The 142,469-nt window shown below is 39.9% G+C and overlaps 1 protein-coding gene and 1 long non-coding RNA gene across 5 annotated transcripts; one reads left to right on the plus strand and one right to left on the minus strand.

The window, feature by feature from the left end:
* Positions 1–2,313: 2,313 nt before the first annotated feature.
* Positions 2,314–85,347, minus strand: SLC25A36 (solute carrier family 25 member 36). 4 transcript variants are annotated; one of them, XR_012043258.1, is made up of 12 exons: positions 85,087–85,347; positions 73,611–73,781; positions 68,859–68,936; positions 66,011–66,111; positions 58,425–58,491; positions 55,973–56,262; positions 54,526–55,320; positions 18,860–18,996; positions 17,550–17,647; positions 10,910–11,010; positions 9,224–9,295; positions 2,314–4,709 (listed from the first exon to the last, which is right to left on the minus strand). XR_012043258.1 is itself a non-coding variant. In XM_072866570.1 (7 exons), the coding sequence occupies exons 1-7, from the start codon at positions 85,125–85,127 to the stop codon at positions 55,127–55,129; spliced, it is 942 nt and encodes a 313-aa protein (XP_072722671.1). In that variant the 5' UTR covers positions 85,128–85,347; the 3' UTR covers positions 51,034–55,126. The 4 variants fall into 4 exon arrangements, 1 of the variants encoding a protein (XP_072722671.1); XR_012043260.1 differs by having other exon boundaries at positions 10,910–11,032; XR_012043259.1 differs by having other exon boundaries at positions 2,315–4,709; positions 18,894–18,996.
* On the plus strand, positions 84,923–87,979 carry LOC140653886 (uncharacterized). The gene is made up of 3 exons (XR_012043261.1): positions 84,923–84,980; positions 85,827–85,950; positions 87,815–87,979. It is a non-coding gene; the product is annotated as an uncharacterized lncRNA (long non-coding RNA).
* The last annotated feature ends 54,490 nt before the right edge of the window (positions 87,980–142,469 follow it).

Here is a 142,469-nt window from a genome sequence, read left to right on the forward strand (position 1 = left end):
GCCACTTTATAGGGGAGTTAAGACAGAAAATTTCATAATTTCATGTTAAGAAATACCATGGGGATGCCATAAATTTAAAAGCCAAGCACTGCATATCCAATTCAGATTAGTACACACTGCATGTACGATTACAGAATTTAAAAGTTTACAGTTCTGTATTAAAGTCAATCAATTCTAAGATGTATTTTAGTTGCCACTCATGATAATGTATTTTAAACAGAACTCAACTTTGTTAGTGGAGCCTTGTCTAGCCTAGAGATTCATAGCTAATAGCTATTATAGCTTCCTTTCACTAGCAGCTTATAGAAGTGTCCTCTCAAAAATTAGTTTCATGATGTTATGAAATCCACACCAAATAACCATTCCTCCAAGTTGATTTATGACACGGTTCATAGTGGCAGAAACCAGCAGAACTCCTGTGACGCCTTGTCCCAAAACCTGGCACCAGGGAACCTCACGCTGTGGCAAGTACCAATGGATAAGTTACATGCAGAGAACAAATCTGAAAGCACTGTGTATATGTGGGTGTGTATGTGTGTACATGCACATTATACGCACGTAGAGCAAGGTCTGTAACACTGTTGATAAGTACAGTTGCAGATTGATGTATGTGGCTTGTGTGACCAGAAGGGGATAGAGATGCACAGTGCATTAGTACAGAGCCACACAAGGCACCTGCAGGCAGTGCTGTATTCACTGGCTAGGTTCAGAAAATAACAGAGGAAAACAACAGGAGGAGTCTACCTGACTCAGCCAGTTCCAAGCTCTGCATTCAGTAGCAGCCACTGAGCAGATGCCGAGTGAGAGGGATTTCCAAAACTGTTTTCAAGGGTGCACACTATGCACCCTAACAGGCCACACACCATAAACCAGCTAAACACTTCAGAAGAAATACTATTTAAAACGCTGTCCAGGAACATGAAAAGCCTCCATATGCCGCAACCAAGAGTGAGAAGAATCAAGAGCATCTCACTGGTTAAAGGAAAATACCCAGGTGATCTTGGAAAGGATGACAGAGGACAGAAATGAAACCAGTAATAACAAACCCTTCCACTGTTATCAAGAATGCATGCCAGTTTATTTTCATATTTGCTCTAACTTTTACAGTTACTCAATGTGTTTATCAGAGCAAATTAACATTCTTTGTTCTTCAGCACAGATTTGCAGATTAGTGATACACAGAGGAGGCTCATCTGCAGGAAAGTCTTGTGGGGCTTTTTGCCTGTTATTTAATAATAATTATGACACTGTGCATTGACAAAAATAAATTTTTATAAAAAGATTATAAAAAGCAACCACGTATACCTGCATTAGGAAACAGAAGCCTTCAAATATCACAAATTAATAAATGTATGCATAATTTTGCCTGTTATTCAAAGAATAGGCATACTAGCATAGGAGTAATCATCACAAACAATATACTTGGCATGTCAAAAAAGTCATAAAGGCTCTGTGTGATTAATAGCATAATTTACATGCTTTGTAAGAAAATTTATTTTTGAGAATAAAAAGATATCTGTATATTTCCTGCATAGGCAAAATGCATTTGGCCGTTCATTAACCTAAGCTTAGAAGGAGCCAAGACAGATTTGGAGGTGGGGAGGAAGAGTAACAAAATCTTGCAAACCCAATTTGTTGCACTGAAAATGAATAGAAATAATAGCTTTGCAATCACAATAATAATTTTCTTCAAAAAGAGAGTAATAACCTGTTTAATTTCCCATTTCTAGAAAATGCTCCTGTCACTGTAGTTTCTGCACATAATAAAAAAAAAGTACAATTGTAAGTTTAGCACAATATTCTATTGCCACAAAGATACAATAAAGACTTTTTCTTGAACCTGAGCAAAGTTTTGTTAGTAACAAACTTTAACTTTCAAAGTACTGATAAGCCTTCTCACAAATCAAACCACTGTTTGTTACTCATTTTGCATAATACATCTATTACAACTTCTCCATTACTCAGTTAGTAAACAGAAAAGATGTTAGGAGACCATATCATCCCCAGTAGCACGTGCTTTTTGTCCAAGTTATTAAAAGCTGTAGAGAGCCTTCTGAAGTCAACTTTGATGGTGTTACTGATCCATTTGTCTTGATTTGTATTTCCATGATCATCACTAAAAATCAAGTTCATGCATATGACTAATGTAAGAGAAACAAACCTGAAATCTGTTTCCAATCAAAGTAACATTATTGTGGATGACTTTGCAATATTTTAATGTATGATTCTTAGAAAAGCTAAATATTTGTTTTCCAACACTAGAAACTACTTCCTGCAATGTTTCCTTACAGCATTTTAACAAAATTAGAGATGTGGCAAAAAAACAGGAAAAAAGCCTCCTATAAAGTATTGGTTTTTTACAAATCTCTGACAGCTTAAGTTTTTGCGCATTTTAACTGAGGAAGGAAATAATTCACATTCCTACAGTTTTCATCTGTGCTTTCCAGCATGGCCATATATATTCACAGTCATTAAATCCCACTGGAAAAAAGCGATGTGCAACTTATCACAATAACCTTGTCTTATGCATATGACTTATAAACAGACATTAACACATTTCGTCTACTGCCATCTATTTTATTACTACTATTAAGAGCAGAGCAGGCAGAGCTGCCTTTGTTAAGGTTTTCAAATACTTCTATTATAACATACTATTTTTCCACTTGCGTATAACACTAAAATTCTAAGAGAGGGGGCCAGAGCTGTAAATCCTTAGGGGACTTAGGAACCTAGATAAAAATCAAACCCCCAGTGAATTTAAAGGAATAACTTTTTAATTTTCAACTGCATAGCTCCAACCTCATTCTCTGTGTCACATCTAAACTTTAAGAGATAAGTTCTGTTTGGTGCCAAGTTTCCTGTTTGGTGCCAAACAAATGTTAATTTACTGCCAAATCATATACACTATCTTGTCACAAACAGTTAGCTTTTTCACAAAATGTGTATTGAGCTGAAATGAGAAAATAAACATTAGTCAATGAGCATTTGAGTGAATGAATCAAGTTTTATCACTGTGCTATCTTTTTTTGATTTAGCAATGACCTTGTGATTACACAAATCTCACCTTGCAGCTCTTGACTTGCACGCGATCAATGTGTATTTCTACATAACATCCAAGAAAAGGCAGTCTTTCACACAGTTTGCCAAAACCAATAAATTACTAGTGTTAGTTCCATAGTGGGGAGAATTCATGCTTTGTCATTTGCACGGATTAATCTTCCAGCTATCGCAGATGTCCTTAAAAATCCACGATTGTATAATATAATCCAGGGTATTCAATAGGGATATTATCTAAAAAACTGTTGACTTCAGCAGAGGGGTTCAAGTCAGATTTTAAAAAGACAATGAATCCACCAGTTTATATTCTTCTTATTATTTGACTTTATTTTGTGCTAATTTCCTATTCATGCTGTCTTTGAATACAAATACAAAATAAACCATGTCAAAACCATGAATACAAATCAGAATATGAAATGTCAGGACCTATAAGCATTCCTATTATGCCTGTGTGCTAGTGGAGATAATTCTGGTGCTGCTGAACATGCAAATATTTTAAAGGAATTTGGAAATGAAGGGGAGACAGCTTGCCATGGTAAATTGCCTATTAAAAGTTCAGCTTCTCTCTGACACTGCTGCATTTTACCAATGGGTAAGAATGATCGTGCCCTTTCAAGTCAGCCGCGGTACAGCTCTGCCAATTTAGATTGCCATAAGATAGGTACATCCTGAGTTGTCAGTGAGCAATCATTAAAAACGTTGTGAAATAATTTAATGAAATGTTTAATGAATATGCAAATGTCGGCCAGGAAGATAACTCATTTTCATTTGCTGGTTTAAGTAAAAGAATAAATTACTGAGAATAGAGGCAGGAGTCAGCCACCTGTAAATTCACTTAGAAAGGAGACAGTAGGAGATGAAAATGTTCTGTTCACTACCTCATTATAGGACATAATGCCCAGGGCACTTTACCTGCAGCCAAATCTATTCCTTTATCTATGAGATAAGACAACCTCTATGTCCTGGCTGTGTATGGAGAACTGTTCAGCTCCTTCTGTGTTCTTCCACAGAGAACATTTTGTGGGTTCAGAGATCTCCCAGGAGTGAAGCTACAAAACATGTAGACTAGGGAATGGGGAGGCTGAGGTCTCAACAAAGGCATACCTTACACTGATCCCGTAGGACAATTTCAGGCTTGGCTGCATTTGTATCAGAAGAGGTTTCTAAGGAGAGTTTGAATGTCCTTCAACCACACGACAGATAAGGGGGACCTAACAGTGACTATCAGTAAACTCATGATAGATTTAATCACACTAGTCTAGCACAAACTACAAACCTATGCACACCCATGAATACCATCTACAGATGCCACTACACTGAAGCCTGGACAGCTGTTGGCTAACTTAATTAAAACTTTCCTTGGCTTTTTTGCTGTATGGATTTTCCCTTTGTCTGAGGCCTGAGATGACTTTGGGGCTGTTGATGGAGGCAGGACCAATGAGTTCATCCACTCCCACCCTGTGAGAAATTAAGAGAATGCAAGATATGTAATTTTCTCCTTCTGATATTACATGGTCTTCATTCAGCCAAAATTACCTTTTGTTTTTTGGTGAGGAAACGCTGAAGGCTGAGTTAGACTCCGCCTGCGTGGAGTAACATAACAGGCAGAGGGCTCACGTTGAGATGTTCCACCAGGAAATTTGAAACAGATCCTGTCATGGAGAGGGATTTAATTATTTTGATGTCATTATGTAACACTGTTGTGGTCTAAGCCAGCCAGCAGCTAAGCACCACACAGCGGTTTGCTCATTCCCCCCACCCCCAGTGGGATGGGGGAGATAATCGGCGGGGGAGGGGGGGGAGAGTAAAATTCGTGGGTTGAGATAAAGACAGTTTAATAGGACAGAAAAAAAGGGAAAATAATAATAATAATAATAATAATAATGATAATATACAAAACAAGTGATGCACAATGCAACTGCTCACCACCCACTGACCGATACCCAGCCAGTTTCCCAAGCAGCGGTCACCACCCTCCAGCCAACTGCCCCCAGTTTCTATACTGAGCATGATGTCATATGGCATGGAATAGCCCTTTGGCCAGTTTGGGTCAGCTGTCCTGGCTGTGCCCCCTCCCAGCTTCTCGCTGGCAGGCCATGAGAAGCTGAAAAGTCCTTGACTAGTGTAAGCACTGCTCAACAACTAAAACCTCAGTGTGTTATCAACATTATTCTCATTCTAAATCCAAAACACAGCACTATGCCAGCTACTAGGAGGAAAATTATCTCTATCCCAGCCGAAACCAGGACAGTATCCACCCCTTATTCTATACCATCTACGTCATGCCCAAGTCCCATACTTTCCAATACATCCCAATTAATCACTACCACCTTTCCTGTATTTTCATATATACACACAGATATTATTCCCTATAAAATGTTCACTGAGTTCATTTAGTCCATGACTTTGGGGTCCATCTGTCATAACAGTCCTTCAGGGCAGGAGAGATACTGTGTGGTGTTGGATTGTTGCATGCTGAAGCCAGTTCTGGTTCCATCACCACTGTACTTGTCCAGTTCTATCATCGCTGCACTTTGCTCAGTTTCATCAAAATTCATTCTTCATTAATCTGGGTGATTCTTACTGTAACATCATCGATATGGTATATAGCCACCATAGAAGTGATGACATACAGTATTATATAGCAATTAACATCATACAATTCAGTTCATTGGCCATTTTCAACCAAAATAAAATCCCCTTGAGGTACACAGACTTCCCCATTCTCCCGCATCACCCAACAAGTACACCCAGGTCCTTGAGCAAAAGCAATCCCACGAATGGGTTTGCCTTTCCCTAAGGCAGGAGTAACCCAGACTGTCTTCCCCAGCATATTTTTATGTGCACTACAGGGACCCTCTACAGTACATAAAAGTTTTCATTGGGCATGGCCAGCTCGATTGACAGATCCCCTAGTGTTGACTAACCAGGTGGCTTTTGCTAAATGTGTATCCCAATGTTTGCATGTCCCACCAACCATTGCTCGCAGTGTAGTCTTTAACAGTCCATTGTATCGTCTGATTTTCCTGGAGGCTGGTGCATGATAGGGGATGTGATATACCCACTCAATGCCATGCTCTTTGGCCCAGGTGTCTATGAGGTTGTTTCGAAAATGAGTCCCGTTGTCTGACTTAATTCTTTCTGGGGTGCCATGTCGCCATAGGACTTGCTTTTCAAGGCCCAGGATAGTGTTCCGGGTGGTGGCATGGGGCACAGGGTATGTTTCCAGCCATCTGGTGGTTGCTTCCACCACTGCAAGCACATAGTGCCTGCCTTGGCAGGTTTGTGGGAGTGTGATATAATCGATCTGCCAGGCCTCCACATATTTATATTTCAGCCATTGTCCTCCATACCACAGAGGCTTTAACCGCTTGGCTTGTTTAATTGCAGCACATGATTCACATTCATGGATAACCTGTGCAATAGCGTCCACGGTCAAGTCCACCCCTCGATCACGAGCCCATCTATATGTTGCATCTCTTCCTTGATGGCCTTGAGGTGTCATGGGCCCAGCGAGCTATAAATAATTCACCCTCATGTTGCCAGTCCAGATCCACCTGAGCCACTTCAATCTGAGCAGCCTGATCCACCTGCTGGTTGTTTTGATGTTCTCCAGCGGCCCGACCCTTGGGTACATGAGCATCTACGTGATGTACTTTTACAACCAGGTTCACTTCCCCGGGCAGCAATATCTTGCCACAATGCGGCAGCCCAGATGGGTTTGCCTCTGCGCTGCCAATTGTTCTGCGCTCATTGCTGTAACCACCCCCACAGGGCATTTGCCACCATCCATGAATCAGTACAGAGATAAAGTACTGGCCACTTTTCTCATTCAGCAATGTCTAAAGCCAGCTGGATGGCCTTCACCTCTGCAAACTGACTCGATTCTCCTCCTTCTTCAGCAGTTTCTGTGATTTGTATAGGACTCCATACAGCAGCCTTCCACCTCTGATGCTTTCCCACAAGGCGACAGGACCCATCAGTGAACAGGGCATATTGCTTCTCATTTTCTGGCAGTTTATTATATAGTGAGGCCTCTTCAGCACACATTACCTCCTCCTCTGGTGATATTCCGAAATCTTTGCCTTCTGACTAGTCCATAATTACTTCCAAGATTCCTGGGTGACTGGGGTTTCCTATTCGAGCCCGTTGTGTGACCAGTGCAACCCACTTACTCCACGTAGCATCAGTTGCATGATGTGTACAGGGGACCCTCCCTTCGAACACTGAGCCCAGCACTGGCAGCCGGGGTGCCAGGAGGAGCTGTGCTTCAGTACCAACCACTTCCGAAGCAGCTCGAACCCCTTCATAAGCTGCCAATATCTCTTCTTCAGTAGGAGTATAGTGGGCCTCGGATCCTCTGTATTCCTGACTCCAAAACCCTAGGGTTGACCTCAAGTCTCCCCTGGTGCTTTCTGCCAGAGGGCTCCAGGTAGGGCCATTCTCCCTGGCTGTGGTGTAGAGCACATTTTCTACATCTTGCCCTGCCCGGACTGGCCCAAGGGCTACTGCATGAACTACCCCGTTTAATTTGTTCAAAGGCTTGTCGTTGCTCAGGGCCCCATTTGAAATCGTTTCTCTTCTGGGTCACTTGGTAGAGAGGGCTTACAATCAGACCGTAATTTGGAATATGCATTCTCCAAAAACCCACAACGCCTAAGAAAGCTTGTGTTTCCTTTTTGCTAGTTGGTGGACACATGGCTGTTATTTTGTTGATCACATCCATTGGGATCTGATGACATCCATCTTGCCATTTTATGCCTAAAAACTGGATCTCCTGTGCAGGTCCCTTGACCTTATGGCCTTTTATGGGATGATTGTTATGGGAGATTAGTCTCATGACCAGTAATTTTATTATACCATAAGCCAGTGTTACACAGTGCAGCAAAATTATAACCTTGACTCAGCTCCCAGCAGCAATAAACAGCACAAGAGGGAACATGTACTGCAAGTAAGGTATTACATAGCACATCTTTGAGAGCAACTAAATCAACATTGAAACCAGTGACTATTAAACCAATATAATGAATGCTTATAACAAATTTGCCTTAACACTCTCTGGTCAGATCTGTCATTGTCTCAACAAAATAAAAGATGAAGCCAAATCTGAAAATAGCAAAGTAATATTGTTCAGATATGGAACAATAAGGTATGAACTTGAAAATGAGTTTCCAAACAGCTTGTAAACTAGATTATCTGAACGGAAAGTAAAGTCTGTATGGTAACCATCACTGGATTATAATAAAATGGCCTAAACTCTGAGAATTTGGGGGATATGATTTCACTTGTTAATTGCTTTTCCAACAAAGCAGTTCATGTTTAGTTCGAGTAAGCTGGACATTAATATTGATGGATAGCAATTAGGTGACTATGTAACACCTTGCAATTTTTCAATTCACATCAGAAACAACTGAGCCCTCGAATTCAACAGGTATATTTTCTTCTTTCTCTCCTTTCTTGACCTATTTTTTTTCCAAATCCCAGTGCTTGCCATATAAATAGTCAAGAGTAAATATGACAACATGAATTTGAGAGCAGTCTGAATCAGGGTAATAGCTGTAATGGGCATTAGATATGCTTCAACTGATGAGGAAAAGATGGATTATTGCCATGAATAAACAGCAACCAAACTCCAACACAACATCCCAGTGTTAATGTAATAAGCAGAAATTTAGCTTCTCGCACTCATATTTGTTATACTCTCAATTTCCATACACCATAGTAGTAAGCCCAGCTTTTGAAGCAAAAGCAAGCCCAGCTGAAACATATTAGCATTAATGTACAAATTAACATTTTGTACAACTAAAAAAAGAACTACTAATCAAAGTTGAAATATGTAACTTTGAACCAACTTTGTGTCGTGAAATAATACTGGCAATCAGAATTTACAAATAAACTATTGAAATAATGTTCCTTCAAATGATGCAAATATATTGTTTGTATGGGATGGAAGTTATGTGAAGAGGAATATATAGTATAATTAGAAAAAACAGTGGAGCAGAACAAAATAGTCTACTGACAAATCTGTAGGCTGGGAAGTACACACCAGAGAAACTTTTGGATTATGGAGCAGTAACACCAACAAGATCTCTGCAGCACAATTGCCTATTCTCAAGAAATAAGATTAAGAATATTAATTTGCTCAAATGCATAGTTAATAAAATACCTGATGCCTCTAGTGAAATCTTCCCAGTAGATTCTTCACAGAGTTACAGAATCAGCTAACTTCCATTTTCCTCTAGTAAGGAGAATCATTCAGATAATAAGCATTAACTTAAAATTAAGATAAAATAAGTAAGATAACAGTACATATTTTGAATAGCTTGTGAATGACTCAATATTTAACATTAAAAATAGAATGCTTAACTATTAATTACGCTTTCTCTACCATCCTACAACATTTTAGCCATATGGTTTCAACAGCTTGGACCGGTACAGGTAGCTATGTGCAACAGAGGGCATCCATGTTCAGTGCTTCATGGTGAGGTGTCATGCTCAAATTAAGTTTATTTTTAGAAAATTAGATTCCAATTATAAAATTTCACCTGAAGCTTGGCTTGTAAAGCCTTGTAACATAGGTGCAACTTTTTAATATTTCTAAACAATACCTCCTATAAAACGTGCTGAATTTTAAACACAATGGAGGGAATTTACTGGACTCCAATACCTTCCAAAACTTTTCACTTCAGATATTTCAAAATACAGTTTAAAAATCTAAATTTACTTTTCAAGTGAAGTCCACTCCTGGATCATTCCCAATACAGCAAGCTAAGTCCACAAAAAAGATGATGATGTGAGGAATATTTTAACTCTTAAAGAAACTTAGGTTATAACTTTACCAGTTTGTGGCAAACTTTTGAAAAACACAATAGATGTTCATGGTGGAGGGACAGGCAGCCCAAGTAGATTGATGAATAAGTATACATCTCACCCTCTTTTCAGACTTGAAAGGAATTGTTTCATTATTTTTTTCCTCTGGCAAGTCAATGGAGAGAACTGAAAAGCTCAGAATTAATTATTTCTTTCCTACCGTGTACGTGCTAAATTAGGAAGTACACATCATCCTGAGAAGCAGAGAAACATAATTTAATGATGCTTCTCTGAAGAGAAGTTTCTTAATGAGGAAGTGAGCACAGAAACTGAGCTGCTGCTCGAATTGTGAATGAAATACTAGATTTCTTTTTTATTGTATATCATCTTATTGATGGCTGTCCACAACCAGGTGCTGACTTAAACTTTTCTAATCTCATCACAGCAGGAGAAAATAATCATAACCTAGCCATAACTTCTTTTTTTACTCAGCAATCAGTCATGGAAAAAACCCTGTCATTCAATTTCTCCAGTTAAGTTAATAAAATAGAGCTTTTTCCTTTCTCAGGCAGTACAGATGATCAGAAAGAGACCAACAATAGAGAAAATGCCCTCAACAAAATGGGGCTGGAGAAATTATGTTCCCAATTGCTGACAAACTACAGATTAAATTTGTCATTTCATTCCAAAACCCTCCAGTAATAAAGTATTTTTCAGTACTTTATTTGAAAGCTATTAAAAAAAAAGTTAAATGGACAAGGCATATGGAATGATATAAAATTAATGCTGATTTTTAAATGACCTTCCATTAATTTGACAGTTTTCTGTGAATTACTGGGTTTTATCCTGGTTTGGGTTTTGCTTGTTTTCCCCCCCCCCCCAGGCTGATCTTTTCTTTTGCAAGCAACCAAATGTGAGAAGATGCTCCAAATGGCACTTGGTTGCTTGGTTGCTATTAGTTTTCAGCACAGTGCTAGCTTAACGCAGAAAATGGTTTCTCCATTGCTAGATATTCTAACAACTCTCCTCTTGGAAATCTTACCCTTTGGGTTCTGGGAGCAAACTGCCCAAAAGGCACAGGCCACAAACCAGCTGACTCAACTCATGAAATCCCATGATATCTTAATGTTAGATGATGTCTGTCTGGAAAAGAAGGAGAAGCTACCTGTGAAACCAGGTAGCCACATTTACATACCATTTTTATGGTTATGTAATACATTTAAAAATGTATTACACTGGATATTAACAAGCACTCAATACAGGTAATTATTTCTGCTCTGCTTTCAGAGGGTAACTATAGGTTCTGTAGCAGTGCTTTCCCAGGTTATTAATATGAGCAAGACAAAGATTATTACATAGACATCTCTCCTTCCATGCTGAACTCCCCATTTCATCTCTGTTTTGTTAAATACACCCTTTGATTACATAGAAAAGTAATTATCAAAAGTGTCACAGGCATGCTAAAAATAATTTATCAGCACACAATACATAGGTAGGTAGGTTAATTTGCCTAGTCAAGATCTCGCCTGCTTTTTGTCTTGAGTACAGAGCTACTTCATTTGAAATGCGTGTTTTCTTCCCTTCCGTTGTAGGTTTCACCTGAAAAACTGTGTCACAGTTGCATTTATAATAAAGATAAGCATGAAACTTTGTACATCTTTAATTAGCTCTTCTTCCAGATTCAGTTGGTTAAAAAGCATGAGGAAAATCTGAATGTGTCTTGGTCTGACTTTGGCTGAACAGTATCAGTGCTTTTAGAGCGACAGAAGTTTCACCCCTCAGAGTGGCAGCTTGGCTGAGCTTGTGTACGCGCTTCCACGCATCCATAATGATTCCCATTGATACTCTGCAAGCAGCCAGATCAAACACAGCATTTGTTTTACTCTTTTCCAATACAAACAGTCACTGCTAACTTCATAGAATCACAGAAATCATAGAATCATTAAGGTTGGAAAAGACCTTTAAGATCATCGAGTCCAACCATAAACCCAACACCTCCATGCCTACTAAAACCATGTCCCAAAGTGCCACGTCTACATGTCTTTTAAATACCTGCAGGGATGGTGACTCAACCACTTCCCTGGGCAGCCTGTGCCAATGCTTGATAACCCTTTCAGTAAATAAATTTTTCCTAATATCCAATCTAAACCTCCCCTGGCGCAACTTGAGGCCATTTCCTCTCATCCTATCACTTGTTACCTGGGAAAAGAGACCGACCCCCACCTCTCTACAACCCCCTTTCAGGGAGCTGTAGAGAGCAATAAGGTCTCCCCTCAGCCTCCGCTTCTCCAGGCTAAACAACCCCAGTTCCCTCAGCCACTCCTCATAAGACTTCTGCTCTAGACCCTTCACCAGCCTCATTGCCCTTCTCTAGACATGCTCCAGCACCTCAATGTCTCTCTTGTAGTGGGGGGCCCAAAACTGAACACAGTATTCGAGGTGCGGCCTCACCAGTGCCGAGTACAGGGGCACGATCACTTCCCTAGTCCTGCTGGCCACACTATTTTTGATACAAGCCAGGATGCCATTGGCTTTCTTGGCCACCTGGGCACACTGCTGGCTCATGTTCGGCTGGCTGTCAACCAACACTCCCAGGTCCTTCTCTGCTGGGCAGCTTTCCAGCCACTCTTCCCCAAGCCTGTAGCATTGCATGGGGTTGTTGTGGCCCAAGTGCAGGACCTTGCACTTAGCCTTGTTGAACCTCATACAACTGGCCTCGGCCCATCAACCCAGCCTGCCCAGATCCCTCTGCAGAGCCTTCCTACCCTCAAGCAGAGCGACACTCCCACCCAATTTGGTGTCATCTGCAAACTTACTGAGGGTGCACTCGATCCCTTCATCCAGATCATTGATAAAGATATTAAACAAGACTGGCCCAAGCACAGAGCCCTGGGGGACACTGCTTGTGACCAGCCACCAACTGGATTTAACTCCGTTCACCACAACTCTCCGGGCTTGGCCATCCAGCCAGTTCTTTACCCAGCGAAGAGTACACCTGCCTAAGCCATGAGCCGCCAGCTTCTCTAGGAGAATGCTGTGGGAAACAGTGTCAAAGGCTTTACTAAAGTCGAGGTAGATAACATCTACAGCCTTTCCCTCATCCACTAGGCGGGTCACCTTGTCATAGAAGGAGATCAGGTTGGTCAAGCAGGACCTGCCTTTCATGAACCCATGCTGGCTGGGCCTGATCCCCTGGTTGGCCAGCACATGCCTGTTGAGTGCACTCAAGATGAACTGCTCCATAATTTTCCATGGTACTGAGGTCAGGCTGACAGGCCTGTAGTTCCCCAGATCCTCCTTCCAGCCCTTCTTGTAGATGGGTGTCACATTGGCAAGCCTCCAGTCGTCTGTGACCTCCCCTGTTAACCAGGACTGCTGATAAATGATGGAGAGTGGCTTGGCAAGCTTCTCCACCAGCTCCCTCATTACTCACAGGTGGATCCCATCCAGCCCCATAGACTTGTGAGTGTCCAGGTGCTGTAGCAGGTCGTTAACTGCTTCTCCTAGATTATGGGGGGTTTATTCTGCTCTCTGTCCCTGTCTTCCAGCTCAGGGGGCTGACTACCCTGGGGATAACTGGTCTGACTATTAAAGGCTGAGGCAAAGAAGGCATTAAGTACCTCAGCCTTTTCCTCATCCTTGGTGGCAATGTTCCCTCCCACATCCAATAAAGGAGGGAGATTTTCCTTGGCTCTCTTTTTGTTGTTAATATATTTGTAAAAACGTTTTTTTATTATCTCTTACTACAGTGGCCACATTGAGTTCTAACTGGGCTTTTTTGCCTTTCTAATTTTCTCTCTGCATGACTTGATGAGATCCCTGTACTCTTCTTGAGTTGCCTGCCTCTTCTTCCAAAAGTGGTAAACTCTCCTTTTTTTCCTGAGTCCCAGCAAAAGCTCCCTGTTCAGCCAGACCAGTCGTCTTCCCAGCCGGTTCGTGTTACAGCACATGGGGACAGCCTGCTCCTGTGCCTTTAAGACTTCCTTCTTGAAGAATGCCCAGCCTTCCTGGACCCCTTTGCCCTTCAGGACTGTCTCCCAAGGGACTCTCTCAACCAGCATCCTGAATAGGTCAAAGTCTGCCCTCCGGAAGCCCATGGTAGTGGTTTTACTCACCCCCCCTCCTTACTTCGCCACGAATCGAGAACTCTATCACATCATGGCTGCTAAGCCCAAGACGGCCTCCAGCCACCACATCTCCCACCAGCCCTCCTCTGTTTGTAAACAGCAGGTCAAGTGAGGCACCTCTCGTGGTAGGCTCACTCACCAGCTGTGTCAGGAAGTTATCTGCCACACATTCCAGGAACCTCCTAGACTGTTTCCTCTCTGCTGTGTTGTATTTCCAGCAGACATCCAGTAAGTTGAAGTCTCTCACAAGAACAAGGGCTAGCGATTGTGAGACTTCTGCCAGCTGCTTATAGAATGCTTCATCTGCCTCTTCATCCTGGTTGGGTAGTCTATAACAGACACCCAGCAGGATATCCACCTTGTTGGCCTTCCCCCTCATCCTCACTCATAAGCACTCGACCTTATCATCATAATCACCGAGTTCTACACAATCGAAACACTCCCTAACATGCAGAACCACCCCACCGCCTCTCCTTCCTTGCCTATCCCTTCTGAAGAGCTTATAGCCATCCATTGCAGCACTCCAGTCCTGAGAGTCATCCCACCACGTTTCTGTGCTGGCGACTAAGTCATAGCTATCCTGCTGCACTATGGCTTCCAGCTCCTCCTGTTTGTTGCCCATGCTGCGTGCATTGGTGTAGATGCAGTTGAGCTGGGCTATTGATTTCACTCCCAACATTGGAATGCCACCTTTAGGCTCCTCTCTAGTGAGCCTCACCTCTCTAGTGAGCCTCACACCTTTCCCCCTTGGAACCTAGTTTAAAGCCCTCTTGATGAGCCCTGCCAACTCATGAGCGAGAATCCTTTTCCCCCTTTGAGATAGCTGAACTCCATCTGTCGCCAGCAGGCCCGGTGCTGTGTAAAAGTCCCCATGATCAAAAAAACCAAAATCCCACTGATAGCACTAGCCTCTGAGCCACATGTTGAGCAGGTGAGTTTCCCTTTTCCTTTCAGTATTCTTCCCTGCCACTGATAGGATTGAGGAAAACACTACCTGTGCTCCAGATCCCTCAACCTATCACCCCAGTGCCCTGAAGTCCCTTTTGATCGCTTTTGGACTTCTCTCCGCAACCTCATCATTGCCTACCTGCACAACCAATAGCGGGTAATAATCAGAGGACCATACCAGACCGGGGGTTTCCTAGTAACATCTCTAACCTGGGCCCTAGGGAGGCAGCAGACTTCCCTGTGGGATAGGTCTGGTTGGCATATTGGGCCCTCTGTTCCCCTCAGAAGGGAATCGCCTACAACAATTACCCTCCTTTTTTTCTTAACAGAGGCAGTCATAATACGTGGGGCTGGCTGGCTTACCCTAGGCAACCCCCTGGATGGACCTTCACCTACATCCTCATTTGCCTGGCCCTCAAGTTCCAGAGCCCCATATCTGTTGTGTAAGGGCAACTGGGAAGGTGAGGGAGGCCGGGGCATCTGCCTGAGCCCTGAGCAGGGACATTTCCGTTTCCATTCCTCCTCCCGTCTCCTAGGTCCCCTCTTTCTGCTTGGTGGCAAGAGGGTAGGGGATCCTCTGCTTCTTGTGGAGCCTCCATCTGCTGCCTTGGCCTCAGGGATGGTACTGTGCAGCTCCACCAATTTACCTCCCTCTCACGCTCCCTGATACTCCATAACCTTTCCACTTCCTCTTTCAGCTCTGCCACCAGGCAGAGCACATCATCCACCTAGTCACACCGAAAACAGTTGTTGTCTCTGCTGCCCTCCGGTATGAGTGACAGGCTCAGGCACGCCCTGCAGCCGGAGATCTGGACAGCTGTATGGTTGTGTGGGAGCTCCGCCTGGGTCGCCACATTCCTTCTGGCGATGGCTTTCAGGCGAGTAGAAACTATAGCTAGGTGCTCTCCTGGGAAGGCGATGGCCACTAGTTGAGTGACCCTTCAGAGCCAGGAGGGGGACCGCCGCTGCCCGCTCGAACTGCCGCGCCACGGCCCGGGCGCCGCGCTCCAGGCCGCAGCTCTTGTCTGTGAGGGGGTTTCGCCGCCGTCGCTCTTGTCCCCGCCCAGGCTGAGCCAGAGCTGCCCGTCAGGAGCCGCCTCCTTCCCGCGCCTTGGCGGGGCTGGGGCACCCTCCCTCTCCCTGCGCTTCCGCCCTCGCGGTTTTGCCGCCTTAGGGAGAGTCCCCCGGCTCGATCCTTCGCTCCGGAGCCCTTCGCCTCGGTGGCTTCGCTGAAATGGCGGGTTCGGTCGGTTTTCATGGTGCGTGCCAGACATACCAACCAGGGAAACGACACAAGCCCCTTAAATTCCTGTATTAACGTGACTGCATGATGTGTTTGCTTGAACTCCCAATAAACTAAACAAAGCAACCTAACGCATGTCCAGCTACAATTCCTGGCAAAAGTACAAGACAAGGACAAAACATGATTGTGCTGTGCTGGAAAACTGGAATCAAAGACTTTTTAACCTCTCTTTCTCAAACAAAACCAGAAAGAAAAGATGTATTTGCTCTACTAGATTGCCTAGGTAATTGTCCTTGTCCAATCCCATGTTAAAAATTTATGCAGAAATGTAAGAGTTACTAATTATAAACCCCTGAATAATTAGATTCAAGAAAATGAACCGACTGATGCTTAAGTAGGTTTAACAGGTAAAGCAGACATTCTGAATCATTTGGCTGATTAAGAATGCATCCAAAGAAGAATAAACCCCAGTTCAAAATATTCAAACACCTTCAAACTGTTGCCTGGCAGGGACCCAGCAACACTATGCACTGGAGGGTTAACCAGTACATTTTTTTTAATGTACATCTAATTCTCAGTTGTTGATGAAATATTCTTCCTTTAAAACCAGACATAGTATCTGCTTCACAACGGCTGTTGCTATCAACTTCAGAGCTGTTTAAATGCCAACTGCCATACATACTACTTGAAAAATAACTCATGAACTTTCGTATTACCCCAGTGAAATCAGTACTAATATCCCCTTTCTCAGTTCCAACAGTGGAAGAGAGTGTTGGCACAAACCAATTAACTATGTTTGGAGGAAAGCGAGGGTGTGGATCCTCACCCTTACTGCCTGAGAGTCGGTTTAAAAAACAACAGAAGCAAGGCTGGTAGCTGACGGAACAGCCAGAAGAGATGGCAGAAAGAGTATTTGTTTTGTTATGGGAGGGCTTGCCTGTGGGACTGGTGCACCTTCTGGAAATTGGTTGGTTCCTAGCATCTGTTAGGAAAGCACTGGCCAATACAACCAGAACAGTGAACGCTACAAGTTCCAGTTGTTCCTTTTGGATGTGAAGTGCGATTCAGGTGTGTGTCACCTGCAGACACAAAGGGCAGGAGTCCACCTGAGCCTAGAAGGGCAGGCCCGTGGAAAAATATCCTTCACTTGCAGGGGCAAGAATATCCGAAGGAATGAGGTGGCTTGCATCTCCTTTGGCAGTCAAAATGGGCACATGCCTCTTTTCAGCAGGGGTTTGGGGTTGGCTTTCAAGTCTACTCTGAAGCTTAAATTCACACCTCTGAAGTAAGACACCTGACATGCTCTAGGCTGAATTTGCTTCAGATTAGATTACTGCAATGTACTGTAGAAAAGGTGTTGATACCTTCTTGTCAAATGTTACACATGGTGTCAATAGGTCATTTCTTCGGTTGAGTATTTTTCTGGGAGGAAATTAAATTGATATTCCTTTGTCGACTCTGGCTGTTAAGAATGAAAAAAAGATTAGGGTGTTAATTTTAACCTAAAAATACTAAATGGCCTGAAAGCTACCTAGTTCTACTGTTATAACTGAAGATGTTAACACTATTAGGGTGGTAATTTTAACCTAAAAATACTAAATGACATGAAAGCTTCCTACTTCTATTATAAGTGAAGATGTTAGCACTTGAGTCCACACACACAAGATGAGGATGAAAACAGATTTTTCTTAATCAATCATTAGCTTTGTCACTTCTTGCATTGATCTAAAATAGTGCTCATTTATAAGCTTCTAGGCTGCTGAATCTATTTCCTTACTCTGGCCCTCTAGTGAGAGAGCAGAATGATTTGGCATATTTTCTTCAGCTGAATTACTAATTCATACATACACTGGGTAAAAGGTGGCTACAGGAAGAGCATACTGTCAGCAGCAATTTTCAAAGGTGCCAAAGAGGAGCTTGAACTGACCCTTAAAAAAAGGCTTGTGCTAAAGAATGGGTGGGCCAACCAGTTCCAAAGAAATACACACGTAAAAGAAAATGGTCAGTCATTTACATGACCATATTAAAGCAGGAAAGATTCTGATCTGTACAAAAGGGTCCATAAATTCTTGTACAGAAACTAAGTTGGAGAAAACAAACAATTTTCATTGTACTACAACCCTGTTCTGCCTGGCTTTGTGTTAGCCAAGATTTTGCCTTACCCAAATATCTATAATCTTTAGAAATATTCCAGGATAAGGCTTTTTCCATATAAGTGATTTATAGTATTTATATGCTAATTCAGAAAACTGAACATAAATTTGAATAATAATAAAATTAAATAGCATTTCCACTATTAAACTATTGACTGTGGGCAGCAATTCACTTTTTTCTTAGGATTCACCAGTTTTTACTTTGGAAATATTAATTTGGTAATTGAAGGACTTTTTTATGACTGCAATAAAATATATTAAGCAATATCTATTAAATCGATAATTTAAAAATCATTTAAACTCTGGTTCTACATATGTGAAAATTATTCCAAGAAGTAGATTTAGCATTTTGCTTTGCATTCAGTTTGTATAAGCAATGTCACAAAGTACTCGGAGAGTCAAGTAAAGTCAGGTTTCAGTCCTCTATGGAGATTCACTGATTTAAGCCCCAGTACACTTCAGGAATCACAGAACCTCATGGGGAAATTGAAGTATGACTATATATATAAGGAGATACTTGCACAGCAGTGATACAAACAGTCCGAGTTCCAGCACCTTGGCTGAATGAAGCACTTCAAGAATTTACACACTTCTGGTCGGGTTCACCACTGTTCCTTCCTTGGTTCTCCCAATGAGCCCTCTCAGGCCTTAGAGCAACCTGAGAAATAAAGGGAATATCTGTTGAATGCAACCCACCCCCATGAACTCATCCTCATTTTATCAGGCAAAACTGTGCTAATAATGCCAACAGAAACACTCCTGATAACTTTAATAAGGTCAGCATCTCACCCCAACATATACTTGCTTTAACAGCTGTCTGGTGGCAAATTATTTTTTGATATTTCTAGAATTTCTCCTGCTGTTTCTCTTCCAGAACTACTATGCAGTGTTCTGTACCGTTCACTTTACCTGCCTTGTTCCTGCCTTTTGTCAGATAAATGCTCTGGTTTTGCAGTACAGGAGGAGTCTGGAGCTTCAAAGTCTCCTAATCTTTAAAGAACAATTCATTCTGGACACCCTTCTCCTGTAAGTGACTAAACAGCTTTAGGGTTCAAACATGTATATATTCAGATGTCAGTTTACCAGAGTGTTTCCCAATATTTACTATTTTGCAAATATTTCTGTCAGTAGCATCGCTCTTGTTCAGCAAGGCAGTTAAACACACATTTAATCTTAAACACAGCATACCCAGGTAGTGTTGAGTCTGTGTCTCAAACCTTTATAAGAGGCAAATACAAAAACAGCAACAGGAAAAAAAAGACTGAACAGCTTACACATAACTGTCAGCTGAGATGTTTGTCCAGCTCTACTAGATTTCTGTTTTGATGGAGGTCAGAGACTCAGGAGCTTGTCCTACAGACTTTGAGCAGACGGTTGCAGTCAGCAGCCCAGCACAGCCACTGCCATATAGTGTTCTTCGTACACTCCTGGCGTAGTCTAACAGGAGCTGGTGGAAGGCCAGGACTTATGTAAAGTTGATAAGGGGATTCAGACTGGAACGCGGAATGTCTAATCAAGAATTACTGTCCTTGGGAGTAAAGCACATCCTGGAGAAATACGTAAGCTAATTAAGATGTTTTGGGATCCATCTGAAACAACTAGTAGAAGTGTGATAAGAAGCACTGTCACATGAACTATCCTCATTATAATACTAAAAAAGTCACACCCCTTGAGCTGGAGACCCCGGCCCAAGCAGAGATCCCTCACCTTTGAGCATGCACAGAATATTAAAGTAGCACTGTAGCTTTAAGTTGAAATGAGAGATGTAGACCAATAGAAAACTGCTTTGTGTAATTACTTATGCATATGCATAACTAGACTATATAAATACTTTACCTGCATGACTCAACTTTGTGCTAGCTTTGTGGAGCTACCATCTAGCACCCATCTCTGCGCAGACATGAAAAAATACCTCTGCCCTGTGTGCATATTGGCATCTTGCACACCGGGTAAACGACCTCACACTTGTGGGATAACATGGGGGGCAGTTCTCATTTCATACCCCACTGGCATCTTGCTACAGTATCTGCCTGAAGACAGGACAGAACTATAACATAAAAAGAGAAAATACATTAACGCATGATTTGGGCAAGGAATCATAATGCAAATTCTTAGAGGTCAGGAAGCACAGCAAACCTAGAGAAGTGCACAACTTTCATTAAATTTATAATGCAGATAACAGTGTAGCACAGAAAAATCGGAGCTAACTTTAAACAAGGTATATAAATGGCTTTAGGTCTCTTTAAGCATTTTAAGAAGGTAAGATGCCTTGAAATTAAAGCTCGAAGCATCCACTGCAAGTTTTCCAAACCACTGTTTCCAGTTTTATCAGGTACAGAAAAAATGTTAATACATGCCAGATGAGAAACGCTAGTTAAATCAATCAAAAGACAGGTCTAAAGCAGACAAATCCATGGTGCCATTTCTCAGCTTTCAACTGAGATAGTCCATATAGTTTAGGTCTCCAAAAGGCCTGATGTTCTGTTTCCCCAAAACATCGGGTCTTGAAGTGAGTCCAAAGGATGCCACAGCTGACCCAGAATTCTCTTCATTAAGGCTTTTCTCAAAATCCCTAGTTAGCAGACTGAGACAATACCTGAGCCAGATGAGAAATCCCTCTCATCTATTAAAAAAAAGGGGTGAGGAGGGAAGCTTTATACAATGTTCTTATCTCTCTACTGCTTGTCAGAAGTGCTGCTTCATCATGAGATCTGAGGCACTATTGGACTATTGTATTGCTTGCAACAGGGTACTCATTATCATCACTTTTGGGAGTCTTGGAGCACTTAATGGCCTGCCATTCAGTCTCTACCACTTGGCTTGGACCATTTCTATACTCTGACTGTAAGAAATTGTCACACACTGTCATGCCAGCACATGGATCCAATTTCCACTTCAGGGAAATATTTTCTATGATGTAACATGTGACCCAGAAGACAGTGTTTCCATTTTCTGGAACAGGTATCACTGAAGTTATGTTCCCTATATGGACACTGCTGAGGTGCCTTCTTCTATAACTCCATCACTCTCCTTTTTTGGCGTTACCAGCATGACTCCTGCAGCTATAATCTCATTGATTGCCCAGCTTATGCTGGCAAAGACCATCTAAACAAATAGCAGCATGGTTACCCAAATACGGTTGTTTTTTTTTTCTCCCCCCCTACAGTTTCTTTAATCTGGTGTGAGCCATCTGAAATATTGTAGAACTTTGACCAAAAAACCCCAACATTAAGGTATACATAGTAACGATGTGAAAGCCTTGTGCAGCGGGGATAAATACATAGTCCCAAGACAAGACAGCAAAAGTTGCAGGGACATAGTACCCGTGTAAGCAAGCAGAAAACCATTTAGGTAGGCTTACTATAGATATCTCAAAGAGTAACTACCATTTCAGAATAACTCCAAAATTACTATCATATTTGCAGATAAAATAAAATCACAAAGCTTATGGCTGACTTCAGGCACTTACATTTTAATAAGCGCATGGCACACTGCCATGTTCAAATGTCTCTCTAAACATGGCTTCTACATGTAAATCAAAGGTGCATGAGGGTGCTGACTAGGTATTTTGAAAATGTCATCCTTAGGGAATCCTTTACTGAATATTAACAGTTAACTGTCTTTATTGTTGTTGTAGTAGTTAACATTTTCTATACATCATTAAACAAAATTCTTCACAGAAGCCAAAGATACATGTTTTTCTGAAGAAATCAGTAAAAGAGAAACTCGGGCTATATCTGTAGTATCCACCTGATAACCAGACCAGGGATGAAGCAACAGTCTGAAGTATTTCCTGACTGCAAGTTTTGAGCAATCACTAGAAATCTCTGGTTTGGCTAACTACGTATCCTGGCATTATCTAAACACAAGCCTGTCCCAGGAGAGGCTCAGTGCCATCTTAGCAGACCTCAGCAGCAACATGATGCCACTGGAAGACATCACAAGTTATGTGATGGACTTCCACGGGCAGGCACAGCTGTGATTTGCCCAATCCACTCACACAGGCAATAAATGGAAAGGATAACACACACTTCTAATATCTAGTTAGAAGTGCCACACCTAAGCTGTAATATATATCTATGCATCAGCACCTGTCTAAACCATATGGATGTGAGGCAAGTTGGCATAGGCATACTCAGGCTTATCATCAAAAGGCTGTTCAGTTGTGAGCAGTGTATCAAGCAGCTGCCCAACTGTCCAAATTGGAGTGTATATAAAACCTGCAGTTTTAATGACTACCAAAAGTCTTGACACAGTTATTTCCCTATTCCTTTCCTCCCTTCACTATTTACTCTAAAACATTTAGGAAAGAAATTAAGGAATTAAGTATTATAGATTATATATTTACTAAATACGCATAATTTAAAATGAAAGTGTAAACGTGAAAACAGCTGACTTCAACTAGACTTATGCATGCTTCCTCTGAGGCAACTTGTAGGGGTTACTCAGATACTTGTATCATATAGTTTGGCTCTGTTCATAGATCTCACTTCTCTGGAGATGGGGGACACAAAATTTGATGATCAAATGCATTGAAAGTACCATTTAAAAAAAACTGGGCAGTGCTCTGAGGGTATCATAAAAGAAAGCTCCTAGAGCAAAGTAGCTATTGCTGCAGCTTTCAGAACAAGAATTTGCTGCTTCTGTTTTTTGGATTCTCAGAGGACAGTACACTGCTTTAGTTCTTGAATGTCAACAAAAGAAAAACCAAAATTATTATATAAAAGCCTGCAGAATGGATACACATGATCATTAAAGTGTTTAGTTTTTCAAAGTGGGGCTTTTTAAAGATGCCAATTTAAGAAACTAAACTCTGCAACCTGTTATTGCACAGAGCACTGAAATGGAACAGGGAGGAACTGAAGCACGAACAGGGAGGCTGCTGAAGGTGACCTTAAGGAAAACTGGAAAGGACTGAATCACTAAGAAGGGAACCTCATTATCAGTGCATTTCTTCATGCTGTATCAGGCACATTTTCACACTACTGAACAAGTCCACCACAGGAAAATTATGGTAGAGAAACACACAATTACTTGGTAAATAACCACATTTTCTAAGTAATCACATGCCAGTAGCAATACCATGAACATAGCTGGCTCCTTCCAGCCTGTTGCAGGCAACTGACCTATTTATTTCTTAAAGGGGAATAGGAGAGGCAAACACTTCAGTTTGATGCAGAGGCAAAGTCACTTTCTAAGATGAGGGAAAAAGCAACAGGGACATTGTGTAACAACATTATTTTTTATGTTTGCTCTGCTTTTCTATGATCTCAGCTGACAGCACGAGTAGTCTGACAGCATTTGAACAAAGCAGAATTCCAGAAAATGAAATGCAGAAATTGAGGTGCATCAGACTAGCCAGTCTATGGATGTTACACTGGGTGACAAAGCAGTGCTCTCAGATATATCTACAATAGTGCACATCCAAGCCTAGATTTCATCTCCAAATTTATTCCATCACTGACACTGGAACTTTCAAAGGAGCAAGCACTTCTCTTATCATATGCTTTCAGTTCTTCTCTTCTGGGGATTCTCATGTGCAACTGGGATACTTTACAGAGCTGTAAAAGTATAAAGATGTCTTCAAGTTGAAAAGTAATATGTTACACCATTTTAAATTTCCCTTTATATCAAAAAAAGGAATAATGTTAGTTAGCATTAATAACTCCTCCATTAAGAACACGTTTCATTAGTGAGACTGGATCTCTCATCATTTGCTGTATTTTAAAAAACATTTAAGGACGAAGTGGGAAGACAGTTACAAAAGTCACAGCAGATTGAGTTCTTCAGGAGACAGGCTTTCTATTTATTCCTTCAGTGACCAACTAAATGGGACCTCAATCATTGCCATGGTACAAATTATAATACCCACTGCAGAAAGACAAAATAGTACTTATTCCCTGGTTTGAGTCCTAGCTTACTATATATTGTTAAAAATGTCTCTTTCACTGTGGAAATCTTAATATTTACTTTTTTCCCTTATTATCTCTATACAAAAGTAGAGAGCTGAGCCCACATCTAGTATGGCTGGTATATATAAACTTACTGACCATGATTTGTAGATGGCCAGAATATTTTTTAGCATAAATCCAGTGAGGTTGAGAACTTATGCATAAATTGCATGGGGAATCAGAAAACAGAAATCAGAATCCCTCTTATGACAACAATAACCATGATGAACTTGTTCTTACCACACTATTTGCATGTTCATTATATGCTACTGATCTCTATTCATATGTACCTTTCTGTGGTGTGAAAGGACTAACAGGACATGTATACTGAAAATTTGCCTAATGCTTTGATGAATCCAGCTGGAAACCGTAATAGCTATTAAGTCACCTATAATGTGCTATCATTGAGGAAATCAGAGTGAAAATTTATCTCTTCCTCATGCAGTTGAGAAGGGGATTCTTGGAGATAAACTAGTTTATGTTCAACCAGTCCCAAGAGAACTACAGGTATGTATTTCTGTAAGGATTGCTGTGGTACTGTTTCTATACAGTGTGATTTTCTTAATAGCAAGTCTGATTCTGGAATATTCTTCAAATGCATAAAAACATGCAAACAAATGTGTCTGAACTCCTCCTCTCAAATGATAGCATAGCTGCCTTTCAGACAGTAAGGCAGGCCATTTTTGATGGAACATTAGCTCATCTGTGAGTCTTAGGGAAAGAGGTGCAAACGTGCTAAATTTCCAGTCCAAGACTGATACATGACACTATACACTCAGCCATTCACAGGCATCAGGTTTCCTCTTTTCTCCTTGAAAACATATGCAGGGCTGCTGTTTCCAGATTAGCACTGCTATTTTGTTTCCATGACTTTGCAAAAGCTTCTCTTTTTCAACTGTGGGAACCAAAGCAAAGAGCTGTACTTGTCATTTGTTTGCAGATTTTTGCGTAACAAGTGCTTTCTGCATTATTTCAGCTGTTACTCAAGATTAATCATTGTTAAACCAGATGAACATTTAGGGAAGTTTCCCCCAGTCTAATGTAATGAAGATGGGCAGGGGGTGGGATGACAAAAAAAAGAAGCAACTCCTTGATACTCACTGCTTTTTCCGACTAAATGCTCAAAAAGCAGTTAAGGAATCAAGTTAAAGCCAATAAACTACAAACTTCAAAAACAAAGTTTCTTCTGGTGAAAGACATTTGTTGTTATCATACCAACGGCACCATCTTACTTACGCATGCACTTACTGTAACATTCAGCTCCATGGGATAGCTACTGGAATAGTAAGTCTTATAGCCCTAAGTAACCTATAGACACATCTACACATCCAGTGTTATCCAGTTGCAATTCACAGTGATGCAAGTTTTCTTTGTGAGCAGCAGAGCTAATTAAGTTTCTTTTCATATACATTCATCTCCCATGACTGATAAAGAGCTTTAACTGAAGCAAGCTTTGGCTGAGATCTCACTCCTTGGTGGCTTCTCTGGTGCCTAGTAATGTGCAAACTCAAGCTGTGGTGTTGCCCTCTAAGGGCACTTCACTGAGATTCTTCGCCCAAACACCATCTATTTTGAAGAAACTTGTTTGACCATAAGTTTTACTGTTGCCTCAGACAAATTTGACTCAAGTTAGCCAACAAGGAAAGAAACAGATTGGTAGAGGTAATTTGAGAGACACAGGACAGACACTGTCAAGGATAATGGGAATTCACTCATCTTTTTTCTTTTAGAAGCCAGGCTAAAACCAGCGGAAAGCAGAACAATTCCTCTAGCATAATGGACAACAATGTCGAATATGCACTATTTCATTTTCTCTTGATTTGCTCTCAGCAAAATACTGTCAGCTTGACTGCATCAGTCAGTTCTACAACAAAATGAGCACCAACATCCAGACATTAGTCAATGGCTCTATACAACAAAGTCCCATGCTTTCCAAGATACCACTTGTAACATTGATTACTATTAACACACACTCTTTTCCAATTATTTGTCAGATTAAAAGGTTGTCTGCCCCTGTTTAGACAATATTGGTGGCTTTATCATCACTTCCCTGACATAACTGTTATTCAGGCCCATGAAATGTACATTTATACAGTTTACTATTTGTGTTGCTGAAACCAGTGCCTCTGTACATACCTAAATATAAGGATACTGCTTGATGATAAATGCTCTTTTTTTAATCCAGCTGCTCAAGTGAGCCTTATGCTTTGATTGCACAGACACTTCCCTCTTTACCAGCGAATAAGGAAGACTTACAGAGGGGTACCTGGAACAAGAGTGTCCCAGGAGGGATGTCTCTGGCTATCTAACATATCAGCTGGCAAGTTCTGAAGGAAAGAAAATGAAACCCTTTAAGGGTTTGATTTTTCTCCCTTCTGAGGTCACAACATACTTGCCGTTTGTCAGCTGCAATGAAAAAAAAAAGGACAAGTAAAAACATCCGATGGAGGGAGCATACAGTTCATGCACTACAAAGAAGTACTGCTGTATCACTCACCACTTACCTTGTAAGCTGGGCCTAGTAACAAAGTGGCCAGTTTGAGTTCTTTAATATGCAGTTTAATGCTTAAACTCAATGCTATTCATCAACCCATGGAGACCAGATATCCCATCCTAGTCTGCAAAGATCATATGAAATAAAGCAAAATCTTAATCCTCACAGACACTTCTGCCTTAAATTCCTAACCCTTACTCAAACCTAATGCCAGCCACTGATAAAGCTATGTCACCAGTACTGAAGGAAAACAAGGACAGGAACCCCTCTGACTCCAGCTGTTGCTCTTAATCTCTGAGCCAAATAGAACTGAGCAAAAAGTAGCAAAAGTTTTCAGTCCTTTTCTGAAACTAACTTTCAATCAACCTTAGTTGGAAATAAAAGCATGTTGCCACTCCTTTCAAAGACAAACAGTGCTGGAGACCAGCCCTCATCCTGGGTCTCCAAGCCCATCTAAGACTGGGCTAATTGTTCCTTCACTTCTAAAAGCCAAACCCTAACCCAAACCCTACCCATCCACATTCCCAGATGACTGACATCTATAGTGAAACTATGATGTAAGGCATAGGCTTAATACCCTGGCTTATTCTATACTAGAGGAAGGCAAGAAATTCAACTTCAACCTAGGAGATTCTACCCTTTTTTTCCTAAAACCTAACCCTTACAGTAGCCCTATCAACTACCCAGACAACCACTATCTCCCTGAAATTCAATGTAGACCTGGCACCATCCCCTAAATTTAGGTAAGAGCATAATCCAGTAGAACTGAAGTTCTTAAAAATGCTTTTGCAGAAAAAAAAACCCCAGCCCTGACCAAACTCCAGACCTAAATCAAAGTGTAAGGTAGGACCTACCATGACATCATCTACTCATCCTAGCACAGAACTCTGTGCACAATCTAGCCAGAATCCTGTGCCATGTATCTCTATGCTGTGAAACTGCAACCACAACAACAAAAAGCCAGCTAACACCAGAGGTAAAGTTAAGTGTAAGTTATGGGTGCATGCTGGTACAAACAAGTTAAGTCTTTGAGACACAGAGAATACAACACAGGCTACAGATTTTCAGTTCTTTTCTGAAAGCCCATTCTAAGCTCCAGCTTTAAATCTAAGCAAAGACATTATCCAGGATACATGTTCATGAAAGAATGCACACAGAAATGAAACATTCTGACATTTTCCCCTGCAAAAATGCTCTGTGTGATGCACTGTCATTCCAAAGATAAACTCCCATTCAGTTCAGGAGTTTAATCTGTACAAATGTATTTTTCTTGGCTAAGACAATGCACAAGCTTTGTAAGTGGTAATGCATGTAGGTAATTCTAAAGAGTAAGATAGCTACAGTTAATTTAACATAAACTTGAAAATGGTGTCAAACTTCTCAATCACTAGAAATCCAGAGAATTAAAAAAATATATTATGTTAATTAGATAACATATGCCCTTAGTTTTAGCATAATCCTCTTTCATCACCATCCACTGCAGTACTGTCAAACAGAACAGTTTTGAAGTAGCACCATCTGTGTTATCAGCAGGGAAAAAGCCATTTGCAAGTTTTCACAGCCCCTTAATGGACCCACTCTGCTCTTGACCTTGACACTTTAGTATATGCCACCATCCTAAACTTGGCTCATATCAGTTTTGGATTATGCTTCAAATGCATTCAGTTAACTAAAATTTCAAGTGTGTTATCTTTCAATTTTAAGTGATTGTGCTTCAGCACAAGATATATCAGATCTTCTGTAAAAATCTTTGCTTGGCACAAGCAAACAAATCCCAGAAGACAAGGCTGCCTGAAGAAAGGACTAATTAAGAAACCAGAGAACGAACTGTCCACATAGCTCTCTTTTGAAGGAGCACTGCTTCCTTACAAACCTTTGCATAACAGAACTAAGCTATACTGTATACCTTCACAAGACTGAACACCTATACACATGTTAAAAGGGCTACAATGAAAAGATCTGTACCTGCACTAACTTGTTATGTTACCATAACAATTTCAGCAGAGGTTCCCATTTTGTAATCAGAAGCCACTTGGTGCCTAGAGCGAACAGACAGTCCATGACACTGAATCTCTTGGTAGTATCTACCTGTTAGTATATATCAAGGGAGAGCTGAAGACCAGGCTAAACAGTCTTCCATGTAAGCAACTGCAGTGGAGCAGATTCACTGGGAGGTCCCAACAGGACAATTCTTACAATGCAAGCCATGCTATTAAACAACTTGAAACTGCCTGCACTAGCGCAATCTGAGGCTGTCATGCTAACTTGTTATAAATGACAGGGACAGCAGATAAATTTACCTTTAAGTACAGCATGCATTATTATGTTACCTGGAGGCAGACTCCATATCTGGCAAATACTACAGCACAGATTTTAAATAAAAAGTGTTAAGGGTACAAAGGGGTTTGGTGCAAAGCCTACAGCTATTTCTGCCTTATGTTGTCTTCCAAGGCTGCACCAGGGAGACACTTGGCAAAACAAAGCCAAGAAAACAGAAGAGACAAGTCTAATGTATTGCTTATAGAGCACTTTGTGAACTAACAGGAAAATGCCCTCCCTCCCCAAGCGTTAGTTTTATTTACCTGATAACATACCTATTAATATCCTGTCCCTGACTTAGCTTCTACTGTCCTTTGGATTTTTTTAAGACCATAATCAATACTTTGTTGGCTGCATTTTACAATAAAACATGCAGTTTACAAAATAAAATTATTGTATTTATCTCTGCAGTGATTTCTGAACTTTTTTAAAGCATGTTTTATTTTCTGGATTTTCAAACTGGCTTCTTCTATACAGATGGCATTTACAAAGAAAAATTAAGAGTAGCAAACTCCACAAGCTTATATCTGAGCTATGACAAACAAGAATTGAATTGATAGAGTAACTCAATATTTTCACCCACTTACTTGGTTCTCAACTGAAAGAAAAGATTTCCAAGTGCCACAAGTGTCTGAGCCTGACCTGGAAGATTGCTTTGTGCTGTGCACATGCAAATTTTATGTTAGTTGTCTTTAACGGTGTGAATTTTTGCCCTTAAGAATTAGCATCCATGGAAACAATCTAGGGATAGTGCTGGCTTTGCAGTTGGGAGGCAGGCAAACAGATGGGACACAGTTATGTAGTAAAAAGAATGGAAGATGAGATTGTCATTCTTCATTACAAATTTAGATGTTTCTGTCAGTTTAAAATCACAACTCGGTATGGAGAGTGTGTTCACAACAGCTTATCAGGGATACAGTTACGTGAGTACTACTCACACCGATAGGAAATGCCTTGTTATATTTGTAGCTACTTTTGAACAGTTACTGACCCAGATGATGGATTCTAGCACAAAGACAGCATCCCTGAGCCATATGGTGGTACTGTTCACAATATTATTTAATTAGTCACCATCCAGGAAGGAGCACCAGCTCAGGGAAACAGATGCTACAAGCTGGAACAGTAGTGAGAAAATGCCAGGCACTGTGTAGGTCACCAGAAGTGACACCATCTCATAGGCACATTTCTGTAACTTTATCTTGGCTTCTTGATTGTCTTTACTCTTATTTCTTCCTAGAACAAATACAGTATCTGAGCTGCAGTATGAGAACCTTGGGACAGCAAATATAACAGCTCTGACTCAAGAATTATTTTACTGCAGCTCCTCTAAAAATTATTTTTAGTCTTTCTTAAGCCTGAGGAGTGGTTAAATGGGCACTTACTGCATGGTGCACAGACTGTATAATATCCACTGTACAGAGACTTTTTGATCCATTCACCAGCTTGTTAGATATTGACATGACCACTGTAATGGAAAGGCTGTCATGGAGATGCAGAGGAAGAAGATGGCAGTTAAACTCTGACAAGTGACATGAAAGGACCCAAAGAGAATTTGTCTCATCTTTTGCATATACTAGACTGCTGTCCTCTCTTCTCAGGTTATGCTTTCAGTGTTTTTAGGGAGTACATCTACACATCCATGCTGATACAAGTGTAGGTGAGGATGCAGTTGTTTTACTGAGCCAAATTTCCCAAGTGCTTAGCCCTAGAAGTCACCTCAACTTCCACAAGCTTCATTAAGATCAGAACTTGCACAGAACCTCATGATGCTAGGAACCCAAGTAGAAGCTAATCTATATGCAGGCACTGATCAATCCCTCCCAACCAGATGCCTGCAGGACCATGGTTAAAAGATGGCAACTATGCACATGGAAGCTTAGCTATCTCTGAAGGCACCTAAACATTTTTACCACTTTGAGTATTTTCTATTGTTTTTCTCTATTAAAAAGCCTGTGTAGTTCCAGCTGAGAAGATGGCTCAGGATAGAGAGACGTGAGAACAAGACATCAAGACCCCAAGTCTGTGCCATGCTGCCAGGAGGCTTTTATAATGATTTAGGACTGTACTCCAGCTACTCAACACGAGTTCCTCTCCTGGGTGCTGTGATTGCTTTTGTAATGCTCATAAAGAAACAGAATTCCACAGGCTTGGGCAAAGGCCATCTGAATCACCATCATGACACCATAGTTTTGAGGCCTGAGTAAGGCCAAGGACTCTTAGGAACATGATTTACAAATTCTACATAGTTTGAGATCAAACATATGTAAATAAGTTTTTCAGAAGCATAAAACAGGGGTAAATCCAGAACCCAGTGAAATCAACCAAAAACCACCTACTCTTGCCTTCATTAGCACTAGGATTTAGCTCATAATCTGATATTCCCTACCATGCTTTAGACTGCTTCTGGGTCACTACAATGTGTGAAGTCAGCTGAGACCTGAAGGCATTTGTCTACAGAAATTCAGCATTAAGTAGTCTCTTTTCTCCCCCATCCCTAATGAAATTCTAGCATTTAGAGGACTGTCTCACACATCCATTTGCTGAAATATATGTTAAATCCAAACTTCTAATACAGCTTTGCCAGCTTCTGTTTTCAAATTCTTTAACCACCACTACCACCAAACCTCCCAACTCTCCCTCTCTTAGTTCCATTTTCCAGGATGACTTTAAAGACAGTTATTTCCATAGCCTGTTTTCTGCTTCATTAAGTTTAGCCAATAAGAATGCAGCTATGAGAGATTTGAGATATCTTGGGGTACAATAGTTTAATGCCTCAATTACTTCCCTGACTGGCCAGTTCCATGCACTGAGATTGTCAGGATCACTATGGAGATACAGCAAAAGCTCTGCCAAAAATCTGACAGGTTGATTATTTACACATTTTTAGAAACACACTGTCATGAGGTCTCAGTTTGAAGATCTCAAACCTTGACTCTAAGCCCAAAGGGACCTCCTGCTGGCTTTACTTCTCCACAAAACAAATACAAATGCTTCATATTCATGGAAACAGCTCTATTTCAATAAACTCAGGTTTGCTTTAGCCAAATTGTGGTATTACTTTCAAATGGTAATTGCAAGCTGTCTCTGCACTAAGCATATGTAAGAGATCACTACCTGTTTTGATGAAAACTGAAATTTCTCCTATCTTCCCTCGGGTGATCTGCCCTTGTTTACAACCATTGCACTGTTGTGCCCTGTTGCCACTTAAATACTGCATGAGAAGCCTGTAAACACATATGCTTTAGAGATGTATTCTCACCTGTGATGTCCAGAGCGCCTGTAAGCTTAAGAGAGGGGCTAGTTAGTATCTGGATGCAAGACTCATAGGACAAATCCAGTGTGCAGTGATAATTAAAGCTGAGAATCTGGTCAGCAAGGGTTTCTTGAATTCTTGCACAGAACAGCTTGGCTGGCAAGCTTCACCACACTGCCTCGTGAGGTACCTGTTGGTCACGGATCCCATCAAGATCAACATAACAAGTGATTGCATGGAAATACATACCATCAGGAAACCAAGTGTCTAATGGTATTTAATCCGACAAGTATTCTGTCCATTCTGAAGGAAGCACAATTTAGCACTGTAACAGAAGGACAGCACTATTTACTAAATCAAAATACTAACATCCTGGGTCTTCCTTCTCAGGCTCTGAACCAGACAGAAATATGCTTTGTTTGCAAGAGCTGATGAAATCATAGCTCCAGATGGGATAGCTACAAGCTGCTATATCCGAGAAATAAACTTCTACTAAAAAAAAATGCTTATTTTCAGATATTGCAACAAGGAGACGTAAATTCACACAAAATATTTACGTTATGATCAAACTGAAGAATTACCCAGGGGATCCTACCTTCACTCACATCAACAGCAAGTTTCTTGCTGACTTAAATGGACAGAATGCCAATCTTTATTTAGTAACGGTATACAGAAAATCGCACCGAGCTTGTGGGGGGTGGTATTGTGGGGTGCTCTGTGTTAGGTTTTTAAACTACCTGCTTTACCTTGGTATCTGAACACCTTTGAACTGCACCTGAATTCCAGTGTGTTTGTCCTCTTGACACTTGAGTTAAGAAAAGCCTTTTTACAGATGATGGTCAAAGATAAAGCAACTTGCCAGCAATCTTACAGGACCTGTAATGGTTTACAACAGCAGTGAACTGAAGGCAAATCTCTCAAATCTTTGGCAAGCAACCTAATAACCATCTTATTTTGTATCATTATATTCAAAGCCTTGCAGAGACACGAGACATTCATTTTGATTTTTGGAATCTCATATCTTAAAAAAATTTTTTAAATATATTTTGTTTGAAAAGTGTGATAAAACCTGACTAAGATGTATTTACTTCTAGATTCAGCAGCAAAGAGATGATATGCCATTTTTCCAAATTTGCTGATGAAGAGAGGGAACAGACATTTAGTTTCACAAAAGAAAATTTAGTGCAAGTCAAAAAACTCAAGCAGAAAAATAATTTATCAGCTTATCCTCCTAATGAGAAAAGAAAAAGATGGGAGCACACATTTTGGCAGCGTAACAACATTAGCTAGAGAACATTAAATAATTAGTTGGCAGTGGCGAGCCTTTGATTCAACTTCTTTGCTATGAATGAGTTTTGCATTGCAAAGCAGGCTTGTAAAATTTAACAGTGTTTTCACACCATAAATTTTTTAATATTAGGTATCTCAAAATTAGCTGGGCCCACTGGACTTTAATGCTGTTGCACACTGGCAAAATAAAAGGGGAGATTTTCAAAGACACAAATGGAAGTTAAACATCCAGCTCCTGACTTTCAGGATGACTTTTTCAATGGGAACCAAGTATTTAACTACTATTTATGTAGGAGAAAGAAAATGTAACATGTACAGTAAAGCACAGCTAAAAGATAGCCTCCTGCAGGTGTGGTAGCTCTTGCTGTACACCTCAGGAGGTGGTCAGACTGTTCTGTCTGGACCACTGAAACACATTATTACTCCAAATCCCTTCTCAGCTGCTTGCCCCATCCCTTGCTTTTGCTGCAGCATGACACCACATATAATCATATGCTAATGTTTTCCTGACAAAATGGTGGCTAAAAAACCCACTATACTAAAAATATAGTTCAGATTATTCTGAATTATTTGTGTTAGAAAGCAGCTTCATCTAGAAGCACATGCTAGCACACCTAAGAGGAAAATTGCTTCCAACAGGGAATGGTAAAAAGCAGATGGACCATGCTGGAAAATAATCTCTTCACACTAGCCCAGGAAGAGGCACACTCAAATGCAGCTTTATTTCTGCACAGCTGCTTCCAGGCCAGAGCAATGGTCAGCTCCAAGAACATCTCTTTCCAGGCAGTCAGAGCTGTGTGCAGAATGGTGAAACACAGCCTCCAAGTCTGAAAACTAGAGAGCTGGAGAACTTGAGACGCTTGTGCAAGCAAAAGAAATCCCTGTTCCCTTCAATCTATAGTTCATGGCCCTTCATCACTGTGAAGGACAAAACCCCTATGACAAAACAATATTCAAAGCTGAATTCACAGCTCTCCTTCAGTATGCTTCATGAAACAAAATTTATGCTTTTTTGTACTTGTTATCTGGGTCTACTTATATTTTCATTTCAGAACCATTTGATTTTTGTGTGGTGATTTTAAAAAAGCCTGCTTTTCATTTTACATTGCGGTGACAGTTCTTTACATTTTGGCACAAGAAACCAAAAATCTGTCCAAAAGTTTAAAAAAATTAAAAAATTATTAAAAATACTATTAAAAAAATCCTTACAAGTAATACAGGTGATCAGATGGCTTCACTGAGATCTAGGAAGAAAGCCAGCCTTCCAACTAAGATTTGGAAGCAAGGCTATAAGTGGTCTAGATACTGATAAATTCAGCTGTTCCCCCTATCCCTGGAAGTCCATCCCATGAAGCTGCCAAGTTGTCCTATCTCAAGACCAGGCATGATGTCTTTCAAATATTTCTGATTGCTTCTCACTCTCAAATACCTCAACCACATACCAATTCATCTTCCTGCATAGCACATGGTCTTAAAACAGTATCTGACCCAGAGAAACATAACGGGGAAGTGTGCTGAGAGACAATGCCATGTATTGCTTGAGACAAAAGTCAGCCCTGTTCTGCAATGTACTACTATGAGAAAACAAAGATTACGATACATTTCTATTGTACTCACTTATTACAGACCCTGAAGCAATTCTTGGTTATATCAAAATATCCCTCGTCACAGAATAGGGGCAAAAATGCAGAAGTTTTTCATCTGCAAAATCTCAACTGAATTATAAAAGAGGAAAATCCTTACTGAAAGCAGTTCAGCACTAGAATCACAGAACTTATCATTTATTTGTTTTTTGTACTCTTTCAGTGATAAACTAACTTTATATCATAAACAAAAATAAACTCAAAGCATGAGTATGGCAATTGGGTTTCACAGTGAAAGTGTTCATAAACTGTTAAACATCAGATGATTCACCTCAGTTTCATAGGATTCCCCAAATCCCAAAGGTAATCCAAACAAAATTCTAATAATAAAAAGGAAAATCAACTATGAATTGGCTCATTTAAGTCCATAATTTGACTGCTATGCATCTGTAATATTTTTCCCACTGGGTCATATTGGTTTAATGGTTTCACTTATGCAAGATAGAAGAGATGCAAGTTATTTTGAGCACATGATCTCCAAAATCTCCAAGTGATAACTGGATTTCTGCATCCTTTATGCCTATTCTACTACTACTTTGTCAAAGGCAGCATGTCCTCCCTAATAAAGTGTTAAAAACTAGCATGAAAAATAAGGGAATAAGCTGCTTATATTGAGAATGTTGAAGAGTGTCCAAAACAGTCCTAAAAAGTCAACTGTGTGATAAAAGGAGAGGAAGAGAGAGGTTCTGGCCAAGCTCAAACTTCCCAACTCAAGCCACTTGCTCAAAGTGTTCGTGGTAGAGCCCTGAGCTGCTCCCACTGAGCACCACAGCAAACCCCTTCAACACATCTTCTGTACAGTCCCCACCTGACATGGGGAGTGGCACAAGCAGCCACTGCATTTTCTATTTCTCTAAAAGGTGGAGCACATCAGCTTTCTTCTTGGCCATACTAAAGAATACCCACTGCTCAGCCCTCCCTCTCATTCATAGCATATACAAACAGGTGTGAGAGAGTGGTCCCAACCATTTTCTGTGGTGCAGCGAGGAGAAACCTCAGCAAAACATGTAGCCATTAGGAGTATCGGTGGGTAGGATGCAACCTCACTAAAGAGCTCAAGAACAGTTAACTGCAGTGCCTTCACATTTGCTTTCTTTCTCTTATCAGTGTTAGGACTTACGATTGGGCAAAAGTATCCTACGTTAGGTCACGAGATAATAGCCTGAGGGACAGAGGAAGCTGGCATAAATTAAGTTATACTTGGGCGGCTCTAATTTAAAGGCTTTTTGAGCCCAAAATGTATAATCCCTTTTGAATGTAACAAATTCTCATCTAGGTGAGTCCAGGAAACCAGTCTAAGTTTAGAAACAAAAGTATAGTGTCTACAGAAGGCCATTCTGAAATTAGTAGAAAGCTATTCCTGTCAAAGGGAAGAATAAGAGACAGCTTTTTACATAGTTCACTAAAATATCTGTCAATCTATTTCTCTCCAGCATCAAGAAAAGACAGATTGTGCATCTATTTTTTTAAAAAATAAAAATCGGTAATTTAACTCTCTATGGAAGTGCTTTCTTCCCCGCCCAAAAAGAGTCTTTTTCTATTGGCATTAACCTCAATCAATACAGTGCAGTCACCGGTTTTATGAATGACAGTTCCCAGCAGCAAATAATGGGGAACGGAAAGCTTTATCAGAAAAAATGGGAGGATAAAAGCTAGCTTTTTCAGAAACAGTGATTAAATTTGTAATAAAGACCAGCTGCCACTGAATTCTTTCATTATCAGACAGATCAGTTGAATCTACCTTACATTACACATGTATTGTTATTTATATCTGCTGCCTGTCAGTATATGGCTAATTTCTACAGAGATGGCAACATGATTTATTAGGCACGCTGATGTATGTGGCACAGCTGCACAGTCCGGAATGGAAGTGCTGACTCTCGTGACTTTTAAACAACCAAACCACTGAAGTACTTTGTAGTCTTGAAGGTCAGACAGACACTATACAATAACATTAGGACAACAGTTTTCCCCAATGTTACAGGAGCAGTTGTAAACATACAGCAATGAGCAAGGAGAGCTAAAAAAATCCTGGAGTGTTTGGCACTCACTTCAGGATAGCCTTATACTGTATTACTGAAAAAGCCAAAGATGATACTGTGCAATGGTAGGCTAGCATGAGCACCTCAGCCAGTGGTTTTCCTCAATCAAATGGGACCAACTGAGTAAGATTTACTTAGGCAAGTTAGGATAGCAGAATCAGGCCCACAGAAGGATGTAAGTAAAATTATTACAAGGTTGTATTTCAATGGTATTATAATTTCACATATAACCAAAAGGAAATTTAATGTCTATACAGTAATAGAAAAACTTCTACAACATGTGTATGTGTCACTGCTGCAAACCAGTGATTTAGACAGAAGATAAAGCAAAAACAATCCAAGACAGTCAGTCTGAACTAATTGCTGTGGATGCACAAAAGCCAAGCCAGCTGTGCTATTTGCTAACTACAAGACGCAATAGCCAACTGATTATTCAGATTGTTTGTAGAAATATGATGAACTATTTTAAAATAATAAAAGACAGCACTATTACTATGCAAATCAAAGAACAAGGCAACCTAAGTCACTTCTCCATATGTAAGATACTTCCCCATGCTACTCAAAAAGCAAAAGAAACCCAGTAAAAAGAGGGAAATCAAGGAAACTGTCTCAAATATAAACAGCATATGACAAAAGTGACTCTTTAGAAGGTTGTCTGCACTTACTGTTATCAGTTATATCAATTTATGTGGACTGTTGCTAGGACAGTAAATTAGAGCACAGTTTTAACAGAAGAAAGTCAGGTTTTAAGGCAACCTCCCAGTAGAACAAGTAACCTAATTAGTTTAAAGATGAAGCCTGGTAGATTTATGAATGGTATTATAGGCCACAAGTTCCCATAACAAGGACCTGGATTTAATCACACAAGAATCCCCTTTTGGGCCTGCATTGCTAAGCAAGTGGGGACTCATTTCTTGTTATGTACCTGTAGAGTGCCATGGCTGCTACTCAGCCCTTCCACAAAAGTCACAGAAAACAGTAATAATGTAGGTGTATACCAGGCTAACAGAGTGGCAAGCCCCTTCTGGAAAGCTGGGTGAGGATATTTCTGGACTGCACGAATTATTTACCTTTTCAATGTTCTTTTCTAAGCTTTTACTAGGTAGTCTATCACCATTCCCAGGCCACTTTTAAACCATAAAAGGCCTCCAAATCACACTCTCTCTTGGTAGTAATACTACACCTACACATTAAGGTCCCATTTCTGAAAGTTTTATACATCAGTGCCATAGGATAGTATGACAAGATATTAGATGGCTTCATCTCATAAGCGACTTACTAGAATCCACTAGGTTTACCAACTACAAAAATCCTCCTCAATATCAACCAGTAGCAAAATATCCACAATGAAACTTTAGTAAAGTGTGACAAAAAATGCAAATTCTTCTCTTCTGCACCTATATCAAGATTCCTTCTAGGGATTTTTCTCTTTCAGCTCATACATCCACTTCCAAATGTTTATCAGACATGTAAAAAAAAAGCACTAACATCTTTATACGCTGATGTATTCAAGCTCTATCCAGGCTATTCAAGCCAATGTATAATACTATACTATGTTGATACCTCAGCTCCACTGAGACCTGGGTCTTGGCTTTGCTAGAATTCCCAGTCTGAATTACACTTGCATATTGAGTAGTTGTATTAAACAACATCATCTCTTTCTAGAGTCTTAAACTTTCATCTCTGGAGAGTGGGGACATTTCAGACAGATAGCTCTGCAAATTGATTCAGCAGGAAGTAGAGTAGATAGAATTAACAAATCAAGTGAACTAAAACTTGCTGTTTAGTGCAAAATACCTACAATGCTTTTTTTTCTTAAGTAGCATGGGTCAAGCTTTTTTGATTATGTCAACCTAACTAGCAAATCAGAAACTACAAATACAGAATGAACCCTCCATCATAAAAAGCTCAATAAAAGAGTTAAAATCCAACCCTAAGAACTTGAACTTACTGATTTATATGTACATCTCTACACTCAGTCACCCTAAATAAGAAATAATGCACATAATGTTTCACATACTGAGGGAAAAGATGAGAAAGCTCAAACATACTTTCAGCTCTGTGGGACAGGAAAGATGTTATTTATGAATGTGAATTTATGTGGTACTTCTGTTCTGTAAGTGTTATAACACATTCATGATTTACTGTTTGGTGACCCTACCTGTGCTGCATATAATTTTGACTGTAAGATGATATTACCACTGTCTTTCACCTTCAAGGTGCTTTCGTAAACAGTCTTGGGCTTTTCATCCTGTTATATACCTTAGATTTGTGTTAGGAGATATTTGATGGCCTGTAAACAAGGAAATAATCAGAGTAAATTAATCTTTTAGGCATTCATGTCATTTTGTCTCCATTAATTCCATCTTACTGACTTCCTACTAACCTGGAAAAGTTTAAGTGGGGGCGCATGGAGGGGTGGAAATACTGCCTAGAGAACAATGACTGGAATTGCTTTAGCTGGTATGCAATTCCCATAAGACCATACCACTGTTTCTGCACAGAAATTCTTATGACTAGAAAAACAGTGGGAAAACCATGTTTCTGTATAAAAAGCTGCTTTTGATAGAAGGGGGATAAAATTTCATCATGAAAAGACATTTGTGCCTGAACAAATTCACCATTTTGCCCAGAGGGAGAAGTTCAGTCATTTACACCACGAATAGGAGCGTTGGCTGGCAGAAAGAGCAAACTGAACACTCGATCAAATTTTCACATTCTTCCAAAACTATCAGTTTTTGTATTAAGTTAAAATTGGTAGTTTTCTATAGCTCTGTTTTCAATACTCTCGATCACCATCAGTCCAGGGACCAGAAATCCCAAGGTCAAGAACAAGCCCCCACTTTCAGAGTCAAAAGTTCAGAATGACCTTTTAGAAAAATAGGCATCTTTTCACTAGTCCCTCTAGATCTCCTGGAGTTACACTGCTTTTTCACAATGAACCACTTTGTAACACTTCAAATTAACAGGCTAAATAACAGCTGTGTTAAATAAAATCAGATATTACAGGTAGAAACGCTTTTCTTCCCACCAAGACTCCTAAATCTTTGAAAACTAAACCAAGAGGAAGCTAAATCAAGAATGAGTTTGACTACACCATTTACCTGACTTAGTTTGCAGAAAATTGATTTGCATCTATTAGTAGTAACCTAAAATATTCTGCATTAATTGGGGCCTGCTTATAAGGTAACTGACATTCCTCTCAAAAGGTGTGCATCTGTGGCTTACACAAAGAGGTCTCGATCCATGACTAACACTCCTCAATGTTAGGATAATAATATTCATCATATTCCAAATTCCCTCAGCACAATTCAATAAGAGACTCTAGCTGATTTAGTGAGTTTTTAAATCACCTCATATCAGGGTCACCTCAGTCCTTTTTGTAGTAACTGAACAGAAAAAAAAAAAACAATAATATGGAGTTGAGCCACCAACATTCACTCCAGCAGGCCTCTTCAGTAAGGGTCTCATGGGTTGCAAAACACTTCAGTGGGTTGGATTTTATATATTTATTTGATTTGTGCTCACCTGAAAGTGTTAACTATTAGATTGACAGTTGTGTTCTTGACCTACAGTAATATCTTAATGTTTTTTTGACCAGTGGCAGTTTGGGGCTTTTCAATTTTGGGATAGCAAGTAATTATTTCTTTATAGACGCTGATACAGATGCAGCTGCACCCCTGCATGCTGCAGCAATTTCTACCTACAAAATCAAGCCATAATGTCAGGAAGAGAGTAAATGAAGGTTTGCATAAGGTAAACACACATGTAGCATTCTTACTATATCCTCCCTGCCCCTACTTGTTTCCTTCTGTTGTGTATTAGCTTTAAGCACTTCAGCACAATCTTAATACATGCTGACAGAGCGCTCTGGCAGAACAGAGTTGAACTAGGTGCTAGTGTTTTCCCACTACAATATAGTATTTTCTCTGTGTGGAGTCCCCTTCAGTTGGTGTTTTCACATACACTAATTGAAGTTTGTCACATCCTATGCCTGCAAAAGTAGTTAAGACCACAGTATAAGGAACCAGACAAAATGTAGCAGTATCAAGACCTTAAACCCTGCTTGACAGAACATTACTATTGACCAAAGCTAACAGAAGGACAAACTACTTGTATCAGGCACAGTAAAGGACTTCAGCAAAGCAGCAAACTACCTTACCAGCACTGGTTTCCTGTCCTGTGAAAGGACCGTGAATTCAAAGGGAAGTTCCTGAGGGCCCATGTGGTCAGCATACAGGCATGGACAAGATTTCACAATCCTAATGTAGACTAAAACCATCAAAATTCTGAATATTCACATATATCTGTATAGATCAAAGGAAGAGCAAATACTGAGGCCTTAACCTCCAAACCTTAGGAGACCATTGATACAGTTAGCACTATCTGTCCAGTCAAGATAAGAACTCACCTGGGAGATTGGATGAACTTTCTTTCAAAGAACCCCAAGCAAGGCAGACTTTCTGCCATGCAAAGTGGCACCACAAAGTCTCTCCTTCACTAGAGGAAATGCAAATGCATATAAACTCATTCATCTTGGAAGAGACCATCTCAACTTCCAGTGTTAAAGTGGAGTTGCTGTGCAGAAAACAAAAAGTCTTTAGAGAATGGAAGTCAAAAAGTGTCAATAAGGAGGAAAATAAACTTCATGGCCAAAGAGAAATCACTCTTTGGGAGCAAAGCCATAATTTTGTTCTTTGTTCTCCACTTTTGCCAGTGACTTGACAAAAGAGGCCAGAGCCAGCCAGCACAATACCTGTCTCTCCCTCCTTTCTTTTCAGCTGTGACGCATGCTGGAAAGAAAAGCAGGAAAGGTTCTTCTGAGCCAGGAATAGACTGTCACACGCTTTTGAAAGGCAGCAATCTTCTAGACAGAGAAGGAATTTGAATCAGGTTCTCCTCTGTCTTCCCTGAGCACTCCTACTTATTTCATTTTTGTAAAGCAAAAAACCAACCACAACCTACTCAGTAGAATGACACCAGCCATATCAGTAAGGAAAACAGCAGTCATTCCTTGCATTTTATTTCATACCTATTTCCAGACCAAGCTCGTTAAGGAACCTGAAAAAAGGAATGCTAAGTTTCAGGATCTCAGTTGAGCTTAGGGCTGAGCTGCATGTTCCTGTCCCACTGAGCCACTTGTGGATATGAGCAGAGAATAATTTCCAGATGTTTGGCAAAATAAAATGCTTGGGGATTTCTGCAGTTCATCTACCATCAAGATGAAGCAGCAATGGGGCTCTGGCAAAACACAAGTGCCTAAGTCTCACTTTATACACCCAAGTCCTTTTTAGTCTATAGCATCAAGTGTCCAGATAGGTCCTCTTCAATCCCTAAATTTTAAGATTAAGCAGAAGAGGGGTTAACTGTAGATTTTACCTGTGCTGCATCATAAGAAGGTATCTCTGTTTTTGCACAACGATACTGTTGTGGTGCTTTCTACTCATGTTGAATGATGTGCTGATAGCAACAACTTAGAGTACATAAGACTTTCCACAAAGGTGCGTGTCAGTAAAGTTTCAGCTTTGGTTACAGCACTGGGCATTTAGCCATCTGAAATCCATCAACTACAACGGCTTATGCTTTTACGTAACTATCTTCTCTCTGGTCTGTAATGCCTAGAAATATCTCAGCTTCAATGTTTATGCTACAAAGGAAGCTCTCCAGCTTCCAAGCTACTTAGGGCTGACATACTCCTTTAAGTAACAAGCTCTTTCTAAGGGTATCAGAATAGCAAGGCAAGGCTCCCCCATCTTCTGTATCTTGTTCCATCAAGTACAATGGAACCTGGGCATGCAAGTTACATAAAGCTAAGTTAACCAAACTCTTCATTCATTTTTATATAAAATGAAAGAATAAAGGATTCTTCTTAAATCAACCATTAGAAGCTGCACTTTATCATTTTGATGTAATACAGGCAACTTCAAACATGGGGAGAAGAGTGTGAGTAAAGCAGGGCCTGTTGTTGATAAGACAAGGGGTAATGGTTTTAAACTAAAAGAGCGTATATTTCGACTAGATACAAGGAAGAAATTTTTTTACAATGAAGGTGGTGAAACACTGGAACAGGTTGCCCAGAGAGGTGGTAGGTGCCCCATCCCTGGAAACATTCAAGGTCAGGTTGGACAGGCTCTGAGCAACCTGATCTAGTTAGAAATGTCCCTGCTCATTGTAGGGGGGTTGGACTATATTACCTTTAAAGGTCCCTTCCAACCCAAACTATTTTATGATTCTAAAGTTTCTCATTCGCAGTCTTCCAAGAAAAAGATGCTATATCATGAGGACTTTATGCTGTATTGTCATGTTATGTTGCAGTATCACCAAGTCGGTAACAAAATGCTGCAAGTTTGGTACATGCTAAAGCCTGAACACAATCATCCATCACAGCTCAAGAAAAACTGCAACATTAATCAGTCTGTTCAGTGATGCCTTAATCCAAACACTCCAGAGACAGCTAATACTGACATACTGCATGTGAAAAAGCTCTGGTCTACATGCTAGGGTCTACTGCATACAGCAATATTCTCATTTCAGTGCAATTTTGCTCTTTGACTTCCAAATAAACACCACACAACTTCATCCCTAAATCTGCTCAGGCATAATAAGCCATTTTGAGAACACTATTGTTAGACTATTCCCTGCTCTGGAGTGAGCTGAGAGAGAGTTCATTTTTCCTTATGCAAAGCTTCACCAATACCTCCAATTTTTCTCCTTTTGTCTTGGCCTTAATTTCATGCAAGACTGAATTACCCAGGTTCAGTATGAAAATCATTCAGCCTTCTCTTACACATAGCCCACCTCATTTTTTTCAGGGTGACTCTGCTGACATTCCACTCTTACCCTGCTTTTAGCAGAGACTACCAGGCTTCTAGCTCAGTCACAAGAATGCTGTTTAGTCTGTCAGCTCAGGATGTTTGTAGATGTCACTTATAGAAGCTTTTTTGCAATGCTGACAATGTTTTCTTGTAGAAAACCTGATGTATTTAAATAATCTTGCTTTCTCCATCCATTACCCCTTTTAACACCAGAAGTCTGCAACTCAAAGAAAAACTGTACAACCACACACAAGGAAATAAGCGCCTAGAGTAAATAGATGCAAAATCAAATCAGGAGGAGAGCTAGGCAGTTTCTTTGTTCCTTGTTAACAGCTGAAACCCACCCCCTTCTCCAACTTACTTTTATATCTGGCTTCAGCAAAGAGGGGTGACATTGAGTGCACAAACAGGCCTAGGAATTACTGCAGCTTTATTCCATCTCCCTTCAAAGTGCATTTGGACACAAGGCTGAGGAGAAATCAGATATTAAGAAAGTTCCTCTATTCATTCCTCATAACATGCAAACTAGAAAGACTGGATATAATTGAGTAACACGCATACAGTATGTAACACTGAATGCAGATTTCAGTTCAGAGCCTCATTCATCCCAGGGACTCAAATAAGCAGTTCAAAACCATAGCAACTCCCTGTTTTCTCCAGATACTCTGCCTGTATCCTTCTTTAGGAAGGGATTTACAGCACTGAATCCCAATCTTATTTCAACTTTAGGAAGGAACAGGAAGCTTGGCAGATACTGCCACGGCATGTTGCCAACTCTCCATTTGAATAATGAGAGGTGTCTTTCATAGCTAGGGAGGAATAAAGCTTTAAGTTTCTCAAAGATTTGTCTTTGAGATATTTGGGGGCTGGGGAAGAGTGGTTGTGTCTTTTGGTCTTTTCCAGTAAGCCAAAACCCTGATCCTTTACTTATCTTTCAGTGTCTTTTCATGTCTGTCATCTCTAAAACACCCATCCCTCCCAAAATTAATTCTGCACACCTCTTCAGGGAGCAGGGACAGGCGAGATAAGTGACAGCCCAAGTAAAAAGCTCAGATCCTGAAAGTTATCAGAATGCTGTCCCACAGAAATATGCCATCATGTCTGAGGACCACTCCAGTGTCCCTGTCCTGCCATTAAGGAAATTTTTTACCCTGGGAAAGAAGGTGATGGGAACTATGTAGAGTTCTGGCTGAACTGAGCTATGGGGAAATGCAAGCTCAAACTGGTTCACCCCTGTATGGTTAAGGCATTTCAGTGTGTGTGGTTTTAACAGCTCTAAGCTGCTGTTGCTTGAGAAGTAATATTCCATTTACATCCAAGCTATAAAGTTTTGGCAATGGTCCCCTTGGTTTATAACAGTTAGGGACTAGGGCAGATATTCTTCTCTCTAATGGAGAAAGGTCAATATTTTTTATACTGGTTTTGTGATTTTTTTTTAGTATTGCAAAGAAAGCACTTTAAAGCTTTGTCTATTGCCTGAAGGAATTAGGGAATAATATTGGACCACCCTACAAGCATAGCTGGATGGTTGTCATTCTTCAGTATTTTCCCTCAACTAGTCTCTTAGGAAAATGTGTGAATGATAATAGATCATTCTTGTCTCAAGTAATTCAAACCATATTCCCAAGTCTTTAAACATATCCAGAATGAATCCAGCTGGAGCTCCTCAAAGCAACTTGCAAGTCATTCAATCACTGCAAAGGCCTGGAAACATTTGTAGTGGCAGAGCAAGATAATATGAAGTCTGTAAACTTTTACTGATAGCTACACTTCAGAACAGACAGAAGGTAAACAAATACCTCCAGGAGTGACAGAATGAAAGCACCTGAGAACTATCATGAAAATTTACCAGCTTAGAAACAAATTCTGCTTCCCTGCCCTTAGCAGCCAAAGGAAAAAAGTTATCTGCACATCATTATTTCCTGTAGGAAACAATATTTGTGGACAGTGAAAGGAGTAACAACAGGATACACGTCTTTAGATATTTCCAGAGGATTAGCAAGGAAATCCCAATTTCTTCCCCAGAAGACCTTGCTCCTGGATATGGCTGAAATTAGGGAATACCTAGGGAAATCCATTGTGACTTCCCACAGAATTAATTGCAGAATGTCCCACCTCTGGGAAGAGATTCACTTACTGAGGTTTCTTAGGAAGAACAGTTTCAGCATTCACATCCTTTTTCTATCCAAAGGATAAACTAGAGAAACTGGGGAGAGTTTTCTCGAGGTGTGCTCTCCCTTGAGTATCTGTATTTGCAAGGCCCTTGCTGATACTCATTTTAGCCAAAGTCTACCCTGAATGAATATTGAACAGTCCTATGAGAACTGGTCTTTCCTCTTTAGAAGAGGGCAATCTAGAAGAGTCCACAGAAACATTTTTATTGGACATTCTCCTGGAGATGCTGTTGAGGAGCTAGAGACAGTACCAAGCCAGATGTGGCTCTGAGAAGTATTCATACTATTACCTTCTCAACGGAAGAATTTGGCACAGCTAAATTGGGATAAAAATTCTGTAAAGCTGTACTTGGAGAGCTTTATTCCCTTAGGTGGGAATTGCTGGCAAAGGGGGCCACATTTTCCATTATTTTAAAAATACTGTTATACATATAACCTCAGATCATGAAAACAATAATAAAAATAAAACCAATCACATTGCCTTCTCATTTCTTCTGGTCTATTTTTAGATGTTTCTTCTTGTTACAGCAAGAACACTACTTACTCTTGCTCTAACTCAGATGTGTCAAAGTAACTTCCAGATTTTTATGCTTTCCAGAGAAATTCTTAACCTGTAACTTGGAAAAGACAGCTTCTCACCCAACAAGTTCCCTTGAAACATTTACGACACCTCCACTCACCCTCCATTCAATATTCCCAAATCCTTGCTTAATGCAGAAACTTGCCTTCACTACATATACAGATTGCATACAGGCAGAGTTAGATGTCACCTTGGAAGTGCTGGGTTTTCTTTCTGTACCTGTTGTGCAACACTCCCTCATTTTACCTTTAGCCAAAGCCTAAGCTGAGTGAGCACAGAATGATTTAATGGGAGTCTTACTGCACCTTACAGGTGTGGGATGGCTGTTTCTAAAGAGGACGTGACACGGTCATTGTCACAATCCATTTTAAATCTACAAAATCCTTTCCCTGGGAAACTAGAGGAAAACAACTGTATGCAACAGGAATGCACTAAGTTAAACCAGCCCAGAAGGACGTTCCCTGTAACATTTATCCTAAGTCAAAACAGTAATCAATAATATTAAGAGAAACAGAAAAGTGGACAGACTGATAGTTAGGTGATTTGTATTTAACCGGTTAGTTTGGAACATACTGTGTGAACTCATTAAACTGCAGTAGGGTCCAGGAACCAAAGTAACAAACAAGGATACAATTATTAATATCATTATAAGAATTGTCAAATTTCAGTCCCGGTTTAGGTCAACTCTAGTAGATTTACATTAGGAATCTCCTTGACTCCTTGCATGCTCTGTGAGAAAGCAATGTATTCTTTCCCCAGATCTTAGCATCTAACAGTGTCATTCCTCAGACTCTGACAAAAATATAACACTTGCAGAAAAGCAACATATGGTATAAGACCTGGAAAAATTCAGATCAGCAACAAAATATATGATACTGTTCAGTTGAAGGGATAAACTGCTTAAAGATATATGTATGAAGAGGGATGTTGGAAAGACAAGCTCTTGGGATTGGTTGATTCTAAAGGGAGAAGGAAAGAGGGAGAGAGAGGGGGAAAAAAGTGAGCCCCAGTTCATCTTTTATATAAATCCTCCTGAAAGAAGCCACATGCACAGGGTGATTAACTCCATCATAAACAGAGAGCCTAATCCCTATTAAATACACAGAAAAGATCGTTTAGGTCTGTGCTATTGCAGGTTGCCAGATCATGCATCCCTTTCACATGCTGTTCGGGCACTCTGAAGTGCCTTCCTTCCTGCTCTCACTATTACTTAAGACTGTTTTGCATTGATCATTAAAAGCTTTCTTACATTCAGGCTAGATATACTAACAACCAGCAAATAGTTCTTCATTTTGTAGCAACAGGTCTTGTAACTTAGTTTCTCCCATAATACTTACCCTTCTGAGGTTTTTCTTATGTAAAACCACCATATCCCTTTTCAGATTCTATCAGGTTAAGCTACAGCTTTATGCTCTGACAGGATACGCACACTTCTTTCCCTGATAATTTTTTTATAACCTTCTATTTTTTTAATAGCTGTGATGAACCAGAGCTGTGCATGTACCCCAGCTGTGCATGTACCCCAAGCTAGGTCAGGCCAAGATTTGTACCTGTGTGTACATGTGCTGTTCATGCTTCCCTTTAGCATCCAGGAATTGTATTTTTTAGATTTTTTTTTTTAAATAGGTGAGTAACAGTGATCATTGTTGAACAGACTATACCTGGAGTCTTTCTTCTCTCCTTTCCACCTGAGGAAGTGACACTCCTGGCCTATAGCAAAAATTCTCATTAATATTTTGTAACTGATTGAATATGCATTTTGCACTGTTATTTAATCTTATTTTGATGGTCACAGCAATATTTTTTAAAAAATCATAATAAAAACTTAGTCTACTGTGAATTGTTTCAAATTGGTCATCCACGAATCACACTAATGTAGCCCAACTCTTTCTGCCGAAACCATTGGCAGACATACTAAATACAATACCAAGACCAATTCTTGCAAAAAAGTCTTCTTCAGAGGTCATCAAGTACTTGTAGTATTCACCACCAACCCAACAGTTCCCATTACAAAACACTTTTTCTTTAACTAAGATCTTAACCATGTTAGAATAATCTAGAGATTTCCTTTGTGGCTCCACATCAGATAGTTCCACAAAAACCATATGGATTGGATCTCCTGCATTTACTTAATCTAAAATACAGATGGATCACAAATAATCATCAGCTTATTTTAATATTATCAATTCTTCCTTACTGTCCAGTTACCTGTATGTCTATAACATACTTTGCAGAAGAGGGATGTACTTAGAGCTCTGCTTGCTACAGACACATGAGCCTGTAGTTTCCTCATTTAATTGTTTTACCTTTTAAATACTGGTACTACATTATCTAGTCTCTATATAGTGACAGTCCTAAATTAACACAATCCTTAAAATAATTTCTGCTACACTTGCACATTGCATACCTGTTTTCAGAATTTTCGATGAATGATCAAGTCTCAGAACAGACTGCTTTGAATTTTGTTTACACTCCAGACAATGTCTGCTGCAGGAGCAGTATTAGGAAAAGCTACTGACTTCTAAACAGCCACAGTTAAGAGAGGAAACACTCCCTTAGGTAGAAATCTACCCAGAATTAACAGTAAGTTTCACCATCTGGAGCTTGTCTTTGAAAGCTTCTAGTTAACTTGACACAATTCTATCATTAACAAGTATCTCTGCATTAGTGAAATCAGTCTTACAAGCATCCCTTGAAACATTCCATCTACAAAAATAGAAGCTCCTCCTCTCCAGTATATCTTCTACAGTTAAACACACCATTTTGTTTGCATCAATTTGCTCATGAGAACTAGATTCCTGTCCTGGCATTTCCTGCCTTTGACAGAAGCTGTGCAAGAAGAAAATTATGTTCTGAGTCAGCAAAAAGCACACTGGCTGCCAACACTGCATAGAAGATGAGAAGTATTTGTCTTTGGAAGTACCTTTTTATTTTAGTGTTAAGTGCATTATCAAATTCAAGGGCTTTCTTTTGTGAAAGAGATCATTGCTAAACCCCACATGCTTTTAGGATGCATCTACGTCAGACTACTCTACTGCATTAATGCCAAGCCATAACTCAGTTAGGACTTTAAATATACCTTCATTTTACATACATGCTTTTTGTCCAGGGCAAGCTTAATACAACCCTTCCAGCACAAGGGGTTGTAAAGCAGCACGAATGTAAAGACATCCCCAAACACTTAACCTGAGCTCTACCCTGCCAATATGCCTCTTTCAGAGAGTTAAAGTGAAAGATCAATTATAGACAATTACGCCAGTTAGAAGCATAATTTCAGATGTGTCAGGGATAAGCACACTGGTTGCCCATACTGATTCCAGAAGACTGATCACCTCTAAGCCCAGCTGACCTGGAAGATACAAAGTCTTAGAAGTAGAGCAACATAGGTCAATTCACATTAACACCTACTGAAAGAAAAGAACAAAGTTATCAGAGATGTGCTGTTTTAATGCAAGTTTTGAAATAGTTCTGAATAGCTGAAAGAATCAAATCAGAGACATTAAGTCTGGCTCCATATTAAAGGCTGCGAAGGATTCAGTTCCAGAACAAACACTGAGAGGAAAAAATGCAGCACACAGTCACCACCAAACAAAACCTACATATACATTTGCAGAATGATTTCTGAGGAGATTCTGAGGACAGACTTCAGATCAAACACCTACTGTTAAGAGAAACAATATCTAATAATGTTTCAGATTCAAGGACTTGGTTATAACTGCACATGCAATTAATTCTTAACATTTTAAGGAACTACTGCCCTTCATCCTTTGTCAGCAGCTGTTTGTGCTAGCTAGCACTTTAAGTGGACACAAGTTTTCTGATCACTAGTTACTGAATCTCAGTTGACAGACAGTAAAACTTAGCTCTGCAGAGGTAACAGTATTCAAATTGAACTGCAAGAACACATCCAAGTAGTTTAAGTCATCCATAAATGCCTCCAAAGATAATATATTACAGGTATAATACAGATTCATTTTATCTTGTGCCATTTTATAGCAGCTGAAAATAATGTTTCACTGGGATTGTCTAATGAATTGCTAGTTTTTAATCACAATTGTCCAGGCACTGGTATATATCACTAATAAAAAAATTAAAAGTTTAAAAATAGTGTACAGTTTAGCACAGAAGGCAACATTTGAATAAAAGCACATAATTTTAATTTGCTTTGAAGTTTAAAGCAATCCAAACAAAAAAGTTAACTATATAAATACAGAGTAAATGCACATAGTTTACAGCCAACTACATGTATGGAAGAATAATAGCAAACCTCACATGAACACTGAAGTATTCTCAAACTGTCATTTGTGAGTGTTTAGCTATGATTCCGAGGGCATAATTATGTTCACATATGCAGGGTAGGCAGACTCTCTTAAATAGAAGAACTGAAAACTTACATAACTGAGTCTTAACAGACAGAAAGTTGAAAAAAGTAGTACATTTACCTAGGCACACTTCAGTGTTCAGTTGTTTTCTGAATTTTAAACTGTTTAAACAGGAAGCAACATTTATAAAGGCTCTCCAATCTTTTGTCTCTGGAAGCATTCTTTTAAAATGCTACAGTCTGAGGAATGTTACAAGTGTCATACAAACAAAAACAGAATAGCAGAAACTGTCATTAACAAACATCTCAATCAGAAAGGAAATATATGGAGTGCATTATGTAAACAGGGAACTAGATAGGTGCATTGTCAATATACAAGTGGACAGGTTGATGTTTCAGTTACAATTAAAATAACCAAAAAACTCCATAAATCCCTAGTGTAAACCTACTTAAAACAACACAGGCTAGCAGATCAGAAATTCAGACAGAAACAGCAGATCTATCGGTCAGGTTGAAGGCTGGGCTCAGCCCTCTGCAACACACAACTCACCTGTTTTCACACAGCACTACAGGGACCAAATGGGTAATAGAAGGGCTGTGAAATCTGACTGCATTCACTGAAATCTTTTTTTTATGGCTTTCCAAACTCGGGTCACCCTTGCCATGTCCCCCCAGTGTGCCACACTCAGTGACAACCAGCGCTCTGTAACACACCAAGCTAGGCAGGCCCTGGCAGATGAACCCCTTTTCCCTCTGATGAATGCACGCTCCAGTGCCATCTTTTGACTGGTTCAGGAAACTGCAGTCTCAGTGTTTCCCAAATCTAACTGGTTGCCGAGTCAAAATTAATAGCTTACAATAACATTTAAGTTTCATCTAGGCATGACAAATATAAGGAAACTAATTAATTACTGAGAGTTTTCCAGACATCCAAGACCTTTTCCTCTAGCACAGAAAAGAGTGACAGATACACTACATTCAAACATAAATCAAGATGACCATCCAAGTTACAAGAAAAGTTTAAATGCACTCCTTTCAGTTCTGTAGTTAAGGATATTACCGAATGTTTCCCTTCGATTTTTTAATAATAAATATCAAGAAAACTATATAAATAATTTAAAGATCTTTGGGAAATATTTCAGAGGTAACTTTGTATGTACTGATAGTTTAAAAATAACAAAAAATCCCAAGGAACTTTGGGTTTATGTTTTGTTATGTAAAGCAAGCCAAAAAGATGATCACCCCTGAAGTTTAAAACACTGGTTAAACACCCATTAAAAAGGTGGAATAAGCTGATTGTCTATTTTTAGCTGTTGTCTCCCATATTCAATTGTCCTTGTTAACATTTTGTACTTAGCAACTCCAGGGGGTCTGTTCTCACCCAGAGAAGGCACACACATGGTACCCAGTGAATTAATGGGAGATGAACATGTAACCAACGGAGAACATACCCAATAAACAGAGGAGAGTAACTCTCATGAAGCCTAGGCTAATCCAAATGTTAATTGTGTGCATAAACTCCAAAGCTGAATATTGTCTTTGCCAATTTAAGTTTTGGCTATAACTGAATAATCTGGATAGCCTGAAGAATAATCTACTTTCTACAGAACAAAAATTACAGTAAGTAGCTATTCCTGCACTTAGTTGCGTTACCTGAACAACAGCATCACAGCAAGACTTAGGTCAGAATCATGACTACTCCAGACTTTTCCTAGAGAGATCACTAGAAAAAGCCCACTTTAGAACACACATTTAAGCACTTCCTCTTTAAAACAATCAAGTTCAACTTTGGTCACATCACAGAGCATGCTGTCTGTCTTTAAAAAGGTAAGATAACATTTTCCAAGAAGGAAGTCAATACAGCTAAGCCTCTACTGCAAGGTTGCTGTATATACTACAGGTGGTTTTTAGAAGGATGAGCAATTAGTACAGAGAATTACATGAAGTACTCAACTACTTTGACAGCGTGTGGAGAACATGACAAGGGTCAAAATAAAGGAGAGCAAATAAGAAAAACCCAGACTGATTGTTCTGTAAGCTTCGACCTTTTACATACAGCCTACAGAACTACTGTAACAGAGATGCTATGGATCTTACAGCATGAAATGTTTTATCCTGCACAGCTTACACTGAAATCAAACCACATGCTTTGTTTAAAACCAAACTGCATGTTTTGAACACAGTTTGACTACAGATAACCAGCAAGAGGAAAAAAGTCACAAGCCGTTAAGAAGGCCACAAAGTGCATAAGGAGTCATTCATAAAATAAAGCCATTGCACACAATGCACAGTTTAAGTGTACTGAAGTACCACACTGGAAGAGTTGAGAGCACAGTTCTGTTCGCACCAGTGTAGCAGCATTTATATGTAGAAAGCTACTGCCCCCTATTTATAATGATCATCTTCCTCGTAAGGATCATGGACACAGACTGAGAAGTACTCAAGGTGCTGATAAAAGATACCTGTTTGGAAAGCTGTACAAGTTCTTGTAACATTAAGCTTCTGATTTTGACACTCCAGCTGTATGGTTTTGGAAAACCCTCCAAATTATGACAGAATAAACTAGATAAGCCTCACTGCTGAATGCAACACATTGTTTTGCAATTGGCTTATAGAACAACAAAAACAATGCCTGAATATTCAGACAATTTGGAGGACAAGGTTATACTGTCAGCTGCAGTTCAGTACACAGGCTCAAGTTGGAAGAAGTGATACAGCAATTATCAAGGGGAATGCTTACAAGAAAATCTCAATTACAATTTTCTCCATCATTTTGTACAGAGGCTGTCTGCACTGAAGAGATCTATCACAACTTCAACTGTTTTCTGCTTTCTGGTCACATTAGCCATGGTGATATATGTTCTCCCCCTGTACTCCCATATAGATACTGGTAACCCAAGTTAGGATTTGCCAGACGTTTTAGGGTAATACAGCTTGTTCTTAGGTAGCATGAAACTATTTGAGTGAATCCTGTCCTCACAAGTAGTAGGCTGGAATAGTTGAGGTTTCTCATCACATTAAGAATCCTCAAAAAGGCTATGAAGAAGCATTCAGCAAGTTCTTCCTTAGCTCTAAGAGTGACATGTTAGGTTGGCAAGGAAAACTGATGATATAGGAGAACGTTTCACAGGTCTCTTTTCTGGAACTTTCCTTCCTTAAGTAAAAGGATGATGCAGCAGAACTAGACATCTACATACACCAATATTAACAGATTGATAACCTGAAGAGTTCAACAATCAGATCCTCTCTCACTAACACCACTGCTCAAACTTAAACCCAAACAAAAAACAAAAATCAAGTATCACCTTTTGTACTGAAGAAATAACTCTGTTCTGGGTCCCTGCGCCATATTTCATCTTGAGGTAACATGGAAAACTTTACACACTGACTGCTACCTCAGTCTCTTTAACCTCTCTCTCTCTTCAGAGCAACTGAATGGAAGCTTCAGGTATCGAAAAGTATGAAAGTACTGTCTTCCCCATTCTTCCAACAGGTTACTGTGCAGTAAAACAGAACAAAAAGGATGTAGTTGAGAGCAATCACTAAGAGAAGTGAGTAAGGCCTGCCCAAGAATATATTTTACACCCCCTCCCTCACCCATCAGGTCTCTGGAGATGACTGAATGGCCTTGTCTAGACTAACAGATGAAAAGAAAGTAACAATTTTGAATGAAGCAATGTATAAAGGCGTTCCCTAAGGGGCAGTTCCCATTTGTCACATTGCCAAGAGACCATACAATAAGGCAGCAAAATTATTCATAGTTTCCCACAATCAACCTTCTGTTTTGTCCATAGCTGCATGTTCCCGATAAAACCTTCCTTTTGCCCACCACATTGGCATTGACATTCAGTGGTCCACTCCAGCCTTTCAATCTTCCACCTTCTTCTGGGAAGCATTGTCACGCTGCTATCCATCGAGCAAGTAGACTACAACTTCATAGGTTGACATCATGATAGCTGTGTTTGGAATCTGTCTGATCAGATGTGTAGTTAAACCTCGGTAAAGGGATCCATACCCTTCTTCTCGCACAAGCAAAGATAGTGTCTGGAAGAAAGATCTGTATTTTGTTCCCTCTTCTCTTAGTCTTGTTCGTACAACCTCTGTACAAAGAAAACCACATGTGGTTACGTTCACCACTTTTCAGACAAACAGAGAAGCAAACCAAGTGTGTGTAAGAGGAAAACAAGTTAAATTTTTGGCAGTATTAGATATCTAACTAAGCAAGGAAAGTTCATTTGCTTAGTTAAAATCCAGAAGAGGACTGTTGTTTGGGCTTACATTTTAGCTTGGAAGTTGCCATTAATGAAGTACTTAATCCATTAACAAACCTAATGTATACACAATTACTTTGCAGGAAAATTAAGTGCAACTGAAAAAGAAACTAGACAGCCTGTTTTCCTAGAAGGGGGACAAGAACTTGCTGGCAAATTACGTGAAATTGCTGAGTATATAGAAAAATTCCAAGTGAAAAAGGACCTTCTCTGTAAGTATTTTGGGCCATACCCTGGCAAATCCTTTGGAAAAATAAACACTGCCTAAGAAGAGGCAATGCTAGATATCCACTTAAAATGGATCCACTTAATTTCCGTTTCTGAATACTATACTCATGATGACTTGCTGAATCTGATGTGAAAAGCTTTAGACAAAGAAATAGTTCTTGAGCAAGTGAGCCAAAGTCTGCTACACATATCACTGAAAAGACTCCCTTTGATCAATTTGATTCAGGCTCTCAGCTGTACATGCCCCACTTACCATGGGGATATGCTATTGATGTTGCACAAGTTTTGGAAGTGGCAGCAGCCATCATCATTCCAACAAAGTCCGAAGCTTCTTTTGCCGATTCATCCTCACTGTCCATGGCAGAAGTAGTCTTATATTCCAGTAGTTTTCTCTTAATACTCTCATAAATAACAAAATGAATAACAGTCTCAGATATGCCTGCGTAGGATGCCGACATTCCTCTGTAAAAGCCTTTAATACCATCTGATTGATAAACTTTTCGGACACATTCAAAAGCACTCATACGCTTTTCTCCACGATTCCTAAAAAGCAGAGAACAAGACAGACATCAAGCTGGTGCAAATTGAGACTGGAAAACAATTAAACAGTTTTGCTTGAGTGACAAAAGGACTTAGGAAACATCTCACACTGAATTAGTCACCATATGAAACCATATGGTGACTAAAGAAAAAGTATCATGTAGACAAGTTGAACAGCTCTAGGCCTCCAAGTCTTACAGAATGAAGGACTAAATTACTTGAATACAGACTCCCAAATGAACTGTCAATGTTGGTGACTCATTAAAAAAAATGACCATTTTCTTCTGCATAATGAGTTGATTTCCCCTAAATTTTGCCTCAAATAAAAAACTCCATAGCATGGTAATTACAGTGGCTATGAGTTTGAACAACTAGCATATCAACCAATACAACATAGGTAGCTATTATTTGATTCAACTAAGCCACTGCTGATGTCAAGGAAAATGCTCTTTAGACATGACTGTATGAAGGAATATTTGGTAAATAAAGTCTTATTCCCATTTTTAGCTTGTTTACTGAATTGAGTTGTGCGTGTTGAAATACTTTGCATACTGTACACAGCTATGCAAAACCATTACAACACTGCATAAAATATGCTTTACTGCAGCAGCAAGTGCAGGCACTTGAAGCATATGGATTCTGCCAGCAGAGGTCTCCTGAGTGAGCAAGTCACAGGATAAAACAGCAAATAACCTTGTAAGGAGTTACAGTAACTCATATGGATACTGTCAAAGCAAGACAGACAGTGGCAGCAGCTATTATGCAAGTAGTATGAGGCATCACTCAATGGCAGAATTTAAGTCCTGACGGTTTGAACCTGCAATGCCAGGCAGCAGTGAAACAAGGTACCAAGCAGAATTAAAAGCAGAGTTCTTACTGGGATCAGAGGGATTTTTTGAGAAGAACTTCCATAGAAACAAGATCAGGCCAGGATAATCCCACAGGTCAAGTGTTTTTATGCCTCTAAAAACAACTGAATTAGAAGAGCTGAGAATGTGGTATGTGCTAGACTAGCCCACATAAATGCAGTGTCCTACACAAAATTAGAAGATCCTTCTTCAGGTCTCCCATATGAACAACGTGCTTGATATAATGTACAGAAATAATGTGCACAAGAAATCCCTAATTTTCCCTAATTTCCTTAAAGCCCTATAGTCTAAGCAATTTAACTGATTAATCAGTAAAAAACAAGTAGAGGCACAAGATGCCATTGCATTGCACATAGCACCAAAACCCCCTTGGAATTAGTCATGGAATTATCACCCCAATCATACAATGGCATCACAAAAAAATCTCATGGTAAAACTAGTTCCGGGGTATATTTGCTATGGTCACCTTGTACCTGACAGTATGCCTGCTAAGAGGAAATACGCTAATATGCACATAATACAGAAAGTCCAACAGATCTCCAAATTAGGACTATGCAGCTCATTAATGTATTTAGGATGGCTGAAGAAAGAATTTTATATTGCTTGCTAAGTTTTCAGTAAGAAAGTCTATAAAATGAACAACACAGTTGCACTGAGACACTTGAATCATATCAGTCTCTCCCTACAGTTTTAAATAGATGGGAATATAAAGGTCTTTCTTCCTCCCTGTTCACATAAAATTCTACTTCATTACAAGTTTTGTAATAATAAACAGTTTCTGTAATCGATTCTGTAATAAGTCCAAACAATTTCTGTTAACTATCCCGCATTAGGACAATTCCTGTGTTTCGATCCATGAAAGCAGTCTTCCCCTTTTTATAGGCTAGAGCTCATTGTATGTAAAAAATGAAGACCAGGATGTTTCAGGTATTTTTCTAAACTTTTTGCTAAAATACTTAAACACTTATTTCAGGAATGTTTAGCTCAACAGCTAAAACCAAAGAGAATGTACTACTGAAGGAAAATGTAAGCATATGGTAGAATATTACTTTAATGAGACTGTTAACCTTGTAATTCATTCCAAATTTGCTGGCCAACAGGGCCTCAAGCATGCCTCAGAACATAAAGATTAAAATAGAGAAAAATGATAGTGTAACTTGTAGATAGATCAACATCAACTTTCTAATTCAAAGCACTGGGTATTTAAAGAATCATTTCATTTTGGGATGCAGAACAGATTCACAACATTTAAGCAAAATCTTATCACCGCAGTGAGATTTCCCATTGTCACTATACCTTGCATCAAGCTGTAATCGTGTCTTTACCAGCCAAATGGGATTAGTTGTTGTGATTGCAGTAAAACCTAAAATATTTAAAAAGAAAAGTTAGATGTGATAGTATCACAAGAGCAACAGCATCTAAGTTCAAAACGCACACAGTAAGGTACAGTGGATGCAAAAACTCGGACTATACTGATTTTTAGAAAGTAACCATTGTAACCCTTTACTGATATCTTATGAATCCATACAGCCAATAAACATTTAGCTTATTTTTTAATTAATACTGAGTAAGTTTGATTCTTAGCAAGAGACGCCCCATATAAAATAAGCCAAATCATGTACATTTCTCTGCCTATCTAATCATACCAACCCTGTTTTGACACCATAGAACAACAAAGCTAGCTAGACTAATATTAGCCAATTTGGCAAACATGTCAATAAGAATGCATTGCAGATACAGCTATAGCAATTTGAGATGGTATAAAACATTGTGTTAATTTAATTTACTACCTGAAATACAATCCGAGTTTAAAAGCATGCAGACTGAATAAATACTACTTTTGGTGCAGTTAAAAGGTATGTATTACTGTAAGTTAAGAGACCTTTTAATACTGAACTATAAAGAGCAGTTAAATTTGAGTGCTAATGCTTTAATTAGTATTCAAAGCAGAGATTGTTGGTTGGCCTAGAAATACTTTTACAAGCATATGAGTGTTTAAATTGTTAAAGTAAATAGTATGACTTCTAACTATCCAGAGAGCCAGCAACTATTCAGGCTTGCATAAGGGCTAAGGGTTAAAGCTTTGATTTTCAGTCCACTAAAGAAAAAGAAAAGGAAGAAAAAGAGAAAAGGAAACAAATTTAAAAAAAAAGAAAAGAAGTAAGACTCACTCTTACTTCTGCACAACCGTGGAGAGAAAAAGAGCAGAGTGAAAGGCAGCTCTGGAAAAAAAAGTAAAATAAAAAACCATCTAGAGTTGTAATACCACACATGCACCATTAATGAGGTGTCATGTCTGCAGGAGAGAAGAGGAAAAGGAAAGGAGCTGGAACATGGCCAGGCAAGAGATGATAAATTTAGACACTTGCTTTCTAAGTGACACACATCACTTGTATATCACTACAAAGACATGCTGCCCTCCTGCAAGGGAATGGACTGGGGTTGTGGGAAAGCAACAAAGAGTTACCTAGTTCAGTGCATATCTGGTGCACAATACTCATACAGCGAACAGGCTATCGATAAGCTTGTTTATGGAGATCATTAACAGCTTACATAAATATATTTAGCAGAACTGCTTGCATACATGTTACTTCTGTTCAATCACAAGCTAGGTTTACATTGCACACAAATGACTGCAATACTCAGAGAAATGCCAAGGGATCTTAACTGTTTTAAGGTTTGTTCTACCCCCACCCCCAAATCTTAAATAGGTCATTATGATTTTCAGTTACAGTTCTAAAGACAAACTACAAGGTTTAGCAGCTACTAAGATTTAGCTATATCTCTGTGCCAAAATAGCAAAACCACATTAGAGATTTCAGTTTAATCTTTTGATTAAACAGATTTTTTAAACTGACTCAAACCTCTTAACTAAGTAACTTCCTGTGGTAGATAATAAAGGTTCAGGTTGGCGTTTTTCTCATTTTTTCTATGTCTAGGTACATATATAGCCCTTCATATGATGGACTGAAATCCTAACAAGCCAAAAGTGTTTTATATCTGCATTTCATGTAGGTAAATAATTATGTAAAAACTCAAAGCATCAGGGAACTACTCTGCCATAACAAGGCATGGGATGTTTTTAAAACATACCGCATCTGCAAAAACAGTTCTGTAGTTTAACTAGTCAGAGCCCTTCTGATCTGTCACTTGATGCCATAGAAACTCCACTGATTCCAACAGCACTTGACCCTGGGTTGAACTAAACCGAAAGGAAACATTGTTCTTACATTTTTTTATTTCTTTACACTAGCATTAAGAAAACTTTAATTTTCTTTTACTTCAACTCAGAATCTTTCCATATCTATAGTGCAGTGAAGGGTACTAGGAAGGCACAGGACTACAATAAAGGCTTTGAAATAAGGTGGGGAAAAATTACTAACTTCCCCTACCAACACATTTTTTCAGGAAAGACTTCTCTAAAAAAAAATCAGTTCTCAAGTCTCTCCTAGTTCTTAATTAGAAGTGAAGACCACAAAAAAAAATCTTTTGCATTCTTATTTAAGCTGCATGCTTTGTAATTTTGTTACTGCTAGACTGTATGTTACAGCATTATCTGCTCAGCCCTTTCTCCTTCCTATTCAACCCAAAAAACCAGTCTCTGTAGATCCTAAATCTGGAACAGGAAACACATAGGTGAGATCAGAGTCAGTGTCTGATTGGCAATAGTGACTATTCACCCACAGCAGCAGCCTGACACTTCTAGGCTGGGAAGAGTATATCAGAAATTACCAGTGAAGGGTGCTTGGCACAGGACGCAGCCTATTCTGTCCGAACTTGCACACCCTGAGTTGCTCTAAACATTATTTTAGCATAGCACCCCTAACAGTAGCATCAGACACTTACAGCATAGCCAATTTTTTTCCCTAGGGCTGTCATAAGCCTAAACTGCATTACAGTTCGAACCAAAGCTTTCAAATCAAAGAGCCTTCAATAATTCAGGTTTCAAGATGAAACAACTACAGCTCAAATCTTACAGGTAACGTAGCAAATGCAGTTAGTGGAAGAAGAAAAATAAATTAAGAGTTGAGTGATGCTGACACCAAGGAAAGCACTCCAAAACATGAAACATACCATGTGGAATCTTTGATAAGATAAGCTTTTTTTTTTAAATACAGAAAATCTGTAGCAAAAGTACTTGTTAGAAAATAAGGGTGGGGGGCTTTCAACAACTACTACGAAGTTCTATCTTTTCCTTTTTAGGAGTCTCAGTGAACTTTATAATGCTTTACAATGCTTATCAGTGTTGCATCCTCAAGAAAGATTCCAGCTTCATTAGAACTGTAAATCAATTTGGCAATACAGAAACTCCTGTACTTTTCTATGTTTTATTTTATTCTATGAAACAGTATCCCAGTTTCAGATGGAAAGAATTATCTCAATCTACTTTTTCAGCTATGCCAGCTACTGACAGGTAAGATCCCAGGTATTCCTATTATGCATCATATTTCAAAGGTGAGGGTTTTTTTTTAATCTATAAGCCAATGTAATTGATACAGACGCATGTGAATATGGAATGCTGAATTAAAAATCCAAAGTAGTAAAATAAAAACAAACCAAAAGAGAAAGCAGAAAGAGACAGAAAGGAGATTATATACATATTAAAAAAGAAAAAGAAAAGAGGTCTTTGAAAGAATGTGACAACACAGAATATCAGCTGCAGCGTTTTAAAGGCAGCTCTGGGACACTGAAAAAACCCAAAAGGCCTTGTTTAACCCAGTAGGGACTTTCAATTAGCCAGAGCTAAGTAAAGTAGCAGCTATCAGTGAGAGATATTTTTCACCTTTCCCTGAACTGCACAGAAAAAAAACTCTTAACAGAGTTAAGGAGAAGTGATGTCTTTGCACAATGCACATCATCTGAGTTCAAAATAATGAAAGTGAATTCCCCTTATTTTGTTTATTTAATAGATATTACAAACCCAATGTGTGGTTCTTACACTAGAGGCTGCAAGAGACGCTCAGTTCAGTACTCACGAGGTTTAAGTTAGTCCATATTTCTGCAGGAAGTGACCTGCGGATGGGGAGCATGAGATGACACGATCTCACTCTTTTCACGGGAGAAATGTACAGTAAATGCCTAAAATAGACACAGGCTTTTCTGTATCATAACAACAAGCAGTGACCTCATCAGACACATGTGTACAAATTGAATCCCATTGGAAGGATTTGTGAATTAGTTATTGTGAGATCTAACTGTTTTCAGGTAAAAGTTTAGGAAAAAAAGAAAGAAAAATAATCAGAAAGGCCACAGATATTAAAATAGTTGTGTAAAATGCACTGAGTACTGAAATTTCTGCTCATTTGCAGCAGTTCAATTTTATATCTCCAAATACTTACCTATATATCAAATTTACAAGTGAACTGTCCTCCTTCCCCACTCCCTCCCAAATATCATTCAAAAAAGCTAGCCTTGTCTTAGGACTGAAAAAGGAAGATAGATGCCTTATGAAATCAAACTTTCTAATATCAGTAATCAATGAACTAAATATGCATTTTATTTGGTATTAAGTAATTGTGTACATACTACTAAAAAGTTACGCTATCTCTGTAAGTAATAAAGTAGTCCCAACTTTTTTTAATAAATAATAATAATAAAAATCTACATTTGGGTTGGTTTGCCAGTAGAGTTCTAGAAAGAACAGCAACAGCATACAAGGCAAAGTAGTTTTGCAGCAGATTTGCAACCATGTTGTCTGAATGAGGCTATGAATCATTAAAAAGGCAAATCAGAAAGCCATACAGGAATCAAGTATCTCATTCAGTTCTCTACAGTTTTTATTCTCTGTGGCAAAAGAGGTTGAGTAAGTGCAATGAGAAGGCAGTTTATAGTGAATCTGAGAATTTAACCTAACTTTGAAGTGTACAGAGATAAACTATCTTCACACAAGCAAATGCTCTCATTCTTGCAGTATGCTTCATATATATTCACTGTCCAAGTTTGCAAAAAGAGAACAATGTGATATGCCAAGTAGTAAGCAAAAAAGATTACAGAGTACTTCATGTCGATACACAGATCTTTTAGGTATGAAGGTGGCATGAATTATATGCTGGAAGCTAGCACACAGCAAGAGAAAGACATTAATTTCTAATTGCATAAGGCATCAGTTAATAATATGTAGCATAATTCATCCTCCTTGGGATAAAACAAACTTACTAGAAGTATCTTAATAAAACCAAAAATATATGTTTTATCTTGAGAAGGAAGAATCAGGCCTAAAACCAAACAAAATACTTAAAATATCATACCTCAGCTTCTCACTCCCAAAAATGCCATGCGCATAAAATAATCCTTATTTAACAATGACAGTCTAGCCTGAGATACTTATGTATTAACATGATACAAGTAAACAGTATTTAAAGTTGACTAAAGTTCACTACTTACAGTACTTTCATAAAACAGTAAGTTACAGATTTTTTTTAAGTTGTATTTTTGCATCATTATTGTATTTTGCAACCTATAGGAAAACCTTTGTAAGTGCAAACCACCTCATGCTCATTAGGCATTAGAAGCCTTTATGTAACAGAAAGGTCATATCCAAACAAAAAACCCCCTCATTTAAGATTGAATAACTCAATTCCTTACTGAAACCAATGGCAGCTGCAAAAGAAAAAACCAATACTGATTATTTTTTGCTAATTATTAGAAGTGTTTAGCCACCTTGCCAATTTTGAAATCTTAAGTTCCAAAGCAAATCTTATGGTGATCTTCTGTGTTAACCTCTTTAAGCCAACCAATTAAGAGCTCACATTCGATCTCATCCCTGTTATTTTGCCATTTCTTTTAAGTTGATTTGCATCATATAGCAATACAAACCTTGCAGGTAAAACTGTTAATAGCTGGTTTAAGTGCATTTTCTGAAATATATTAGAATTACAAAAACAAGGTTAGCATGTTCCCAAGAAAGCACTGTTAATTAACTACAGTCCTTTTCATATAAATCAGAATACTGTCAGTACTTAGTATTGAGTAATTGTTTGTCAAAGAACCTTCTTTTAAAGGTCTTCCAAAGAATGTCTGTAATATACAGTGCCAAGACATTTCAAGAGAGAAAGAAAATTGTGACCTGTAGTGTGAACCTGCACTGAGCATTCAGTTTCATTGGCCTTATGGTTTAGAAATGCAACTGCAGAACTAGGTAAGTGTAAGAAAGATAACATCCACAAAAGTTGTTCAGTATTAAAACTTGTATACAAATGTAAAAAAGGCGAACAGCAATTAAGGCTCAAATACATTTACCCCAATCTCTTGCAGTCCTAAGTACAAATGCATAATACCAACCTCCTGGAAGGGAAGCAAGTTAATAAGCAGATACAGAGCTCCTTGGCAAACTACAGTCTCTGTCTGCAAGCACTTGGGAAAAGTCACTACAGCACACCTGCACAAATGTTCTTTTCATTACAGAATGAGGGCAGTAATTTCCAAAGATAAGGAACACTGAACCTTCATTTGCCTGTAGCATTGCATGAGTTACACAAGTTGTCTTCAACAAAGGATAGACTTGTTTCTATTACCTATACTCCCCCCCCCCATCCCCCCCAATTTAAAGACATGTTTTATCCCCTTGACCAAGAGCTGAAGACAATTCATTTTTCTTGGAGCAATTAACTGATTAGGATGAACTTTTCTTGAAATCCCCTTCCATCCCATTCCCCATGCTGTTCACCTACAAACGAAACACACATCTCCAGGTGATAAAAAATACTGCATCATCTGAGCACCTTATTTTGCCCATTTAAGACACAACGGCTCTCCTTACATCTCTAAGATTAAAAACTGCCATAGCATTTCTCATGTGCTAGAGAGAAGCATTAGTGTGTTATTTAAGTACAAAGCTAATGTCACTTATTTTCTGTGCTATATAACAATTTCTTTGTATCAGATTATTACCATGTATTAAATAGAAAACTAATCCTACCCATTATTCTGACATGACCTTTGGCAGTCCATTCCAGATTGCTATTACTCACATTATATACACTGGTTGTAAAATTTGACAGGAATTAGAAACTTCAACAGGCTACCATAAAATTGTCAGAATTCATCTGTGAAATGTCTATAGCCTATACAAAAAAAGACTTTTGAAAATTTGTTTTTCTGTAGGAAAGACATAGGCAACAATAGGTAAAGTGTTGCCAGCCCAAGTTTTTATTTCCCCAGCACAAGTCCACAACCATAACTCAGCTCGGTTGCCTTTAACTCCCCTTGTTAATGATCCCAAAGCACAGAACATACAAATCAAGCAATAAATACTGGTAGCTGCTAAAATATACCGAAGTTACACTGCAGACATAAAATAGGAATTTATTTCCAGAGATGAAAATATGAAAACTATGGAAATCTGCTCTTCTATGTCACTTTAGTGGTAGAGCAAACTTCACAGACTGATATTCGAACAAAGGAGGAGGGAGTGTTCCATATAATTTATACAAGTATCTGCAGGCATATTTCAGAAAGACAAAAATAAGTCAGATATACAAAGCTATAACAGAAAGTGATGGTAGAAAAACAGATTAAGAAGCATTAAGCCAAAGTTCAGTGCAAACAATGTTGTTTATAGCTTGCAGAGCGAAAAGTTACTGTTTTGAAAGTTTTCCTATCACAGTTCACAAATTTACAATTGAAAAAGCAGGCATGCAAGTTTTCCTAGAAAAGACTATTCACACACACACAGTTAAAGATCTTCATTAACACTAAGTGCAAAGTTTCATGCACATATTCTGCAGATAGCTTGTTTAATGAGAGGTCAAGGAAGGTAACTGCTACAAAGAGAGATGATTCAATCACTGAATATTTTGGTTTGGTTTTTTTTCCACATTTATTGCCACCTCTCATTTGTAGGTATAACTCTAGAATGAAGCTAAAAAGTTACAGATCCTTACCTGCCACACCAGCTGAAATCATGTGTACCTGGGTAGAATCTGGGTTGAAAATATTGTTCAACTTTTCCTTGCAGTTTGAGTAAGCAGCAAAATATATTGCTCTAAAATTAGAACAAAATCCAAGTTACGTTACATTTTATGTGTTGATACACTTACAAGTAGTGCCATTAACTTCACTAATTCAAGATGATCTTGGTTCAAGTCACTTCCTCAGTAAAAAACTACAAGGAATAACTCTTGCAAAGTAGTGGGACTACTGCAGGAAAGGGAAAAAAAATTCCATACTTTACAACTTTTTCTTCCACAACAGCTCCAATTTACAATTAGTGAGGGGAAGGACAGATAATTAGAAATACGGCAGCGATTTTTGTGACACTAGGAAGTTTAGCCAGTGAAGCAAAACACTGAACTGAGAACTGAAGTTACAGTATTCTGTATTACTTTAACAACAGATCAAATTTGTTCTAATGGACCTAAACTCATTTTGATAGCATTACAATTTCAAGAGAACTAGCAAGTATGTAGCTTTTAAAAAAAAAAATCAAATAGCACACAATATTTAGAATAATATTCTAACATTTAAGATGTAAATATTGATAACTTGTGGTTATACACATTTATATTTTAAATGCTAGAACAGCTGTGAAGCTGGGATCCACATTTTGTTTCTTTAGTTCTGTATTTAGAATAGACACAGATTTTTTTCTCTGAATACACCACCAAAAAATTTTTAAGCTTGTACTACATTCAAGTCTGTGAGCTGGTATCAAAAGAAAGTAGACATAAAAGTCAGCATGCCAATGCAAAATATTATGAAAAATCCCTGTTTTCACCCATGAAAGCTAAAAAAACTTTTAAAAGCACATCTAAAACTCACATTTAAGGTTGTAACTCATTTTTTAAACTTAGACACCCCTCTACAAGAGAAAAAATGAACATGCAAGTTTTCATGAACAGAACATTAACCTCATTAGCTGTGCAAACATGTTTTTCTTTATAATAAAAAAGATAGAGTGCTTGCTTCATGGGCGTAATTTCTAAAATGGAATCTGAACTCAGTTAAGTATACTGGATGTGTTATGAAACATGCTTCTCTACAGCTTATTTAAACAAAGAGCTGCTGTTAAATCCACTTAGCTAATGCTTAATTGCAATGAAGTACTGGATGAAGACAGAGTCAGCCGGAGGGGAATGAGGATGTGCTTATTTGTAAGACTTCACACATTATATCAAGTTGACATTTTTAGTGTGTGTGTGGGGGAAACAAGCTAAGAATTTCACCTGAGGGAAGAAAGGAAGGGAATTAGAAGATTTAACATAGAATTTACTGAAAAATAAATAATTTTCTGCAATTGAGGATATTTTTCATTGAGGATAGTCACTTATAAAATGGAATCCATTGCTGTATAAAAATTGGTGTTAAAAAAAGTAGTATCAGTGTTGAACATTCAGACCAGACTGGACTATCAAACAAAAGTACAGGCTCTTCAGATTAGGAAGTGCTGATAGCCCACAGGTATCAAGAGCAAAGAAAGCTACTGGAATTACTTCAGCTTCTCCAAAAAGCAAGGCTATGTTAGTGATCAGAAAACACCCCAGGTATTCAATTCCTTAAAAAAAATCTGCTAAAATAGAAGTACTCCAATTCCTGAATGAGGTTTTACTCTTATTCATGCAGAGGATCTACAGAACAACAGCTCATCTGTCAGACGTAACTAGAAGACAGATCAATGCTGAATGGAAAGTCCAGTTTAATAAAATTTTCCAGAAGCATCCAAAGACCTTAAACCAGAAAAGTTAAGATACTTTCCAAATGTGTGTGCAGGAGACAGGAATGTCTCTTCTTCAGACCAGAAAAAAAGAAAAAACCTAAAACAGAGCACTAAGTCAAGGGAAAAATAAAACCTTTGTGGGATATATTCCCTCTGCATAAAGACTCTTCTCTTAAACAGAATAGAGGGGAATAAAACCAGGCCAGAAAACAACTATAGCCTCATCCAGGATTAAGTAGTTTATATTAGTTTTACACAGCTTTGTTTCCATACTCTTCCTTCGGTATTCTCCTATTTTTGGACTGAATGTAGGCTAACACTTGTATGTAAGGATCAATTCAAACTCTGGCATAATCTGCACCTCGCTCTGACTGCCAGCACCAGCTGTGTAGCTAGAGTATTTGTGCTGACACAGAGCAACTGACAGCAGCCATACCACTGCCAATTACATCAGACTTACATCCTCATCCACTGCACTCTGACACTGCCCCAGTACCCTTTGGAGTCCAGCCCACTGCTGGATCTGCTTTCTCTGGGACAGCTGTTAAGTGTGTCATCCTACCCAGTCTTGCCCTTTTTGAAGTTTCAGAACAGGCTTCCTGCTGCAGGGGGGACAGTAGCCTGTGCTTCACCAGAATTCAGGAATAAAGACCCAGTGTTTTGAGGCTACAGTCACACAATTGCTTCCTGAAGATGATGGATTAACTGAAAGTTAAATCTACCTTTGTACTTTCAAAGATACAAACTTCTTGTTTACATGTGCAACTCCTTAAGCATTTTCCTTCTTAACTGGACAAAACTCTCCATAAGGGATAGTACACAATGGTAAATACTATTATAGTAGCATATAGGATAGTAAATGCTGAGGCAGTTGGTGCAGGGATGTGGGACTGGAGCTGTGGAGTACAAGTGGCTCAATTTCTCAAACAACAAAATTATCCCAGGAACCAAAGGTTATTTGCTATTAAGTATTTATAACTGCAGATGCAAAGCTTGCTTCAAATAAACCTTAAATGATGTACAGCAACCTAAATTTCATCAAAATTATTTCGTCTACTGTACACATTTGTATTTACCTGGAAGGAGCAACACCTACTAAATTAGGACCCAACCCTCTAAACAGAGAACGAGGACCTTCCTTTTGCAAGATCATCCTAGAAAACAAAAAAGTGACAATACTGTAACATTCATATCAAAATTAAGGAATGCACTGACCACCATAACTACATCATTTCAAGCTTTATGTGTAAAACTTTCATAATAACTGACAATGCAGTGTTGTTCACAAAAAATTAGTCATTTCCTAGAATCAGCATAAAATTCTGTTATTTCTTGACATGCCATAGAAATCCAGGAACTAAATGCAGAAGTAAAGCCTTATGATGTCAATACAGACCTACCTCAAAGACAGGAACACACACCTGGAGTTATCTGTCATTAGAGAGTTAAAGAAAGTGTCCTTTTATCAGGGAGAAAATACAAAGCATGGAAATGTTCATGTTCCTGTAGACTGTTCAGGAGACAAAAATATTTGTTTCTATTCTACATTCCTTTCATCACCCTTTAGCTCCCAATGTTTGGGAACTTTTTTGGGTGGGAGGGACAGCAGGTGAAGGGCAAGAGAGGAGGAGGAGAGGAGAGAGTCTTAGGAAGGTTCAGTTATAGCAAGTCATATGCCTTCAGAGCAGCTCAGGAAGATGTTAGCTCTACTGCTTATCATTCCCAGCCAAGGACATCTTCCACAATCTATTATCTATTCTTCTCAAAAAGACATAAACCTCAACATGGCTTTGCATGTGCTGCCCTGGTTTGATTCTACAAGACTCCTAGCAGTACACCAAGTTACATGTCAGAAGTTAGAGGAAAGGAGCCTTTCAGATACAGTCTTGCCTTCCCCATCCCTGTAAATGATTTAAATCCACTAAGCATTCAACTAGGGACCCATTCTTAGCTTTATTCTTTCTCTAAGATACTGTGATTATTTTGACTAGAGTAAAAGGAAATGGAAACCTCCGATCTGAGAAGTGGCCCTTCCGATCTGAGGCTGGCAGGGATTCCCTCCTATCAGTTCTGAACTGCTGCCTGTGTGCTCCTACCCAAGCACTGCTGCTAGGCTGTGGAGCCAGTGATTTTTCCTTCCAACTTATTCCAGAAAAGACAATCTTTACCTCCTCATGCCAGGTAACTGACTTAAGTTTGAGATTAGCTGAAAAAGGAGTGTAATCAATGCAAAGAGTCACAGCCACAGTACAGCCCTAACATCTCGTGGTACCAGGTCCACTATAAACACAGCTCTGGGAAGACTGCTTGGGTGGCAGGGGGTGTCACCTTCCATCTTTGTGGGATTTACAGAGAAACACAGGGATATGAGCAGCAAATTGAGACCTCAAATGAGGTATTACTAGTCCTTAAGTGTTTGGAATACCTATCCCAGGTAACTGTGGTTTTTAGAAAGAGTTGAAAACCATTATGCAGCAAGGTACACTGGCACAGTAAGAGGATATCCATCAATATTCAGTTTTAGTGAAATCAATCTGTCCAACAATCTAGATGCTAATCAGATGTGGTATTTTAAAAAGTATGGTAGGTCATGGGAGGAGAAACAAGGACTATCTGCATCCCATCACTGCAAATTGCTCTAGCAATTGCTTTAGAACCAGACTTAAAGTTAATTCTTAAATACTTCACTAGATGTTGCAAAACAGAACTCTGTGCTTATTGATTTAGAAACACTGGCCAATACACACAAATAGTTCTCCTGTATACTACTTCTTCAAAGAGACATGCAGGTTAATGACAAGTCAATTACTCAATAAAGCAAACTACTCTTATATAAATGGCTATTTTGTTTGGAATTTACTATCAGAACAAACAGGTGAAAGCCATCTATAGCACTGAAGGAGATTCTGAACTTATTCTGATTTCCAGCAGCTGATTCATCACAGTTCTGCTGCTAAATCAAACTGAAAGTTTACATCTGTTTTCAGTAAGCAAAAATAAAATAGTGGTTCTGCACAGTTACCATCACTGTTTAGGAATGCTGGCATATAATGTGTGCAGCAACATCTTAGCTTTGTGTCCATAACAATTAGATATGATTTCACTATGTGGGTAGCATTGCCCCACAGCAATAACTGGAGTATTGAACACATACTCAAAAGCACTTTAGAAATACAAGTTAGACATGTCTGTCATCCTGAAAGCATTTCTAACACTTACGGAAGGACTTATTCAAAAAAGTCTTCCCATATTCCAAACCTCAGCGTGGCACAGCATCAGATTACAGCAAAGTTGAACCCAATTAACATGATCTGTGTCCACTTAAAACAGTACTTAAAAATCACTACCACCACAGCATCATATTACACATGTATATATGCACATATAACATGCATGTATACAAAGTAGCAAGAACCTCAATGTCTTAAGAGAAACTTAGGAGTGAAGTGTACCAGGTCTGTTTGTTTCTTCTGGATCTACAGTGTCCCAAGACTTGACAGAGCAACAAAGAGTTAAAGAGAGGTTGCAGCAGGATTTATAATGGTGGTAGTTACTGATGCTCTTCTACATTCACAGACACCAGCTGGAAGAGTTCCAGAGCCTACACTGAAAATAAGACACAAACTTTTTTGCATTAAAGAGCAGATCCCAAAGCCTGCACTGTTTATTGAAAGCACTAAATGGCAAATCCATGGTTGGAAGAGCAGCACAAATGCTCCGTATGGCCTCAGCTGACCTGCTTATGTCACATGGGGAAGCCTGTATTGGGAAGGCCGGTCAGATTTCCATTATCAAGACCTCAGGTTTAAACTCAGCAAGGTTAGTTATGAGAGGCATCCACAATATGATATACACCACAGATCTTTTAGAATAAGGGAATTTGCTTTTGTTGCCAGAGAATCCAGTCACCTGTACCAGTTCTGAGTTTGTTTCCTGACAGAGATGCCTTTGAAGTCACCTCTGTTGACACTTAAGATGCAGAAATGATTCCACAGCAGTCAGTTAACTGAAATTCTGACATCATTTGCCCGATTCACCCTGCTTTTAGACTAAGTATTGTGAGCCTTGGAGCACTGCACTGAATTTGGTATGAGAAGAGACAACCAAACCCTGACACCTACGAGTCAGAAAATATCAAGTGACAGTAAAGACATGAGAGTGACAGAGGGATCCAGTTTAACTTTCCCACTAAACAGCCCTAGTCCCTTAACCAAGAATAATTATGTCCTGCACCTACACATTTTTATTGCCACAGTCTGTTGCCACGTCATTTGGGATTCTTTCATATTTACTGCATTTAAAAAGAACTTGAAATCCAGAAAAGTTACTTGGCATCCCAATTGTTTGATACTCACCTGGAAGAAAACAAATCTAAGCAAAGAACAAAAGCAGCAGAAGATATACATTCTTGTATCACAGATAAACAAACAACATGTCTAAAGCAGGTTTAAAAAAAACACACCACCACCAAAAAAACCAAAACAAACAAGCCCTACCAATGAAGTTCATCACAGACTACCTCTACCTCAGTCTGAATTTGCTTCCTGGGAAGACCAAGTTATTTTAGGTTTTAGGGATGGCTTTAAAGCATAGCAGGCTTCTAGCAGAGGGGCATATGAAACAAACATCTGTTCATCCTGCTATTCATTCAGATACACTTCTAAACAGAAGATAAATTCATAACCAAACATTCAGGGAAGAAGCTGAAGGACTCAACTTCCACCAAGAGAAGCCAATAAGACAAGTGTTTTGGATGGAGCTCTCCTTCCTTGTTGCAATCTGAGCCCTTCCTTCCCACATTCCCAATACGTTCACCCATCAGAATCTTATATGTAAAGAGGCTCTGAATCAAAACTTCCACGATAAGAACTATGTTCCATTCAAGGAGCTATTTGGGTACAACCTCCATTTAAGCAAATCCTACCCTCTAATCAGAGTAAGCCTAAATCCTACACTGAAACTGCCAGAAGGAGCTCTGTACAAACTACTTCTCATTGATTAATTGGGGATAGAAGATAGCTGGTCTGAGTCTTACCAAATTATTTCTAATGAAAGAAGCAGTAGCAGGTCCTTTCTGAAGGAAAACTCCCCTCATTCCCAAATACTGAGGGTACCTCCCCATAACTGGCTAGCTTGAGTCCCCCAGAGTGAAGTGAACCCTGCCTGTGATCTGTACTAGCAGTTTAACTGCAGCCATACAATTTTCCTGCTGGCTACTGAACATCACAGGCATTGGTGGCAAGGAGAGGAAAGGCAGTCCCGGTTCAGTGAGGTGCTATGCAAACAAAACATCCCAGATCATGGCAAAATCTGGCCTTGCCTACCTCTTACTAGCTCTAAAAAAGAGTTACTAGTCAGACATCCATCAGAAGATACCGAAAGGCAAGAAGGGTATGTACTGGTGAAAGTTGAGAGAGACTAAAAAGCTGCGTAAATTTTAATAGGGCTTCTTGCCTCCATATTCACCAACATCTATGATTTTGACACAAAACAGTTTTAAAAGTCTTGTACTAACACTTCTTCAGGATTAAAATAGAGTCTGGCACTTAAGCGTTACAGTGCTCCCAGTGAGTCTTGGGGGACGTAGTTTGGAGCTGTGAATTGTGCAGGTTATATGCTCTGCCTAATTCAAGGTACAAACTCAAGCATGAAGGACATTCAGAGAAGTAGAATGTGAAACTTATAGTTAAAAGGCAAAATATGGAAAGTCATCTCATGGTAGCATCATGACAGACACAAGAGTCTGAATCTTTCATATGGATTTGTCCAACACACCTCTCCTTCTCCCTCCCAAAATGAACCAAAAACCTAGTAGCATGTACACTCACTTCAAACAATGGAGAGGTCCAGGAGAAACTCTAGTTACTCGATTGACGCTAGCACCATTCACAGTGTTGAGATGAACTTCAGATATATAGAGAGTCACAGAGGAGGACTGCAATCGTGTTTTCACAACTTCCAGTGGACATGTCAGAATTGCACCAACAGTACCTCCACATCTGCAAAAATAAACAGGATCATCACATACTTAACTGCGAAAAAACTGAAGGATACATTCACATATAATTAACATTGTACTCAACACAGTCAAATTGCAAAAGGTGAAGAAACAACTGGAACATGTGTGACAATGCTGCAGTTATTTGCCCTTGAAGGCAAGCAAACTGTTAAGTCAGTTTGTTAACCCCACAACTTGGAGTGAAAGTTTAAACAGGCAAAAATAAAGGTTCCCAAAGTAGTGAAGGTGCACAGTCTTCAGTACATGCTGTTCAAATCAGTTCTGGAAAGTAGCTCAGTATCTGAAATGTTTAACTTCTTACGGTAAATTTTAACTTTTTTTGAACGTTTAGTGTACTCCTGACCACAAACAAGGTGCCAGAAATCCTTAAGGGTAGAAAAGATTTATGCACTATGCACACAGGGCTACATGTAATGACTGGTAAAAACTGTGGCATGGCAATTCAGTAAAATTAAAATACTTATGAAGACATCTTCAAAACTGCATTTGTATTTTGGGCATTGTACCATGAAAGCAACGATTCTTTGAATGTTTCCTGAGTTCTGCCCATTACAGCAAGACAGACTAGATACTACAGAGTAGAACCTGGGAAGACAGAAGAGCTTTAAGTGGCTAACCAGGTGAAGACTTGCAGATTTTGTTTGTCTGCCACTCATTTCTGTGAGCTAGTCAAGGCAAGCCATGCATGACTTGTGCTGACAGTGGAATTACTCCCATTCTGCTAGAGTAGAACATGGCCAAGAACATACTGCCTTTTAGCAGCTCTGCTCAGAGGATTCTTCTGGTGCTTGCTCATAACAGATTTATTAATATCTACATTCCTATCTGTTTAACTACAATCACATAGAGCCTCTGAAGAAAAAATATCAAATCCACAAATTCTGATTCCAAAGACAAGCCCAAATTCCTTGACATAACTGTTACAAAAAAAAGTGCTTCCCTTGAACCTTTTCTGAGATCAGTACTCTTAACTTTGCCAAATACCCTCCTTAAAACTATGACCAGGTCACTATATGCACCCTTTTAAAAAGAAAAAAACCACAACAAACAACAAATAAACCAAACCACAAAACAAAACCCCAACAAAACAAAAAAACAAACCCAGGTTTAAATTAGTGTATTAGTTAATGCTACTAACAACTCAGTCTGAAATCCACTAACACACAAATATAATTCATACTAAATTCAAAGGGCCCAGCATTCACTTCTCTGATGCAACAGCTAGAGCTGGTGTTTTATTCTGACAAGACAGTTATCAGCTATTTTGTAACATGAGAGGCTCAAACACCCCTAAAACCTTTAAAAAGCTGTAAGACTTGTTCAATAGTATTTTTTAAATAATGTCTTCAAAATGCAAATGAGAGTTCAGTACAAATTAGCAGTAATAGCTAAGACTCAAGATCTCCTATAAACTTTCATAGGAAGGTAACTTTTAGTCTGTTGACTCTTCTACTGCAGAGAATACCAGAAATAATGGTAGTTGTTAGCACAGCACTGCATCCTAAAAAACTGTCCAGGTTTCAGCTGAGATAGAGTTAATTTTCTTTATAGTGGCTGGTATGGGGCTATGTTTTGGATTTGTGCTGAACACAGTGTTGATAATACAGAGATGTTTTACTTGTTGCTGCACTAGTCAAGGGCTTTTCAGCTTCCCATGCTCTGCCAGGTGCACAAGAAGCTGGGAGGGGACACAGCTGGGACAGCTGACCCCAACTGACCAAAGGGCTATTCCATACCATATGACATCATGCTCAGCATATAAAGCTGGGGAGGAAGGAAGGGGGGGATGTTCAGAGTGATGGCATTTGTCTTCCCAAGTAACTGTTACGCATGATGGAGCCCTGCTTTCCTGGAGATGGCTGAACACCTGTCTGCTGATGGGAAGTCGTGAATGAATTCCTTGTTTTGCTTTGTTTGTGCGCATGGCTTTTGCTTTACTTATTAAACTGCCTTTATCTCAACCCATGAGTTTTCTCACTTTTACTCTTCTGATTCTCTCCCCCATCCCACTGCGGGGGGAGGGGGGTGAGGAGTGAGCAAGCAAGCAGCTGTGTGGTGCTCATTTGCTGGCTGGGGTTAAACTACAACAAAAACTAATATGTTTGTATGAATTGAACTGACAATACCAAACAGCTGCAAAGTAGGATAACGTTCGATGATGTTCACTTAATGCTCCATTTAAACCTAGTGACCTAGAGGTATCCTATTACTAAGCCTAAAGGCATCTTGTCCCACCTCTAACTCCAACATTAGACTGAGGTCTACTCTCTTCCAAGTTTTAATTAAGGAAAGAAATCAAGTTTATCAGTCTGGAAAAAAGTGTGCTCACACAAAGATTGAAGACAGTCTTCCAGTGTGCACTGTGCACATGCAGTAACAGACTGACACAGCTTTTAGAGTGGCATGTTTAAAACATCTCTGAATGAGCAATTCACTTGCTTATTCTTCTAATGGTAAGCTACAGATAGACTTTTTAAAATAAGAGTTGCAGGAAGAGACAGACTAGATGCGCTAATATTTATTTTAGCCCATGCTGGAAGCAGCAGGAGCCTGTAACATGTTAAGGTTCATGACATGAATACCACATGAGAACCACAGGTAGGCCAGCCCTCAAAACAACTTGACATGGAGCTTTAGAGCTTGAGCATCTTCAAGACAGACAGCAAGTCACTGTGTTTCCTGCAGTTCAACAGCAGACATTGCTGTATGGTAACATGCCTGTGCAGGCAATGCAGGAAGTTGGCTTTAGAGTTTATTTCCCTTCTTGCAACCCTTCTGTTTCTGGTCCACTTGAGCCTACCCCCTTTAAGATCTTTCTGTATTTGCTTTTGGACAGGTTACATGAGGACTTGTTTTCAAGCAACAGTATTAGCAAAAGAAAGCACGTGGTATGGTTTATATTAATGAGATAAATACTATGGAAGGGGGAAGAAAGGAGGAGGAAAAAAACTTGTCCTGCATTCTTAAACAGGGCACAGAATTTGGAGCCTTTAATGCTACTGGCTCCACTGCTACATTGCACTGGAAAAATTTTCCAAAGTTGAAGATTAACACTGACCTGGAGCTTGTATCCTGCACGCTCCCCTGCACCACACCCAAATCACCACAAGGGATGCCTGACTGCAATAGCACTTCTGTCAGACATTCACTGTGGATGTCTTCAATACTTCATTCAGCAACGGATTACTAGATTACTAGGCAAGAGGGCAGACATGCAGCTACTCAGTGCTGTTCTTTTTAAGTCTGCCTACAGCAAGCATTGTTCAGTGATAACCAGCTGATGTAACAGCAGCCAGCACTATTTTTACATGCATCATAAGGAAGCAGCAGATCACCTGCTCCGCTTTAGGAACTGTGCACCCTTTACCTGTACCACATTCTGCCATTCAAGTAATTTCAAATCATCAGCACTCTTGGCAGTTTCTTACTGTTGTGTTGTTAGGTGGTTTGTTTGTTTTTCTTTAAACTGTTTAAGATGTCTCAGCTGAACCTGAGAATATTTTTAATGTCTTCCACTAACTATTGATAGTTTGGACTAAAATTCTCCTCTGTCCCCTATCTTCAAGATCTCAAATTGCTACTTACAAATGAAGAAAGCAGAGAAGTTTTATAATGCTATGTGGTTCTGTATTGCTCAAACAAGTCTTTGCAAAATCCCCCATTTCTACTTCTGTCAAAATGTAATACCTCACTCTTCCAGCCCTCAAAAAGCCCCATACAATAGAGAAAGCACCTGGAATTGAAGGAGTGAAAGAAAGAGTCCCCAAACATTGAGGAACCAGACCTTGCTCAGTAGTCACAAGATCCACTGAGTTTGAACTGAACCACTAAATGGAAACATAATCCAGGAACTACACTGATTTATCTAGTTCACTTGAACTTTAAGACAAACACTGCAATGCTTGGCAAAAATCTGTTTATAAGAAACTGTGAGTAAACATAGCTTGTAAGTAAACAAAGGAGAGACAATTGAATAACTATGCACCCTGTACAAATAAGCAACTTCTAAGAATGACAGCTGTTCTGTCACCAGCATCAATGACAGTGTATTTTACTTAGAAATATATTTCTGGCCTTGCTTATTTAACACACTACTAGAAATACTGTAAAAGAGACAGCTACTTTTGTGCTCCAAATCCTGGCAGGCCATTAACAGTCAGGCACCAGCTCCAGATTAGCAAATGTGTTCTATAAATTGCCAGCAGACTGCCACCACCATTCCTGCTACCCTCCTCACCAGCTCAAATTAAGGGGTGTTTTTTTACTTTGTGGCTTAACACAAATTAGGGAGTAGCACAGTTTGGAAAAACATTTTTTAAGAGTTAGAAAATTATTAGATTTCTTCCCCTCAATACCACAGGCATGATTTTGTAAACTACTTAAGAAATTTCTACTACCTACAACAACTCTGGGCTTCAGCATCTCCAGTCATGTACTAGGTCTCAACAACTGTGACTTGTGAGAACACTTAATGTGTAACTTTTTCTCCAGGATGAGATGAGTTTTGCCTGGTAGAGTGAGTAGGTAAGCAAATACACTCCTGCTGACAGAGTATAAACTGGAAGTGAAGAAGGGCAAAACCTGAGACACCCCTGTGTCTGAATGTTTATAGCAGTTTCTACTGAATGCTGTTCAGAAGACCACTTGCTCACCGTACCCATCTTAAATTTGACATTTGCCTCTAATGTTACTACAAGCCTTTTTCAGCTTTGGCAAGTGAGTATAAGAAAAGTTGCAAAGCTGACTTACATCAGAAACACCTGATATGACATACAAGGGCATGAGAATCCACCTGTAGGTCCCAAGTAATTTGAAGGGCAGAAGAGCAAAGATCAGTACGTAAATCCACAAAAATAAACACACATGTAAAAAAGGAAGATTAAAATCCCACTACTATTAACACAATCAAGTTAGAGAATTAAATCTGCAGCTTAAACTGTACAAGAAGGCACAAGAGATAATTGCACTCAGTGAAACAGATACAGACATGTAGTTATCTAACCTGCAGGATTGTGACAAACTTAAAACAACAACAGTAAAACTAAGAACAGTTGCCTACTTGACATCTGACAGAAGAATCTAGGAAGACAGCAATGGTCTCCTAAACTGCAGCTTATTCCAGAGAGCACCCATAAAAAAACCCAACTATTTAATTTGATCCCTAATGTGCATTTAGAAGTCCATCACCTCACCAGATTAACAGAAACAAACCTGGAACTATTTGGGCTTTAAACTCTGCTAGCAATTCAACACAGATACAGTATTTACCACCGTTTTTCCCAGATAAACCTGTATTATATGTGAGACACTACAAGGAAAGAAATATACACATCCTTCAAAAACCTAATCCTGTTCGGCTTTCAAATCCCAGGTTCTATTTCCAGAGATGGCTGCACAAGAAAGCCTTCTATTATTATTGCAAGTTGAGGGTATCTACTAAGGAATCACTGCCTTTGTCCAGAGTAGTTGAGTATCTTCTACTGTTACGCTACACCCCTGCAAGTAAAAGCAGAGACAGCTCCAGCATGGATGAGGGTCTCAACTTCAGCCACTAGACTGTTTATAAATGGTCCAAAGCAAGGCCAGTATCAGCTGACCTAGAACTGGAACTGTCAGTGTAAGAATTTTTTTATTCCTCCAGGTAATTATGTATTTTATACAGATAAAAGGTGAGGCTGCATAGTGCTAGTCTCAGATTCACCTCTCACAGTATTTGCAACTACAGCCTCAAAGACTCAAAGATAACCCTTGACCCTGCTATCTTGGGTCTACATTTATTCATGTATTTACCAGCTGTTTCTCCTTCCTGTATGAAAATGAAAGTTCCACACAAATACTGGCTGCCAAGAGAAACAGCAAGAAAAATTGAGCTCAAAACTCTTGTCAAAAGAAACAAAATCCAAGCCACTTGCAAACAGAACTCCTTCTAATCTCTTTACCACTTACTGCAAATTCAGGTCCCAAATCTGTCAGCAATTTCATAGAGCTGTCTTAAAACACATGAGTAACTTTCACATCAACAGGTAACATTGCAGGTTTGGATATTAAGTTTACAGGATCCCTCTTCTGAGGGTATTTAAGGGCTTTAGCAAGTACAACTTTCAGATACAGCAAGAATGTATCTTACTAATTCTGAATTTTCAGGGTTTTCCTGTTATTATACTGCTAAACTTGTATATTACACACCTTTGCATCTTTAGTATTAATATGACGACTAGGAGTACTGGCAGCCAGAAACCCTTAACCCCCTTATTCACCAATTAAACTTTCTAAGTTTCAGCAAAGAAACATAAGTTAAGCTAACATCCGTAAACTAAAAATACTAATCAAACTTGCTATTTCTAATTAACAATGTAAAAATAAAATTCCCCTGATGTGCTGACATATAGAAACCTACAAGTGAAGACACAAAAAAGCACCACAAGGGGAACAAACATCACTGGGTTCCATTATCCAAAACAAACATCAACATGTACAGTGTAGCTTCTATTAGGAACCAGGGTAAATAAACATTTACAGTGACATTTGTATTAAGAAAAAACAGCTGAAAACATCAGTCATCTAGAAGGAAATAGGAGAAACACCAGCTTCACCGTTTATCAAGTACTGACAGCGATTTTTATGCTATTTGGTAACCTCATGGAGCAAAACCCAAGCTACTCAGTGCTTTAAACAAACACTGCCTTATTCCCCACAGAAGAGTATCTGAACACAAAAATAACTTGAAGTTTGTACTAACCTTCTCCTATGCCTTACAACAGGAAGAACTTGTTCTAAAAGACATCCAGGCTTATGCTGGGAACGTATTTAGGGTAGAGAGGAGTCCAAGTGCTTGGCAACTCAGTTATGGCTCAAGTGGCTATTTTCTGAAAGGGAGTAAAAAAGCCCCCATCATCACACTACCTGCTACATTATTAACTAGTATCTTCTTAAATCAAAAAACCCCAAGGGTCTTTCACCTTTACTTCATACATTTCAACAGTGTCTAATCTTTCTGAAGAATTCAAACATTTATCTCAAATATATTTTCTGAGTCTTAACTATTTCAGCCACTGCAGGGATTTGCCAAGAACCTCTGCCAGACAGAGTGATTTAAATTACAGATCAATTTGAGACAGTTCTATAATCAGGACAAATAAACAGAGACTCCTCCCTATACTCCCTCACACATTAAATTAGAAAACAGCCAACTTTTTTTACTCTTGGTGTTTCTTGCAGAAAGTATTAAGAAGTAAACCTGAGACTGTCCACCCCTAAACTCAGAAAAGCAGCTGTCCACCTCCTAACCCAAAACAGTCCCTCCTTTTGCTGAGGAACCAAAGCCCAGGCAAGTTCCCATGCCCTGATGGAAGTTTGTATGATACCGAATTACTGTCATAAGCTTTCTGGAAATGAAGAATAAGTCATGAAAACCTGGAAATTATTGTTGTAGCCAACACCTGAATTTTCATTCGATGTACCAATTATGATTGCAGGCATGTACATCCAAAACATATTAATCTTCCCTATAAAGCAAAACATTAAGGTCTTTCTACTACTATTTTTGTTGTTTTAAGTAGTCTAATAACTAGAAAAGCACATAAATGTGTAACCTACATACCTGAACTAAAATGTTCATCTAAAGCCTACATTTCAATCACAAGATTTCATAATTTAAGGATGCAGAACGTTCAATTGATTCTTCTGCTTGGTTTGGAATAAAAGCACCTGAGTTTATACTACCAACATGCTGTCTACAGTGACAACAGTTGCTATTTGACTAGGAGATGGACAAACAGAAGATACACAAAAAAATCTACAGTTTGATTCCTGAAACTGAAGAGTTCTGAGCGATGCAACCAAGTAGCTCAGAAGAAAAAAAAAAAGGAAAAAAGAAAAAAATCAAGTTTCACCTGAAGCACAATTTTGTATCATGATCCAACAATACAGCTATTTCCGGCTCCCACAGGGACAAGATACTATCAGCAAATGGAACTGTAGTAACTACATAGTTTGCAGAAACAGAACTTGACAAATGGGGGCATCATGACAAAATATGAGCTAAGTGAGTGATTTCAAATGTGTCACAGCATGAAACTGAACTCCAGGTACACTATTGATCCACTCAGGTATACTCCCTGCAATTACTCTTCAGTAGAGTGCACAATGGCAGTTTTGAATATAGCCTAGAAAAATGCGCTTAAGTATCTTTAAGTGACAGCAACATTACTGCATGGAACCAACTGCTTACAAATTCTATCAGTTAAAACTGCTTTTCTTTAAGGAATGTGTTCTTACAAGTTAGTAACCTTTTTCATATTAAAAAGGAATTATTTATTTTTCTGCCTTATTTCTTGTAAATGTAATGCTCTTCTCATGCTATGTATTTTCTACTTCTAGATGTGACTGCTGTTACTTTTACATATCAAACTTCAGAGTGTATCCTATTTAAAAAAGTCAAGAAGGTCCAAGTAGTACATGGGGGGGGGGGGGGGGTTGCATGTAAATGAAGTAGTACTTTGTAGATGTATTGGTTAATGCATGAACTAGTCCAGCAAAATCACTTAAATTAGCTTTTCTAGAAAAAAAATTGCACCACTTCAATTCAATGATGGTGCTAGAAACTACATTAAAGCCATTCCAAAATGAGTATTCGATTATTTCTTTTTAGACTTAGAATTAGTATTTCTATCACAAAATACTGGTTGTATTTACAATTAACATGCAGTTATGAAACAGAGATGGCATTCTTAAAAATGAAACTACCTGAGTAAAAATCACTTTAGAAAGACAAAGCAAGTAGTAATTGGTGATGGAATTACTCAGCATCACTGCCCCAGCAGCCAGCACTGCTAAAAGAGTCTATCAAACCTGTTGGAAAGGGTTAAGGATGCAGAGATAGGAAAAAAGGAATGAGAGGAAAAAATTATTAGAAATATGAAACTAACTCCCAACACAAACTTATAATGGCCCAGAAATATTGCAGTTTGACAGTTGTTGAATTGGTCATGAAACAAGGTAGGCAGCTACAGAAAAATCCCAGGACAGCCCCACCTACATTACTAAACCAGCAATATCATCAGTTATAGCTTCATTACAGAAAGCAGGAATTGAAGACTGAACTTAGACATTACAAAAACAGGCCAGCAGATTGAGATAAACATGTTGCTTCCATACAGTCTTCAGTGAAATCTAAAGGAAAACAAAGCTTCCTTCCTTTTTCTTTAAGTTTCACTGAAGACTAAACACCACTCAGGTGATGTGCAGTCCACCATGCTCACAAAGTCATGAGATGACCCTGAATAACTTTTCTACTGCTAAATGTGACCAAATATAAACTGTTGGGTTTGCTGAATTAAGATTACAGGAAATGTGTGTCTGGCATTCAGCCTTTTCCTCTCAATATAACCCTTGACCCAACTGGCCAGCAGCTAACCATAGACTAGACTTCTCTGCAAATAATAGGAATGAACGAGTTGAGCTGAGCAATCTTCATCCGGTCTTAAGTTCCAGATTTATAAACCTGTCTCTATTATTACGCACGATTCTGCCTAGTAATCTCCCCTGTGCAGAGCTATCAAGTTAAAGCGCTACAATAAGGCAACGTTCCTTCTACTGCTTTTCTGAATGCTTACAAGGATGTGAATCCTGAAGAAAAAGGTACACGTTACCACATCTTGGGCCTCCTGCTGCATAATCCCTCTCCTCTTAGACAGAGTATCAGAAATCAAGGGGGTGAAAAAGCACCCACATAAGCACTAAATCAGGTGTGTAACACTGAAAACTGCAAAGTGCACCAGAAGCAGAGAATGTGCTCATGTGTATCCAACTCACCCAGACCTGCTCAGAGTAAACACTACATTGTTCTTCCACCTCAAACATCCCAGTCCAGAGTCAATGAGTACAAATGGAAATCCAAGCTGCAAGCTCTCTCTTGGGATGCAAAGTACGTTCTCAGTCTGTCACTTCTCCCACTTCCGCACAGCCATTCTCACTATCCAAATACACTTTTATTGTTACACCAAACAAGATCCCCAGCTTTCTAAGTTAGGCGCTCTTCCTACTTTACCCCTGGGGGGACTGCAGGCTGTGCAACTGCAGACATCCCAAGCATTACAAAGCTTACAAAGATGAAGACAGACTAACACCTATGAAGGTACACAAGTTACCTCAAACTTAACAAGGGCTACAAGGGCCACATCTTTACTTCTAGCTATATTCTTCCCTCTGATTTCTTCTGTCTTCATTGGCAGAAAGCTGCACGACCATGTGAAGCCCCACACCTAAAAGCAGGACACACCAGAATGCTGAAATGCATTCAAGTAACACAGTGGCCCTTCGACACTAGCATTACCAGCTAGCCGTTTGTAGACTGCTCTCAGCATTCATGCAGACAGGCGTGTTTGGGCAGCCTCTCCGATGCAGCGGGGGAGCCCATACACAGACAACTCAGCATGTTTCTCCACGGAACGCCAGATAAGGGACAAACTCCTGGAATGGCGATCAGAGGGAATGGTCTATTTTTAAGGGAAGCCTTCGCCCCGGTTTCCCCCAAGGGCCCACGTACCACCTGCACGTTGCCCGTGACAAAAGGCAACACCCGGGGCTAGGCCTGGCAGGCACCGCAGGCCCGCGGCGTGCCCAGGCTCCCAGCGAGGCCTAGGGGCGCCTGCCCGGGCAGCCAGAGCTCCCCGCGGGCCCGGGCTCAAACGCGTGCAACCGGCCCTTGGCAGGCCCGGAAGGGCCTCAGGGCACCAGGCGGGAAGCGGCGCGCCAGGAGCGCCTCAGCGCGGCCTGCCGCTCCCCGCACCCGCCTCAGCGCGGCCCCCCGCGGAGACCCCCTTTCTCCTCCCCCGCGCCCCCTCAGGCACAAAGTAGAGGCGGCTGCCCCTCGCAGCACTCCGGGGGCGCCTGGGCAGCCCTCCCGCCCCGGCGGGGCCCCCGCGATGCCACTAGGCCAGGGGCTCCAGGCTGCGGCCGAGCCCGCGGCTCCCGCACCACGCGCGGCCGCCCCCTCCTAGGCCTGGCCGCGACGGGCGGGCTCAGCAGCGGGGCAGGACCCCCGCAGCCCCAGGGAGGAGGGGACAGGAAAACCCCGCAGAAGCCATTTCCGGGGTTACAGCGACAAGGGCGGGGGGGGGGGAGCTGCAGGGCGGCACCCACCACACGTCCCACTCCGCTGGGGCGGCGGAGGCTGTGGGTAAGGAAAAGGGGAGGACGGGCGGGCGGCCCCATCTGACAGCCCGCGCGGAAGGGCCGGTGCCGGTACCGTGCCCACTCCCCCGCCGGGCAGCGGCGTCACCTACCCGCCGGCAAAGAGATGGACCAGGGTGTCTCTCTGGCTCATTCTCGTCGCCTGCACCCGGGCGGGAGGGAGGGGTGCCGGGCGCTTCCGCCCCGCGCTCGGCCGAGCCGCTCCTGCCAGGGCTCAGCATAAATACGCACCGCGGGCGCGCGGCTTCCTGCGGCGGCGGGGCGGGAGGTGGGGCCGCGCAGCCGGGGCGGGGCGGGCGGCTGGCTCCGCCTCCCGCCCGGAGCCGCTGCGGCAAGCGCCGGGCGCGGGGCCTTCCTCGTGAATATGCAACGAGTCCCCCCGGAAGTAAACAGAGGCCGCTATTGGCTGAGGGTCTGCGACGTCACCAGCGGCTCCGCCGCATTAGCTGGGGGAGGAGGGCGTTATCGGGTGCCTTGAGGCGGGAGCTGCGTTCGTGTGGCGCTGCGCTAACGGGCTCTGCTCTCTGCTGTGTGCGGTGTTTTCCCGGGGTCCCTGCTGTAAATGCCTCTCGTGGGAGCCTCCTTGCCTTTTTCCCTTCCTCCTAGTGGGCTTTATGCGCAGCTCTCTGAGGCCCACAGCCTGCCATGGCTGCTGGTTCCCCTCCTGAGGTGCGTGCTGGCCCTGAGGGAAGGTCACATACAGCGGCCACAGAAACTCTGGGGAAGAGGGACAAGAAAAACGGCCCCTGTGCTCTCAGCGTCCAAAAGCAGTGGTATTAGGAAGGCATGTAGTGGCCTTAGTTTTTGTTTCCCCTTGTTTTTTGCATTATAGGTCATATCCTCAGCTGCTGAAGCAATGCATCTCCCCAAAGAGGCACCCAAACACTGGCTTCTTGGGAGCGTTTCTGAAGTATCATGACTCGTTGGATGATTTGTTTTTCTTCCAAAATACATGGGTAAGGGAAAATAAATAATGCTACACAGGAAAATTCTCAACATTATGTATAAAATTGTTGTCCAAGTCAACACTTTGACAATCTAAGCACTTGAAAGCAAATAAATGAGTAGCTAAAATCTTCATGAAGAGAATTTCTCCAAAATATAAAGAGCTATTTCATAATAGCACAACAATTTTTGATCTCTGTATTAATAAAACAAGCATGCATTTTGAAGCAATCGTTTCTTAAAACAAAAAACCTCCTCTGAGAAGGTGAGCTGATGTGGAAGACACAAATAAGCTAGAAATGTAATGTGAAATTTTGCTAGAGTGGTGGGAGTTGGGAAAAGGCTTGGAGAAACACGTGAGATGTGGAGATGCTGGGGGGAAAAGGTAGTTACAGTGAACTGAGACAAGTAAAAGTAGGACAATGATTTTGCATTGCTACTCCACACAATATGTAGTTGAAACTAGTGAACAAATGAGTGAGAATTGTTCCAAAATAGAAAGACAGGCAAGACTTTCAGAAACCTGTAGTATACATACATGAGAAATGTTAACATTCAAGAAGTGAGAAACGATCATGTGTAGCTTGGCGCAAGATGTCACTTGGGAAAGAGTAAATCTGTTCTGGTTAATTAGAACAGTTAAATTAGTTTGAGAGTACTGGAAAACTCTACCAGTGATTTTATTAAATGCTGCAGGAAAGATGCTCATATGCCAAATACTTCGTTTGAGGTCATGAGTCCAAATTTTTTCCAATTCTCTCAGCAGCTTAAGAGGGAACAGAAGATGGGTTTTCTGCAGGCCATGTGATGCCTTCCAGTGTGCACATGTCCTGGTAAATGCAAAAGATTAAATACCAGACAAAGACTCTGCTTTATTCTGTCTCTGTATGGGTGAACTCTTAATCTGGGATCTATTAACTTCATCTGGCGCTTATGGCTTGCACTGTGACAAATGAAAAACTGTAATTTGATGATTTTTATGAATGCTTATTGTATTGTTAAAGGAGAAGCCGCTGCCCGAGCATTCACACACCATTCAGGGAGTCGCACACACACCACCCGAGACTTTAACTGCTAGAACCAGAGTCCCTTCGCAGTGGGCAGCTCCATTGAGCTGATGGGTGCCCCTTTTCGACTCCTTGCCCGTGCACACACTCACTCCCGGGCGCTTCCTCTCCCCTTGGCTCGACCCTAGGTTTCCTGAAGCAGAGTCTCCAATACAATGTACGCCAGACGAATTTATTGGTACAGTGGTGACAACAGCTCGAGTTGGGTGCCTCTGGAGAGGGACCCAGAACAAAGAAATCCCTGGGTAATTATACCCTTACCATCTAAATTGCCCTGCCCTCAGGAGACAGTTGGGACCAGTACTAGTATTTGGGTCTGGGGTCTTCCCGTTCTCCATTGGGCCCTTTCATTGTCTCTAGGCAGGCCGATTCTTCTCTTATCTCTCAGATCGCAGCTTCTACTAAGGTTGAAGCCTCCTTATCTTTCTGGTTTGCACTGGTTTCGAGGGCCTTCCTTCATGTAGCCAAGTAAAAGTTCAGTGCACGGTTGGTGGATCTAGGTGAAAGTTCTTGTGGCCTAAGACTTCAGCAAGCCTTGATACTAATGCTAAAGTGACTACTACGACAGTATAGTAAGAATAAGTAGAGCTATTGAAACATTTTATTTACATTATTAGATGCTTTGTAATTTTTAAAAAATTGTATCTTTTTATAGAAACTTAGGTATTCCATTGACACCTATAAAAGGCCCAAACTGAAATATTTTCAATTTTTATTGGGAGTCTGAAGCACTTTGATTCATAATGATTTTGCAGCATTTCTTGAGAGCTGTCTTTAACGCTACTTTTTCTTCTATTCTCTTTGCTAGGCTGGAATTTCTGGCTGGACTGCATATCCCATAATGTTTGATGGATATGTATTCTTACAGTGCATTTCCCCTTTCATCCATCAGGGAGAGGTAAGTGCGGAGAGGTAATGTCACATGGGATCACACCTGAGAACCCAGAACATAAATAAAAGCATCCAAATTGCATGAGGTCCCATTTTCAAAAGATCTTATTCATCTGAGTCTTTGTAAGATTGTATTTTTTTCCATAATTTTATTGCAAAACCTAAGTAACTCTTCTACTGAATCCTCTGTCATTTTTACCTCTTGATTCTTTAGAAATAATAATAAAAAAATATGTCCTGTTGGGTTTTGGACTTACTTTTGCTATCTGCTTGGTGTAACTAAGGCATGTAATAGGACTCAACAAAGTTGCAATAAGGAGAAAAATGTGTGACAAAAAATTAAGCCCTTGTTTCTATGTTTTCAGGCTCTGAATTTTTCTCAGGATACCATCCACACAGCATGTGCTGGACTTTTCCTCTTGTAGTCTTTGAACAGAAAAAAAACTTTTCTTAAATTTCATCAATGGCTTTCTGTGTAAAAAAGTGCAATAGAAAAACTTTCCTACCTTTCCTGATACAGCTATTTATTCCTGCTCTTTTATGGCAGCTTAAGGTGGGATAATATATTTTTCCCATGCAGCAGAATTTCTGCTGCTATTTTTCAATTAGGTTTCTAAAAATTGCATTTGTCTTTCTATTCTGAACTACTGTGTTGGATTCTTGCTCTTATGAGGGTTATAATGACCATCTATTTTTCCAATATTTATATGGCCACATTACACAAGTTTAAAATATACAGGAAATGAAATCATAACTCCGCATTTGAAACACAGATTTAGTGTAGTCATGGCTTTGTTTGCCCTTTAGTGTTCTTTAAACAAGCACTTGCTATCTTTTGCCAGTGCCAAGGTTAACCCTCATAAAACAATAGAAAACAATTCCCCTGTGGAATAATATTGGTACTAAATAACCTATTTTAAAATATTTAACATTCTTAGATGCTTTGTTTATCTAAGTGATACATTATTGCCTTTCCTGACCGAGCTCATAGAAATATATTTTCTCCCTTCAAGAAATGTGAAAACAAGGTTTATTCAGTTGGGAATTTTGGTTCTGAACCATTTTAATCCACTTCTTTCTCCTTCTGTGAAATTATCCTGCTGTGGGATAAAATTATTTATTGATATCGTGCTGTAATGGATAATATGTATTCCATCCTCATGTGGAGAGAGGGAAATTTGTATCCCCCAGAGCACTCAAAAAGTAAGTAGGATCATTCAGTCTCTGACAAATTCCTCAAGTTGGTGTGAATGAAAAAAAAACCAAAACCAAAATCCCTTTCATGTTGATGAATGGAGAACTGAGGTCAAGGAACAGAAGACAGTGACACAGAGCTAACCTCAGGCCCTGGCTCAGGGAATCTCACGTGAATAAAGCATGCTGTGTATGGCCCGTGGTGCTCCTGTGAGCTGGAGGCAGAGGCCAGCCACACTTTCAAGGCCTCATGAAGCACAATGTATGTTACCAACTTGCCGGCCCTGAGCTGCTGAGTGATGAGATGGAAGAAACCAACTTCCCTTGACCAAGATAATCTACAGAAGTTGCTCAAAACACAGTGAGAAGCACAGTGGTGGTATGCTGCATTTCTTCTTCCTAGGAACTACCATTTCCTAATCTCTTTTATGCCTTCTTCAAATGACAATTCCATCCACTGTGCTGTTTCTCTCCAATCATCATGAAAAGCTAGAGGAGATGTCTTAAGGTATTCCATTTAAATACATGTATTCAGGAATGATAAGATGTGCAAAACTGAAAATTATGAATACTTGGAATTCAAGCCTGTAAAGTTAAGTTTTTATTCACTTCCTTTAGTCTTCCTAATACTTCAAGAGCATATAGAAGAATGAATGAATGTAGACTGTTCACAAAATTGTGGCCTTAATGTCCTCCTTTTTAAGTATTTTCTGTTTCTAGAAACTCAACTGATATGATTTGTGAAATTCTCAGAGCACTTTTCATTTGGTAGAATACAGCATATTTTCTTTAAATTTCACAAACTAATACTTTGTGTAATCGCACTTGGTGTGGGCTGTCCTAAGGATATATGAGGTTGTCCTTTATTTCTTTCAGAAGGAATAAGATTGAGTGTATCATGCACTGCACAGGGAGTGAGGTGGGAGTGGAGAAGGAATATGGCTGCTGAAAGGCACAGTTTTTCAGGGCTGGCACCCATAGCTGCTCTATTGAAGGGCCAGAGTTAGTACAGAGTTACAATGTGTTTACGCCTTGAAGAACTATCACAGATGTTGGGTTTGGGGTTTCCACGAAATTAAGTATTTGAACTTTCGTAATGTTCCCCTGTCATGGATGTCATTACAGAAGGAGGCTATGCCTGAATTTCCACTGCTTTCAGCAGTAATATTATTAGGATGTATTTGTTCTTCATCTGAATGCAACAGATTTTAACTTCAGTCAATCATGTATAGCATTTCTGGGCCCAGAGTTATTCTTCTTCCTATAACATACATAGCACAGAGCAGGCATGTCCAAAAGATATTCCCAGAATTGCAGAATCGTATTTCCCAGGTCCAATTCCCCAGCACCTTACTTAGCTACTTGCCTCCTCCAACTACCCTTTGAATCAGCTAGGCAAAGCAAAATGCCTGTATCTTGTAGGATGAAAGTATGTATCAATGAGAACTAAGATGGGCTTGAAAGTTTATGTACATTCAAGTCTATTTTCACTGCCTTGTTGGTGAAAATAACAGACAACTTGTTTTCTTGCACAGTCTTTGTGCAAGTTAGGAATGGATTTCTCTATCCAATCAGTTTCCAGTGGTCCCTTGAGCTGATGGAGTCCCTTCATGTTTATCACCTGCATGTTTAACAGCTATGTTCCTGCTTTAGTGTCAATTCATTTAAAGTGAATAATAGTAGTCAGCTGTAAGGTGAAGAATTGCAAAGCATGAGGTAAGGATTATAAGCTAGATTAATGATAAGGAGAAGAAGAAAGACAAGAATTGTGTTCAAGGGTTTTCCATTGAGGTCTGTCTGAGCATGATTTCATCAGCTTCTGCAAAGGATTTATCAGCTTTGTATCAGAACTTAAAAATTGAGTAGTTCCTTTGTGGAGGAAGGGTCCACCTTAAGCTAAGTGTAAACTTGGAGCCTTAGACTGCAAAAGTCCTAGATCAAGGAGAAGGGAGAGGTGCAGGAGACAGTTTAGCAAGTAAGGTGGTGGAGACTGTAGGTGGTTCTGTGTGGTAAAATGCTAAACAGTAGAAGTTACTTAAAAGCCAAATGAAGAAACTGGTAGGAGGAACAAAAATGGCTAAAGGTAGCTGGTACTGCAGGGTCAGCAGCAGCTCAGATGAGGTCTTGTTACAAGTAGACTAAGTGAGATAAAGTCCTAGGACTTGGCAGCAATGAAGTGTGAGTAGGGTGTTACTCTAAGGGGGAAAACAGTGAGCTGCTCTCACAAGGAACTCAGAAAGGAAACTTTAAATTACAACTTTTGTGCTTTGGAAAAGGAATAGTGGGCAACTAAGGCTTCCTGTTTTCATATACTTTTCTGTGTTCTATGAAGTGCATTTTTAAAAGTCATTTGATTCAACATTTATGAGGGGATGAAGTACAGCTCATTAAACAGCCAGCATTAATTTCCCTGTATGTCTGGCTGAGAAATGAGGCTTGACCTAGTGTTTATTAATGATACTGAGAAATTGAACTGCTTCATTACAGCTAATGAAGACCTGGCAGAAGGGTTAAATTTATATGTAAACTAAGCTTCTGGGAAGAAACTGGATGGCTTCCTTTAGTACATGGTGTATGAGATCAAGACAGGTGTGGTTTTTTTTCTTTTAAATACAATTTTCCTGATGTTTCATGTAGTTTGTTTCCATAAACTGTTCAAAATGGAGGGAGATGATGGTTGTGCTTTCACATATAGTGTTCCTTTTCTCTCTGCTAATATGTTCAGAGAGCCTTTCAGTGAAGAGAAAAGAACGTTAGACATATAAAAACTAAAATCTTAAGATTGTCCTATAAATAACTTGTTTTCTGACTTGTGCGACTCAGATTTGAGTGATAAATAGCATCAGCATAAATGACAGGATTAGGGTTTTTTTGTTGCCAGGAGCTGGGCATATTTTAAGTTGCAGGTTTGGAACCATAGCAAGACATTACAAGGAATGTTTTTAGCTCATAAAGTGTACTGATTCTGAAAGTGAATAAAATGAGTGTGTTTGTACTGCTCTTCTGAAATGGTATAAGTGAATTGGTGTAATGGTGTAAAGTGCAATAGTTGGAGGACCTCTACTCCATCCTCGCAAAAGCTGACCACTGAACTCTGAGAAATTAAAAAAATGCTGTGATTTTTATTGATAGTCTTCTATCAATCTGTATATGAATACATTTTTAACTCAATTTCATAAATAATGAAGCAGAATGAGACAAGTCAGATGTTTAAATGAAACCATTGGACAGATCACTGATGGATTTAGAAATAACCTTTTGACCAAGAAAGCCAGCAGGGAGACTGTGGTAAACAACTTCCTCTATACTTTGTGTAGGCCTTCTTTTTCCTGAGAATGGAGCAGCCTCTGTTCCTTGAGGACACGTACATTTGTATGCCTTTTGCTCATGGCTTGTTTATTTGAAGTTTGTAGCTTACAGAATCTCTTCAGAAATATCCAGAAGATAAAGAAGAACAGGACAGTGAAAAAAGATAATATGTAGGGAAAGAAGAAGAGAGGATCAGCTGATCTTCTTTAAAAAAGGGGTAGGGGGGTATCAACAGCATGAAAATGAGAACTAGGAGAGTGGTATATGTACGACTGAGAAAGAACAGAAGGCAGGATGATTTGCAAACAGAGAGTGAAGACAGGATAGGTAATATCAATACCTGGATGTACTTGTTAGGGAGAGTATAAGCCCTATGTGTTGAAAATTGGATTTTAGAATTGGGAACATCCAGATACTTACAGGAGAGATAAGGAAGTAGTTAATTCTATTGTACTTGGCCCTTGTGAGAGCTGTGGAGAACACTTTGCATGACTTAGGCTGTCAGTTTTCAAGACAGGTGTATTCAAACTGAATCAGGTATACAGAAGAGCCATTCAGGTTATCTGGAAAATGGATGGCTTATCATATCAGAGAACACTTAAAAGATTTGGTTTGTTTAGACTGGGTAAATAAAGGCTAAGACAAGATATGATTGCTGCCTATAAATACGTCAAGGGAATAAACTACAGAGACCAGAAAAGTAAAATACTACATAAGGTAAAGGTCAATATTAGCAGAGTTATCAGAGGTCATGAATAAATTCAGGTTGAGAAAAAGAAGTGAGAGTCCGTGATGTGATTTTCTACAGCACCTGGAGCCTAGAATGGAAGAATTGAACTACTGTATGCCCCTTATGCTCAGGTGAGTCTCAAATTGTGAGAAGATGGGTAGGTTACCCTGTCAAGGCATCCCTCTTTTGAAAGATGTAAATCCATATGCAAACCCATCATGCAATTCTGTTTCAGCCCATCTCTAAAGCATGGGCTTATGTCCTTATCTTACTTTGTGAGCAGTGCATAAATAATGTCCCATGGATGGGAAGTGAGTTTCCTGATCGGAAAATTTTCAAAGATTTGAGAAATTTACTCACTCCTATATAGAATGAAGCAGAAGCTCTGCAGTTTTTCATCAAAAGGCAGAAGGAAGAGCAACTCATTTAGAAAAGGTGAATGTGTGACTGCATAGGTTTTGCACAGCTGGAGTAAGCAAAACCAGGGAGCTTAGTAGTAGTGTGGTTAGTGACCGCACCTCACTGTTGTGTTTATTGGAAGAGGCTGGGTATGAATGGAGAGGAGAGATCACAGCAACACGTGTTGGTGTCTGTGGTATGTTGGCCTTTAGGGTTTAATGTAAGCAGCCTGATTTGGACAACTGAGCAAATCCAACCATCTTAGATGTGCATGAAGGCTATAGAAGTGTTTTCAGGCCACTAGCGGTTGCCTAGGGAGTCAGCCACCTTGCTGCTCTCACTTGATAAATGTGGCTTGATAATTAATTTCCATCTGGAGGAGATGTTACTTCCCCTCTTGTCTAAGCCTGGACAAGGAATTTGCTGACTCAGATGTACGTTAGGGAGCTAAGCTTCATTATTGCTAATGAAGCAATTAAGGAAGTATTGCAAGGAGGTTTTGCTTTTTTCAATAGATAATGCATTTGAAGTTTTGGTACGTAGCTGTACAGTATGCTTTTTGTTTCCTGGGTTGTACCCTGGATATTATGCATATGACACAAAGCCCAGTTAGATCCTCAATTTTGAAGTGTAGCAAACATAACTAAGATGAAAACTGTTATATTAGCTGCTGCTACAAATGGAGGATGTTGAGCATTGTTAATAGGTCGTTTATCCTAACGAGGCAAATATTGTTTCAAATTTTATTTTCCATATATGAAGTCTTCATTATTTTCTGTAGGCTATGAAAATGGCTTGTCATGTTCCAGATTCTTCTGACACTCTCTTCATTTACTTCCAGAAATGGAGGGGGGGGAGAACAAAGTTTGGATTTTTTAGCAAGGGTGATATGTTATCAGATTGTAGTTGATTTTCTGCCTCCAAACAACCTGTGGGAGTGATTCCTTTGCCTAGAAAAGGCACTTACAAGAAATGGAGAGAATGCACTTACAGTGTAAGCAATACCAGTTTAAAACATGTTTAACAGTGCAAAAAAGGAAACTTACAAGTTCATCTATTTTATTCTGGTTGGAATGGAATACTGGTTTACTTGACCTTTGAGAACATCTTAACAAGATTATGATGAGCAATTAATGGTAGCTCTGGGACAGGGCATCAGGTCAAACAGATGAAATCCTCACTTGTTCTGGTATTTATATAGCACACATAGGCTCATGTAAGTTCTGTGGATACATCATGGCCCCAGATACAAAGCCCCAATAACTATTCCTTTCTCAGAGCGGTTATTTCCTCTCCTGTGGAGCACAAACTCACTTTTTTTTTAACCTGTTCTCTAATCAAATACAATCCAATCAAATGAGTTATCTTCCCCTAGTTCTTTGAAAATACTCTGGAAAATCTTTTGCATGTTTTTTGTAAGTTTAGACACAATGAACCTCAAGTAGTTGCATTCATATCATGCTGTAAGTCCCTTATCCTTGGTGAAATTGCAGCTTGGATGAATTTGGTCTTATCAACCTTGTGGAAACAGCAGTGCTTTTTGTTATGTGGTACCAGTGAGATCTGATGGAGAAGGTTTTGACAAATTCATCTTTCAAGTCTTGACTGGATTTGGAGTTAGGTTGTTAGTAACTGTGATGGGAAGAACCATATTCAATTTTTATCTATGACATAAAGTGATGAGGAAATTTCATTTATTATCTTGATTTCATGATAAAACATATGTCTAACAGGATGTATTTCTCCCCATAAATGACATAGAAATTCTGTATAACCCAGCATGATTGATGACCTACATTTCAAACCCCATATTTTTAATCATACTATGAAATTTTCCATCTCTCTTTTTAAAAAGAATCTTTTCAATTTCCATCTTTCAAAATACAATAATTTCTGCTTAAGAATATACTCTTTATTCTTTCCCACAATGTTCTTCCAGTTATATTTGAATCTTATCTTAATTTTAGTTTTCCATGTGAGCAAAGCAGCAGTCTATTATGTGTTCACAAAGCCAAGTCTGTGTCTGATTATGTAATACACATGTGCTTCAAGTATCTCCAAACAGAATTCAAATGTTCCTAAATCCAGCTGAGTAGTACAGTACTGACTTTGTTTCCTGTTGTCCTCCAAGTTCTGAGGATAGATCAGTAGAAGTTTCATTCCTTGTCTGTTACTGTGTTTTATCCAGACTAGAGCACAAGGTTGAAGCTCTGACCTATTTGGTCACATTTTTACATGAAGTGGAGTCTTGCTGTGTAACTTGAGGCTTATGTGTTTCTTCCATTAAAGTAGATGTTTTGAATTTTTTTTTTGTAAGTTACTAACAGTAACTACAAATCAAGCTCTAATTACTAACCACCACCCGTCATTGCGAAGAAAGGAAGGGACAGCCCCACTGTAATAATGGTACAGACTTAAGAGAGTGGGTGAGAGAAGCCTCTGTATTGCAACTTTATTTTCTTTAGAGGTGGGAAAGAATGTCAGAGAGAAAAGGCTGAAGTTTGGAGAACCCAGCATGAGTGTGAGTTTTCAGCAGTAGGTCCTAGAAGAGATGGCATGGATCCAGCTGTAGGGCATACCCACCACCTATCCATGGGTCCAAAAGCTTTATTTAAGCTTAGACCTGGGCCTTCAATCCTGGCCTGAGCTATATCACAGATGTTGTACCTGTTCCCAGTCTTGTTCATGAATTATTGTTTGTATTTCTCAGTTTGACCTTGGATCTGACTTGTTACCTTGCTTTTGCCTGATGATCACTGGACCACTGACAGGACCTGTTGTCGTCATCCACCTTGGGTGCTGTGGGACTGTGCCCTGTGGGTGAGCTCGCTGCCCAGCCAGTGTTGTGGTTGTCGTTGGCTCCCCTCTAGCCTTCCCTTAGGGAGCAGCCCAGCTCTTACTGCTCCATCCCACTGTCCTTCACAGTCTTTTACTGATTTTTATGGTGTCAAGAACACTGAAATGATAAAAGTCATAATTCTGGATGTTAGAATCATCCTCAGAAATAGATATGGTCCATTCTGATATGTAAAGGAGGATGGAGGGGGGAAGCATACAACTTTGTTCAAGTAACTGTCAAATTATATGTAGACCCTGAATCTGTTGGATGGTGGTGGAGATATTAACAGTGGATTCTCATTTTGACTTTGTTCTGAGATAAATGTTAATAATAAAATGGCAGTTTGTATTTTAGCAATGTGTAAAGATCTCTTGTGAATGGCTTTGTCTTCTGGTGATTTTTTTTTAAGGAACAAGCACTGAATGACAGTACTCAGGTAGCTGGCTTTTTTCTTACAAAACTGAATTCATAGTGTTTAGAGGAAAAGTTACTGTCCATTCTGCAACAATTATTTCCATAACAGTAAGCTAATGGTGAGTTGGATCTAAGACTATGATATCTGCTGCTTCCTTAAGGTAAATGTACACTTAATTTAAGAATGTATTATTCTCAGAGCTTGGCAAGTAAGAAGGATTTATCAAAGTAAGAACACCGATTGCCTGTCGTTTAAAAAAAGCAATGAAACAAACCCTCTAGGTTATTATCCAGCTCCCCTATGATTATCAGGCTGAGACACTATAAAAGAGCTATTGATGTAACCCTCATGAAGAGTACGTCCAAACCACCTTTGAAATATATGTGTGAAAAGCAGTTCAAAATATACTGGTGAGCATTACAAGAAAAAAGGTATGTGGCATTTACAGGAAACAGTCATTCCATATTATGCAAGAGAGTTACCGAAACGAATTGCAGTGATATATTTAAATTGTTTGGGGGGGTGGAGGGTGGGAATCCTGAGATCTGAACATATGTTAAATGTTAGAAGTGAGACTTTCCGTTTCACCTAACTTATATTTAGTGTGCACAGATGGGATTTTTGTTTCCTAATTCTGTGAGTTGCCTTTAAGAATTCCATCCTAGAGTGAGTCCAAGACACTTTTTTTTTTTTTTTTTCTGTGACTTAGTAACATATTAGAAAGGACTGGAGATCCGAGGATATGCTGATGCTTTTCTCTTCCTTCAAGAATTTCATAGAACAGCAAATAAATTGTGCTATGCATGTGCAACTTTATTCTATAAGCATAATTAAAAAATATAGAAAATAAATAATGAAAAATGCTGGATGGCCAGTGAACGAAGATGATAGACTTGACTTTTTCTGTTTCTTTTAAAAGACAGCGTATAGAGGAACTAACAAAGGGTTGTTGATACATCATGGCAAATATTAACATTGAAAACTGTTCTCCTCTGCACTTTTTGCATTCTTCTGCTTGTAGTTATTAGTGAGATTTTGTAAAAGGAGGAACTGTGTTTTCAAAATCAGGTGACAAAGATATCCTGAAACCTTTATACATGAAGAATTTTCCAGCACAGCCAGCTGCTGTTGTAATTTCAGAAGCATACTTAGTTTTGCTTGTGATATCAGAATGGGTTGCTGTGGAAGTTAATTTTCAGTCTCAGCCTAGTTCTGGAAAGAAATAGATAGAAGAATAACTTAGAAATATAGACCCAATTTTTTCCTCATTTTTGTCACTGCTTAGAAGAAACAAAATTATTTCTTAAGCAGTATGTTGCTCATATATGTTTAAACAACACTGGTGTATAATGCTGCAAAGGAGCATGTACCATGATGTCAACAATATGCAATTAGGCAGCAGTCTGTAAAAAAAAAAACTGTTAGGTGATCAGAAGATAGGCTTATGTTTCACCAGGTCAGATAAGCATATCCACTATTTTGACTACAGTTTCCGAGAACTTCAATAGTTGGAATTTGGGTTGCAATCTCAATAGAGGCTTGACTTAGTTGACTTTGATGATCTTTGGCCAGGCACTAAACATCACAGATTTTGGCTATACTAAAGTGACTTCTCACGCTGAATTGGAGGTGATGCACGTGTGTGTGAAATAAATACTTCAGATTGAATAAAACTGAGCAATCCTCAAACAATGTGACAGTTCCAGTTCCTCAGACTCTATATGGAACCTAATTCACACTGAATGTAGTCAGTTACAGTTCAGTGTTGGCTAATCTTCAACTGAAATCAATAAATCAGCCTAGACAGGGAGAGATTAGGCAAGTCAGAAAATGTACTGTGATGTTTGTTTTTGTAGTCTTTTTGAGAGGTCAGATAATGGAGACATCAATTAAAAGCAGGAAAACATCAGGCTTCTTCCAGTGCAATAGCTTTTTCCTTTCTTAAATGGGAGTGTGAATTTAGCTTTACAGCAAGCTGCCAAATCATTGGTTATGTTTATATCCAATATACCACAGACATGGCCAGGAAAACTTGAGTGTTCAAACTTGTTTTATAGAAAGCAGAGTGTAGATTTTGAATGAAAACATCAATGTTCAAACCTGCTTTACAGAAAGCAGTGTTTTTTTCAACCTCATTCACTTTCCAGTGTTTGTTCCAATTATATCAGCATGACTTCAGCATTCAGAATGAAAGTTGGTTGTGACGCACGTATGTGTGAAGGAAATACTTCAATTTGAATAAAAGTGAGCAAACCTCAAACAATGTGCCACTTCCAGTTCCTCAGGCTCTAAATGAAACCTAAGTGTGCTATCTCCTAAGTGTCTTTGTCAACAATGATAATTTCTTCTGTGGGGTGAAACTACAATATTTATCTATTGACCTTTATTACCCAGGCTGTTTCATGCAAATATCCTTTTTTCCTCCACTGTCTTGTAATCCAATAGACTTGGTAAATACCACGGTTTCATCTTCCTCAGATGTGGTTTTGTTGTGTGTATCTTTTTTCAGGGCAAAGGGGATATTTTAGTTCCCAGCCTTGTTTTATAGGCCCCAAACAATGATGCATCCAGTAGTCAGAGGTGCCATCACTGAGGGTGTTGTTTAACAGGTAAAGTATATGCTGGATCAGAACGTCTGTTGAGAAGTGGTTTGGCAGTGAGTTTGTCCTCAAAACTAGAAAGTAGGTTGGCTGTTCTGATTCTAAGGGCCTGTAATCTTGGGCTTGTGGAGGAGAGAGAAGTACATGAGGGGCTTTATGGGGTTGTGTTCTGCTCCACAACAGATGGGGTCATTTGGCTGTAGCTCAGAAAATTTACAGGCATCTTATTAGAGAAGTGAGACAAAATGCAACACTCTCTGGTAGTTGATGGTGATTTCTTACATTGTTTTTGATACCGCACAATTATTATGCAAGAAGGCATAGCCAGCTGTGAGACAGATGGAGCCACATATGTTTCCACACCCAAGAGGGAGGTTTGTGTACAGAGCTACAGTCAGGAATAAGGATGAGTGAATGGTACCAAAGGTTATTCATACAGAGATGTCTGGATTTGTAGATAAATTCACTTGGATTGTATGGGTTATTGGTTGTTTTTATGTTAACTTTCTGACTATAATAGAATTTTTCTTGCATTGAAGTCTATAAAGCAGTAAATAGTGAAGAAGTAGTTGGAGATTATTCTGGTCAGCAGTCTGAATTCAACAATATTGTATGACTTGTGTATGTGGTCTCTTTCCCAAACTGGGGTGGCTGTCCCACCTTCCTCCTCCTCCCCAAAACCAATGGCACCTTGCCACTACCACGACCTAGAAAAGTCTAGTGTGAAAAGACATGCCATGTTCTTTTCCTCTCTCACTTGCTGCAGCACTGAAAAGCTCTGCAAAATGAGATTAGAGCTGCTACCGTGCTGAGCCTTCAGGATCGCCTGAATGTGAGGATGAATTCATTGTTTATTTGCGGGGTCTTCTTTTGTCCCCTAGATCAATCAGAGCACAGAAGAGTTGCAGAGGCAGGAAAGCAGAGAACAGCCACCAGTCAGGCTCCTGCTTACTTGCTATAGCCTCAAGTAGAGGGAAGAAAGTTTATTCAACAGTGCTTTGATTCCAGTCAGCAGTACCCTTGGGCACTGGTCAGGGCTATAAGCAGGCAGATCAGGGATTGCCAGTATTACCCAGGACGGCTAGAGTACATGCCATCTCATACCCAACATGTGTGAAATGAGTGCTGTCTTCAGTGTGAGCTAGACAAAGTAGATCTTTTTTTAAAGTGTTCAGATTGTTTTTCTCTGTTATAACTTCCTTCTTTAGTCTATTGCCTTTTTGGAGACAATGGGACTAAAAAGATTTGTCCATGTTTCAGCCCTATTAACAGCCTCTTATACCAACATAAAATTAGAATAGTGCTGTGGAGAGCTGAGCTCCCATAGTGCATACAGCTAGGAACTGTCGAGGGCTAAGTGAGTGCACCAAAGGTAATTTGCAGATAGATATCTGGATCTTCCTAAAAAATCCCCCTCCCCTGTTACAGTCAGTCTAAGGTACCAGACTACTATTTCTTCCTTTTGTAAGAAAAAAAAAATCACTGCTGGGATTAAAGCAAGCACAGAGAATTTCAGACGAGGGAGAAGACAGTAAAGTTTACAAAGTTGTCGGTAATCATAATTGTAAAGCTTCCATTCCTAGGCTATTCAGTCATTTCCAAAGAGACTTTTAAAAATAATATAACATTTGAGGACAGATGTTTTCTATTTTTTCTAATTCATCCTAGAACAAATCACATGTATATGATCTATAATTTATTTTTATTTCTCTATTATGTATCACATGCACTTCCCTGAAGAGAAGTTAGTCTTTAGAAATACTAAACATATCTTCAATTCAAGCTGAAATCAAAGAGCTGCAGATAACTGGCACTGCTAAAAAGAAGGCCGTATTGTCTTGGCTAAGACTAGTCTGCAAGGGATAGATATAAATGCTATCAACAAAAGTAATTCTTGAAAGTAGGGATCCTATAGGCTGAGGGATTCTGCTTGTATTGTAAAACATTCAAGAAAACTTACTGGCCAGATGAGAGGTTGAAAATGATTTAAGGTGGGCTGTAAATATTAGCTTATTAGTGAGTCACTTTCGAAAAGTGGAGGCACAATTCAGGAAGATGAATTAGGTAATGATGTCCCTGTTTAGCTGTCCACTTCCTTCCAGCCACAGCCCTACTAGAAACAACAACCAATGAACAAATACGAGAATACAGATTCTGCTATGTGACATTAAACACTGGGTGTGTTAGATTATTTGGGAGGTGTAGGGGTCCTTCCTTCTATTGCAGTGTTGTCCTAGAGAACCAGCCAGCTAGACTGTGGTTTTTTCACTATATCCTGTAACATGGTTTATTAAGTACTTGTGAGGGTAAGAGACAAGATGTAATGCTGTATCACCCCCGTGGTAGATTAGCTCACTTGATTTCTAATCAGGATGTGTCAAGCACTGTTTAAATTGCCTAATATTAGATAGACACTTTACTATAAGTTCTCTAGATACATGAAGTTCTGCCTATTTCAGGAAGAGCTGGTAGAAAGGTACTTACCCAAGATATATGATTCCCTTTACTCCAGACCGTAAGAGAAAAATAGGAGGCTGAACACCTGATATTTTGGCACCTATCTCTACTCTTGCTTTCTACCCTTTTGGCTTCCTTTTTGTTACTATTGTGGTCCTGCAGTGACAGTAGGAGCTAGAAGATCTGTCATATTTGTTCCCACTTGGCCTTCCTGGTAGCTGAGCTGAGTAGCTGTAGCACCAGCAGCAAGTCCCCCTGCCTGGAGCCTGCCCAGAAGAATGGGAAAGGCAGAGCAACTAGAGCTACTAGATGCACAGTAAGAAACATCTTCAAAATAGCGAGCAATATATTTCAGCCTAAATGCATTGCGATAGATTTGCCACAATGTCATGGGCGTTTTTAATTGTGCTTAAGGATGTAGTTGAATTCAAGCAACTTGGAGATTTGCAGTCAGCAGTTATGTCATCTGCAGTACTCTTTGAATGCTTCAACAGAAATATGTTTGACAGAACTATACTCTGAAGGACAACTAAGTGATCAAAATTCATAGGGGCAGTAGGAGAAACTAGCTCTTTACTTTGGAAATTACTCTGTCCTTTTGCGAGTGTGCAGACACTGACAGCAGAGAATGCCAGTAACACCAATGTAGCATGCTCCTGCATAACACCTCTCCATAGACTGGCTGCTTAGTTTGTTGCCACCCACAGTTTCCAATATGTGCACTATCACCCCACATAAGTGTGAGGTAGCTCTTCAGTTTTTAATCACAGATAACTAGGGCAAGGCCCAGAACAGAAACAAGCCCTTGCAGTCTTCATGTTATATACAGAGGGAAAGAGACACTGTGGATAGTAAGGAAATTCTAGTAGCTGAGGGAACACTACTGTGACTCTTGCTAGAGCTTTCATTATACCAAACAATTTGCCTCCATCTCAACTGAGCTGAACCTTAGCCACCTTTGTGCCTGTCCAAACATGTGCTGGTGAAATGCTAAACCATCTATATTCAGTTACAGGGACCTACATGAAACTGATGTTGGCATTGCCACAAAAATCTTGCTCAGCAGCTTAACCCCAGGGTCTTTAAAAGCAGCAGTGTCATCAGTCAAGTGTGATGGCATTCACCACAATTAGTCAAGTCAGCTAACACCATTAGAGGTGAAGTATTCAGGGCTGATGAGAGGCTTTCAAATCACCACCAGAATGCCCAGTTATTCGTCTTCAGTTACTGAGCGGGTGTTCAAGAAACAAGGCCAAAATAGCCTTTTTCCAATAATATGGTAGCAGTTCATTGTGGGCATCAGGGAATGCCTACAGAAGTAAAGCTTGCTTCCCACTAGCAGTGCTTCAGACTAGCAGGTTGGAATGATATTGCTAATGCTGTCAAATATGTAAGATTAACTTCAGAAGCAAATGAGTGGTAACCTTTGGAATAATTAAATTATCACCCAAAAATGCATTTGGCATTTGTATATGAAATATACATTTGGCAAAGTATGTAAAATACTTATCATGCCATAGTGCAGCTTAGCTGAGCCATTCACCACAAGACCAGTTCTGCTAGACAGGACTTTGTGTCTGGTATTGCTGAAAGCTTCTTGCTCTGATAGGAACCACAGTGCAGGAAATTAAAAAGCTATAGCTGGTTCAAGACAGATTGCAGTGGCTGCCATAACCATTTCGTATCATTTTCAGAATCTGTAACATAAAAAAAAATGAGAACATGATACTAAGGATTAGATGTTACACAGGGAGTCTAACCAGTTAACTTTCAGTTTTGCCATACAGAAAAGCAAAGAAGTTACTAAATCTTATACAACAGGAGAAGGACAGCTTTTAGGAGGTTCTAAATTTACAGAAAATTCAAGGAGAAGTGGACAGCTAAGCTCAGGCCTGACACTGCCTGTCCTCCTTCCTTGGCATTTACTCTCAGATAAAACCAGCTGGATTCAAAAAAGTGGTTCAGTGCTGAGTGCTTCCATGACCTCGAACTGGAATGGTTATAATTGACAACAGTTCCCTTTCTTGTATTTGCCTTGATAAGCAAAATCCTTTTCCTTTCAATGATGTTTTCAATTTATCTAGGTATGTTGCTGTCATCAATATCAGTGACTGTTTGTCTGCTGGAGCCCTTTGGACTCTGCACCGCTCCTATTCACATGATGCTCTCACACTCCTCCTGGAGGCAAAAATGCGTATTCATGCTGCTAGAGGGTGGAAACTTACTGATTGTACAGAGGTTGGCAGAAGCTCTTGTTCCAGCCTCCTGGCAGGAGCAAAGAGACAGGCTGCATTTTTGTAAGTGCTAAGCCAATAAAAGCCTTCCTATCTCTGCACTGATGTTTCTTTTCTTCCTGTCTGTCCCTTCCTCCAAACTCACGCCAAGTATGCAAAGCAAGAAAGCTTCTTGTTCCTGTGTCTAGTCAGTGACGGAGGCAAGGTTTGGAGCAAATGGAGTCCTGTTGTAATAACATTTCTGTTAGAGCCCTGCAAGTGGAACTGCCTACAGCAAGTGCACAGATTATGTTTAATGTCTGACACATCCATTTATATTAACATATTATAGCAGGAGATGGAACTGTTCCCGCAGAGTCCCCAAATGAATTAGCACTGCAAACTGGCTTTGTAGTGCTTGGAGCTCTGTCCACACTCCTTGTTTTAACTCTAGCCTAGCCACAATCCAGACTGTGGAGGACACTGCAGTGAAACTGTTAAGTGGCTGCTCTCTACTGTTACAGTTCAATAACTGCATGAACTTTTGTTTTTATTGTAATATTAATTTACTTAAGTTATTGTCTGTAGTAGAAGTAGATACCTGCATATTGCAAAAGCAGTATCATTGTATGGCTATATTGGTAGAGAATAGCTCAGTGCATAGGATATTTTTCCCATGTTCCTTTTTAAAAGATTCCTCCTAGTAAGCTTATTACTACTAGTAAGCTTTAAGAAAGTGGTTCAAACACACCTGCTGACCCCAAAGCCATAACTATGCAGATGCTTTTGGGGAAGACTGGTGATTTACTCCTGAGCAAAGGCAGCCAGTTTCCACCTTTCCTTCTATCTCTTGATGCCCTTTTTAGAAAGTCCTATAGAACATGCATTTTGAATGAGACATACTATGGGCATTTACATAGTCAGACATGCACATTGATCAGCATTAAAGGTATGCCTCCAAACTTTCATCAAAATATACAAGACTAGCTTTTCAACTAGGTTGTGATAACCTTTTATTTTTGCAGGCATGCATTTGCGTCCAGTATGCCTGAATTTATGATATATATAAACCTAGCAGAACAAAGCCTTAGTGATATGTAATTGTGCTGTTAGAAGTGCTAGTCTGATATTTGGAAATTTAAATCTAAAAGTAGATATTCTTATTGTAATTCTTACAGATAGTAAGGAATAGTAAAGAGCTAAGCCTGAGTTTGGCTAAGTTGTAGTGCAGTACTGAATGTAAATACACTGTCAATAAATCTCTGATGGGTATGAATGCCAAGGGAGAGGAGGATTAGTGCTGTACCATTAGTTATATTGAGATCTACTTTCAAGAATTAAGAATGTGAAAAACTATTTTTGTTATCAGCAAAATCCATAAGACTTAGGTTCAGTTAAAAGGTTCTGCTTTCCCAAGAAATATTTAAAACCTTATTAAACACAGGCGCCCAGCTTGTTCTTCCAAAGTAAGACACATGAGCTAAGACTTTTCCCCTTCCTGTCTTTTTGTTCTCCTGCTTGGCTGACCATGTCCATGCTATGACTCACCAGCCATTCTCCACGGGGAGCATTTGAGCTGGATGGGAGCGGAGGACAGGTGGGTGGTTGGAGATTCTATCCCCAGACTTGTCAGTCAGTTACTTCCTCGCTTTGGGGGAAGAGTACACAGCAACATGGGAACAGTCGCTGCACTGCTCTGCTGGACAGGTGGAATAGTTACAGTTCAGTCCTGTATTAATTCAGAGAAAGAAGGTACTCAACTTGGTAGGTGTTAAATAAATAATCAATCAATAAAAGATTGATTGCGGATTTTTTTCCCCACCCTTGCCACTTCCCCCTCTCCTAGCCGCACACAGTCATTGCCATGACATCACAGTGCATTTGTTATATACTATCTGTGCTGCATTGCTTTTCTGAAAGGCAGCTTTTCTCTGTAAGTACTACCTCTGCTGAGAACCCCGAACCTTTATAGTCTGTAGTAATTTCTAACTGACAGAATTGCCAGATAATGAAGAGGCTAGCTTGGCTAAAGTTTGGTAGCCTCTGGCTACAACCTCTATAACACAAGCAGGGAGAGAGAAGATGTCAAGTAATGGATGGACAGAAAGTCAGACAGCTATGTTATTGCTTGGGTTTTTTGTTCATAAGCATTGAGTACTTTCACTTTCTTTCAGTGGTTTATTTTTTGTTGGCAAATGATTCCTGCACTGTTTGCTTTTTATGCAAGATAGAGAAAATATTTTTTTTTATGGAAAGCAGTGGGAGAACTTAAAAATTTTAAAACAAAGAGAACTTGTTTTATGGAGCCATGGCAAATATGGGAGATTATATATAAAAGTATTTTCCTTTGCTGAAAATCCTGAGAACAAGCAAAACTCAGTGAAAATGGAGAACTCTTCAATGCAATGAGTGGCTAGAGGCTTTGTTTTGGTTAGCTTGTTTGATTTCAAGAATGAAAAGGAATTTATGGAGAACTATAATGCTATGGAGACAGTTGTTTGAACTTTGGATTTGCTAATACTAACAGCCTGCTGATATCCTTGAGAGGAAAATCCTTGGTAGCAGTGCAAAACAAGCCCAGTGCTTTCATCTGCATTGGCAAAAGCTTTGCTGAAAATATCACTGCTGTGAATAAAAGAGGGGAGAGAAAGAGTTATTGTATGGTCTGCCTAGAAAAATAACAGAGATGAAGGAGACAGTGTTCTGAGTTTGATATAGATGAAATTAAGATTAAGATTGAGCACTTGGATTTGATTGCCCTGTGGTGTGGTGAGGTCCCTTAAGAGTTTGATTGCATCCTTATGGAAAGCTTGTATTTCATTCTGAAGTTAGGTTGTACGTTCCTCAGCAGGAGATATATCTTTGAGCTTATCTAGGAAAAGCACATAGAGGTTATGGGGAATAATCAGGTCTTCAAAAAATTGCAAAATGGGAATCCAGAAGTCCTAGTTTAGGCCAGAAATAATATTAAAGCCATAATGTAGGCTTCCCCTCCTTTTAACACATAGCAGGATTTGGATTTGGCCTTTATATTCAGCCTCCTATCTGACATGCAACAGCTCTGAAGAAAATTGTTGCATTGACAACTCGTGATAAGACAAAGCAGTACTTGTACTGGAAACGTTCCCTTTTTCAGCCAGTTATCAAAGTCCTTGCAGCTTCTCGTCAAAGCAAGCGAATCCACAACAACATGTATTGAACATGGTAGTTGATCCTGAATGCTTAAAAACCAACCAGCATAAAGACACCCACATAATCACTTTGGCTGATGCTAACTGTTATTTAATTGTAATGTACATTTCCCACCCTTTACCTGTTTCACTTTCTTGTCTTCCATCTTGCTTTCAAGTTACTATCTGCCAAGCTTTGAATGGTGCTTACCAACTCCCTTTGAACCCTGCTTCAGCTGGAAGTAGGCCCAACCTGTGGTAGAAAGGGCCTAAAACTAATTTGTTGTAGCAGAGATGTATTTGACTAGAAGCAGACAAGGATGTGCTTTATTAAGCGTTAGCCTTTCATGCTGCCTTCCAGCAAGGCAGAGCTGAAAACTGTAGCCCTTTTAAAAGCAGTAATGCCATTATGTGTTTTATAAATGCTTTAAAAATGATTTAGTGAAAACCAGCCACTTCTGTTATTAGCAGCAATGCTGGGGAAGGCAGTGTAAAAGCACAAGATGGTACATTTCAAGGCTCCTCAGCACTGGGGTGAGTAAAACAACCAGAAACACCACCACCCCTGAGACTGGTGTGTAAGGCACATGTTGGGCAGATAGCTACAAAAGCATTGTAACAGTATCTTCTATCCACTAAATATGCATTGGGTAATTAAAAACTTACTACTACTATATTATTTCTACTACTACCACCACTAAGCAGATCTTATCTTGAGGGCCTAACAACAGTGTAGCTTTTGGAACGTTGCTACTTGTTTCTGCTGATGACTACATATGTGGATAAGCACAAGCTATTTGACAGCATATTTTATGAAATCTGACACATAATGCACATTATAATCTGGAAAAACAGTAGTTTCATCTATATTCCTTCTTTGCTCCAACAAAGGTCCCTTTGACAGGGCTTGAAAACTGTGCTCTCCGAAGTCCATCTGGAGCCCCTGTAGTCAACAGGATTGTTTCTGCTGACTTCATGGGGGTTTGGTATAACAGTATATATGAAATGGGATTTGTATATTTCATAAGCATTAGACACAGAATTAGCTCTACAAGGAATTTGAAAAAATACACACCCTCTGTTAGTCTAACAGATTATTGTTCATGTAAAGATGGAAGCAGGCAGGTTTTTTAAATAATCTCACAGTTCATTTCTAGTATTAGTAACAAATTATATGACTCCTGTTGTGCGAGTCATAAAAAAATCTGGATCAGAGATGTCACTTTCCAAATAATGGCTGCTTAGAAAGCTTCTGTTCATATGCTACCCACGTTTTTCTGCAGATTTTGGCTCAAATAGTGTAAACTTAATATCAGAATAATCAGATGTCACATCCAGGTTCAAACACCAAACAGATATAGTAATGGCTGGGATGAGATGAAACTTATCTCTTAGCAAGAAAAAAGAAAGGACAGAGGAATGATGTACAGCTTCATAGATGCTTTTCTGAAGCCTAGGGCTGGTTTGTATTCCCAGAGGTTGAAGTGCTTCACCTACTCTAGTCCCAACCAACCATCGCGCTGTTTGGCTTGTCTTTGCCCCAGCACAGCAGCGAGCAGGACAACAGCAGCAGGATTACTGTGTTCTAATAATGAGGTGTGTTGGCACAGATGTCTGGGGTAGCTGTCTGTAATACTGTCTGCCAGGGTGCCAAATCCACACACACACAAGCAGTTGTAGTCACTCACATTCTGTTTAATTAAACCCAACAGCTCAGTTTCTCAAGTGCTTCTCAAATGCAAGAGTTAAAAATGTGCATGGCAGCACAGGAAAAGAGGACCATATCACTTCTGCTGACCAAGCTTATTTGAGTCATTAGGAAGGAAAACAAAAAGGCAGTTCATAAGCTAGCAATACTTCAGACAAATACAGATTTTATGCTAGGTGTATACAAGGCTTCCTGTTTGCCTGGTTCTTTTGCCTCTACAGGCAAAAAGTTGTCTCAAATATCCCCTCATGACATGGGGCATGCAGTTGGTCGTTAATGCTGGGTGTAATTTCAATGGCTATTCTGATCTCTTCCTTTATCCCTAGTCTCTGGGAAGTGTGGACTGAGCAAAAATCACTCTGCCAGCTTTTAGGATAATGCCGACATTAATGTAGATGTTTGTGGCATCTCAGGAGGAGATAGGGTTGAAGCTTATGAGGCTCCATCACCAGAGGGGGCTGCATACACTGGGTAGGAGTAGGTAAAATGGAGCAATATGTGTGCCCACATCCTGGGCAACGTCATAGTGCAGATTTATGCTACTCTATGTGATACTATATCTAAGCAGATCAGCCATGGTCACAGTTAAATGGACCATGAATACTTTAGGACAGATGTAATTGGTAAGACTAAGTAGGCTAAGTAGGATGAATAAATATTTGCAAGTGTATAAATGGAATTACTTCCAGCTGCTCACAACTTAGCTTTGACCCTCCCCTTTCTGCAAAACAGGATAGCCTAGAAGAGCCATTTGAAATCAGGCATTCATATTCACAGAGCTTACATTGACCAATTTCTGACTCAAAACGTGCCTCACAGCATGAGTCTCCAAATGTCTAAAAGCATAAAGCAAAACTACATAAATTGTTTTAACACCAGCATTTACAAGACAGGTGTTACTGCAGGTGTTTAACTAGAGGCATATGAACCAGGCAGATGCAACCACGTATTGAAAACTTCCCTTGACTCAGCCTGAGATCTGCCTGACTTGCTCAGCTCTTGGAATGAGTTAATAGCAAGGCAAGGAAAAAGATTCATTTTGGTGAGTCAAAGATCAGCAACTTGTGCTATTTCCCTTCAGTTCCATGGGGAATAGGCGGAGAGGAATGGGTTGGCCATGTTGAGGCATGTGGGCAGTGTGTATGGTGGCACTGTTTGCTGACCAAAAAAGGAAAGAAATGTAACAGTGTAGCTGGTTCTCAAAGCGTTAACAAAATAAGACCCATGCTTCACTGATCCCAAGGGCACACTGAAGTTGCTCTGACAACAGCAGTTCTGCTTTCTGGTATAATCTACTCTCACTGATACCTGGCTTTATTTATATCACAAAGGCACTTTTTGCACAAAATGTGCTGCTGTGATCACATTACCTGGCCACCAGATTGGGAAAGAAAGCAACCCTTGATAGAAAGTAGGTATGGGAAGAGTAGTAGTATTTCAGTTACATTTTTAAGAGAATTTTTTCACTCTAGTTCCCTGCTCTGTTCTGCTAGAAATCAGAAAGTATGTTTAGTTTTGGGACAGGTTCTCTTTTCACTTGCTCTGATCAACAAGTCTCATTCCAGAATATATACAGTGGCATAAATGGTATGAATGAAAACAACTACCAAACTTTGGACTTTGAAATAAACAAGGTGTGTGTGCAACCCCTGAACCTTCTTAACTTCCTTTGCAATAGTTTCCAGCATCCCCAGATGCTGAGGTTGTGATGTTCAGCTACTATGTTACTGAAGTTGGCCTCACAGTTGCAATACCACACCAGCGTAGCCAGTGTGCATTTAGCACTCTGTGCAGTGATGCTCATTTAAGTGACTTGCTTAATTCAGGTGTGATGCCCAGTTCTTTGTGTTGAAACACTTTCATCTCAGAGTAGGAACAGTGTTGATCCTCTTCCCATGATGTAGAGAAAGCTAACACATTAGGAGAAAAACCCCACAAACCAAACAAACCCCCAAAATGTTGAAGTTCCTTTTTCAATATTGTCATATCTGTTTTATAACATTACTTTAAATTAATGGAGGACAGTTAGTGATCCACATTCTCAGCCGTTGCAGATCTCTACTAACTTTGGAAGTTATGCCCAGTTCACAGTGGTGAATCTGGCCTATTCATATAACACATAGTTGTGCATATGAATTTAGGTACTGTTGAAGGGGGGCTTAAAAATTAAGTAACTGGAATTAATCAATCCAGTTAGGAGGATGAATATTCAAAAAGGCAGGATAATTTTATGACTGATGCTATGGGCCCTGCAAGCTCAGGGTAATTAGATTTCATGCTTCACTTCTTGCACCTGAGCTGTTGCCTAAGGGACAGGAGAATTTCCTCTAGTGTTCATAAATCCAGTCCTGGCTGGAGAATCTCTGGACAATTCACTTGACAACCTTCCAGCATTTTGTTTTCCTGCTTCATTGATACAGACCTTAAAACCTTACAGATAATTTATTGTAGGCACCACTTTTGACTCAAAAAAATCAGTTATGTGACCTTCAGAAGTAATCAGGCCTATCTTGGATCTCAGAAACTTTCCTATATTTTTTTTTCTTAAAGTAAAATAGATATGTCTTTAAGAAAGATTATAACTTTGTCAGAAGAGTTCCTTTCTGTGAAATATGTTAATCAGAGAAGGTTTCATGCCAGCTCTGAGGAAGGCCATACACTTGGGTACAGTATGGAAGAATGGAAACAGCAGCTGGTAGTGCTGCAAGTGCGAGGCATTGAGAAAGTCTTGGAACTGGATCTCACACTTAATCTAGACAGTATCCACTTCTGTGCAGGTGACTTTTTGATTTCTTATATCCAGCTTCTTGAAAGCAGAATCAGATTTCCTCAAATATGCGGAAACATGCAAAATGCATGTTCTAGAGAAAGTGAGAGCAAGTCTATTCAAAATCAAATCAGTGACACTCAGTATCATTTCCATGGGAGTGGCTTTTAGTCCACCCAGTTGTATTCTTCTGTCCTTTTTTGATCTGAGTCATTAATATTAAATGCTGTAATTTATTTGGAAATAGAAACAAAAGAGACACTGTTGGTTCAGGGAAAAAAACCCCACATTACTCCGCCATTTTCGTTACCCTCCTATGAAGATAGAGTAGATTATGTGGATTAGAACAAACAATCTAAGATTTCCGTTTATTTTGCATGTTTGGAAGAAATGTGTATAGACAACTTCCATTCATTTTGCTTGGATTTCTCCACAAAGAAACATGGAGGAAGTAAAGTTTGAAGCATGTACTCCTCAACTTCCCCAGAAGAGAAAATACTCTCAGGGAGATTGAATAGGAAGAGTTTTAGAAATCCCTGCTCTTTTTAATTGATTTAAGCTAATAAGAAGATCTAATTTTCAGGAAGCAACCACACTAGTTTGAATCACTCACAGGCAGATATTTGTCAGTCACCATTCTTGGAGGTACACTACATTAGGAAAACCACATAAAAACAAACAGCACAGAGAAAAGGAAGGAATTAGCAAAGTTAAAATATAAAGTCAATCTTATGCTCATGGGAATACTTTCCTTTTATCAAGTAAAGTAGTAAACAATCCTCCTCACCTTGTTAAAGAACAGATGGCTGTGGTATTGGTTGTAAAAACTGTACATGAACAATGTAGCTCTAAGAAATTATGTATCTCTAAGAAACAGTACTGCACACCCTTCTGATCTGTTTAGTTTCCCTTTTATTTACCTTCTCTTAATTCATCTATGTCTTTGGGATGCAGAGACAAGAACTGTATGCTGTACTTAGGATGTGGGCAAAGCAAGGATTTGTATAGCAGCAAAATGATACTTTGAAAATGTTGGGGCTTTTTTTCCAAACAAAATATTTTTCACCTTATTCCTTTTTATATTCTGTTCAGAAATCAGAGTCCTAGAAAAGCAGTTGTTCGCACAGCTTTATTTCCTCTGATTCAGATATAGGAAGCAAAAATGCATCTAAAGATTTACTCAGATCAAATTAGGCAGCAGTTATGCCTCGTGTATTATAGGCCCTTACATCAGTAATTGGCAGGAGGAGATGAAATAGCAGCTGCATTGTTGCTGTACTTGAAGTGACTGGTTCCTCATGAGTGCCAGTGGTGAGACACATTTTCTATCTTACTATTTGCCTGAAGGACAGTCCATCTGATGAGGTATTTGGAAGATAGTAGATGCTTTTTGGTGAAAGTATATCCCACACAAACAGGATGTCTATGTCTATGACTGTTTTGTGGTGTTGAAGTAGCATCCAGCACTCTCAGTGTAAAGAACCGTACCCTGGACAACTAAAGCTGCAAGTAATCTCTGTTTGCACAGTCTGTCTTGATGGAGCTGTGGATCAATTATCTCTCTGATCTAGGTATAAGTAATACACTAGAAAGGTGCTTAGTACCAGCAGTTCCTGAGAAATCTGTCAGTGAATTATAACGACAAGTGTTTAATTAAAAGATTCGTTCAATCTCATGGCCAGAGAAGCTCAGTGTAGGCCATGTGAATGAGCAAGAACCAATTAAGACAAGTTTGTTCAGAGCACCACTCACAAAAGCACTGGTAGGGGAATTATTCTAGAAACACTGCTTTGTAAAGAGAAAGAAATCCCATTTGTTCTTATCAGTGCAGGGCCTGTTGTTTAGCAACTTCTGAAAACTGTTTGACTCTTTCATGGGAGTAACATACATCTTATTGTCACAGATGTGTTTTATTTTTCCTTTACCATTACTACAAGAAAACAATTTAAATGGAAAACCTTACTAAGTTGGACTAAATAGGACTTCATACGGTCGTCCTCCTACCTGTATTGCCCACACCTAAAACTTCATTTTAACTCAGCATTCTAACTCACTCTTTTACACAAGCTGACTGCCTAGTGAAGACAGGAGGGAGCAACTGTATCAGTTCCAAGCCACTTCCCATTGAGCAGAGATCAATGCATATCTCTCTTAAATAAAGTCTTGCTTCACATCCTAATTCTTGATATAAATCTGGAAGATCAATCATTGCTTCCCTTCCTACTTTCCAGAGATACTTGTTCCATATGATGTCATTAATTATGGCTAACTTAGTCTTTCAGGGTTTGAGCTACATCTCCACTCTGCCTACACAGATTCCAGTAAGGATTCCACAATTACAGACCAGTGATTTACTGAGAGAGTTTTCTGCAGCAACATTTCCTCTGAAAGGATATTGGAAGTTTTACTTGAAAACCTGATGGTACAGTTTGACTGAGTAAAACTGGTAGATGTTTCCTTACCTTTGGCCCTAAGATAGTCCTTCTAATGACTACTATACAAAGGTTTTTTACTGTTATGTATTTACAATTCTTCTATCGTTTTTTCAGATGCTATACATTTATTTATGTTAGAATTCTTCCAGCTGTCCTTTTTTTCCAGTTTTTAGGACGGAGAAAGGAGAAAGATTGCACTTAATCTGCAGCTCTGGATTTACTCTTACATGTTCAAAGTCTACGTAGAACTTCACATGTGGACACAGAGAAACTAAAAGTTCAAGAAAGAAAATTCAGACTAAGGACTAAAATCCCTGTATTGTTTTTTCAATGATTATAGAAAAGGAATGGAGAAGCTATTCAATGAGGACTCAAGCCTTAAGATCATGAAAAATATTTTTAGGTAGCGCTGGAGGAAAAATTTCCAGGATAGGTAATATGTATGGAGCTACCAATTGTGTCGCTGATTTCTCACTACTTCACTTCTATCCATAAGAATTTATTGACCTGTCTTCATCTGGGGAGAACTCTTTTTGAGAAGAAAATATAGGTGAGTTCACATTTTCACTCAAGTATTTGTCCACCTTTTGATACTGCCAAAATGCCACACATTAATGCTAATTGCAGTGGAGGCAATTTGTGTCCTGAAAATTGGATTTGGAACATGAACAAGTTTATCCAGGTTTCAACATCAGTACCAAATTTCATAATTCTGATTTTCAATATTAATTGAAACTATTATTTTAGTGGTTTCAGTTCCCTCCTTCCTCTCACAGTGGTAGAAACTCCATGAAAGAATGGACCCTTTAAATATCCCAAGTAAGATGTGCACAAGAACATTACTTTTAATTAACACAGCAACCTTTTCTCAAAGTAGCTGTGTGGTTACCAAACCCTGAAAAGACCCACTACCTCGCTGTGATGCATTTTAAAAACCTGCTTTACAGACTGGTGAACTGAAGCATGACAAGTTAAACCAAGGCCACAGTAAACCACAGCCAGAAATAAACCAAGACTAGAAAGCAAGTTATGTTTAGATTGCAGAAACAATTTTTAGAAATCTGGACTTTTAATCTGCGTGTATGCTAATTTCTGTAACACACTTCCTTTTATTCCATTAGGCTCCTTCAATGACAATATTTGCAGCAGTGATTTGGAGTGGTGTGAATTCACTCCAGTCTAGCAGAATTAAGGGCAAGAAGTGAGCTCCTCAGAGGTCCAGTGCCTCATGGTGAGCTAGGTGACTTCAGCCCACTTCTCACATGGTTTGTGTGCCTTTAGAAAACTGGGGCTGGCCTAGAAAGGTCTGTGGCCTTTTGGGATATGAGAAGAGATCCTGCTATTCTCTTTCTATGTTGAGTTACCCATAAAAGGATCGAGAATGTTCTGGCCTTCAGCATGAGATGTTGTCTGAGCATTATTCACTGCATGTGCCTTTTATAATTTAAAGCTTGCTTTCAGATAGGCTGGTTTTTGCATCTCTCTCTTATGAAGTATGCAATATATCTTCTTATATGTGCATAGCTGGTGGGTGGATGTAGATCATAACAACAAGATATTGCATACTTCCTTCCCCTTGTGATCAGTACTGAACTTCCACTGAAGAGCTATATTTCCTCACTGCCAGTGGTGTGTGCATGGGACGAAGAGCTCTAAAAGAGAGCAATTTGATTTTGTAGAAATACATTTGCAGAGGAAACATTTGAAATCACTACTCTGTGTGTTCCCACTTCCACATGGAATCCCAACAGCTAATTTTTTGTCTCTTTACGGTATCAATTTATTTTAATTAGAATAGCCAGATGTTTTAGCTATAAAAGGTTTACAAGATTTTGCCATATCTGTGTCTATAAATATGGGTGTGTATTTAAAGCTTCTGTTACATGAATTCAAAAAGCAAACCTTTTGATAAATAGATGGTAAGTTTGCAAGAATTTAATCTTCTGCCTTTAGGGGTTATTACTGAACAAATAAAATAATCTTTCTTACTCTACAACATGGTAGGTACCTCTGTTAAAAATACTCAGGATCCTGGATGACTTGTGGATGAGTTAGAAATCATGAATGCTTTTATCACCTTGATGGAAGAGAGAGATAACCAAGCTGACAAGTGTTTTGGCTGTGGTATTCTTATGCCTCATTCCTCATCCACTTATCACTTATCTTCAGACCACATTGCCAAGCTCTCAGCCCCATTGTTGATTTCAACAAAGTGCCATCACAGGTCACTGTGATGGCAGGAAAGAACATTCTTTCCACTCCTTGTTTCTATTTATGTGTTTCCCTGTCATTCCTCTAAGCCAGTGTCTGCTCGCAGTTGTACCATGTATACTAATGGTATAGCTGCTCCTACATAGAAAGTCTATTTGTTTTATTTTTCTACTAGGTACATTAATGGAATAAGGAGCATATATACATATTTTAATGCCTTTACTGGGTCCTCAGGCAGTTATACAAAACACTGAAGCAGTCCCTTGATCTTACTTCGTTACTAGATAGACTCAGATATGAACTGTTTGAGGGTGGCACTTCTAAGTGTTCTCATTTATTTTGAATTGTGTTATTTGAAAATACACCCTTAGATCCCTATAATTCACTTCTCAGTCTTCATTCACATTTTCTGCTTCAGAGTCCAGGTTAACACATGAAAATTTAGGTGAAATATGTAAACAAATGGTAGGAACCAGCTGCTTTGTTTTTAGGTAAAGCAAACTCTTACTCCGGCTAGAAAGTAGATACACCACTGAGACTTGTCAGGATTGGTAAGTGTTTCCGATCTCCCTGTTCCATTGCAGCTCTCAGACTGTGCTCCTTGCTATGATGTCTAAGCCCTGTCATTCTGTGACAATCAGTCAGTGTCTAGGAAATGACTATAAAGTCCTAGAAAGAGAAATATTGTCATTTTATGTTTGTTTTTTAATCAAAACCAAACTCAAAACTAGTCAGTGCTGGAGGTAATGTAGTGTAAAAATGCCATGTTTCATTCATTTCCTATTGTAGAAGAGCTGTTCAGTATGGATATTACTGTGTGAGCTAATGTTTCTTTGGTTTTAAAAAGTTTCTGCAACTTGTTACTTTTTGCAGCAATTTTGAGTGCCATCTAGAATGTTAGGAAAGCAGAGATAACAGTTTTCCCCAGGAACTGTGTGTGTCATTAATTCTGGGAATTAATGTTAAATTATCTCTCTGGAAGTGAGATAATAGTAATTTAAAAAATTTGGGAAGGATCATCAATGCAAGAGAAAGACATGACCAACAACAGAATGCATCCCCCAGTGCTAAGTGTACCTCTTGGCTCCATGTTGCACTTGGGGCTTGAGGGTGCTTTAGACCTATGTGTGACACAGTCCTCCTACTTGCCTTTCCTTTGGGGGGTCTGCTGGAAGAGTTGTGCTTTAACTGCAGTTTAAAATGGCAAATCCACTGGAAAATGATCTTTGGGAAAGACCTGAAAATGGCGATCCTAATGACACGTGTATCTCACAGCAAGTAGCTGGCTGATAGCTCCTACATGGAAAAGACTGCACTGTGGAATAAGCAATCTGGTGCCAGCACAGGTCCATCAAAATGTGCACAAATATCAGATCCAGTATGACATTCACAAGGTGTTAGAACCTTAAAGTGCTTGTTCAGAGGACAGTTGTTCTCAGATTGCAGTGGTGAGAGAACCTTTGAATGTGATGCTTGGTGAAAGTTAAGGAAGGGAGGAAAAACCCTTTCTTCGTTTATCATGGCCTTTAAGCAAATACTTAATAAAAACATAGGGGGAAAAAAATATCTCCTTACATCTGTGTAAATCTGATTTAGACTCATTACACGGCATTAACAGACAAGAGATTGTGAGTAGATCTGCTTATTCATGACCTATTGATATTTTGGGCATTAATTCATCACCAAAGAACAAAAAATAGTATACTAAAACTATTTTCCTGAAGTTCAGACACAGACATACATCCCACAGGGCTTTGTTATTTATTTTTAGTTATAGAATAATTTTGTTCTAGTTTGATAACTCTAGAATAATTGAAAAATGCAGACATAGGATCTCAGGCTAAAGAAGAGATTATATGGTTTCCCAATATACATTACTTTTTTTTTTTTTCCCCTGTACCACTATTAACTATTTAGTACCGTCCAGGTTTTGAGGACTATATTTATTCTTTCCTTTTCTTATTTGTGTAATCCTCTTGTTTCCAGGAAAGTTTATGTACTTTTAAAATTAACGTCTTGTACACATTTTTTGTTAGTCTTTTGTTAAGCAGTTATATGATAACATCTTGCCCTCTAGTGGTGGAGAAAAGTAAGATTAGGCTCAGACCTTGCAAGAGCTGTTAAAAATACTAAAAGCAATCTGCAGTATATAAACACCGAAAAATCAGCTGCATAGATCATCACCCTTTGTGAGCTACACTTCAAGGGTCAGTGAGCCAACAGAATTAATGAGTTTTGAAAATATTGTAAATACAAGTGATTATTTCATGCAAATAATGAAAATCGTTCTAAAGTGTCCAAGCGAAGTGTTTCAGTATTCATAGTAATTTTGTTAAAGTGTTCTTTGTTGTAAAACAAAGGGAAAGGCTAATAATAACAAATGGCCTTTAACCTATTCCAGCAAGCAAGCAAGCATACTACACCAGTGTTATAATCAGGCTTTAGACTGGAAAAAGAAGTTTAACCAAATTCTAGCCAAGAGATTTATAAAAGCTTCCTTTGAAAAGCCTCACTCTGTGAGATTAATATGTTAATTTAGACTAATTTTATTTTGGTTAGTTGAGCTCAGAGTTCAGCTAATTTACACTAGAATGTGTCATACTTTACTTGGTATTTTTTAATATCTCTTCATAATCAGAGACGCATTAGAGAAACTCCAGGATTACTGACGTGCTAGTTTGCCACTGATGATGCTTTTGGCTTCCACAGCACATGGAATTCCCTTTTGCTTATTCCAAAATGTTTTCAGGCTTAAGCAAGTCAGAGAAATGAGTTGCTGAGCTGCTGGCAAGCTGTCCACTACTCAACCCCTCGGGTAGGGCCATGCCAGCATAGAGACAGGAGCTGTGTCTAGAGAGCTCTTTACAAATTGGGGTGGTGGTGGTGGTGGTGGTGTTTCTTTTATGCACAGCTGAGCACTAGCTAGTGCGTAAAGGAAAGGGCGCAGATGGAGCATTGACAATGCATTAAGTGGTTGCAGGGGACCACATACGTGGTCACATAAGTAATTTCCATTTACGGGCCTGTTTGCTGTGCTAGGTGCCTGCCTTTTCAAGAGGTGTACAGGCTATTAGTTCAGTACAAGTTCTCTCTACCCAGCACCGGATCCTGCTAAGCCAGCCCTCCCTAAAGAGAATCCACAAAGAAATCATGGCCACCTGCATAGAGCAGAGGAGATAAAACTGCAACCTTTTAAAAAAGCTGGTCGGGCAACCCTTGCAGGAGGGGTTTTGCTTTGAACCTGGCAGGGGTTCGCAGGACACGTTGTGCTCTTCAGCCCTGTGGTGTGCTATGGAGGGCACTAACCACAGGGAGGCAGGGCAGGCAATCGTTAGTTATCGGGAAAATTTTTCAAAATGCCAAGTGTTTCTGGGCTTACCACATCCTAAAAACGCAAAAGGTTGCCCGTGTTCCTATTAACAGCATATTTTGCTTGTGCATTTATGAAAGATACAGAAAACAGATATAAACAAGTGATCAGATGTCCACTGAATCAGTGAGGGATGGGGTGGGGTTGCCTGATTTTTTTAAGCATAGCTGAACAGTAGCTGGTGTGCAAAGGAAATGACACAGATGAAACAATGGTGATGTACACTGTGGTTTTTAGGAGACCACATAAGCAGCCTCATTTAGTAATTTCCATGCCATGACCTTCAAAAGGCATTTAAAATTTACGTGCAAGGATAGGCAATTACAAAGGGAGCTGGAGGCTGGGGGGAATTACTCCCTGTGCACTTTTTTCATTTTTTGAAACTCTCTGCTCAGTAGGGTTGAAGCAAACAGCAAGGTTCCCCCTCACACATCATACAAACGACTACTTTTAGAAGTTACAGTTTACTATAGCTTTCCCTTAGCTAAATTAGTTATAGTCCTTGTGTTTCCAATTTTAAATTGAACACAGGCCAGGACCTGCAACACATTCCTCTCATGACACCAAATCAGATGCCATAAAACCAACAAATTCTTCTTCCAGAGCAGCCTCCCTCAATCTATTGTGAAATGACATCCCCATCTAACATTTCTGAGGACAGTTCTGTGCCATATTGTGACAAGGGTTTTCACTTGCAACCAAATAAGAATCGGACAGAATTTGGAGTGGTCTTCAGCTGCTTCAGTTTCCCCTTTAATTTGTTTGTTGGTCTGAAAACACACAAGTGTTTGGCAGAGGAAAGTTGCTTTTGAGAATCAGTGCTGGTTGTTGTGACAGCTCCTTCTGCCTGCGTTAATGCCATTGAAATTCATTGTTTGTTTTTTTCCTAGGCTTGAAATGCAACAGGCTCAAGTTGTGGCACTTGGAAGAACTGAGATTTTTATCTCACTAGCCAGTTAATGTTATATTTCTAATTTAATTTTACTCACACTGAGTAATGGAAGGGAAATAATGAGCTGTTCACATAAGAGAATCCAATGCAACTTCAAGCAACAGGGCAGGATGTGTTGCACAACTAGAAAGGCAGTTTTGTTGTACCAGGGTACTAAAGGAATTGCTCTGTTAAGTTTTGCTTATGTATTCCATAGTGTTCAGTGTTTTTCTACAGGAGCACTAACATCTTAACTTGTCTCAGGCACAATGGACAAGGGAGGTGTAACATAAGGATTGCTGTTATGCAGTAGTACTGTCCTCCAACTCCTGTGTTGTGTTAAACTGCAGTGTTAAGGGAGCTCTCCACAACATCTGGATCCTAATTAGAGTACAATTCTTTAAACTTAAGGTGTTTGGATCCATGGCCTCAGTTCTTTCCAATCTGGTAAGAAGTTTCGTGGCAGAGGTCCAAGTTGAATGACTTAGGTGCTAGGGTTGGTTTTAAATCAAAGTAATTTCATTTTTTCTAGATCCTTTTCCCCAGGTTGGCAACTGACTTTCATTCGCAAACTTTAGCTACCTTGGAAAAAGCATGAATCCCCCTAACGACATTAGAAAAAAAAAAAACAGCAAAAAACAAACTAACCAAGAACAAATAAAAACTCTACTGCTTCAAACCTACTGTCTTTGAAGATGACTATTTACCCCTGTGAAAAAAATTCACCTGTCAGAAGCTGAAAAACTTCTTACAAACACTGACTGGTAGATTTTTAAATATATGTTTATAGTAAATAGTAATTTTAAGCCTTTCCATGCTGCATTGTTTAATTCTAGAAATGTTTCTTCACAGCTACTTTTGCTTACAGCATTGAACATAAAATAAAGTTGTTTTGTGAATAACATTTATTTTACAATGAAATCACAGTGTGTTACAGAGGGCCTCAGAAAACACTGTTTTTCCTCACCCTTCCTTGTCTGATGACTATGAATTCTATTAGGTGTCCAGAAATTTGCCAACTCCTAAAAAAAAAAAAAGGGCTTTTTCTACTTCAGAGAAGAGAAATAATAAGGAAAATGGACAGAATTCCAGTTCTCACTTCCTTTTCTGGGTTCCTGTCTATGCAAACTGGTCTCATTAAGGAAGAGATTGGCCTACTGCATTCCCCTTTCATCCAGCCCTTTGTGGAGTATTCAGAGGACAGACAACAATTAAGTGTAACAAATAGTGAGATAGATCTCAGTTTATTCCAATCACATTCATTCCAAAGGTGCCAGAGGGATTTAAGAAACCTGGATAGTATTAAAATTGTAAGGACACCCAGATGATCTTCTAAAAGAATCATGGCGCGTCTTATTAGGGTCCAAGGAACCACAAGAAACACCATTTAATTGAAGCTTGCTATCTTGTTACAGTGCAGCCTGCATGAGGCGCCACATCCAAAAAGCTAAGAGTTCTTTGTAAATTACCACTTTTATGGGAAAGTTTTAAGGATAATTTTATTCAAACTTGAAGTAGTGATTGAAATGTTAGAGCCAATTGATTGAAATGGCTTCCCGAGTAACTGCTTAGGACAACTGTTCGAGATGGCAAACTCCCGCTTCATCACTATAAAGGTGGCATTTACCCTGCAGAGAGATCTGAGAATCTGTGAGCTCTAAGATGTTTTTAATCATACACATGCACTTTAAATAGCAGCAGTATCCTTAACCGTAGCCATAGCTATTCTTAAACTTCATAACATCCTGTAATTTTATCAGCTTTTTCTAAGCTTTCAGGAGCAAGAAAAAGCACTGTGTACATAATCTTTGGAACAGACTGCTCCTTGTTATGGTGAGACATTCATTACCTGCCTCAAAAAAGTGCAAGTTATCACTTTGTCTATTCTTTTTCCTCGAAGGAAAAGGACAATTGTGCCTTTGTTTTCTTTTAAAAAGTACTAGAATGCCCCATCTAATTTATTCTGACATCTCTTTTATACACATGTCATACAGCTCATTAAAATATCCATAGTGCAATAGGACATTTCTGTATCTGTCTTCCAGAGCCAGCTTCCTCACAAAGACCCTGCTCCCTCCTTCATCTAGTCCTGAAAAAGAATAACTGTTACTTACATTCTCATCTTCCTGATAAATGTTTTTCTTGGTTGAAACACAGCAGAGTGGCTTCCACTTTTGGGGAGAGATTATCAGACTGAGTAATTTACCCCTTCAACAGATTAAAGTACTAGCAAAGAACCTGCAGTGTAGGGTGGTGGGAGGTTGTCTCCTGTACCTGTACTGAAGGAGACTGGGATTAGCACAAACCAGACAGACCATCCTTGCCCCTGCTGAGGGAGAGGGTACTTTGGGAAATGGGCAGATATCTTCCTCCTAGCCCCATTTCTTTCTCAGCCAACAGAGCAAGCCCCAGCTCCTCTCAGGGCAAGTCTTTCAAAGCCTTCTACAAAGCCCCCAAAGCTTGCTGATGTGAGAGCTCTTGTATGAAACCTTACTGACTGACTCTGCAGTTCACAGCTGCCCTCAGGCTTATTCCGAGATCCCAAATGACTCCTTGTCATTTTCCCTTTCCTCTTAAACCCTACTGACCATTTCTGTTCCACAAGATACTGTTGGCCTTGTCTTACTGCAACCCCAAACCTGCTTTATCACAGCACTGAGGTTTTGCTGCTCAAAAGGGGTTTGGGCCAGCACAATTTAGTCTGATCTGTTCTTCTGGGGACCTTTGAACCCGCTCTGACCTGTCAGAACCAGAGCGGGTACCACATTGTCTCTTGGAATAACCCAGCTCTGCCTAGATAGCTATTCAGGCTGTTAAACAAAAAAGGGGTCAGCGGTGGATGAAATACAATTTGCAGTTTCAAGTAGTGAAAAGTACTTCAAACAAGTAGCATGTTTCATGCAGACTTCCTGTATGTGTTTCCCCATACTCTACTCCTTGCTTACCTTGGCATGCCTATGGAGGAAGCTATGGTTCATGTTTCTCCCCATCAGTGGTGTAGTAGGGAAGTAGGAGCCTATGTGATCCATTCACCCCTGCACATTACTAGAAACCTGTCACGTGCACAGGGCCCCTACTCTCTCAAAGAAAGACGGACATGGTAAACAAGAAAAGGAACTTCACATGGTTTTTTCTGCTTCACTTTCCATCCCCCTACTCTCAGAGCAGCTCTGCTTTAGAAGAACAATTTGCTCAAATTCTGAGTTCCTGTTTTCTGTTCTGTTGGCCCTCTGAGGGGCCACGACATAACACAACTGTCGTTTATGCTCATTTCCTGCTTATGGTACTAGGACCTTTCAGGTTCAATATTCACATTTGCCTAAAGTCATTACTGCATCTGCTAAGTAGTGAATAATGAGGTTGCCAATACAGCAGCACTTTATTCATTTCATGAGGAAAATCTTCACTGACACTTAGCTGGGAGTCTATTTTGAATTTTTCTGACTATTGATCTACATTCTGAAGTGCACCTCAGACCTTCTGTCTCTTGACCTGATCATAATTTTTAGTCCTTCATTTGCCATGAATTAAAGGATCATTTCCAGTAAACCCAAGTATACCCCTGGAATGTTGCCTAATTTGCTGGAAAGTACTGTAACTGCTGTTTTCAGAAAGACATTTAGACTTACCTCCTTAAAACAGAGGCTTAGGGCCAAATACTGACTTCATTTGCACCACAGTAATTCTAATGTAATTATTCTGCTTGTAGTGGAACCCTTCTCTCTTGTCATCCTCTCCCTATTTGGGATTTGCAGAATATTGATCAGGAGTAGTAACAGTTTCCCATGAAAACGTCTCCAGGAAATGGTCAGTGATTGGCAAATCTTACATGATTTCCCTAGATTGGTCAATGAAAAGACAGATACATCAAGTAAGTTATTGCTTGGCCTCTGGTATCCGATGTCTCAAGATCTGTGCTCTATAGCACTTCTCAGAAACTAGAGAAATATTATCTGGTGCCTCCCTAACTCCATTTTTAGCAAAGAGGCTCTTTTCTCATCCTCATTAGTTTCTTATTTCCAAGCAAGAGACTCTGTCTGCTCAGAGAATGGGAGGAAAAGGGAGAGTTGCAGATATATGGTCAGGATATTACAAAGCACCGCTCCTCAGCTGAACTGTGATGACTTGGCATAGATCCTTAACTGTATTTGCAAGTATAAGGTAAATGACATTGAGTGCGAAGGGAAATAGGGTGCCAGTGCAGAGGGCACTGAGAAGTCAATGGACACATTAGAATTCAAAGCACTCCTGTGTGTTTTCTGTCCCCCCGAGACCAGGCCACAGATGGCTTGCAAGAGGTACCTCAGCCTTTTGAATATGAACTTAGAGCTGCCAGCTGATGCCCCGTTTCCCACAGCAGAGTCTGGCTGGTGGAGATCAGACAATATTACAACATCGAATTGCCTGATATGCCTCCACCACATGCTTGGTCTTTAAAAAAATACCCTCAAAAGCTCTGATGTAAAAGCATCACCATGTATTCCCTGGGCTAAATCATTGCAGTTAGTGAGTGTGGGTAAGGGAGACCAACTTCTAGGGTTTTGTTTTCCTTGTCACAAACACCATTTTAATTACATCTCCTGTGGCCAAGCAGCACCTAGAATACTGACTTTAAACAAACATGTCAATTGAGGGTTTAAAACTAATGCTTGTAGGTCCATTTTGGCTCACTTTCTGGCTTTTCAGTGTAGGATTTGCTCTGATAATGTTTCTAAGTTTTGCTCTAAATCCATGAAAGCTTGAAAAGTTTAGAAATTCATCACCTAGCTCTAGAAATCTGGAGGCCCTTGGAACCAGGAGATCAGTAGCTTAAAGTCACATCACTGCCCATGGATGAAATAGTCATCATCTTTTAGAAAAATACAGCTTGCAGAACTGGACACATAAATTTAGTCTTCCTCATAACAGGAAGAAGAAATTGGGTTGAAAGAGAAAGAAATAGGGTGGCAAGAATAAAACAAAGGAAATAAGATATTTACATATAACATGGTAGTGGGCTAAGGGAAAGGGCTTGCTTTAGGAAGGGACCTACAGTGAAGGGGAAAGAAGCACCCAGAGGGGCAGAAGAGCTTTCATTGTGCCCATCCATCATAGGAACTAACCTAGCCAAAACCCAGTCTGTCTTCTGTAGTCCTGGCAACAGCACAGAGGTAGAAGGATAAAGCTGCCTTAAGTCTAGCTCTGTTGTAGCTTATCCCAGCTTGGAATAGGAATGACACTAGTTAGTTGCAATCTCTGCATGTATACAGACAAAGCAGGCTGCCAGGTGAGCAGATTTATGAGTTGAAAAGCATTTTGCACAATACTGACAAAAAGTGGCATAAAAATCCTTGTTCTTATTCTATAGGCAATAAAATGGGCCACACAAAGCCTCTGCATGCCTTGCCCCAGCCCTGAACAGGATCAGTCTGCACCAGAGGCCTGGCTGTGCCTGGTTATCTCCCAGATGTTAATGTCAGTCTGAAAACCCTGGAGTGCCTTGCAGGGAGTCCTAGCTACTGTCTGCTCACTTGGTAGGGATGGGCAGTTGTAACCTGTCCAAAAAAATATATATTCTCTAGGTTAAGTTCAAGCTTTAAGAGGAATTTTTTAAAATTTGGGAAAACTGTTCAGCTGGAGTTGCTGTGTAAGGGAGGAGGCTATGCCAAGAGAGTACAAAGGCAGCAACTGAACTTCAGCATTTGCTTTTATCAGTCAAAGTGACTGAGGGGCAGGCATCTAAAAACTCCCAAACCAACAAACTAATCTTTTTTGTGCTTTGTTTGTTAGAAATTTCTGATAATTTTCAGATCTGCTATTTTAAGGGCAGCACTGTGTGTGGATCAATGTACAAAATGCCTGTCTTTTCAATCCTCGTTATCTAAAGCATCTGTTCTGTACAGTCACAGCCCTTGCACTTGCTTTCTTTGTTGTTTTCTCTCCCCACAATGCCCATCTCGCTCCCTGCCCCCAAAATGCATGCAGAATGCCAGTTGAAGAGTAATAAAGAGGTAGGAGTAATTTCTAGTCAGGCTGTTACCGTATTGTGGTGTGGGATCCAAGAGGATTAAGACGATGCTGCTACAGCCTACACTTGCTGTAGACAGCAAAGTTTAAACCAAATTAGACAGGCTGTCTGAATGGACTGAGCCACATAAACACGTTTTGTCCTTCTTTTCTATTTTTCTAGAAGAAGTAAAATCAAGGCAATTTTGGGATACAAAACTAAATAGCTGCATCTGGCAATTAGGAGAATTAGAGGAATGGTGGAGGGTCTGAAAGAAAGCCAGTTTGATGGTCATATTCTTTACTGCTTTCATTATGTCGCTGTTATGGAGATAAGAGCACAGTTGTGCTTAGTGCTTGTTTACAAACTCAGATCCAGCTAGGAAAATGCAATCAGCGCTTCCATGAATGAGAAGTTAAGTTTCTGGTTTTGATACACGTCCTGTTTGCAAAGTGCTGAAGCTCTAAAATTCCACCTCTCAGAGGTATTTTCTGCTTTTCAGGTGAATTACACTGAAGAGTTCTGACATCCTTTTGAAGGCTTCCTACAGGAAAGATGACATTTCAAACCTATATGTTACCTGAACCTTGATCACATCTTGTCTGCTATTGAAATATATGACCCAAAAGTGCTTCCTTATGAATAAGGTGCTCATCATGCAGTTTAACCTCCTTGGAGAAAATTATGCAGGCCTCTGAGTTGCCTGCATGAGTTATGTTTTATTCATTAGAATCCTAAATGTTATTGAAATGTATTCCTAATTATTCCCTGCTGAAAACAGTAGTGTTCTTGAACAAGTATTCTGCATTTGTTATGTCCTGCTGCTAGCATAGTTAATAATGCATATAATAATAAAATAAGAAACTATCAGAGCAGAATAAGAGAACTTATTAATATGATTCAATTTAGGAAAATTGTTACTTCTGGCTTTCACAGCCTATGAACAACATTGTCTGAATACTTCAAGCATGCAGAATCTTTGCTGTAGGTCTAGCGTAGAAATAACAACATTGCCGAAAGAGAAGCTGGTAAGACATCACCTGCTATTCCTGCATTCATACCCTCTAAAATCACTTACTGTAGTAGTACTTTACTTAGTGGAACTGATGTTGTGAAAAGCTTTCAAAAGCAGTCTTCGGTCATATTTCTGGAATTAATGGCTGTTTATTCAAACAGAAAATCACAACCCCTAAAAATTCTATTTTTGCTTCAGTGTTTCCCCTGTCTTTCGTCTTTTTCTGTCAGTCTCCCTCTGCGCACACACGCATACTTTTCATTTGCTGTTTTCTGTATGGGAAACCAAAAGGTTTCTAAAAATTCAAAAGCTAGTTCTGAAAAACTGTACAATATTCAGGGTCGCTCTCTGGTAGGAAATCTAGAAGCATCAAGGGAGTCAGTAAAAATTACAGCCTTTTGTTGAGTTGTATTTCTTGTGCAGCTGCATCATACCCCTTTGACTCACCACACAGAGTGCGGGTGATTTGCCAGCATGTCCAGATCTTTTTCCTTAGTCATTTCCAGCTGGCTGCAATTCCTTAAATAGATGGCTTTGCATGCTGTGCAATTAAATATAATCCAGTTCCTATGCTGTCATCCCCAAGATCTTTCATTTCATTCTGTAGGTTATTTCAGTCCTCTCTGATATTGATAACACGGCCCATCTTTGACATTGACAAATATTACCTCCTGCATCTCTTTAATGGCAATGGCAAAAATTAAATATTAAAGAGAGAGGTAGTCCCAATTTCAGACCTTGAAAAGACCAGCTAGGAACCAATTTTCAGCCTTCTTTTTTTGGCACAAATTATCAATTCCTTAGTTTAATCAGATCCCTCGCTGGTTTATACTTATTGTACTAACTGTTTTCCTCAGACTGAAAAACTTCCAACATAAAGTGCTATTTAAACACAGCAGGTCTAAACTACCTGGAATTTCTTATCAAAGAAGATACTAGGATGACCTGAAGGATGTGCTGCTGGTAATCTGATATGGGATATTATCTCAGTGTCCATTCATCACTTGGTGTTCAGTATTTCTTGCCTTTAAAATGTATCCTAAAGTCTTAAAACCTGTTGAAGGTAGACCAACAGGCTTATAGTTGCTTAGATTGCTTTTTTTCCTGCTATTTTCCAGCCATGTACAGGTTAGCTGTCAACAGCTCCCTGTAGCATTTCTTTCTGTATCTAGGAGTCATAGCATCATAGAATAATTTGGGTTGGATGGGACCTCCAGAGGTCATCTAGTCCAACTCGCTACTCAAAGCAGGTCTAAAGACATCCTGTTGTGCTGGCACGTGTCCAGTGGGGTCTTAAACACCTCCAAGGAGGGAGATTCCACAACCTCCTGGGCAGCCTGCACCAGCATTTGACCACTTTCATGGTAAATATATTTTCTTTATATCTAATCACTTCCCAATGTTCCAACTTGTGTCTGTTGCCTATCATCCTACCATTGTGCACCTCCAAGAAGAATCTGGCTTCATCTTCTCCATATCCTCCAGTCAGATAGCTGTAGACAGCAGTAAGGACTCCCCACAGGTGTTTTCTTTTCGAGGCTGAACAGGACCACTTCTCTCTGCCTCTCATCTTACGTCATGTTCTCCAGCCCCCTAACCATCTTGGTGCCCACCCACTGGACTCACTCCAGTATGTCAATGTCTTTCTTGTACTGGAGAGCCCAGTACTAGACATTATATCCCAGAGAGGTCTCACAAGTGCCAAATAGAGGGAATTATCACTTCCCTTGACCTGCTAGCTACACTGATACAGGCCGGGTGTGAAGCTAGCTTTCTTTGATCCAAGGGCACGCTGCTGGTTCATGTGAACTTGTCTATCTGGACCTTCAGATCTTTTTCTGCAGAGCTGCTTCCCAGACATTTGACCCCAGCCTGTCTGGGTTGCAAGGGGTCATTCCATCCCAGATGCAGGAATTTGCATTTGCTTTTGTTGTACTCCCCAAAGTTCCTGTTGGCCTGTTTCTGCAGCCTGTTCAGGTCCCTCTGAGGAGCAGCCCTGACATCCAGCATGTTGACAGCTCCTCCCAATTTTGTGTTGTCTGCAAACTTGCTGAGAGTGCACTTTGTCCCATCATCCAAATCATTAATGAATACATTAGACATTACTGATCCCAGCAGTGATCCCTGAGGGACACCTGTAGTTGCTGACTGCCAGGTAGCCTTAGTATAAATAGGTATTATCGAAGCCCTGTATGTGCTTTGAGCAATTTAAGTTTTGATTCTGCCGCAAATGTGTAAACTGGCAGTTACCAGAGGGGACTTCTAATCGATCCTACCTTTTTCTCTGTGTCCTTTATTATAGACATTACTGAAAGCTGAGGCAATATTCATGTAGTTTTTCAGATAATATTCAAAGCACTCAGCTTGTTTTTTGGCAAATCAAGTCTAGGGCAGTATTAAGTGCATAGGGACTGTTTGTACTGGGTTATTTCTCTCTGCACATACTCTCAGAGTGTAATAAAACATATTACAGTGATCACAGCATGATTGCTGTATCCGTGATAACTTTAATTTAGCTAGCAGCAGTAGGAATGCAGCAGAGATTGGGTGGCATGCTCTCCAGCACAGAATAGCAGCCATATTAGAGCTTGCTATTGTCAGAGCTGGCTGCTACATCTTCATGGCAAACATTAGCAGAGACAGCAAGGTAAGTGCCACTGTAATTATATCCTTATTTTGCTGTATAGACATATCTTGGCTGCTTCTGTCTGTTGCTATTAAACTGTTCAACTGCAGCCAGCCTACATGTGCCTGATATTAAGGAGTTTTACCTTGTCTTTTGCCACTTTTGGGAAGTAGGACACAGCAGTTCCTCTATTTTTCCCAGAAGTAAAACTGTAAACACAATGGCTGCTGAAACCTGACAGCTGCTGATCAAGTTACAAATTTCTTTTAATACTTATTATAGCCATAATGGATAAAGACTGATAGTACAAGATGTTTAAATCAACCAACAGAAAACAAACAAAATCAACCGATGGAAGCAGTGGAAAAGATCTTTGGTGTGGTTGTGGTTTTGATCTGCTTGCTTCAAGCTGTGACCAGAACTTTTGTCATATACCTCACTTATTTACATCACAGAACAGTCCATTTTATTACCTCAGGTACTACTCAGCTCTTATGATTTATCTCTCAACATGCCAGAAGCCAGCAGATCTGAGAGAGATTCGTGTATCTTATTCAGACTTGTAATGAGATCACCAGTGGACAAGACAGATACAGTCTACAAAAAGTACTGATTACTTTACTAGCAGTTTCCCAGTGGAGCTTAGTTTGAGTACAAAGTTCTGGGAACACCGTTCAGGTTATACAATTTACATATGTTTGAAATATAAAAAATTGGCTAAAACTGAAGAACTTAACTCAAGACTGAAGAACTCTTTCCAATAATTTCTCATATTCCACATATTAATGTTTTTTTCAAACAAAATATGTACAATTAAAAACATTTTAACAGAATCTATCTGGAGATAATTGAAAAGGCCATCAAAAAATACAGCAGTGGACTGAAAACAAAATATTTTTGTAATTGGTAATATTGAATGATGCTTTATACCATTGTCTCATGAAGGAAAACCAAAAGACAAAAAGCAAGAAGCAAAACTGAAAGCAGAGAATATTATACCATTGTGGACACTTAGGGAACTTTTGAGAGTTATTCTCACAGCCAGAATAACTGCCTGATGCTGAAATATTCACTTGCCAGAATAACAAGAATCACTAGTCTAAAAAAATTTTTTTAATGGCAAATTTCTATATCAGCATTATTGGACATGGGACTTGTGTTCTGTCACTAGTTCTGACAAAGAAGAGAAAGCAATTATAGAGCTGAAACATGTTTTGCCATCACTTGTATTTGAAAAGCATTCAAGTTAAATGACTGTGCTGGTTTTGGCTGGGACAGAGTTAATTTTCTTTATAGCAGCTAGTATGGGGCTATGTTTTGGATTTGTGCTGGAAACAGTGTTGATAACACAGGGATGTTTTAGTTCCTGCTGAGCAGTGCTTACACAGAGCCAAGGCCTTTTCTGCTCCTCACCCCACCCCACCAGCGAGGAGGCTGGGGGTGCAGAAGAAGCTGGGAGGGGACACGGCCGGGACAGCTGACCCCAACTGACCAAAGGGCTATTCCACACCGTATGATGTCACGCTCAGCATATAAAGCTGGGGGAAGAAGAAGGAAAGGGAGGACGTTTGGAGTGATGGTGTTTGTCTTCCCAAGTAACCGTTATGCGTGAGGGAGCCCTGCTTTCCTGGAGATGGCTGAACACCTGCCTGCCCATGGGAAAGAGTGAATGAATTCCTTGTTTTGCTTTGCTTGTGTGTGTGGCTTTTGCTTTACCTGTTAAACTGCCCACGAGTTTTCTCACTTTTACTCTTCTGATTTTCTTCCCCCATCCCACTGGGTGGGAGTGAGCGAGTGGCTGTGTGGTGCTTAGTTGCCGGCTGGGGTTAAATCACAACAAAGTCTTTATGGCACCAGACCAGGTAATGTTTTAAAAGATGTTTAAAATGTACAGGAGTAAAGACTGAGTTCAGTTCTTTTCTTCTAATACTCTTTAACTTCAAGAAGTAGTCAAACTAATCCATACTTGATGTTACGTAATATTCCTCCTCTTCATCCATTCACAAATGACCTGAAGATAAAATTCTGCAAGATGACATAGGTATGGGGCGTTTGCTAATCCTGTAGGATTCTGGGTTAACAAAATAATTTCTCAGCTATACCTGTAACCTGTATGAGAAGAGAGAAACATACAAAGAGAAACTGAAATAATTAAAGGAAGGCTGAGATACTAGGTGCAGTCTTTTGTTACACTGTCCTTTTTGGAGAGAAAATTTGTAGAACAGCTGTTTCAGAGGCACTACCTGGGGTCATACAAGATAAAACAATAACCTTGTGGGCAGACCTGTCTGACCTGCTCATTCTCAGATTTTTAGAGCAGACACAATGAAGTTGTCTCTTCCTCTTCAGGCAAGAAATTCCTCAATATACAACTATTGTTTCAGCTCATTTGAATCTGAAGTTTAATCTGTTTTATCAGGGTCCTCACTAATGAATGCCTTTGTGCTTACGTTCTGTTGACTTTGAGGGTGAGAACCATACATAATCACATGTGACATATGGGCTACAACTCCAACAGGAGTTTGTCCTGTAATAACAATGATATGCTGAGGAAAGGCAGAAGCATCATAATTCTGACTCTTTATATTTGGTGGATGATCCTTCTTCCATTTCTCTTAGGATTTTTTTTTTGAGGGGGGTGCTGGTTTACACTAAATTGTGCAACTTTAAACCCACTTTGCCAGACTGCTATTCTAATCTTTATGCGCTGCTGCCAACTGACACATAGCAAAGTCTTTCAGGGGATGAGATTAAACACACCACGACTCTCCATTTCTAATGAAAGCTCCATGGGAACACCATTGGGATCCCTGCTACTTTGCTGCAGTCAAAGCAGTGTGAGCCCATGTGCCATCCCTTTGTGCATTAGGGAGACAGCAGTATCATAGATACAATGCAGAGTATTCTGCTTTCACGCTTTAGGGCATTCATTGCAAAGAATGGCAATGTTTTCCTCCTGTCCTCAAAGCCACTTGTTTACCCACCTCCTTTGTTCAGAACTGAAATGTTTAGCTTTAAAACCAGAGAGGAAAACTGTCATTTTTTAATTATCAGCAGTAGGAAAGCCACATGAAATCAGTCTCTTTTAATAAGCTTATTTGTTTAAGCATCCAGGGTGTTAAATTAGCTTTCTCATCTACATGTGGTTTAATACCCCACCCATCTATCGGCTGAGAACAGAACAGGCCTTAACACAGGATTGCCTGCTGTGACAAGTGCTGTGATGAATTAGATCTTAAAAGATCATATTATGAGACCCAGTATCACAAGGACCTAAAGTCTATTGAACCCTGTACTGATTGGACTATGAACTGCACATTTGTTATAAAAGTAATTATGTACATGAGAGGGGGGAAAAAATATGCCCAAGACTGCTGGTGCCAGATTTTTTGGGAAAAGATATCTTTTACCAGTTCTGCTGCCTACTTACCATTTTCAATGAGAAAGCTGTTAAGAGGCTGAAGGCTACTACATTTAATCAACAAATTATTCAGTGTAGGAGTTTGAAGGCATACTAAAAGTCTACAGTTAAATATTTTCCCCTCTGCAGGGGGGTTATAATTTGCCAGAATAGAAAAATCCAAAAGAAAACATACTTTCAATGCATTATAAATAGGGGCCTCTAAACGTTAAACAGTACCCTTAGAGAAACACAGGTTGTTGTAGAATCTGTTAAGAAACAAGCATTTGCTCCTCATATGCAAGATATCAAATAAACAAACACATACAAACAGTACAATCTCACTTTACTCACAGAAGGCTTAACCCATGAACCTGACTGAGACCTATACAGTGGCTTTACTTTTTTAAGTACAGGCAGTCAGAAAAAAAGACATTTAAGTTTCATAGCACATCGTATGTAAGTCTGGTTTTAGTTGTCCTTTTTCCCAATTGCATATGGTCCCCCCCAAAAGGCCATAAAGCCTTAAAAGGATTTACCTGAGTTACCTGGCATAGTTGGCCTGCCTGGTTTTGATTGTTCCTTTGAGACACCTCAGCTCATCTTCATAATTCCCATCTGGCTTGGTTTTACTTCTCATGCAGGGAGGTGAAGTAAATCTGACACCAGCATAGCTGAGAGCAGAATGTAAGAGGCAGCTTGCTTTGTATCTGTGCCAATTAAAAGGAAATTTGTTTTTTTAAATAGTCTTTAAATACGTACCTAATATTAGCAGCAGTTCCGTGGAACTCAAATATGTATTAAATGTAAGAATGATTTCCTCATTCAGAACTTGCACTTGGCTGTGGGCAAGAGGCATTCATTGCTATCTGACCTTTAAAAAGGGCTAATTCTCCTCCTCTTAGTCACGCTGATGTAAACCTGAAATAACCCCACTGAGGTCACTGGGGAGATGGCAGAGTCCTCTTTGTGTATCTGAAATCAGCCTACAAAGTAATCACAACCAATATAGGCTACTTTAAAAGCTCTAAGAATCTACTAAGACTGCTGTTGCATACAGGAAAAAAAATTCACTTAAATGCTGTTTCAATTTCAAATTCAATTTCAGAACATCAGTTTTTGAGGAAAAAATGAAGGATAAATTTCAGTGGCTAATATTATTTTCAAGCTTCTAGAGAGGAATATCAAACTATTGGAAGTGGGGAAGTGTAATGAAAGTCTCAAAATAGAAAACTCTTTTCACTTGAAGGCTGTCAGGAAAATAGCCCCCTGGTTTCCTGCAGCTGTGAAAGCAGCAAGAGCTCACATTAATGACTGTCAGTGAGAGAGAGGCAAGTTGCTCTATTTTCTCCGCACTTGGGCTACAGCTCACAATGTGTATAAATGTTTGGTGCTGGGATAGAGATCTGAATCCCAGTCCTCCCATAGCACAGACGTAGAGAGAAGGTTCCAAATCAGGAGATGTTTGTAGACCTTTGAACAAGTGACAGTCTGAGAGTGTTCATGCTCTGCCTGTCTGCCTGGTTGGTAAGGTCCATGGCATGTATTCCTTACCACACTATACATAAATAAGTAGTTTGATGGATCCCTCAGGCCTTGATCCCTAGGTAGGACCTGTGATCCCTCAGGTATGATCCCTAATTCATATTTAAGGGGGTCTGCAGCTTTTTCTGGGTATCAGTAGTAAAATTCTTCCCATCTCTCCTATATCTGAAAATGAAGCTTTTAAGACAGCTGCAGCTGGGTCACTCGTCATTTGGGATCGTGGGATTAATTAGTTTCTTACTGACAGCTCCATTCATATGAATATGTTTGTTTTCAGACACGTACTTGAGCTAATAAGCATTTGGGCTGTTGCTTGGTTCATTCTTTTCATTATGGGCAATATGATGCTCATGCATACAATTTGTGTTATTTAGCTATTCTCTGTAGTGACTATTATCAAACAGTGTTTTTTTATCATCACACAGTGCACAACTCATTTGCCTCTCTCACATTATTGACTCAATACCCTCCCATCTTTTCTTGATCTTGTCCTGCCCTTGAAACATGCTAGGTAGCTGCATGCAAAAACTAACAAGACAAAGAAGTCGCACATTTTCGGACCGCCCCCCCCACCAGCCATGAGTTCTCAGAGTGACAATGACAAATGATTTATACTGGCAGGCAGTCTTCATGAACACTGGATGCTGACACAGTCTGTATTTATGCTAGATAGAGGTGACCTCCAGGGCCATAATTTGTCCTGTTATGTGTTCATTTAATGTAAAAAAATTATGCTGTCTTTAACATACTAAAAATAAAAGTATTACATTTCCCCTTATGACATATGCAATAAAGGGTAATCTACAACTAGCCTTTTTAGTATCTGTCATTTTACAGAGCACTTCAAAAATTACAGTTTTTTTTCAAGCAGTCGTCAGACCCACTGAAGTAGATTTTGTTGCCATCCCCTTGCATGTACTGGATCTTCAGCTGTGGGAAGGCATCATTCTCCTGACCTACTATCGCATTTCAGCTTAGTATCCTGGCCCTTTGCCTCTTTTGACCATGTTTGCCTGATGGGGGAAATATCCTAAGAGCTGATTGTTGAGAGCCAGTGATGCTATTTGTAGAATATTAAGAGAACTGACTAATACACAACCCAATTCACCGAGGAAGGTCTCACTGGGCATGACTGTAAACAAGAAATGTTGCCAGAGGCTCATATGGGAAGGAAATATGCGTTATGGCCCTGAGGGTGCTAACAGGCCTTAATGGTCTTGACCAGCCTCACCACGGTGTCCCCATCCAAACCCCTGCCTGTGAGCACAGGAGCCCATTTAAGCTCAGTCTGGGACCTTCAGGCCTGGTATGAACTATGCTGTCAGGGTGCTGGTCTCTAGTTCAGCTATAGCTCTGCCTTGCCATGGACCACGCTGATCTGTAGGTTGACTTTCTGGCTCGACTTCAGGCATGTCTTGTCACCATGGACCTGCCTGTCAATCACTTGGTCTGATTCCGACCTGTTGATTTACTTCCTGGCTTAACCTGGGACCTGCTTCCTCACCACGAGCTCACCTGAGGGTCTGGGCTATTGGTTGAACCTGGCCCCCACCTCTGGCTCTGCCCTGCTGCCCTTGCTCGGGTACTGTGGGGCTGGCCCTGGGTGGCGAGGTCCCTGCCTGCTGGCTGTGTTATTGCTCCCTGCCCCATAGGGAGCGGCTGGCCCTTTTACTCCCCTAGTATGCAGCTGCAGTTTAGAAGCAGCATGAATGGGGTGCGCACCAAATGAAGCAATCAGAATCAAAGGTACTTGACTTCTCAAAAGCCTGATTTCAAAAGCCTGAGGTAAGTAGGTCTTTTTCTGATATCACTTATACAGCTTTAAATCAGCAGTAACTGTACTGAAGGTAGTGGAACTATCCCCCAGTGTAAGAAGTGCTACTAAATTGTATTTTCAGAGGAAAGAAGGGGAGCCTTAAAAAAGGAGTATGAGACAGCTTTAAGAAATAGCCCTGGAGTTCAGGAAAGTAAGGACACTTATGACCTATGAGGCTGTAGTGATGTATCACTAAATCATTAGCAAAACTTGAATGGCAAGAAACTGTAAACGCCTTTCCAAATCATGATTCCTGGACCTGCCAATTCTACTTCATGTTCTAGCAAAAATAAAGATCTGTGTACAGCCTTACTAGTGAGGACTGGACCTAGTATGCTTTTTCTTTTTCTGCTAGGAAAAATGACATTAGAAATGGACTTAGGAATTCACATCTGGGAGAGGGGCCTGCTTGATAATTTCTCAGCTGTTCTGAGCTGCCTAAGCAGTGTAGAACATTCTGGCCCATCACCTCAGTATTTAAGTAAGCTTATTGGGATCTAGAAACTCTTTCCTAAAAGTCCATGCGTCTGACTGTGTGCATGTTTATTTTCAGCTGCTATTTATTTCCCAGTTTCTGTTCTATTTCAGTTATATTGTCAAAACCTAATTCTGATGAAGCTCTGGCTTTGATCCCTGAAGCTTCAGCTGTGCAGTATCTGAAAACTATAAGTGGAAAAGCAAAGTGTTCTAGTCCCTTAAAAAAGGCAAGGGAAGGATTAGAAATTACACTGGCTAAAGAGTCCATAGGTATAGAGTAGAATGGGGATTTTTTTTTTTTCTCCCCAGAATGTACCAGGAAAAAATCTGTAAGAACAGAAGAAGCTTAAATGACTGTGCTGGTTTTGGCTGGGGTAGAGTTAGTTTCCTACATAGCAGCTAGTATGGGGCTATGTTTTGGATTTGTGCTGGAAAGTGTTGATAACACAGGGATGTTTTAGTTCCTGCTGAGCAGTGCTTACACAGAGCCAAGGCCTTTTCTGCTCCTCACCCCACCCCACCCGTGAGGAGGCTGGGGGTGCACAAGAAGTTGGGAGGGGACACGGCTGGGACAGCTGACCCCAACTGACCAAAGGGCTATTCCGTACCATATGATGTCATGCTCAGCATATAAAGCTGGGGAAGAAGAAGGAAAGGGGGGACGTTTGGAGTGATGGCGTTTGTCTTCCCAAGTAACCGTTATGCATGATGAAGCCCTGCTTTCCTGGAGATGGCTGAACACCTGCCTGCCCATGGGGAGGAGTGAATGAATTCCTTGTTTTGCTTTGCTTGCGCGCATGGCTTTTGCTTTACTTATTAAACTGTCTTTATGTCAACCCACGAGTTTTCTCACTTTTACGCTTCCAATTCTCTCCCCCATCCCAAACCGGGGGGGAGTGAGCGAGGGGCTTGTGGTGCTTAGTTGCCAGCTGGAGTTAAACCACGACAGTCCTTTTTGGTGCCCAATGTGGGTCTCGAAGGGCACAAGATAACAACAGGTTTGACTGGAATGGGCTAGATCAAATTTATAGCTGTTATTGCTGTTTAGCTATTAATGGGCAGGCTTCTGTGCTTGCCATGGGGCTTGCTTGCCTCACTGTATATTACAGTCTAGTGCTTGTTAGTGGCTGCTTTTTGCTTTCGCTGCTTGCTGTACTGCTTATCATCTTACTGTGCTGTGCCTGGGAACATTTTGATAACAGCAATGGCCATGCACCTGGGCTGGCAGATGGCCAGGGTTTCTGTGCTGCTGTACTGGACAGGCTGGAACTCCAGTGTCAACTCGAGTTGCAGGGACTGTGGCCTGTGGATGAATCCATGTGGGAGCAGGACATCCCAAAGTGCCTGTGGCCGTGGATAAGTCCACACCAGAGCAGCTACACCTCGAAGTGTCTGTGGCCGTGGTTACGTCTGTGCCGCAGCAGGTGTACCTCTGCAGGGATTGTGGCTGAAGGATGAGTCCACGCTGGAGAAGGTACACCTTGAAGCATCTGTGGCTGTGCATGAGGTCATGCTGGAATACCTCAAATCGTGTGGCCACGGATAAGCCCATGACAGAGCAGGTACAGCCCCGGAGGGACTGCAGGCATGGGTAAGGCCATGTTGGAGCAGGTGTATCTCTGAAGGCATTGTGGCCCATGGCACTTTGTTGCCCAATGACACTTTGTGGACATTTGTGGACACTTTATGGACATTTTACAGACATTTCACAGGGGAGGTCCATAGACTAAGGGAATGATATCTGTGTATTATATCAAAGGATGGGAAGGGGGGTGGTGGGTAATGAGAATGTATTGGATAATGTAGGACCTGAGCATGATGTAAATGGCATGGAATAAGGCAGTGTTACGATCGCAGTTTCCTTATCTAGATCTTCTCTGAATACTGTGTCTTGCCTGCTCATCACTGGTGTTCACTGTGGGCTCATCCAGGCTGAATCAAATATTAAAATATGGCTTTTTCTCTTCCTTGTCTGAAAGCAAGTTCTCCTAGGTTTGGAGATACTCTTAAGGTTATCGGATTTGTTCATCTGACAAACCTTAAAGTAGTGAGGAGGAAATGAATACTTGAAATACTCACCCTATGTGGGTGTAGAAACAGAGAAGCCTGGCTTAGCCACACTGACTGCTTTTCCTCTGTCATGCTGAGAAAACACTACACAACTCATTCACTCTCTACACTCTACCCACTTTCTTATTTACTCCTACAACACTGGGGAAGTGCCTTCAGTATGTCTATGCAGAAGAATTGAGCCCTAAAAATGAGGTGTATTCCTGATATGAATATTAAATACAGTGAGAAATAAATTATATTAAAGTGTCTGGCTTTATATCTGCTTAGTACATTACTATTCCTGCCTTGGAGCAATTGTATGTGTTCACACTGGAAGCTCATCTGATACAGCAGTATGTGCATGTACATGTTTAGAAGAAGCCTTCTGCTGATTCACAATATATCAGTCAGTGTTAATTTTAAGCAGTAAGGATTAAAAGTTTAGGCAGGTGGGTCTTGCAGTCCTATTTGTCTTTACTTAAAGTAGGACACGGCTCCAGACTACACCTGTCTTGCATTCTCAGCCAATGGATTTGTTCACAGAAATAGGAAGCTAAGATGCTCAGATACCAAAATTATTTGGTGTTATTCATATTTCAAGTAGCAATGACTTAATATTCTTATTTGAATGTTGTTTCTGCTACACCCACCTATGTTACCTGTATTCATGTATAAATTATTTCCTGATGGAACATCAGGTCAGTATGCCAAATGCAGCTGTACCTGCTGGCTTTAATGCAAACCAGTGTGACTGACTATAGGCTAAGGAGACTGACATGTCCTGTTCCATATGATTTTTTTTGACTCCCGAGTGACAAAGGGTGCGGTATGATTTATACAGAAATATTTGTATGTCAACATGAGCTTCTGTGTGTGTCTTCATTAAGTATTCCAAGGCATCTTCAGATTTTGGACAGCAGTGTGGGATGTACATTTGCTACATGGGTGCCTTTGGTATTGGTTTTAATAGAAGGACAATGACTAAGGAGGAACAGCCATCCCTTCTCATGTCTGGCTGGGGCCCCTCATGAGCAGGTTTGAAGCATATCAGAGAATGGGGTACTAAAGAAGTTGGCAGTGATAATGTCAGTGCCAAGGGCTTTTTATCTAGGTGGGTTTCCCTAATTAGACTTTTAGAGTTGGAAGTTTCCCTGAGAACTAAATACAACAGGGAAATAATATAATGTGCTTAAAGTTCACCTAGCTTCATGGACAACTCTTTAGTTCTGCCCACCAGAGGGGTCAGAAATCTTCCCCAACAAGGTACCTGGGTGTTCCTCAGGCGCAGGGAAGCATTCAGTTACTCTAAAGCCAGTTTTGCTGGCATCAAACCATCTGGTCCCAAATCACCCAGCAACAGAAGGGCTAAAAGCTGTCACTCTGAATAGCTTTATTGCCTACCACTTTGGCAAGTCGAGTCTGAATTTGACTAAAATCACAGCTTGTAGCAAGAATATTTATGAACTAGGAAACCCTCCTGTGAGCGTATAAGGGCAATTTTATACATATGTGTATACTGCACCCCCTCCCCTTCCTCCTGTCTCCATGTAAGCAGTGCAGCAATGCAGCCACCCTGGTTGCCTAGGAAGCCGATTGCTGCTCCTAAGGGATCTGTTTAAAATTCCGATCCAAATTCTAGTCAGGTTTGTGAGACCCTGGGAATGGAGCTCTTGAAGTGGTGGGTACTTTCCATTTTTTTTTGCCTCTCCTCAGCTCCTCTGGACTGAGAGAAGGCAGCTGTGCTGCTTTGCTAGACAGAGCAGCTGGACTTGGTTACCCCTAGAACCAATTAAGTGCTGTAAGAATGGCTTGCCTTATTCTGGGGAGACAGAAGGAGCTGTTTGGGATCATAAATGACACTGGAGAGTAGTTGTGTATGTATGCAGTTATTTTAAGGGTCGTTTTTGAGGCTTTTTCTAAGCACCTGCTGCCTTTTTGGGCATTTGTACTTTCATCTGAGCTGTTTGAAATGCAAATAAAAGCAATGATACATATTCAGAAAATCTGAGACCTGTGTTTCGGAAGACTATGCTAAACCCTTTGTGGAGTTTCTTTTCGGAAGCTAATCCTAGTGGAAAATTACTAAATGGAGCTTTAAATAGGTGAAATAATAAGCTAGCCAAATAGTGCACCTACTAGAGTGGCAAAAGGTGGGTGCTCGCTCCAAGTCGGTTTCCATCTCATAGCCCTACAGTGCTCACTACTATTTGGAGAGGCAGAGTGGGGTGATTTAAGAGCAAAGTTCCTTAACATTTAATTTTGGTTTAAGGCTGTTGTTCAAGAAGTTGTCTGTCACATCTCCTATGTGCTATTCAAACGTAGGTAGGTATTTGGAATAACACCTGGATAAAAATCTATGAATAGAATAACTGATTATCAATGTAACCAATACTCATTAAAAGAGATCTGAGATGGTAACAAAAGCTAGAGTTTGAGTCACTTGTTTGTGATCTCAAATGAGTGCAGGATCTTATTTAAAACTGCTTTGAAGTGTGAATTATGAACAGGAGCTCTTTGATCAGAACTGATATATGACATGTCATAAGGCATTATGCCAAAAAGAGAATTCACTTAAGCTTCCTTTCCTGTGGCAATGAGTGAAAGGAGAGCTATGGTTCTCATACTGTCTTACGCTAGCATGTCCATACTGAAGAAATTTGGCTACAAAGAATACCGCTGAACCTCTGCAAAGTGGAAACAGGTGTTTGGTTTTCTGTTGGGGAGAAATCAGCAATGCATGATATGGGTATTTTCTTAGCATACTTATAAAGTCTATTTATATTGCACACGTTCTTCCATGAGTGTGGTCCCACACAGACTTCCTCTTTCAAAAACTTCAGCCCCATATATAGTTTGTGGTTTCTGCTGCTTGCAGTTGCAGTAATTTCTCCATAAAGAAGTGACAAC

The sequence above is a fragment of the Ciconia boyciana genome, chromosome 7, assembly GCF_034638445.1.
Source record: "Ciconia boyciana chromosome 7, ASM3463844v1, whole genome shotgun sequence".
In the NCBI taxonomy this organism is placed as follows: domain Eukaryota; kingdom Metazoa; phylum Chordata; class Aves; order Ciconiiformes; family Ciconiidae; genus Ciconia; species Ciconia boyciana.

What these genes read in the sequence shown, in the direction of transcription:
- SLC25A36 (XM_072866570.1), bottom strand. Translation starts at nt 85,127, where the DNA reads ATGAGCCAGAGAGACACCCTGGTCCATCTCTTTGCCGGCGG. An exon ending in GTAGGTGTTGCTCCTTCCAG is followed by an intron (nt 66,112 to 68,858) that starts GTAAATACAAAT and finishes TTCTAATTTTAG; the next exon opens with AGCAATATATTTTGCTGCTT. An exon ending in ATCAATAGCATATCCCCATG is followed by an intron (nt 55,321 to 55,972) that starts GTAAGTGGGGCA and finishes TTCTTTGTACAG; the next exon opens with AGGTTGTACGAACAAGACTA.